This window comes from Ailuropoda melanoleuca, chromosome 5, assembly GCF_002007445.2.
Source record: "Ailuropoda melanoleuca isolate Jingjing chromosome 5, ASM200744v2, whole genome shotgun sequence".
Lineage (NCBI taxonomy): Eukaryota > Metazoa > Chordata > Mammalia > Carnivora > Ursidae > Ailuropoda > Ailuropoda melanoleuca.
The window spans coordinates 60,829,597-60,973,775 of record NC_048222.1 but is presented as its reverse complement, the minus strand read 5'-3'; the positions used below and the strand labels follow the sequence as shown (position 1 = coordinate 60,973,775).

The 144,179-nt window shown below is 37.8% G+C and overlaps 1 protein-coding gene and 1 pseudogene across 3 annotated transcripts; both read left to right on the top strand.

Moving 5' to 3' along the window:
- Positions 1-39,506: 39,506 nt before the first annotated feature.
- Positions 39,507-138,778, top strand: GOLM2 (golgi membrane protein 2). Of its 3 annotated transcripts, XM_002913170.4 has the most exons (10): positions 39,509-40,152; positions 69,082-69,136; positions 74,561-74,663; positions 76,393-76,483; positions 80,553-80,697; positions 81,225-81,305; positions 97,961-98,059; positions 99,827-99,997; positions 130,689-130,856; positions 137,471-138,778. In XM_002913170.4, the coding sequence occupies exons 1-10, from the start codon at positions 39,826-39,828 to the stop codon at positions 137,539-137,541; spliced, it is 1,311 nt and encodes a 436-aa protein (XP_002913216.1). In that variant the 5' UTR covers positions 39,509-39,825; the 3' UTR covers positions 137,542-138,778. The 3 variants fall into 3 exon arrangements, with proteins under 3 accessions (XP_019657130.1, XP_002913216.1, XP_002913217.1); XM_019801571.2 differs by lacking the exon at positions 81,225-81,305 and having other exon boundaries at positions 39,507-40,152; XM_002913171.4 differs by lacking the exon at positions 130,689-130,856.
- On the top strand, positions 120,121-123,860 carry LOC117802376 (annotated as a pseudogene).
- Positions 138,779-144,179: the final 5,401 nt, after the last annotated feature.

Genomic DNA, 144,179 nt, shown 5'->3' with positions numbered 1-144,179 from the left:
TTAAAAGATTTGTTTTTTATTTATTTATTTATTTGAGAGAGAGCACATGAGCAGGGGGTGGGGCAGAGAGAGACAGAGAATCTCAAGCAGACTCCCCACTGAGCACAGAGCCAGGGGCGGGGCTCAATCTCATGACCCAGAGATCATGACCTGAGCTGTAATCATGAGTTGGGCCCTCAACCGACTGAGCCACCCAGGTGCCCCTATTAGGTTTTAATACTCTATGTAATATGTGTCCCTTCTCCCTCATTTATTTATTCAATTAATTATTTATATCAGTGTGGATCATGGATATTTATTATATTATTTGGGTTACAATATAATAGAATCATTATTTATTTTGTGGACCAATTTATTCCAGCATTAGCCACTGGTATAACATAACTAACGTGGTTCCTATGTATAAAATCTTCTCTTCAGAATGACAAATACCATTAGAGCATAAACTCCTGACAGCAGGGATCACATCTTATTCATCACTGTGTCCTGGATCCCTGGATGCCTTAATAAATGCCTATTGAACTGACCAATGTTATATAGACCTGTAACATATATGCACATATTCACACACACACACTCACGCACACACACACACACAAAGAGGTGAAGGGGGAACAAAAGATAATAGCCATAAAGACATGCGTTTCTGAAATTGAAGAGCCAAATACAAAAATAAAACATCCCAGGAATTAAATGAGCATGTTGTATAAGCAAATCCATCAGTCTTTCCTCTCTGATAAGCTTTTAGGCTATTTGGCAGAACACATTTGACTTTGCCGCCTGGTGACAGGATGGCAGTACTTGCCGTGGCTGACAGACTCTTGACTTTTCTCCTGTGAGACACCTCCCACCAAGTGTTCAGCGTTCCCCATGTAACCCTAAAAGAACATCTCTTGATGGCTCCTGGGAGCTGACAGCTTCCCTGGAGTCACTGAAAAGGGAAATAATGGACTGCCTTTTGCACACCCACTTTGTCTTCAACCCAGCATGAGTAAGAGAATAAGGATGAAAAGAGAGAAATGAATATAAGAGTGAGCTTTTTGCCCCATTTTGCAGTGATAGATAGAAAAGGACAGATGGTGGATGGATCATATGGGAGCTGTTTTTATCTTTTCTTTTTCTAAATCCTTATCTTTATGTGTGTCTGAATATGTGTATGTGCGTGTGTGTGTGTGTGTGAGAGAGAGAGAGAGAGAAGAGATTCAGAGAATGGAGGGGAGACTGGAATTCATTTCTGAATGTGCGTAAGAGGCCATATGCAGTCACAGTTACACACACTGAGAGGTGTAGATCGAACTGGAGGCAAAATTTTCTGCCTGCCAATTCTTCTAAATAAATATGTTCACAGATTTCAGAGCATTAATGAGCTGCAAAATAACCACAGACTGAAGCTGGATGCAGCTGTCTATACTGAGAGACTATTTTAAGTGAATATTAAGCTAATAATATAAATTAGAGAGGCCAAATTCTCAAAGATGCTGAAAGAAGGAGGCAGTTAGAATGAATAGAGGAGGAGTACGTGGTTTGGATTTCAAATGTGCGATTCATGGGTATTTATTACAACTTTACAATTTCTATATATGCTTTTGGTGTGCATGAGTTAAAATATATGCTCTGGGGGTATGGTAAGAAGATAATAATAAAAACAACTTTTTAATTAGTTTGTAGGCAACTACAAATGTTTAAAGTTAAAAAGGCGAGACACAAGCTACAGTTATGATGATACACATGCAATGATGCTTACGGCTGCCAGATACAAGGTCTGCAGCATTGTTGGGACAGTTTTGACTCAGCCTTAAGTTAGACGAAGAAATATTTATCACGTTGCCAACATACCTGTGCAGTGCCGAGGTGTAACAGTAATTTTAGTAATAAAGGTGTTTTTGTTATTGTGAACTAAAAAAAATAAATAGATGATTAATTAAGGGAGACAAAAACATGCCTGAGAAGTTCCTGGGAGGCTCAGGCATTTAAGCATCCAACTTCTGGTTTCCACTCAGGTCATGATCTCGGTGTCGTAAGATCAAGCCCCACGTCAGACTCTGTGCATTCAGAGGGGGTCTGCTTGGGATTCTCCCTCTCCCTCTGCCCTCCACCTCCCACTCTCTCTCCCTCTCTAAAACAAAAACAAAAACAAACTAACAAACAAACAAAAACCAAGCCTGAACACTTTTAATGGCTCAACTAATAGATGGAGGCAGGGGTACACTCCAACTCCAGTCTGACTCCACGGCCCAAGTTTTTTCCATTATATCATATCCTTTCAAGATGGTAGGGCCATTAAAGTTCTAACTTAAACATCATCCCAGAGGAACTTAGGTGAAAGTCAGCCTTCAGAGAGAAAATGAAAGTGCCACTTGACAGGCTTGTTCTAAAAGTTCTATGGAAGTGCAAAGTAGCAAAACTAGCCAAGACCCTTTTGAAAAACTGAAAAAGAGAACTTGTTCTCCTGAATATAAACACACAGAAAACTATAGGTATTAAGACAGTGGTGTTGGGGCGCCTGGGTGGCACAGCGGTTAAAGCATCTGCCTTCGGCTCAGGGCATGATCCCGACGTTATGGGATCGAGCCCCACATCAGGCTCCTCCGCTATGAGCCTGCTTCTTCCTCTCCCACTCCCCCTGCTTGTGTTCCCTCTCTCGCTGGCTGTCTCTATCTCTGTCGAATAAATAAATAAAAATCTTAAAAAAAAAAAAAAAAGACGGTGTTGGTGCAAAGAAGAACAAATAGAATGAAATAGTTCACGATTGGTGGGTTCTTAACAAAAGTGTACTGCAGCGCAGTGAAGAAAGAACAGTCTTTTCACTAAATAATGCTAGGAGGTTTGAATAGGAATCTCGGGGAGAGGGGCGCCTGGGTGGCTCAGTCCGTTAAGCATCTGTCTTCGGCTCAGGCCATGATCCCAGGGTCCTCGGATTGAGCGCTGTGTTGGGCTTCCTGCTCAGCAAGGAGCCTGCTTCTCCTTCTCCCCCTGCTTGTTGTGCTCTCTCTCTTTCTGTCAAATGAATAAATAAAATCTTAAAAAAAAAAAAAAGAATCTTGGGGAGGGAAAAAAACCCAACCCTTAACTCATACCATACATAAAAATCAATTCAAGGTGGATTGTAGATCTAAATTGGAAAGGCAAAATATTACAGTTCCTACAGAAGAATAGGAATCTTCATGATTTTGGTAGAAGGAAAGCATTCTAAAACAGACTATGTAAATTAAATACTCGATAAATTCAACTGTTAAAATTAAGAACTTCCATTCATCAAAAGACATTATTTAGACAATAAAAAGACAAGTCAGAAAAAGAAAATTTAATGTATAGAGTTGACAAATCACTATGTCAAAAACCTGAAACTAATGTAACATTGTATGTCAACTATACTTCAATAAAAAAAGAAAATAAATTTACAACATATAAAACTGACAAAGGGCTTGTATCCAAAGTGCTTAAAGAACTGCTAGAAATAAGAAAAAAGATAAACAATCCAATTGAAAAATAGGCAAGAGATTTGAATAGGCATTTCTCAAAAGAGGTATCAAATAACCAATAAACATACGAAAATTGCCCAACTTCATTAGTAATCAGGGAGATGCAAATTAAAACCACAACTGTATGATATTGCACATTCATTAGAATATTAAAATTAAACAGACTGACCATAACAATTGTTGGCAAGGATGGGAAGCAGTGGAAACTCTCATACTCTGCTGGTAGAAGTGATACAACCAGTTTGACTTTTTTTTTTTTTTTAAGATTTTGTTTATTTGGGAGAGAGGGAGATCGAGAAGGAGCATGCACAGCAGGAGGAGGGGGAGAGGGAGAGGGAGAAGGAGAAGCAGACTCCCCACTGAGCAAGGAGCCAGACGCTTGGCTTGATCCCAGGACACCAGGATCATTACCTGAGCGGAAACCAGATGCTTACTGACTGAGCCACCCAGGTGCTCCCCGGTTTGACTTTCTCTACCAAAGTTAAAGATGCACACACCCTATGACCCAGCAATTCAACACTCAGGTACACAACAGAAATGCATGCACAGGCGCACCTGGGTGGCACAGCCGTTAAGCGTCTGCCTTTGGCTCAGGGTGTGATCCCGGCGTTCTGGGATCGAGCCCCACATCAGGCTCCTCTGCTGGGAGCCTGCTTCTTCCTCTCACACTCCCCCTGCTTGTGTTCCCTCTCTCCCTGGCTGTCTCTCTGTCAAATGGATGAATAAAATCTTTGAAAAAAAAATGCATGCACATAATAAACCGAAGAGACATGTACATAAATGTTCAGGATGTATTGTTTGTAATCTCTTTAAACTGGAAACAACCCAAGTATGGCATTAACAACAGAATGGATAAATATGTAATGTGATACACTTGTACAAGAAAATGATATACAGCAATGAAAATGAACAGACTGCATCTACACACAAAGTTATGGGTGAATCTCACAAACATGTCGAGTACAAGAAGCTAAATACAAAAGAATACATAATGTATATTTCCATTTGTAGAAATTTTGAAAAAACAGACAGACTAAACTACAGTGTTTGAGAGTGCATGCTTAGAAAAATCAGGAAAATGGCTAGCTTTGGGAGAACAGAGATAGTGATTGTGAGAAGGTTCTGGTAATGTTATTTTCCTTGAGCTAAGTAGGGGTGACACAGGTGTTTGCTTAGTAATAATTTCTGATTAGTAATATATATTTCTGATTGAGTTATATTTCACAACAACAACAACAAAAAGCCTTAGGAAAAAAAAAAAGAAAATACCAGAATCTTTTTATCCCCATTCAATTCCACAGGGGGAAAAAAGTATTGAATGCTTATGCAGTAGGCTTGGTGCTCCTTTCTAAAGTGAAGAGTAGAATGGGAACCAAGATAAATGCCATGATTGTTGGCTTCAAGAAGCTTACGGTCTTGTGCGGACAAGAAATACATAAAGTATTACAAGGTAGAATTTAATTATCAGCAAAGATACTGTTCTGTTATTTGCACCAGTTGGGTTCCTACAAAACATTACATTATCTAAAAATTGCATTATAGAAGTGGTTGTCTCAATGGAGGGAATTGAGATATCTCTTCAGTAATTTCAGCAATAAAAATATTTTTATTTTATTTTATTTTATTTTATTTTATTTTATTTTATTTTATTTTATTCTCAGTCAGTTAAGCATCTGCCTTCAGCTCAGGTCATGATCACAAGGGTCTGGGATCCCTGCATTAGGCTCCCTGCTTGGTGGGGATCCTGCTTCTCCCTCTCCTTCCTGCCCGTGCTCTCTCTTGCTATCTCTGTCTCTCTCTCTCTCTCTCTCCAATCAATCAATCAATCAATCAATCTTTTAAAAATATTTTTTTGTTAGGGGTGCCTGGGGGGCTCAGTCAATTAGGCCCCCGACTCTTGGTTTCAGCTCAGGTCATGCGGCATGTGCCACACGCAGCAGGGAATATCCTTCTCCCTCTCCTTCTGCCCCTTCCCCTGCTCATGCACACACCCTCTATCTCTCTCTCTCTCTAAAATAAAATAAATTTAAAAATCTTTAAAAAAATTATTTTTGTTATCGTGGTCTAAAAATAACAGATTGGTTGACCCAAACAGACAAAAACAAGCCTGAACCCTTCTCATGGCCCTTTAACTTCACTCTAGATCTACTCCATTTCTGTTATCATCCTTGCCCTGAAGTTTTCCAAGCATTCATGTTCCAGAAAGATAATTTTAAAAATCTTATTAACATTGACTTTAATGATATGAAATCCAACAGTTCTGATAATACTGCGTGTCTTTTAAAAAAAATGTATTGCCCTTGACTTTTGCATAAGTCATAGGCTTTATTTTCCTAGCTGTACACAATATTATCATTAACCCAGCACTTCTTACACATGCTATTACTACGTTTATTACTCATTGTCTTGACAGATAAGACATGAGAGTGAAATATGAAGCAAAACAAATTCCAGCCCAGTTCACACACAAGAGGCCAACTAAGCTGCCAGCCATTCATTCCCCCTCTGTCCCTACATAACAAATAGCCCCAATTCCATATCATGGCTGTGTCACAGAAATCTGCAGCCAGTCTAGGCACCGCGAGTCACTTTCCCTGTGCATTTATATATCCAGTTCGCAATATGAAACCCTACTGTAGGTAAAATGCCTATACATGTAAGTTGCTATGGAAACATAGAGAAAGAAACGTTTAATTCCTTCTTGGAGGTGCCAGGGAAATTGAAGCTAGGGAAAGGTTGGTTTCACATTTGATCTGAATTTTGAGTGAAGAGGAGGGGTCTGCAGGGGTAGAAGTGGGGGGAGGCACCTCCAGGTTATGATGCAGTGTGAACAAAGGCAGGAAACACTGCTGTGAAAGTCCAAAGAACAGAAATTAAATTGTCATGGTTGACACAGGTGTTTTTGAAAGCCAGTTTTCAAAACCTTTTAAAAGGATGCAAATGTATATCCATCTCACTGAGTAAAACTAGTGTATCTCCTTTCCTGTTGCTCCTCGGTCACTCCTCAATGACGTATTTATTTAGGGGATCGCACTTCTGTAAATCTGCATTCATTTTCTTCCCATTACACATTTCCCCCTTTATAAGAATTACTGTAATTCACAAAAGGTGCTGGCAGTCTCTGATAAAAATATATCCCCATGGATGGGCTTTCGTGTGATTCAGCAGTGCGAACACTGGAGCTAAGCAGGATATCTGGGTCCTGGTCCTGGCCTGACCTTCAAAGAGCACCATGAACCTGTGTAAGTCACTCAACTTATTTTGACCTCAACCTTTTTATCTGTGGAACAGGATCTCCAAGATCCCTTCTGTTATAACAGTCCTTCCGAATAGTGAACTGTGAGCTATTTAGCAGCCTAATGTCCTGTCTGCCTGAGATTTGCCTCAGATGCTTGATGCAAAACAAATTAAAATATTTACTTTCAAAGAAAGGGGCTTTTGGGTAGAGTTCCCTAGACAGTGCAAAAGCCTTAGGAAGAACCTTACTTTGGGTACTTGATAACTTATACTAGTAATGTTAATCCGTCATTAAAATTTAATCAAATTAGATTCAGAAATCTATATACTTGATTAATGCTGTCGTCTTTTAGAAACTTGCAGTGAAATATACATAAGATGAAGTTTATCTTCTTGACCATTTTTAGGTGAACAGTTCAGTGGCATTATGTACATTCACAATGTTGTACAACCATCATGGCTATTTATTAATGCTCCGCTCTTGTATCTTGCTTTTGTTCCCCTACTTTCCTTAGAAAATATTATTTTAGATATATTTTCTCCTTCTGTCAGCTGAATTAAAAGAAAGAGGGCTTTATCTCAATTTAGTGGCCCTTTTCTCCCTCAGGGGGCATTTGGCAATGCCTGGAGGCATTTTTGGTTGTCACAACTGAGAGGTGGGATGTTTTGACATCTAGTGGGTACAAGCTTGGAATACTGCTAAACATCCTACAATGGACAGGATAGCCCCCCAACAAAAAATTAACCTGCCCAAAATGTCACTAGTGTTGCTTTTAAGAATCCTTACCTCACCATAAAAAGCAATGAATGAAATCTTGCCATTTGCAACAATATAGATGGACTTTAAGAGCATTTGGGGAAGTGTAATAAGTCAGATGGAGAAAGACAAATACCATATGATTCCACGGATGTGGAACCATCCCCCCAAGCTCCTCCTCCCCGCAAAAAAACCCAAACTCATAGATACAGAGAACAGATTGGTGGTCGCCAGAGCTAAGGGTGGGGGGTGGGTGAAATGGGCAAAGGTGATCAAAAGGTATAAAGTTCCAGTTATAAAATAAATAGATCAAGGGGATATAATGCACAGTATGGTGACTTAGTTAATAATATTTTTGAAAGTTGCTAAGAGAGCAGATCTTAAAAGTTTTCATCACAAGAAAAATAAATTTTAACTACGTGGTAAAGGATGTTAACTACACTTATTATGGTGATCATTTCACAAAATATGCAAATATCAAATCATTTTGTAGTACACCTGAAACTAAGATAATGTTATATGTCAATTATATCTCATTTTAAAAAGAAAAAAATCCTTACTCTTTCAGAATCGATATGGGACTCAACGTTTCTCGTCTCAGCATTGGAGACGCATGGTAACAGCAAGATCAGGAAAGTTCTGAAACCTAGTTAAACACAGCAAGGCTTGGGCAGATTAAAGAGTAGAAATGAAATAAGGATGAACTGTGAACATTCCCTTTCCTCCTGGTGATCCCACCACTGTTCTGCTCTCTAATTCTGTGGTAGTGGTCATTTTATAACTCTTCCTCCAGCACAGGGTTTATCAGTGGTACAAGTTTTAATATTAAGAAGGCTGGTCCAAAAGGCAAGAGATCTAAACTGAGAAAGGCAGTGTTTAATTACTTCTTCCCTTGGGAGGAGTTTCCAAGAGGCTATCTCTCCTTGAAATTTGGCTTCTCTTGCACCTTCATTACTCCCATCTCACCCCCAATTTACCAGTAATATATCTAGTTCTGATCATGGCTTGTTTGAGATCTTTTTCCAAGAGAAATAAAGCTTGGTTAATGATGAGGGAACAGAAGGTAAGCTGAGGACAAAGCAGAAACTGACACCCTGCAAGCCCCCCCCCCATGGGATGTATGTGACATTCCTCAGGCACTCCCGGCTGCCCTAAAGGACAAAGAAATAGTTAACCACAATTCTGCAAGTCTTGAGTCTCCCTCAGTTTTGCAAATGTCTTTAGCAGTTTACAAGAGCGAAGCATTTCTATCAATAACCTAGCTTCCGGAGGGGAATGTAGATACAATTAGATGCCCTTATAATCTGCAGCCTCCCGGAAGTGCCCAACTATCTCCATGTTAATGCCTTACTAGAGCGGTAAACAACCTTAACTTGACAATGGCAAGGCCTCTGGTATCTCATGAGTCTTCTTTAACATATGAAAGTATTTCCTCAACCTCCCTTTTTTCTTACCTCCCCCAACCCCATGGTATATAACGAGCCACCCCTCACAACCTGGTGCAGCATCTCTTTCTGCCCACGGGTCCTGTCCCCGTGCTTTAATAAACCACCAATTTTGCACCAAAGACGCCTTGAGAATGCTTTCTTGGTCGTCGCCTCTGGACTCCACCCCATTGAACCTCACGAGTATTCCGTGACCTCATCCTTCGGTGCCCGTACATGGGGCTTTGAGTCTTTACATCCAGACTCTGAGCTTCAGAGCAAAATTGGTGAGTACTTTCTTCTTTACTCTCCTTTCCAGGACTCTTCAAGGAGTACGGTCTTATTGGAACACTTTCATGTTGCTAGGTTAGGCCACAATCCTCTAGCTCATGGTACTCTATGGGGAGGAAAAAGCCTGCCTTTTGGCTGGAAGTTAGTACCCTGGCCGGGATGGTAATAAGACCCAGAAACTTGATGCCCTCTTTTTACTGCTGTCCTTATACAAAGTCGTCTGTCTCGGGCACGGGACAGTCACCTAAGTGACCAGCACGGCTGCCAATCTTAAGACTCCTGTGTGAGGTTTCCTCCTGATGGATCTAATGCGATCCCCTCCACATTGCTGGTCTAGCCACTTCTGGCGGCGGGACCTCCACTCGGAGCCGGCCGAAACCAGTACCCGATTGAACTAAAACCCAACCGGGGACCATTTTCCAGGGAAGTTGGCTGTAAGGACCACCTGTGTTGGAATGTCGCTTAGAACATGATGGATTTCTGTCTTTACTGTTTTCCGTCAATGTCCTCTACTAATTACTTAGGCTACAAAATTTGGTTAATTCCCCCTTGTTAAACTTTTCTAGTTTTCTCCATGGGTTAAAAACAGCTGGTTCTTCAAGGCAAGGTAAAATACTTTCAAGGCAAGATAAAATAAGGCGTGACCTTCACGGCATGACCTTCAAGGCATAGTATTTCAGTCCATTCACCAGGCACCCATCGGCAGCCTAGGATGCGATGGGGTAGGGGAGGGATGCCGTCATCCCTCCTACGGGCCTTTTACAGCAGGAATGCCTTCACGGGAAGGCAGGATTGTGATCAATAGCGATGTCTTGTTTGAGGGACGCCTCCGGTCACTTTTGACACACAGGAACCTCTGACATATCCTGTGTGGGACGCCACCCGGGAGTTGGGGGGGGGATTTGGTAATGGACCTTCTTTACTTTTCTGAGCGTGGCCTCAGTAGGCTGCTTGTTCGGTTCCCAAGGACTCTCCCTTGGGGTGCCTTCTAACCCATTGGAAACAATTCGGATTGCAAAATTTGGGAAAGTACTGAGCTCCTGTAACACTGCATGGTTTCAGTGGGATCTATTGGTTAGATCTCTTCTGTAAGGAACAGCAAATGGACCTAGGGTACCTTCATTGCTTGTACCTAGGCCTTCATTGCTCTACACCAGGACCCTGACCTAAGGGCCTCTTGAAGAATGTGTTTGCCCGAATGGGTCAGTTAGTAAACTCTCTCCTGACATACTGGATGATAATTATCTAAATAGGCCTCCTCCGAGTAAACCCAGGTTGCTGGAGGAAACACAGGCCATCCCAAAGGGGACTCGACTCTCTTCTCTCACTGTTCCTTCTAACAGATGTGGGGGCTTCTCTCTCACTCATTTCCTGGGTTAATGGCTATAACTGGAGCCAACTGTGGTTAGTCTCCCTCGGGACGGAGACTTTAAGGAATATTTCCGAGCAGCTGCCGAAACTCCCTTTGTTTCAGGGAAATTCCCTGTCTTCTCTGGCCCGACATGGACTGCCTATTCCCCCTTGTTGGCGGGAAAACATGGTGTCTGCTCCTGTTGGAGCTGGTGAGCTCTAAAACGGGCAGCACTCTGCCTCTACTGTCCCCCCCCCTTCTTTCTGCACCTCCTGAGGTGCGGCCTACATGACTGGCTTCTGTACCATCCTCCGTGCCTCAGGCACCGTGGCTTCTCCTCCCCTCACCATCAAGGAGCCAGGAAGAGCACCCCTGGACACCATACACTCCAGGTTTCCCCACCAGTGTCTCAGGTAAAAACTGACAATGGGGAGGATCCAGGTGGAACATAACTCAGTATTTAAGTTAAGCTTGTTGGTTTAATTAAAATAGACATGTCTTTAAGTTATTAGCACTAAATGTGAAACTTATTCTATCAAGGTTTACTAAAGGTCAAACAAACTTGTGTTATCTCTGAGTTGTTAATAAAAAGACTAAATGATGGTTAATTGTCTCAAAATTTGTATGGGTAATTGTTAAAATTGCTTTCAAAGTCTTCAGTAATCTGAATTTTTAAAGTTTGCTTGGATGGTAAATGGGATTGAATTCGTTGGACGTCTAGGTCTTTTTAAAATAGGAAACAGTGCTAAAGCAGAGTACTGGATGTAGGTTTGTGCTTTTGACTTCTTATTGCAAAGAAACTAAGGATATTTAAATCTGTTGGTAAACAAGTTTTGTGCTTAATTGATTCATAAATTTGCCATCTAAAGAATTCTGGTGTAACAGTTCCGCAGTTGGTTACTACTTAGTTCTCACTGGAGAATAAGGTTTCTAAGAAAACTACTAAATGTAATGAAGGCTGATGGAAATAAGGGAAGCAACTCTGTATGTACAAAAGTAGGAGATATGTAAGGCATGGGAATGCATTATTGGCCCAAATAAGATGGCTGTTTGGAAAGATAGATAAAATCTGAATGCAAAAGAGAGTTGTAGAAGGTTTATGATGGGATAACTTTGGAACGGAATTTTATGTGTGGTCAAGATGGATTAAGATTGAAATGAATGGATTTTTAAAGTACAGTGGTATGATACATAAGTCTGCTTTCTCTCCGTTCAAAAGTTCAAAGGTTTCTCGAATTGTTCATCTGCTCTGGATAAGAAAATGTAAGCAGTTTTCTCTTTGCCCAGAAAACAAAGTTTCTATGTTTTGTCATTAACAGGTCTTCGATCACATAGTTAAAACTTCTCATTAAAGGAGCTAAGTTTTGCTGACAACCATAGAACCCTGCATATTTGCCTTTCAAGCCTCTTATTGTCACCTTGGTTACATAAAACTAGTTTTGTAGTGATCTGTAATCCTATTCAGGCTTGTGCTATAATTTTAAGGTTTTAACGAACTTTACCAAGATTTAAATGGTAAATGAAGTCTCTTTAACTCATTAGGCCTTTTTCTTTGGTATGCTGAGTTACTCTGGAAGTACTGTTAAACAAGTGATAAGCCTTAGGTTACATTTGGGTAAATGCTGTAACTATTCTAGAGATAATAATGCAATTCCTAAAGTTTTAATATAAGGTCATCATCACTCTTTTCTGGTTATTGAAGTGTTACGTGTCCCAGAAGTAACCTGATTTCCTTGCCAGCTATACTGTAAACTCATCAGTTACTAACCATGCCCATTCTGTGTTTTTGTTATTTATAATCGTTCTTACTCTCGTAAAATGAGTTTCATCTTCAAGGAAATTCATGGAAAGGACTTTAAGACAGATACAGGTATTCGATATCTTTATAGAATCCTAAAATGGAAATGGGTAAAAATTTCCAGAATTAACTAAAGCTGCATTCAAACTAAACTAAACAAGAATTAGTAACATAGGACTAAATTAACTAAAAGATTATAGTGTTGTGACTCTTGTTTAAAACATTACTGTTTCTCTAATGTTTGCTCTTCCAGATCGAGGAAACTTTCTCTTAAGACATCAGTGATATACAGAAATAATAATAAAGCAAATTAAAACATTAAACTTTTCTCTACCCTAACCCTCTGAAATTAAAAAGGTCTCAGTATTCTTTTTTTCCATGGCAATCATAATCATTTGCATAAGTTCAATAAGTATTGTTCTCCTTGTAACAGGACACCATTGGAAACACTGGTTATTTTACCAAGGCTTTGATTGGAATACCATATTTGAGAGACATGCATAGACTCAGATATGACCAAACAGCTTTCAGGAACTAAGGTTGACTTTATGAAACCTGGAGCCATAAAGTCCCTTGGAAATGTTGGCCTGATACCTTGCTTACAGAGTTTCCAGCAGCCTCACCAGGTGAGTAAAGAATGTCACTTCCTGGCAGGTGCAGGAACCTCAGGATATATTGGGGACCTCCCGGAGAGGAATCTGCCCAAATCTACAGGTATTACAGGCATGACTGATGACAAGTACTTGGCTTGTCTCTGGCCTGGAGAGGCTACTAAAAGTTCAACCTGGAGATTCTTTACAAAAGTTCCAGCAAAGCAAATTCTAAAAGATCTATGCGATCAGTCACTATTCTTGCTGAATTTATGTAAATAACCAGGCCAAGTTTGTTAAAACTGGACTTGTTTTGCAAACAAATCAGTCCTGATTTGGCTATCTCTGGAAATGAGGGTTATTTTAGAGAGAAAAATTATGTTTAAATAACCCACCTTTGTGGATGTTAAATTCTAGATCTGATTGTTCTTAAATGTTTGCTTAAGCTAGACAACTTGAGGTGAACTTCAGAGAAATAGCTTTTCTCTATTTCTATACAATAGCTCATGTATAGATAATCTTCATGTTTTTTATTCTATGGGGTTAATAACAGGACCCCATGGGCATATAATTAATTATTTGAACAACTGGGAAATGGGATAGATTCCCCAACAATTGTATAAATATCAACTTGACCAATTCTCTGTGGCTGGGATGATGAAAATCATTCCTTAAAAGCCAGAGCATACCCCACTCCACAGGGTTAACTATGGGCTTGTGGAGATAATGGATGACCCCACTTTCCTTGTGATTGGACTGGATGTGACTTGGGGATGCCTTTATCTCTTGACAAGTCTTCCCCCCACCAGTCAGTGATTCCTTGTTAAGATATTAAGGCTAAACCTCAAACAAAGAAGGCTTCTTAATGCTTTTATCCCGCATAGTTACATATAATCCTAGAAGCCACCTCTGGATGTGCAATCACAAGGAGAGGCTTTAGCCAAACATACAACAGCCCTCCTGGTAAAAAGGAGCCTCAAAGCTCACTATGGGACAGTCCCTTACTGTAGTGACTTCACGTCAGGTCCAAGACCAAAAGCCACCAATGGATAATGGGAAGCTGACTTATTAAATACCAGGCTATGCTTATAGATAAGCCTAAAATAATACTTGAAACCCGTCAGACTTTAAACCCAGCTACCCTTAAGCCTGGACCTGACCATTGTACTTCTATAGAGCATAACTGTTCAGAGGTTATTGATCTTGTCTATTCTAGTCGACCAGATTTAAGATGTCCCTATTGAAAATACAGAGGACAATTGGTACACCAATGGTAACAGTTTCATGGAAAAAAGGAGTAAGAAAAACTGTATGTTATAGTCAAGTCTAACTCAAGACTGTTGAGGTCAAAGCCCTGTCAGCAAACATGTCCCCCAAAAACAGAATTAATAGTGCCCACCTGTGCTTTGCAATTGGCAAAAGCCTTAAACTTAAAAATATTTATATTGACTTCAAATATATGCTCACAGTGCAATTTGAAAGAAAAGGGGATTATTATTAAGCCATAACTCCCCAATCAAATAGGGGCCTGAAATTACTGCACATTCAAAGAATGGCCCTCCAAAACCAAGTAGCCCTTGAAATCCTGACTGCAGTTCAAGGAGGCCCAGTATTATATGGCTGGCTCCTGGCTGGGACCCAATAGCTATGCAGCTCTAATCTGTGGCCATGGCTTCCCCCAGGCTGGATAGGCCACTGTACTCTTGGGTTTTGCCTAGACGCATGGATGCATTATTAAAACCATTACCAACCTTCCAAATTTAAAACCATAGTGGACATGTTCTGTGTTACATTGATATGACCACCTAGCATCTATCTTTGTTATTACCTCTTTGAGATTGGAGAATATTGTTTGGCACATGGAAGCTCTTAAGTACGTGGTCAAAGCCCTAAATGATACTCAAAATAGCGTTTCTCTATTAAATTCTGAAGTAATACAAATACGTGAAGCAGTTTTACAAAATGGAATGGCATTAAATTACACAAGGTGAAACTTCTGCTAGTGTAAAAGCAACGCTGTGTATACAGTCCAGATTACCGCCAAGATACTTCTGGGTTTCTACCTGACAAATCAATACTCAAATTGGTGCTTTAAATGATCTCTTTCCTTTAGTGATTGCTTTAAACTGGACTGGAGGAAAATGATTGAGGTCAACTATCAAAGATCTTATATTCAGATCTCTCTTTTCTCCTTCAATGTTAACCTTGTTTTGTCATTTCCTGTGTCTCTCTTACTAGTGCCAAGACTCCTCACTGCCGTAACGTCCGGCTAACAGATGATCCCTTCTACTCAAGGAGCTTCATCTACGTTGTCCACATTGGATTCAGCTGCCTTCCCCTTGATGACTCCCCTATAAATTCCCAACTGAACAATACTGACCCATAGGTAGGGACATCTCTATGCCCCTATCCAGCAGGAAGACATTACAGGAGACCTTCCGCCTTCAACAACCTTAAAGATTTAAGGGTCAAAATTGTTCAGGGGGAAAAAATTGTTCAGGGGGGAAATGATGAGGGAAGAGAAGGCAAGCTGAGGACAAAGCAGAAACTGACACCCCCGCACCCCCCCCCATGGGATGTATGTGACATTCCTCAGGCACTCCTGGCTGCCCTAAAGGACAAAGAAATAGTTAACCTATAGATACCACGATCCTGCAAGACTTAAGTCTCCCTCAGTTTACAAATGTCTTAGCGGTTTACAAGAACGAAGCATTTCTATCAGTAACCTAGCTTCTGAAAGGGAATGTAGATATAATTAAATGTCCTTATAATCTGCAGCCTCCAGGAATTTCCCAACCATGTTAATGTTAATGCCTTGCTAGAGGAAAAACAACCTTAACTTGACAATGGCACGAACTCCGTACCTGTGAATCTTCTTTAACATATCAAACTATTTTCTCAACCTCACTTTTTCCTTACCTCCCCCAACCCCATGATATATAATCAGGCACCCCTCACAACCTGGTGCAGCGGCTCTTTCTGCCCATGGGTCCTGTCCCTGTGCTTTAATAAGCCACCATTTTGCACCAAAGACATCTCAAGAATTCTTTCTTGGTTGTCGGCTCTGTACTCCACCCCACTGAACGTCACGTATATTCCACAACCTAATCAATCAGGGTTGTGAGTCTAGCCCTATGCTCAGCATGGAGTCTGCCTGAGACTCCCTCTCCCTCTGCCCCTCCCACCTCCAGTCTTGCACATGAACACACATGCATGCATTCTCTCCCTCAAATAAGTAAATCCTTAAAATTTTTTTAATTTTTAAAAAAGTTTTTATTTAAATTCCAGTGAGTTAACATACAGTGTAATATTAGTTTCAGGTGTACAACTTAGTAATTCAACACTTACAACACCCCGTGCTCATCACAAGTGCACTTCTTAAAATCTATCACCTATTTAACCCATCTCCCCACCCACCTCTCCTCTGGTAACCATCCATTTGTTCTCCTTAATTAAGAGTCTGTTTTTTGTTTTGCCTCTCTCTGTGTTACACAGTTTTTTGTTTGTTTTGTTTTTTAATTTTTAAAATTTCAATTCAATTCACATATAATGTATTATCAGTTTCAGAGGTAGAGTTCAGTGATTTATCAGTCTTATATAATACCCAGTGCTCATTACATTACAGGCCCTCCTTAGTGTCTATCACCCAGTTACCCCATCCTCCCTCTTCCCCCCCTCCAGCAGCCCTCAGTTTGTTTCCTATGATTAAGAGTCTTTTATGGTTTGTCTCCCTCCCTGGTTTCGTCATGATTTATTTTTTCTTCTCTTTCCCTATGATCCTGTTGTTTCTTAAATTCCACATACCAGTGAGATCATATGATTGTCTTTCTTTGACTTATTTCGCTTAGCATAATACCCTCTACTTCCATCCACATCATTGCAAATAGCAAGATTTCATTTTTGATGGCTGAGTAGTATTCCATTTTATATACGCGCACACACACACACACACACACACACACACACACACACGCCAAATCTTTAACCATTCATCTGCCTATGGACATATGGGCTCTTAACAATGTAGTTTGGCTATTGTAGAAATTGCTGGTATAAACATTGGTGTGCAGGTACCCCTTCAGATCACTGCATTTGTATCTTTGGGTTAAATACCCGGCAGTGCAATTGCTGGGTCATAGGGTAGCTCTATTTTCAACTTTTTGAGGAACCTCCATACTGTTTTCCAAAGTGGCTGCACCATCTTGCATTTCCACCAGCAGTGTAAGAGGGTTCCCCTTTCTCCACATCTTTGCCAACATTTTTCATTTCCTGTGTTAATTTTAGCCATTTTAACTGTTGTGAGGTGGTATCTCATTGTGATTCTGATTTATATTTCCCAGATGCCGAGTGATGTTGAGCATTTTTTCGTGTTTCTGTAGGCCATTTGTATGTCTTTTATGGAGAAATGTCTCTTCATGTCTTCTGCCCATTTCTGGACTGGTATTTATTCTTTGGGTGTTGAGTTTGATAAGTTCTTCATAGATTTTGGACACTAGCCCTTTATCTCATATGTCATTTGCAAGTATCTTCTCCCATTCTGTTGGCTGTCTTTTGGTTTTGTTGACTGTTTCCTTTGCTGTGTAAAAGCTCTTTATCTTGATTAAGTCCCAATAGTTCATTTTTGCCTTTGTTTCCCTTGCCTTTGGAGATGTGTCTAGCAAGAAGTTGCTGTGGCCAAGGTTGAAGAGGTTGCTGCCTCTATTCTGTAGGATTTTGATGGATTCCTGTCTCACATTTAGGTCTTTCATTGATTTTGAGTCTATTTTTGTGTGTGGTATAGGGAAATGGTCCAGTGTAATTCTTCTGCATGTGTTACATCAGTTTTTAAATTTTGGGATTTTGACCTATATGTTAATTAGCTGGAATGTAAATTAAATTAAATTTAAATTTAATTTAAATTAAAAAATAAAAAACCAATAAATTTCAGGACTTTGACTACTCATTTAAAAAGCACAAATCAGGGGCGCCTGGGTGGCACAGCGGTTAACTGCCTTCGGCTCAGGGCGTGATCCTGGCGTTATAGGATTGAGCCCCACGTCAGGCTCCTCTGCTATGAGCCTGCTTCTTCCTCCCACTCCCCCTGCTTGTGTTCCCTCTCTCGCTGGCTGTCTCTCTCTCTCTCTCTCAAATAAATAAATAAAATCTTTAAATAAAAAAAATAAAAAGCACAAATCATTTCGACCTAGGTCTGTATTAGAAATTAGTTAAACTGTCTCCAAGACACAAATATGAAAAGAAGGCCAGGTTTAGCTTCTGTATGTTATGTTTTATGAAGTCTCAAATGATTGCTGTTAGGAGAAGATCACAACTTTTGACCTCAAGAGAAAATAATTTGCTCATGGAATAAAGTTAAGAACTGAAGTAACTAAAACAGCATTTCCCAAGGTATGCTTCATGGGACTAATTCCAAGAAAGTTAACAAGTATTATTGCAAAAGGAGGGGGGCATTTAAAACAGAGGCCCAAATTAATTAATAGGTTGAATGAGTTAAAGTGTCAGCTCTCTAAGAGACAGGCATCAGTTAAAATGTTTCTTGTATTTTACTCACGATAACATTAAGTATCAGATATTACCTGAACCGGTTTATCAGTCATCTACTGGTGATTTTGTTCCTGGGATTTTGTCCAAATTTCAAGCAGAGCTGGAGACTGATGCCCTCCTGCCCGTAGGACATGACCTGGTTACTGCTACTTGCCTCCCAGGTAACTAGCCTTCTCTTTTAATCAAGATTGTCAGTAGAAGACCTCCAAGACATCCAGACACCCTTCTTATTTGGTGCACTAAAAGGTAGGTTTCCTTTCTTCTCTACTTAGAAATGTTATAAAGTAGTTATAAAGTAGTAAAAAGTAAAGTAGTATAAAGCATGCAAACATTTTTGTAACAGCTGATATGTTCTTCCCTTTCTTTTGATATAATTTATATGCATTATTTTGAGGAAAAAGAACAACCTAAGGATAAGTGAATACAATATATTTCTAGTGAAACTTGGCTCTCCAAGTGACAGTTGACAAAGTACACATACTTACAGGGATGTGTCCATAGCCTCAGCCTGCTATTCAACACATGCAAGGTTTACATGTGTTCTTGTACATGAATGCTCATAGAAGCATTAGTCATAATAGCTAAAAAATGGAAACAAACTAAATGTCCATCATAAACATAAATAAAATGTGGCATATCTTTATATTGGAATATTATTTGGTAATAAAAAGTAATGAAGCACTGATACATGCTACAAACGTGGATGAACCTCGAGCCCTTTATACTGAGTGAAAGAAGACAATCACAAAAGACCACATATTATATGAATCCATTTATGTAAAATATCCAGAATTGGCAAATCTACAGGGAAAAAAAGGAGGGGCGAGAGAGAATGGGGAGTGACCGCTTGTGGGTTCTTTTTTGGGAAAACGAAAAAGAAATGGAATTAGAAAGTGCTATGGTTGTAAAACTCTGTAAATACACACAAAATCATTGAGTTATACACTTTAAATTATAAACTTTATGGCATATAAATTATATTTCAAAAAAACTATCAAAAAATCAATAGGTTTCTTTATTATAGAACTTCTCATATAGCTTTTAATATCTTAATGTAATTTGTGAAACTTCAAGTAGAAAGTGGAGAATGAAGTGCTTCCCAAAATGATTTGCTCCATGGACCACCTCCCCATCTATTTTTATGAGCATCCCATCTGCGTAGCCATTTAGAAGAACTCTCATCTAGGATGTATAAATGATCTTTAAGATTTTTTTTTAAATTTATTTGACAGAGATAGAGACAGCCAGCAAGAGAGGGAACACAAGCAGGGGGAGTGGGAGAGGAAGAAGCAGGCTCATAGCAGAAGAGCCTGATGTGGGGCTCGATCCCAGAACGCTGGGATCACGCCCTGAGCCGAAGGCAGACGCTTAACCACTGTGCCACCCAGGCGCCCCAAGGATGTATAAATGATCTTTAATTCCAAGCAAGAGATAAATCCTTGTTAATCCTTGGTTAGCGTTTGGGGGAAATAGTTCAATGGATTTAGGCGAGATGGCTCAAGTCCTGCTACTTTAGCCAAAGTTATAGATAAATAGTACTATAGCTAAGACATGTATCCTAAAAGCAATGTTTCAAGTTAGCAAGTTCTTAGACTTAACTTGCTCCCACCCAAAAATTATCCCCCAGTGGAAAAGCAAGAAAGGTACTGGAGAAAGGTCTCCTATTCCAAGCATGCTCAGGGAAGTTGGACATCTGTCTTGCTTGGATAGGTCCTTCTTGGGGAATAAAAGGAAGTGCAAAGAGCACCAGCATGATGAAACTTCCCAGGCCTTACCTACTATTTCACCCTCAGACCAAGGGAATGGTTTGTGTCTTATAACAAAGCTCTCTGACTAAACCAGGAATCTTGTTTCCTTTTCCCAAGGAATTCATTTTCCAAAGCATCAATCAGCCATCCTAATATTTTCTAGAAGTGAAAAACAGTCTAGATGGATGTTTCCTCCAAAACAATTTCCCAGAGGGGGAAAAAAAAAAGGAAAAAAGGGCCATAGAGATAAATCACACTTTACCAACAGGTTATCAAAAGGTATCTTTGTATTTTTTCTTATATATTTTTTACACATTGGCAGGAGAAAAGCGAAAGGCATGACATGGTATTTAGTCAAGAAAATTGATTTCATTATATAGAGGATAAAGCCAGAGGAATAAGTTAGCTGCATGGCTTAAGACTCAAGACAACTACATCCCCACACAGCTCTTGCTTACATTTGAGAGTAGAAAGATCTGAGGTTGTCAGATGAAGATCTTCAAGGACTGAGAGAAGTGATGTGCAATTTTTCTCTACAACTGGAAAATGTTCTGTAGTTATAGAAGCAACTACAGGGGAGCCTGGGTCGCTCAGTTGGCTAAGCATCTGCCTTCAGCTCAGGTCATGATCCCAGAGTCCTGGGATCGAGCCCCACATCAGACTCCCTGCTCAGCGGGAAGCCTGCTTCTCTCTTTCCCTCTGCTGCTCCCCCTGCTTATGCTCTCTCTGTCAGATAAATAAATATTTTAAAAAAAGAGAAGCAACTACAAATTCATTTGCGAAGAAACTTCTGTTCAGTTCTCCAGGATTTCCCATTTCAGTGAATGGGCTCAGTATAGATCTTGTTGTTCAAATTAAAAACTATTTCCCTGCCCCTAGTATTTCTTACCTGAATTATTGCAACAGTGTCCTAACTTGCTTTCCTGTCTTCTATAGACTTGTAAGCACAATCACACTTAGCTAGAGAAGTGTTACTAAATCATAAGTCTGACTGTGTCACTCTCTCTTAAAACCTTGATGGCTTTCCCTTACTCTTGACTAAAAATTCAGGCCCTTTGGTAGGGGCTTCTCCATGATCTAACCTTCACTGATCTCTTCATCCTCATCTTTTGCCACTTCTCAAGTTTCTACACCCAGGGGATACAAAGTAGAGTGTGCAAGGTCATCTTCTGGGTGTGGGATGAAAATAGCTGAACTTCATAGACTGAGAAGTAGGAACAGAAACTGAAAGAATGTCATAAGTTAAGAGTCTGCAGTCAGCCAAGTCTGAGTATGTGCAAATGGAAGGTTAGAAGAAACAAACACTCTAGGAAAGGAGTATTAGGGAGACATGGGGAAAGAGGAGAGAGAGCAGCAGCAGAAAGAATAACTGGTTCCTAGAGCTTGATTCCTGATAGATGGATTTCCAGTTCCAATCTATGTATGTCTTACAAGACAACCTCCTTTTCCTTGAGACAGTTTGAATGGGTCTTATTTATATTTTTTAAGTGTCCTGGGTGTGGGAGGAGTGTCTTTGTTTCATGCAACCACAAGAATCTACCTAAAATACATAGTGTGCACCTGCAGGGATTGTTTAAATTCATCTTTCTCTGCAGTTACCCAAACTGAATACGTAGTGTTAAAATTTATCAACACAGAAAGTTGCTTACAAGATATTAAATGAAAAAGTAGGTCACTATGTGTATGTATAATATTTAGTTTTAGTTTTATATCTTGTGTATGTATGTATGTAGAGAGAAAAAAGTCTGGAAAAATCTATACTAAAATGTTAGCAGTAGTTAAACTCGGATGGGTGGAATTATGAGGAATTTTCACTTTTGTTTTTTCCTTTTTGATTATCTGATTACTTTGTTGTTGTTCTGAGTGTGCATTACTTTCATAAGCTTGAAAGTAAACTATTAAATTATTTTAATTTCTAAAAAAAAGGAAACATTCAGACTTTTAGGATTTTTCTTATATGTGGTAGAGAGACTAAGGATGAGTTGACTACATCCAGAGGGAATAGATATTTTTCATTCATTCATCAAACATAATATATACCAGCCACAGCATTACATGATGAGAAGATAAATAGGACAAAGTTCTCATCCTTAAGGGTTTCACAGTCCAATAGGGTGATAAATATGTAAACTAATAGCTATAATATATATATATAACAAGTGTAATATCAGACAAGTAAGTTAGGTGTCGTAGAGGCACAAAGAGGAAACAGTTCAGTAAAAGACATTCAAATAAGATCATAAAGGACTTACAGAACAAGAAGGGAGTGCATTCAAGGAAAGAGGAATAGAATGTACCAAGGCAAGGAGGCATGAAATAGCGCAGTGTGTATAGAGCGTGACCTAGTTGCCACTTGAAATAAGTTACTTGGCTTCAGAAATTAATAGATTTTCTTTAAAGTTCCAATAATTTTTTAAGTAAACTGTATTCCACATGTGGAGTTTGAACTCACCACCCCAAGATCCAACAGTCACATGCTGTAGCTACTAAGCCAGCCAGGCACCCCAAAAGTCCCAATCATTTTTTTAAAGATTTTATTCATTTGAGAGAGAGAGAGCATGAGCAGGGGGAGGGGCAGAAAGAGAAGGACAAGCAGGCTCCCTGCTCCATGCAGGGTTTAATCCCAGGACCCTGAGATCATGACCTGAGTTGAAGTCAGGTGCCTATCCAACTAAGCCACCCAGCTGCCCCCCAATAATTTTTAATATGGATTTTAAATAATCCCAGCAATGTCCAGATGCCAAAAGAAAGAATATTTTAAGAATAATGTAATAAGGTTGTTGCAGACATATTTCAAAACATATTAATATTTCAAATTTACTACACTACCCTGATTTTAAAAAATGGTCTTCCTGGGGGAAGATACGGTCTTTTGTAAACCCTGGCTTCTGTTCTGTCTTGGCATGCAATGTGCTGCTTCTCTAAGATACTGACAAATCAAAACCGAGCACCTGAGCGGGAGCAGTGAAGTGAGTTCAATCCATCATCATGTTTACTTGATACAGATCAGGGATCGCACTGCTGAAAACAACACAAACAACATGCTGAAACTCACAGATTTAGTGAAAAACTGTGTAGGTTAAAAAAAGGCTTTTAGCTTCTACTTAAAGCTCAGACAATGGATAAACGAGGAACTGCCCAAAGGGCAAATATATGACACATGACGAGCTCTGCTCGTGGTGTGTCTTCCGCCTGAACATCAGCAAGGGAGGATTTACTGTGGTATCACGCTAACATCAGCAGCAAGTACACTGTACCAGGGAACCAAAATAAACAAATACAATAAAGGTTTGGAATGTTACAGGATGATCATTTGAAACCAGCCTCACATAAATCCCACTACATTTAATGGGGCCACGTTTAATTGGGTCACTCTATAGAACAATGTGTAGAAGAGAAAGCCACCAAGAGCTAGAAGATGAGATGAACTGCAGTGCTGAAAACAAAAAATAGGGCAGAAACCTTGGGTTTTCTGCCAAGTCTCAAAAAAAAAAGACATTGCAGCAGACTGCAGAGGCATAACCATCTTTTCATTGATTGCAAAGAATCTAAGTCTGGTTTTTAAAAATTACAAAAGGAATTACAACCAAAATATTAAGGAACAAGAACAATTATGTTTTATTTATTATTTAAGAGATTAATTTATTTTAGTGGGGGGAGGGGCAGAGGGAGAGGGCGAGAAAGTCTTAAGCCGACTTTGCACTGAGCGTGGAGGTGGGGCTCCATGCACACCCAAAACCAAAAGATGGACGGTTAACTCACTGTGCCACCTGGGTGCCCCAAGAATAATATTTCAAGAGGATATGTGAGAAGTGGTGGTTAATCAGTGAAAAATATTTTTTAAATCCCTACTATGTAAGATAATGGATATACCCATCTGTGCTCCCTGCTAAAAAGAGAAAATAAAAGTGACAAAATCTGTGTTTACTGATGTTTACAACTAACTGGCCAGTTAGGATATACTAATGCGAAGGAATTGAGTAATGATGTGAAGCAGTATTATGCTCTATGACCATCGCCAAAATGGTGCAGTTTGTAGACAATACGTTCATGATTCAGAAGGGCAAAATATGAGCTGACCGGGAACTTGGAAGAAGGTCTCAGAGAGGACAGATTTATGCTGGATCTTGAAGAAAGTTTAACTTCTAATCTCATGTCTGCCATTGACTGGTAGAACAGAATAATCTTTTTTTTTTTTTTTTTAAGATTTTATTTATTTATTTATTTGACAGAGATAGAGACAGCCAGCGAGAGAGGGAACACAAGCAGGGGGAGTGGGAGAGGAAGAAAGCAGGCTCATAGCAGAGGAGCCTGATGTGGGGCTCGATCCCCTAACGCCGGGATCACGCCCTGAGCCGAAGGCAGACGCCCAAGCTGTGCCACCCAGGCGCCCCAGAACAGAATAATCTTGAGCAAGTCACATTACTTTTATGGATTTTCATTCTCATCTGTAAAATCGAAGTTTAAGATTAGGCAATCTCTAAATTTGCTTTCTGTTCTAAAATTTCACAATTCAAGAATATAAGAAAAAAGCATAAGGGTGAAACGCTTAAGAGAGCATTCAGAAAGTGTTTCAGACAAATCCAAAGAAACTGGGAAGAAAGAAGTGAGCAGTCATCGGAGAAGGGGAGGAAAGCCTAATGGTATGGGATCAAAACAAAATCACAGCCTACTCCATAATATCTGTTGACATAGTTCTACAGAAGAACATCTATTAAAAGTCTAGTAAAAGGCTGACGTGTCACAGCAAAATAAACTGTTATGATAGAAATCTAGAAAATATCATGGAAGCACACTAAAATAGTGATCAGTTCTACTTGAGAGCAGCAGGGAGTGGGAGGTGTCAAAAGTGTTTTAAAGGGGGTGGACTATTTCCCTCGTTGGGCACTGGTAAAGGAGGAAGAGACTAGAAGCTTCAGAAGAACTCTGCCTCTTCTGTATGCCCTGCACCTCCTCCTACCTCCACTATCTGGCACATAGCAGACACTCAATGAATATTTGATTAATTAATTAGTCAATTAATTAATGCACACTCATGATTTAAAGTCTTGAATAAAGCAGGTTTCCAAAAGCTCAATGCCCTGATGAGTTTTTAAAATTTTCATTTAAAAGCATTATTCACTTCATAATCTTTTCAATTAAGTATTTTCTCAATTAACTATTATATTAACAATATAATTGCGATTATGTGAGTACCTGAGAAATTTGTATTGCTGTTATTAATGATTGTTATTAATGATATATACATTCATGAATAAATGGTAGTGAAAGAAGGAAGGAACTTGGGGAAGTGTTCCAATATGAAATAGCCAAAAAAGAGTCAGATACGTAATATAGCCCGGGAAACAGGATATCCTTTGAGCTAGGGCATAGGGGATAGAAGGGAAAAATAAGTCTGGAGAGTCAGATAAAAGCTAGATTACAGTCTACCAAAGATATGGGGGTCTGGACCCAAGATTACCAATCTTTTGACTCTAAGAACTTCTTTTTTAATGTCAGAAACTGTACAGATGACTACATGACAGTAATTATACTTTCAGTGTCCATTAGGAAAATATGTAATGAAGCTTATGATGAAATTACTAGTAATTTTAAATAAGTTTTAATTTCATTCATCACAATAACATCTCAGAACTTTTAAAAAGTAATGAGATTTTGTAAAATCATTTATTCAATATACAGACAAGGGTTAATGAACATATAGGTTTGTTCATGCCCTCCCCACAAACTGAGAATCACTGCTGTAGTGATACTAATTGTAATATTAGCAGCATTTATTGAATACTTGCTAAGTGCCTATTCTAAGCATGGTACATACATTTTTAAAAGTTTTTATTTAAATTTCAGTTAGTTAACATACAGTGTAATATTAGTTTCAGGTATAGAAGTCTAATTCATCACTTACATACGACACCCAGTGCTCATCAAAGAAAGTCCCCTCCTTAATACCCTCGTCCACCTCCCCTCCAGCAACCCTTCGTTTGTTCTCTATAGTTAGGAACCTATTTTATAGTTTGCCTGTCTCTTTTTTCCCCCATGTTCTTCTGTTTCATTTCTTTCTTTTTTAATTAATTAATTTATTTGAGAGAGAGAGAAAGCACATGGTGGGGAGGGAGGGACAGAGGCAGAGGGAGAGAAACTTAAACAGACTGCATGCTGAGCACAGAGCCCTCCTCAGGGCTTGATCTCATAACCCTGACATCACAACCTGAACTGAGGTTCGTTTCTTAAATTCCACATAGGAGTGAAATCACACGGTTTTTGTCTTTCTCTGACTGACTTGTTTCATTTAGCATAATACACTCCAGCTTCATCCATGTTGTTACAAATAGCAAGATTTCACTCTTTTTGATGGTTGAGTAATATTCCATTGTGTATATCTACTACATCTTCTTTATCCATTCATCAGTTGATGGGCACTTGGGCTCTTTCTATAATTTGGCTATTGTTGATAACACTGCTATAAACATCAGGGTGCATGTGTCCCTTCGAATTAGTATTTTTGTAACGTTTGGGTAAATACCTAGTAGTGCAATTGCTGGATCATAGGGTAGCTCTATTTTTAACTTTTTGAGGACACTCCATACTATTTTCCAGAGTGGCTGCACCAGTTTGCATTCCCACCAACAGTGTAAGAGGGTTTCCCTTTCTCCTCATCCTTGCCAACACTTGTTTCCTGTGCTGTTAATTTTAGCCATTCTGACAGGTGTGAGGTGGTATCTCATTGTAGTTTCCGTTTGTATTTCCCTGATGATGAATGATGTTGAGCATCTTTCCCTGTGCCTATTAGCTATCAGTATGTCTTCTTTAGAAAAATGTCTATTCATGTCTTCTGCCCATTTTTAAGTGGATTATTTGGCTTTTGGGTGTTGCATTTGGTGAGTTCTTTATAGATTTTGGATACAAACCCTTTATCTCATACATCATTTGCAAATATATTTCCCCATTCCATAGGGTGCCTCTTAGTTTCGTTGATTGTTTCCTTCACTGTGCAGAAACTTTTTATGTTGATGTAGTCCCAGTAGTTTATTTTTGCTTTTGTTTCCCTTGCCTCCAAAGACATATCTAGTAAGAAGTTGCTTCAGCCAATGCGAAGAGGTTGCTGCCTGTGTTCTCCTCCAGGATTTTGATGCTTTCCTGTCTCACATTTAGGTCTTTCATACATTTTGAATTTATTTTTGTGTATGGTGTAAGAAAACGGTCCAGTTTCATTCTTCTGATGTTGCCTTCCAGTTTTCCCAACCCCATTTGCTAAAATGGTAATCTTTTTTCCATTGGATATTCTTTCCTGCTTTGTCGAAGATTAGTTGACCATATAGTTGTGGGTCCATTTCTGGGTTTTCTATTCTGTTCCATTGATCTATGTGTCTGTTTTTGTGCCAGTACCATAGTATCTTGTTTACTACAGCTGTGTAATATAACTTCAAGTCTGGAATTGTGATGCCTCCAGCTTTGCTTTTCTTTTTCAAGATTGCTTTGGCTATTCAGGGTCTTTTGTGGTTCCACACAAATTTTAGGATTGTTAGTTCTAGCTCTGCGAAAAATGCTGGTGGTATTTCAATAGGGATTGCATTAAATGTGTAGATTGCTTCGGGTAGTATAGATATTTTAACAATATTTTGTTCTTCCAACCCATGAGCACGGGATATTTTTCCATTTCTTTGTGTCATCTTCAATTTCTCTCATAAGCATTCTATACTTGTATAGTATAGAATCTGTACAAAGAGTACAGATCTTTTACCTCTTTGGTTAGGTTTATGCCTAGATATGGATTTTGGTGCAATGGTAAATGGGATCAATTCTTCAATATCTCTTTCTGCTGCTTTATTATTGGTGTATAGAAATGCCACGGGGGCGCCTGGGTAGCGCAGTCGTTAGGCGTCTGCCTTAGGCTCAGGGCGTGATCCCTGTGTTCCAATATCGAGTCCCACATCGGGCTCCTCCGCTGGGAGCCTGTTTCTTCCTCTCCCACTCCCCCTGCTGTGTTCCCTCTCTCTTTGGCTATCTCTGTCAAATAAATAAATAAAAAATGTTTAAAAAAAAAAAAAGAAATGCCACAGATTTCTGTGTGTTGATTTTGTACCCTGCGAGTTTACTGAATTTATATATGAATTCTAGCAATATTTTGGTGGCATCTTTCTGGTTTTCTACGCAGAGTATCATGTAGTTTGAGAAGAGTAAAAGTTTGACTTCTTCCTTGCCAAATAAAATGCCTTTTATTTCTTTTTGTTGTCTTATTGCTGAGGGTAGGACTTCTAGTACTATGTGTTAAATAACAGTGAGAGTGGACATCCCTGTCTTATTCCTGACTGTAGAGGAAGAAGTCTCAGTTTTTCCCCATTAGGGAATATATTAGCTATGGGGTCTTTCGTATATGGCCTTTACAATGTTGAGATATGTCCCCGCTATCCCTACTTAATTGAAGATTTTTATCAAGAATGGATGCTATACTTTTTCTGCATCTATTGAGAGAATCATATGTTTCTTATCCTTTCTTTTATCAATGTGGTGTATCATGTTGATTGATTTGTGAATATGAAATTACCCTTGCAGCCCTGGAATAAATCCCACTTGACTGTTGTGAATTATTCTTTTAATGTACTGTTGGATTTGATTTGCTAGTATTTTGTTGAGAATTTCTGCATCTATGCTCATCAGGGATATCAGCCTGTAATATCTTTTATTGAGGTCTTTGTCTGGTTTTGGAATTAAGATAATGCTGGCCTAGTACAAGGAGTTTGGAAGTTTTCCTTCCATTTCTATTTTTTGGAACAGTTTGAGAAGAGTAGGTATAAACTCTTCTTTGAATGTTTGGTAGAATTCCTCTGGAAAGCCAGCTGGCCCTGGACTTTTGTTGGGAGATTTTTGATTACTGATTCAATTTCTTTGCTGGTTATCAGTCTTTTCAGGTTTTCTATCTCTCCCTGTTTCAGTTTTGGTAGTTTATATGTTTCTAGGAATTTATCCATTTCTTCCAGGTTGCCCAATTTTTTGGCATATAATTTTTCATAATATTCTCTTATAATTGTTTGTATTTCTGTAGTGTTGGTTGTGATTGCTCCTCTCTCATTCATGATTTTATTTATTTAGGTCCTTTCATTTTTCTTTTTGATAAGTCTGGCTAGGGGCTTATCAATTTTATTAGTTCTTTCAAAGAACCGGCTCCTGGTTTCATTTATCTGTTCTACTTTTTGTTTTGTTTCTATATAATTTATTTCTCATCTAATCTTTATTATTTCCCTTCTTCTGCTGGCTTTAGGTTTCATTTGTTCTTTTTCTAGATCCTTTAGGTGTAAGGTTAGGTTGCGTATTTGAAAATTTCTTGCTTCTTGAGAAAGGCCAGTATTGCTATATACTTCCATTTTATGACCACTTTTGCTGCATCCCACAGGTTTTAGACTATTGTGTTTTCATTATTTTGTTTTTTATACCTATTTCCAAATACTTGGGTTTTTTTTTTAAATTTCTTCTTTAATTTCCTGGTTGACCCATTCGTTCTTTAGTAGGATATTCTTTAACCTCCATGTATTTGTAGTCTTTCCAAATTTTTTCTTGTGGTTGACTTCAAGTTTCATAGCGTTGTGGCTGGAAAATATGCATGCTATGATCTCAACCTTTTTGTACACGTTGAGGCACGATTTGTGATCCAGTATGGGATCTATTCTGGAGAATGTCCCACATGCGCTTGAAAAGAATATATATTTTGCTGCTTTAGAATAAAATGTTCTGAATATATCTTTTAAGTCCATCTGGTCCAGTGTGTCATTCAAGCCATTGTTTCCTTGTTGATTTTCTGCTGAGTTGATCTGTCCATTGATGTGAGTGGGGTGTTAAAGTCCCCTACTCTTATTATATTATTATCAATGAGTTCCTTTATGTTTGTTATTGTTTTATATATTTGGGTGCTCCCAAGTTGCTGGCCTAAATATTCATAATCATTTGATCTTCTTGTTGGATAGATCCCTTATATATTATGATATAACATCTCTCTTCACCTCTTGTTACGGTCTTTGGTTTAAATCTAGTTTGTTGGGGCGCCTGGGTGGCTCAGTCGGTTAGGCATGCATGGTCCCAGGGGCCTCAGATTGAGCCCTACATTGGGCTCCCTGCTCAGTGGGGAGCCTGCTTCTCCCTTCCCCTTTCCCCTCTCCCTGCTTCTGCTCTCTCACTCACTCTCTCTCTTTCTCTAAATAAATAAATAAATAAATAAAATCTTAAAAAAATATAGAATCTAGTTTGTCTGGGGTTGCCTAGATGGCTCAGTTGGTTGAGTGCCCCCAACTCTTGATTTCAGCTCAGGTTGTGAGATTGAGCCCCACTGTGGGCCCCGCGCTCAGCAGGGAGTCTGCTTGAGATTCTCTCTTTCCCTCTCCCTCTGCCCCTCCCCACTGTGTGCTCTCTCTCCTCTCTCAAATAAATAAATAAAATCTTAAAATAAATAAAATCTAGTTTGTCCAATGTAAGTATGGCTACTCTGGCTTTCTCTTGATGTCCATTAGCAAGATAAATGGTTCTCTATCCCCTCATTCAATCTGCAGGTTTCTTTAGATCTAAAATGAGTCTTTTGTAGACAGTATATAGATGGGTCTTGTTTTTTTATCCATTCTGATACCCTATGCCTTTGATTGAAGCACTGAATCCAATTACATTCAGAATGATTATTGAGAGATGAGTTTAGTACCATTGTGTTACCTGCTAAGTTATTGTTTTTGGAAATTTTCTTTGTTCCTTTCTAGTCTTTGTCACTTTTGGTCATTCTCTCCCACTCAGAGAGTCCCTTTTAATATTTCTTGCAGAGCTGGTTTAGTGATCACAAACTCCTTTAGCTTTTGTTTGCCTGGGAAACTCTTTATCTCTTCTTCTATGCTGAATGACAGCCTTGCTGGATAGAATATTCTTGGCTGCATATTTCTCCCATTCAGCATGGTGAATATATCATGCCACTCTCTTCTGGCCTGCCAAGTTTCTATGGAGAGATCTGCTGCTAACTTTATATGTCTTCCCTTGTAAGTTAGGGATTTCTTTTGTCTTGTTGCTTTTAGTATTTTTTTCTTTATTTCTATTTTTTGCAAATTTAACTAGTGTATGTCTTGGTGTTGGCCTGCTTTTTAAAATTTTGATGGAAGGTCTCTGTGCCTCCTGGACTTGGATGTCTGTTTCCTTCCCCAGATTAGGGAAATTTTCAGCTGTAATTTGCTCAAATAAGACTTCTGCCCCTTTCTCCCCTCTCTTCTTCTGGGACTCCTATCATACGAATGTTATTATGCTTTATGGAGTCACTGAGTTCCTTAAGCCTACATTCATGATCCAATATTTTTCTTTACCTCTTCTCTTCAACTTTATTATTTTCCATAATTTTATCTTTTGTATTATTTATTTGTTCCTCTGATTCTTCCATCCTGTGGACATTTCATCCAGTTGGTTTCACATCTCAGTTACAGCACTTTTAATTTTGGCTGAACTCGTTTTTAGGTCTTTTATCTCTGTGGTAAGGAATTCCTTGGTGTCTCCTATGCCCTTCTCAAGCCCAGCTAGTATCCTTATGATTGTTACTTTAAACTCTGGGTCAAGCATATTACTTATAGCTGTTGTGGTTAGATCCCTGGCTGTGACCTTTTCTTGTTCTTTCTTTTGGGCTGAATTCCTCCATCTTGGCTTTTTGTCTAGGTTTCTGTCTTCTTCGGTGTGTTAGGAAAGTCTGTTATATTTCCTGCTCCTGAGAGTAATGGCTTTGTAAAGAAGAGGTCATATACAATCCAGGGCCTGGCACTTCAGGCAGGTTCTCTGGTGTATGCTGTATGCACTCTGCTGCTGTGTTTTAGCTGCTCTTTCCCTCAGGTAAGTCTTCTGCAAAGTTTCTCCTTGCCTTCAGTAGGGATTATTTTGACCTTGTCCAGAATGTAGTGACTTTTAACTAGGTGTGCTCTGGTCTGCTTGTTAAAAGAGACCTGCTACTATTTCCATTAGAGCTGAAGATTTGCAAAACTCTACGGTCAATAGATGTGGTGTGTGTGGTGTGGGAAGGGGAATGTTGTGCTGGCATTCTGGAGGAGGGACATGCTGCTTTGGTTCTCAGGCAAACATGCTGGAGAAAAGCAGCATCTGCAGAGTGCAGGGGGACAGGGTTGGTGTTAAGTGGTTTTTGCCTCCATTGTTGGTACTGTGCTGCTTAATGATGTTAGCTTATGCTGAGGGGTTGGGGAGAGAAATGGTGCCCATGGGCTCCTTTGTACCTGGAGCAGCAATGCCACCTCTTTCAGATTTGCTCTAAGAAAGGGGAACAGTCACTCTCAGTGTGTCCCAGAGGATCCTCAGATCTGCCCAGACGATATGTGCCCTCCTTCTCCATAGGAGCACTGCATTGCCTGCTGATTCTACACCTGCCAAACTGTGGACCTCTAAAACTCCAGTCTTTGAGCCCTGTGGTTGTAAGAACTCACAAAAATCAGCCCCTCTCATTTTTCCAGTCAATGGCTTTGGGGACGTGTTTTGCCATGTGCAATCCCCTGTGCTTTCCTCTCTGTCTGTCTGTCTCTCTTTCTGACCTCCCTCTGAGACCAGGGCTCCTCCCATCCATGGAACCCACGATCAACTTCTCCCCCAAGACAGGTCTCCACATTTTCTACTTTCCACAATATGACCTCTTCTCTCCTTCTAGTTATGCAGTTTTTTCTGCCCGTGCTCAGATTGATTTTGAGGGACCAGGCAAGCCTAGGGTCCTTGTACTACTCCACCATCTTAGCTTCTTCTCAGCATGGTAACATATATTAACTCGCTTAGTTCATACAACAGCTTTATAAGATAGGCATTATTATTATCCCCATTTGTGACAAAGTTTGTTCTTGTTTCCCTATACTTTTCCCCTCCTTTCTTGTACTAAGAAACTGTAATTTTCAGCTGAAGACATTGTTGGTGTAAAACTATATTTCCTTGCCTCCCTGGTCTCTGGGGGTGACCATGTGACTATGTTCAGATCAATGAGAAGTAAGTGGAAATACACATTTGGAGAAGTCTTCTTAAAAGCTGAAGGTAGGTAGGTTGGTGTCCTTCTTCTTTTCTGCTTCCTGGATCAAGAAAGTCAAGTCTGGAAGTGAAGATGAGGTTTATACTGTAGGGATGACAACAATGAGCTTGAAGGAGCCTGCCATACCAGTCCTGGATTGATTGTGTCTGGATGTATTTTATGTGAGAGAGAAAAAAAAGCCTATCTTGTTCAAGTTATTTTTCCACCTGATATGGAGCCAAACTTAATCCTGATTGATATGCCACTTTGGAAATGGGACACCTGGGATACCGAAGTTAAGTATCTTGCCTTATGTTACAAAAGTAATAAGAGGCAGAGATTTCAACTCACGCTTTCTTACTCCAGAGCCCACATTACCTCTGTAGTACATTCCATAGGAAATGGGTTTGACATAGGGAAATAACAAAAGTGTGTTCTCTTCACTAGCATTAGTTGTCAGTTGCGATGGGAACAGGGCATTCCATTCACAAGGTAGTCCTCTTTAACTGAGGCATTTCTGAAGAGGGCTGATAATTGAAGGCTCTCTGTTGGCAGCACTCCAGCAGCTGGGGGAATAAGTCCTTTACGCCTGGGGGCGCCTGGGTGTCACAGCGGTTGGGCGTCTGCCTTTGGCTCAGGGCGTGATCCCAGCGTTGTGGGATCGAGCCCCACATCAGGCTCCTCTGCTATGAGCGTGCTTCTTCCTCTCCCACTCCCCCTGCTTGTGTTCCCTCTCTCGCTGGCTGTCTCTATCTCTGTCAAATAAATAAATAAAATCTTTAAAAAAAAAAAAAAGTCCTTTACGCCTGAAAGAGGATCTGGGTTGTGCATGATAGCATCCACCTCCCATGCATGACATCATACCCCCTCCTGTGCCTGTGGACAAATTACTAATTGATCATAGCATTCTTCCTCACTTAGCCCAGATACAATTTCTCACATTTTTTAATACAGTAATTCAGAAATTGTTACTAATGGACTGGAGTTAACACACAGTGTACTAGCCCTTTTCCCTTAGCTGTCCAAAACCTGGTTGATGTGGGGGTATAAAGGCCTGGACCCCTCTGACTCAGGACAACGCTGAAGGGCCTCCCCAGCTTCAGACTCTAGGTAGAACTGGCTGAGGCTTTTGCTGAGACTGCATAGCATTCCAACTCTCCCTCTGCCAATACTGTTTTCCTCTTATGAATCTCCATCTCAGAGCCTGTTTCCTGGGGAACACAACCTGAAATACAATGTCTTTATTCACTTATTAACTGTTCTTAATTGGAAGGAAGATACATTCCCAAGAATTAGAAAACTCAGTTGTAGCTAACATTATTTGTTTTGGTCTTCTTTCTGTTTTTCGATATTAGACTGACCACTGGCCATAGGGGAGTGTCTTATGCTGTGCCAATCATAATACCTTACCTCCCTGGCCACAGTGATGGACCTAAGTGGTGTGCAATGATCAGGCTGGACAACCAGAATCTTTCCCTGGTGAATTTTGTACTGAAATCCAGAATTCCCTTCTTCTCAGATCAAGGAGCTAGCAGGATGTGACCCTCGGAATGCTGGGGTCATGTTTCTTATCTGCAAAGAAAAGCACCATCTGAAGAAAGAAGGAATAAAGTCAAGCAGAGGGGAGAAATAGACTGAATCCTGGAAGCATTGAGTCCCCTGTAGGTACCCCAGTTTCTGTTCCTTTTCCAATATTACTGTGAAATATCTTAGCATGCTTCTAATATAAATATAATTTTTTGCTTTATGCAGTTTTGGCTGGGTTTTTTTTTTTCCACTTGCAATGGAAATAACTTGCCTAACACATTTGTGTATTTTGTATTTCTATGAGCTGACACATTCTCTAACCTAGTCCTACCCAATGTCATTAATATTGAGGAATAATGGGGCAACTGGTTGGCTCAGTTGGTTGAGTATGCAGCTCTTGACCTCAGGGTTTTGAGGTCAAGCCCTACACTGGGTATTGAGATTGCTTAAAAATAAAATGTTAAAAAAATATTGGGGCATCTGGGTGGCTCAGTTGGTTAAGTGTCTAACTCTTGGTTTTGGCTTGATCTCAGGGTCATGAGATTAAGCACCGCCTCGGGCTCTGTGCTCTGCACAGGGTCTGCCAAAGATTTTTTCCCCAACCTCTCCTGTGCCCTCTTTCCTGTCCCTCCCTGTTCTTTCTCTTTCTTTCTGTCTCTCAAATAAATAAATAAATAAAATCTTTTAAAAAAATTAATATTGAGGAATAAGCTACAAAATAATCCACTCCTCAGCTCAACTGCAACACATAAAGTTTTTTTTAAAGATTTATTTATTAATTTTTTTAAAGATTTTATTTATTTATTCGACAGAGAGAGACAGCCAGCGAGAGAGGGAACACAAGCAGGGGGAGTGGGAGAGGAAGAAGCAGGCTCCCAGGAGAGGAGCCTGATGTGGGGGCTCGATCCCATAACGCTGGGATCACGCCCTGAGCGGAAGGCAGACGCTTAACCGCTGTGCCACCCAGGTGTCCCAAGATTTATTTATTTATTTATTTAGAGAGAAAGCGCTCCTGAGAGAAAGTGAGTGAGTGGGGGGAGGGGCAGAGGGAAAGAATCCTTAAATAGGCTATCACTGAGCGCAAAACCCATTGTGGGGCTCCATCCCACGACCCATGAGATCATGACCTGAGCTGAAACCAAAACCCGGACCAGGCACCCCAGCACATAAAATTTTTTGAGTCAACATAAACTGAAGACATATGACAAATAGTGTTCTGAGTTCAAAAAAGGGTCTGGATTGCACAAGAGAAATGAAAGAAAACTCCATTAAACACAAAATTCTGTTATTCAAACTCGCTTGCCCCTTTATAATAGATGCTTACCCCTCAAATAAATCTTTTTTGTCTATTTAAAAGATTTTGTTTATTTGAGAAAGAGTGTGCATGTGCAGGGGGAGGAGCAGAGGTGGAGGGAGAGGGAGGGAAAGACTCTCTCAAGCAGACACTTAGTACAAAGTGTGGAACCTAAAGTGGGGCTCCATCCTATGACCCTGAGACCATGACCTGACCCAAAATCAAGAGTCCAACGCCCAAAACAACCGACCCACCCGGGCGCCCCTACCCCTCAAATAAATCTTAAAACATTATTTCTCTGTGATTATACTGCCTTTCCAGCTATGTGAACATACTTATGTCTATACATCATAACCTAAAAGATACCCCAAAAGATAGACACTGATGATTTAAAAATACTTTTATTTTAGAGCAGTTTTAGAAATACAGAAAAATAGTGAAAATTGTACAAAATTCCCACATACTCCACATCTAATCTCTCCATTATCAACACCCTATATGAGCATGGTACATTTGTGACAATCAGTTAATATATTTTATTAGCTGAAGTCCATATTTTATTCAGATTTCCTTCCTTTTCCCTTAGTGTTCTTTTTTGTGTTCTAGGATCCTATCCAGAATACCACATTACATTTAGTAGTCATGGCTGCTTATGCTTCTTTTGCCTGTGAAAGTTTCTCAGACTTTCCTTGTCTTTGATGACCTTGACAGTTTGCAGGATTACTTGTCAGGCATTTTGTAGAATGTGCCTCAACTGGAATTTGTGTGATGTATTTTCTCACAAATTAGACTAAACTTATGAGTTTTGGGGAGGAAAACCACAGAGTGCTACTCTCATCACATCATATCAAGGATATATACTAATAACATGATTTATCAATGTTGTTATTAAAGTTGATCACCTGGCTTAAGGAATTGACTTTTACTTCCATTTGTTTAATGCATAACCATCTTTAGGAGAGCACTTATACAGTGTCTTGATGATATGTGGATTGGACTCCTTTAGTAGGGAGAATAGCTTGAAGAGGTAACCATCAAAATGTAATAAAAACTTTTTCCCTGGCTAAGAGTGGAAAGAGGATTGGCTTTCAAGATTCAGCCCTGCCACCTGCTAGACATGGAACTTTGGGCAAGTTACTTCTGCATCTGTAAAATGGAATAATGGAATAATAAGTACCAAATAATTCTTTTAACCATCTGCTGAAAAAAATGTATGTGAATGTGTTTTATGCAATATTAAATTTTTACATGTCCCACATAAAAATGAAAACATTTTTGAAAGAGTGACATCTTAAGCAGTTAACACTACTTTATAGTTAATTTTCAACCGCTGGCTACATAGAGTAAAGCCAAAATGAAGTTGAGGAAAGGGTACATGGGAAGGCTCATTATAGTCAATGATTTCCCATTTTTGCTTTGTTCCCTCTTGCCAAAGTCTGCTTGCCATTTGAGACTGGAGGAGATTTCTTTGATCTCATTATTTTTTATTATTTTTATTTTTTTAAAAGATTTTATTTATTTATTTGACAGAGAGAGACAGCCAGCGAGAGAGGGAACACAAGCAGGGGGAGTGGGAAAGGAAGAAGCAGGCTCCCAGGAGAGGAGTCTTATGTGGGGCTCGATACCATAACGCCAGGATCACGCCCTGAGCCGAAGGCAGACGCTTAATGACTGAGCCACCCAGGCGCCCCTGATCTCGTTATTTTTTTTAAAAATATTTTATTTATTTGTTTATTTGAGAGAGAGAGAGAGAGCACAGAAGAGCATGAGCAGAGGGGTGAACAGAGGGAGAAGCAGACTCCCTGCTGAGCAGGGAGTGTGATGTGGGGCTTGATCCCAGGACCCTGGGATCATGACTTAAGCCACCCAGGTGCCCCAATTTCTTTGATATTATGAATCCAGAATAAAAGGCTCAAGTTTGATGTGAACTGAAGATGAGTAATTTTGGTGTTACTTGTTTTTCTGTATCTATGAGAGAGAAATCATCACTTTTTTTTTTAAAGATTTTATTTATTTATTCGACAGAGATAGAGACAGCCAGCGAGAGAGGGAACACAAGCAGGGGGAGTGGGAGAGGAAGAAGCAGGCTCATAGCGGAGGAGCCTGATGTGGGGCTCGATCCCATAACGCTGGGATCACGCCCTGAGTGGAAGGCAGACACTTAACCGCTGTGCCACCCAGGCGCCCCCAGAAATCATCACTTCTTGAAGGTGCAATAATTCTTCCAGGCTACTGTAGGACCATTGGACAAATAACTTCATTTTTGAAATGGACAGGAAGCATAGAATAATTATTCAAAGATGACAAGTCTTCCTACCTCAAAACCCTACCACTCTGATTTGAATGAAAATACCAAAGCTTTTTTGTTCTTGGGGTTTTATGCTCACGGAAGTTCTTGAACCTGAAGTTTGAAGTTTGAAAAATAAAGCAACTCCATCTCCTTAAACAGGACAGAGCCAATAACATCCAAAAATTTTTATGTCAGGACAAAGGAAATCTGCAGAAAAAAACAAAAGAGGTAGGAGCTTTTTCTGCATCATTGTGATTAATGAACATACAGCAGTGGTTAGCCTGGTATAATGCAAAAAGGAATGAAGTTAGAGAACAGTGATCTGGATCCAAGCCGAACTCTGTCTTAAACAAGATATGGGACTTTGAGAAAGTTTCTGGAACACCTTCGTGTCTTGGGTTCCTCATGTGTAAAACTGTGTTGAGAGGATAACATTAGACTAGGCATGCAAAAATAATTTGTAAAAGAGCTGTTATTTCTAACCCAGTGTGCTGTCAGTAACAGCATTAGTTACCATTCACTGAGGGCAGCTTCTGGATTTTCTATTTGGAAGTCTGGCTCAAAACAAAAGCAGCAGTGAGTTTAAGAACAGAACACTCACATTCCAAAGTTCTTCTCTTTCGTGAAAGCAGTAACCTTGGAAACCAGGCTGGCACCACCCCCTTCAGTCATAAAGCTTAGTTTCTCTTGATTTTTCTCTGTAATGTTTGGGGCACCGCTATATTATGGTCTTTTTGTTTCCTCTCCATATCATTAGCACAAACGAGAAAATCTTTTTACGGAATCAAGTACAAAACCTTTCTAGTCGCCCTTCTGCCCGCAGCTCACCTGTTTTCCCTAGAAAACGGCCACAGCCGCAGATGTCCTCAAAGACAAAAACTCTCACGAGAACCGGGTTAGGACGGGCACTCCCTAAACCCTGGGTCCAGGGAACCGAGAGGGTGAAAACTGAAGGGACTGGAACTCAGGTACGAGAGCTAACACAAAGCGCCAAAATTAACACAACACTCTGCCCAACAGCGATAACACTCGCGAGATAAGAATGGAAAGGGCGAGAGGAACTCACTGTCTCGCGAGAAGAGGGGGCGTCGGCGGAAACTAGGCAATGGCCCCCCTAAGCGACCCGGACCCAGCCAATGGGCGGGGCCAGGTTTAAATCCGCCCCCTTCCGGCACCTTTCACCGCCCCCCATCCCTGAGGTGTCGGGCCCGGGATGCGGGCAGCTGGGTTCTCTTGGTTCCACCCGGCTGGTGCAGGGTCGTTTTCAAAGCCTTGGGAACGCGCTTTGGCCGGATTTGAGGAGGGGGGGCGGGGAGGGGCCTGCGGCTTGCGGCCCCGCCCCCTTCTCCGGCTCGCCGGCAGGCAGATTGGCCCGCCTCCTCCTTCGTCCGGCCCTGGGGCCGCGTCCCCCGGGCAACTCAGCTTCTGAGGCCTGAGCTTCTGCCCGCAGGTGCTGGCGACGAGGCCCCAGGGCACAGTCTACTTCGACCCCATGGTGGGTTTTGGAGCTAACCGGCGGGCCGGCCGCCTGCCTTCTTTCGTGTTGGTGGTGCTGCTGCTGGTGATCGCGGTCCTCGCCTTCAACTACTGGAGTATCTCCTCCCGCCACGTCCTGCTTCAGGAGGAGGTGGCGGAGCTGCAGGGCCAGGTCCAACGCACCGAGGTGGCCCGCGGGCGCCTGGAGAAGCGCAATTCAGACCTCCTGCTCTTGGTGGACTCGCACAAGAAACAGATCGACCAGAAGGAGGCCGACTACGGCCGCCTCAGTAGCCGGCTGCAGGCCAGGGAGGGCCTGGGGAAAAGATGCGAGGATGACAAGGTAAGGACGAGCCCTCTCTTCTCAACCCCCATAGTTTCTTTCAACCCCGGGGTGGGGGGGGGCGTTAGCCCTCCGTGGCTGCTTTTATGCCTTCCAGAATTGCAGCCCTGGAGGCCCCCCTTACTGCCAACAACCCTGTTTCTGTCAGATTTTTCCCGGTTTATCACTGCCACGTTCTCCAGTCCCTGCCAGACGTAACTGGCCGTAAGTTCTGGTTCTGTAGAGTGGCCTGTGTGGGGATGCCGCCTTTTCTCCAAGCTCAGCTGCTGAGCTGGCAGTAGTAGTCATCTGGCCTATGTGGCAGCCTTAGGTTTACAGATACACAAATCTGGAGACTGCCAGATTTGGTGTTGGTATTGTTACCTTATCCTTATTCCATGCCTACTGATCAATATTAATTTCTTTAATTAAAGAATGGGGCCACCTCTAACTCCCGTACTTAATGTATTTTTTAAGCTGTATGACTTTTCTTAAACTCTGTAGGTTGATATGTTAAGTAGTTGAAGAATCAGATGTTACTGCCTTTTTTGTGATCAAAATGTTATGATAAATGGGCTCTGGAGCCATATATGAGCCACACTTGTGACTTGGACATAGTTAATACAAAATTATGTACTCAATTGGAATTGTTAATGAAGTTAGCCAAAAAGATAGAATCTATAATTATGTTCTAAGCAACAGAATTTCATGTCAGTGTCCTTGTTCTTGAGAGAAATAAAAATGAAAATTTTCATGCTCAAGTAGCTCTCAGGGTTGGTGTTTTATGTAAATGGAAAGCCATACAAAGTTTAAATTTAAAAAGTTGAAAGCTGGATTGTAACTAGACCCGCTACTGAATAGTCTTTTTTTCTCACTCACCAGCATATTGGAACTACATTATTAATATAAGACTTATGCAACTTCTGGTGGCATAGCAGAGTTGTGAAAATTTCTGGGTGGGCTAAATAGATGCCTTTTTTTCTGGACCCTTCTATGGTAGTCTTCACTTTTTTTGTGTTTTCCTGTTGTAATTGTAAGTTTTTATTTTGTATATCAAAATCATTTGTACTAAGTCATTATAGATTAAAATCTCCATGAGCTCCAGCTTCCTTATTGTCATCTTCCTCCACCTGATTTACTTCATGGGGATTGGGGCCCTCAGGTAATTGTTGCTGTGTAACCCTCTCCTTTTGCCCAAAACATAGACATCCTCTGAGAGGAGCAACACATCAGCAAATTTATACACATTAATTCTAAAGACTGAAAAATTCTCTTGGGTGGAGTAGGCAGAAATCTATGAAATTTTGGAGTGTTAAAATAAGGTCTTTAGATTTGGCTCTGCATTGCTATTCAAATTCTCTCCAATCGAAGAGGAAAGATAAGTTTTCTCTAGTCATTTATACTCTGGGTTCCATTTCTTCCATCTGCTGGTCTGTAATTATGTTTCTTTCAGTATGTTTTCACTTTTACCTTCATTCAACCAGGTACAGGTGTCCCCCATTCTAAATTTTTTTCATTCCTCTAAATACTGCCTTTTCCCAACCAATTTCTTTTCTTCTTTTTTTTTTTAAGAGTCATTTTCACTTAAGGATGTCTTTTTTGTTTGTTTGTTTAAGATTTTATACATTTATTTGACGCGGAGAGAGAGCACAAGCAGGGGCAGCCGCAGAGGGAGAGGGAGAAGCATGCTCCCTGCACCTCCGCCGGGCTCAATCCCAGGACCCCAGGATCAAAACCAAGCGGAAGAAAGACGCTTAATGGACTGAGCTACCCAGGCCCCCCACCAATTTCTTTCTTTTAATTTCACTGCTAAACTACAATTATGGGTGGTCTAGAAATGTTTCATCCACTTCTTTTATCATTTCCATCCTAATCTTTTTTTATTATGCTTTCTATCCTTCTTTCCCTGCCCTCTTCTGAAGTTATTCTCTTAAAGGTCACAAGTGACAGTTTTCCTAGTCCAATCCAAAATTTTTTTTATTATGAATTTATTTAATCTCTCAATAGTTTTGTTCTCTTGATTGTCTCTTTTTAGAAACCATCTCCTTTCTTGCTTCTATAATGTTGAATTCTTCAGATTGCTTCCTACCTTCTTTACTATAGTCTTTATTGGACTTATTTGTTTGCCTCCAGCCCCCTAATAATGGACTCTATCCTTGGGCCTTTGCTTCCCCTGTAGAATAGTATTTCTTAAAATGGTGTTAAACAGAATACTCTCTTAGGAATTGTTTATAAGTGGTCAGGATTAAAAAGGAACACCTTTTTTTTTTTGGAGGTAAATGTTAAACATTATAAGTGGAATATAGTCGTCTTGGAGTTCATAATGCCTGCTAGCATATAAAGGCTCTATTGGTAAATAAGCCTGTTTAATTTTAATTAATTTGATCACAGATTACTATTTTCATGGCCTACTTGTTATCATGGTAGAAGAATCCAGCAAAGCACACTAGTTTGGGAAATGTTGCTGTAGGTGTCTTAACTACTTATGTTTGGATAATGCAGGCAACTGGCTCACAAATCTAAATCTCTTACTTGTATGTCAGTTCCATATTTTGAGCTAGCTACAGCATCTTTGTTGGAGTGCTTGTGCATGTTTGTTCTTGGGGTTAAGGACGGGGCTTTGAGCTGCTAATAGAAAGGGTAGTTTTGGTGTAGAGGAGCTATAGATGAAAGTTATCTTTTAGAGGTGTTTCCTTTATTGCTGCTACTCCCTTGATATCTGGGAAAGTATATGGTGGCTTAAAAAACACTTCAAGCTTGAAGCCTGCAGATACAGCTTAGAATTCTAACTCAGTTTCTAGCTATGTGATGTTGGGCAAGTTATTTAACTACTTTTGGTTTATTTCCTCATCTGTAAAATGGGGATCATGGTACCTACCAAGGTATTGTACAGATCTGAGATCACATATATGGAAATATCAAACTTGACATATTACAAATCAGATTGCAAAAAGAACAAAGCCTAAGGCTTTATTATTTTCTATAACTGATGTAAAAATCCCTCTGGGTAGTAATAGTGTTGGAGGAAGAAGTAAATTAGGCAATGAAAAGTGTCTCGTTTATTTTAAAACACACTTGTTCCTTTAATGTATTCTCTTGAGTAGAGGCCGTGCCTTTTAGGGTTTTTAACCATAGACACTGGTGGTGGCTTGCTCAGTGTCCATTCATACCCCGTTCATTTTTGTAGACCAGCCCTATTTTGTCTGGTATATATCCTTCCCTTTGTGGCTCAGGGCTAAGTCCTGGTTGGTCTAAACTGATTATGATAATTTCATTTTTCTTCCTGGCGATTAATTTAGGAAGGGGCTTATGATGTGACTGGTGAGTGGTGAGGGGAAGTTTTCCTTGTTCCTTATAAGAATGGCACTTGGATCTCTATAGTATTCTTACCCAAATCTAAAAATCCCCAGTCTAATCATGAGAAAGCATCAGACAAATTCATACTAAGTGACATTCTGCAAAACGCCTGACAAGTACTCTTCAAAAGAGTCTCACTTGGGTGCCTGGGTGGCTAGGTTGAGCATCTGCCTTCAGGTTAGGTCATGATCCTGGGGTCCTGGGATGGAGCCCTGCTTCGGGCTCCCTGCTCAGTGGGGAGCCTGCTTCTCCCTCTGCCCCTCACCCCCCTTGTGCTCTCTCTCTCTCTAAAATAAATAAATAAATAAAATCTTAAAAAAAAAAACCCAAAAAACAAAAAAATGAAAGAATCTCATTCTTCTGAGAAGAATAATGTCTCTTCTGTCAGATGTTTTTCCTTCTGCATGTGATACCTGAAATGGAGAGTACAAGAGTGCCAGGAGAGTTACCTAAGGAATGGCTGAGGCACTGAAGATTATAGAGTAGAATATTGTAATAGAATATTGACACTTGTTATGTGAGCTAAAAATTTTCCTTATGTTTAAGTCAGTCAAATTGAGATTTCCTTAACTGCATCCTAAAGTGTCTATTAACATTCTCATTGTCATGGTAGTCTGAGGTGTAGGTTAAATTTTATGTTCCCAAGACAATGTGGGCAGTGACCTCAGCTCTGCATGTGATTTTGGGGGTCTTCAAGAGTCTTTATGTTAAGCATCAACAGTGGTGTTTGGATGTCTGACTAGGTACTTCTTTTACAGGCTTTTGGAAACCATGATCCTATGGAGGCATCACCCCCTGTATACCAGCCTCCTTCCAATAGATGTTTCACACCAAAAATCCTTTTGCCCCGCTGAACTCTGTTAGTTAGGATGTGTGTGTAGGGGCGCCTGGGTGGCACCGCGGTTGGGCGTCTGCCTTCGGCTCAGGGCGTGATCCCTGCGTTGTGGGATCGAGCCCCACATCACTCTTCTGCTGTGAGCCTGCTTCTTCCTCTCCCACTCCCCCTGGCTTGTGTTCCCTCTCTCGCTGGCTGTCTCTATCTCTGTTGAATAAATAAATAAAATCTTTAAAAAAAAAAAAAGAGGATGTGTGTGTAAGAGGTGTTGGCAAGACAGTCCTTGCTCAGGCTGTCTTTTTCTTTTCTTTTTTAAATGAACTTTTAGGGGCACCTGGGTGGTTCAGTCGGTTGAGCAGCCTACTACTTGGTTTTAGCTGGGGTCATGATCTCTGGGCCTCTCAGGGTCATGGGATGGAGCCTCTCCTCAGGCTTCACGCTGAGTGGGGAGTCTGCTTCCCCTCTTCTTCTGCCCCTCTTCCTGCTCGGCCATGGCTCTCTGTCTGTCTATGTCTCTCTCTCTGGAATAAATAAATAAATCTTTAAAAAAATTAAATAAACTTTTATTTTACAACAATTTTAGATATATGGAATTACTGCAAAGATAGTACAGAGAGTTTCCATATACCCCACACCTAATTTCTCCTATTATTAACATCTTACATTAGCATGGTACATTTGTCATAATTAATGAGCCCCTGTTGATACATTATTATCAACTAAAGTCCATACTTTATTCCAATTTTCTCATTTTTTCCCTAATGTCCTTTTTCTGTTCCAGCATCCCCTCCCAAGTACCACATTACATTTAGCCTCATGTCTCCATAGGCTCCTTCTGGTTATGATAGTTTTTCAGGCTTTATTTTTGATGACCTTGACAATTTTGAGGATTACTGGTCAGATATCCCTCAACTGGGATTTGTCTGATGCTCTTCTCAGGATTAGATTGGGATTGTGGTTCTTACGGTTTTTGGGAAGAAGACCACAGAGGTAAAGTGTCATTCTTATCACATCATGTTAGTGGTACATCTCTCAAAATAACTTATCACTCTTGATGTTAACCTTGATCACCTGGCTTGAGGTAGTGTTTGTCATGTTTCTCTACCATAAATTTACTCTTTTTTCCTCTTTTTCCATGTTGTACTCTTTGGAAGGAAGTTACTATATGCAGCCCACACTTAATAAATGGGAGTTATACTCTTAACTCCTTAAGGTCAGAGTATCTGTATAAATTATTTGAAATTCTTCTGCATGGTTTTACCATCATTAATTTATTTAGTCTTTTATTTATATTAGTATGGACTCATGGATATTTATTTTATACTTCACGTTATAATCCAATGTCACTTTATTTTTTTGCTCAAATTGTTCCAACTTTGACCATTGGGAGCTCTTTGAATTGCCTCCTGCATCCCTTTGACATAACACCCATCACTGTGACATGCCCCTTCCTTACTTTCTGGCAACATAAGATGCTCCAGGCTCATCTTGTGTATTTCCTGGCCCCAGTCCTAGAATCAGCAATTTCTCCAAAAAGACTTGGTTCCTTTTATTGGAAAATGATATTAGAGACTAAGGTCTAGGTACTAGGTGTGCTACTGTCAGGCTAGCTTTGAAAGTCTAGGAATCCCAGCTCCAAAGCAGTCAGAAAGGTGATACTGGACTTCTTCCAATTTATTATACTGTCCTGTCATTTTCAGTCGTTACCTCTGTTACCTGGGCTGTTAGAACACAGAAATAAGGAAGCTTATGTTGTCTGGGGAAGTAAGAAGCAAGCCCCACTTCTGTTGGATTCCCCTATATTTATCTTATTTTTTGCCATCCTTCTAAAGGAGTTCCCCCAGTGTTATATTAGTTTGCTAGGACTCCCATAGAAAATACTACAGACTGGATGGCTGAAAACAACAGAAATTTATGTTCTCAGAGTTCTGGAGTCTGTAAATCCAAGGTTGAAGTTCAGCAGATTGGTTTCTTCTGGAGCCTTTCTCCTTGGCTTGCAGATGGCTGCCCTCTTGCTACTGTTATCACATGGTTGTCCTCCTTCCCTCCCCCCACCTGCTTTGCACACAAATCCTTAGCATCTCTTCCTCCTCTTATAAGGACACCGGTCATAATGGATTAGGGCCCCACCCTAATGGCTTCATTTTAATTTAATCACCTCTTTAAAGACCTTATTTCCAAATAGGTTACATTCTGAAGTACTGGGGTTTGAGACTTAAATATGTGGATTTTTGGGGAACACAGTTCAGCCTATAAGGAGGGGGAATCTACGATACACACAATGCCTTTCTTTCCTCTTTCTATCAGAAGGGACCTTCCTTCTGTTTCTTGTGTGTAGGGCATTTCTCTTATTTGACCATGAATTCTTGCTAGTATATCTTATATTAAAGCTGTGTGATCCATATGAGTCAAGTCAAGTTCTTGATAATTAAAAGGAGCTGTTAGAATGTAGAAACAGCCCCCCCCCCAAAACTGTTGCATTATTACAAATGCAAAAAAAAAAGAAGAAAAGAAAAAAAAAGTCCCTTTTGGGGTTTGGAGCCGAACAATAAATAATCTCTTTTGCTTTTAACAACCACAATCTTCCCTGAAGCAGTATATACCTTTGGTTAAATAGGGAAAAGGTTATGTGCCAGAAAGAAGGATGGGAAACATACTACCTTTTTCCCCCCCAAAAATATTCTCTGAGTGTGTGTGTGTGTGTGTGTGTGTGTATGTGTGTGTGTGTTGAACCTTGGCACATAGTGGGTATTTATTACTGTGGACTCAAATCCTGTTTAGTATGTTTGTAGCCTTGGACAAATGACTTAACTTCTCTGTGCCTCACTTTCCTCATCTGTAAAATGAGGACAATAATAGTTACCTCTCATTCTTGTAAAGTTTAAATGAATTTATTAATAATGCATACCATATACCGAAAAAGAAAGAAAGAAAGAAAGAAAGAAAGAAAGAAAGAAAGAAAGAAAGAAAGAAAAGAAAAAAGAGAAGAGAATTGAAGGAAAAGAAGAAAAAAGAAAAGTTGGTTCAGTAAGTGTTGTATTAGCTATTATTCCACAGCTACATCCTGCCTTCTTTCCAGGATGTGGAGAGTTTCTGCCTAGATCCGGTCCCACCTTCAGCCTACCTGCCTCACCCTTTGCCCCTGGTTGTTTGACTTTTTACCTCCCGCATTTCCTGGTCCATTTTTAGTTCGGCTTAGTTGACTCCTCCCATTATTTTCTTAGCTGACTCCCTGGAACCTGCCAATCCTCTGATTTGAGGATCAGCCTTCTACAGTTCTTCTAACATGCTGCACATGGTAATTCCTGCCTTTGCCTCTGCCTCATCAGTCATAGTCTGGCCAAGTTCTAGCTGTCATTTAATTGCTACCTCAAATTATTCATAAACCATACAAAATTCATACCTCCTCTCCAAACTGTATTGCTTTCATATTTTCTTGGCCATGCAGCTATTATTAAGACTGAGGTTAGAAATTTTGGTATCATCTTTGATTCCTAGCATCTGATATTCAGTGATTCAACATGCAGAGGAGTTTCTTTTCTTTTTTTTTTTTTTTAAAGATTTTATTTATTTATTCAACAGAGATAGAGACAGCCAGCGAGAGAGGGAACACAGGCAGGGGGAGTGGGAGAGGGAGAAGCAGGGCCCCAGTGGAGGAGCCTGATGTGGGGCTATCCCAGAATGCTGGGATCACGCCCTGAGCCGAAGGCAGACGCTTAAGGACTGCGCCACCCAGGCGCCCCTCAACATACGTATAGTAAATTTAGAAATCAATTTGGAGTGAATTGAATCTTAACAGTATTGAATATTTCAATCCATGTATGTGGTGTTTCTCTATTTTTTAGCTGTCTTTAAATTTTTGCAGCAACATTTTACAATTTTCAGTATTTAGACTCCACATATTTTACTATATTTATTTCTAACTATTTTGTGTACTTGATGCTATCAAAAATGGAATTATATCTTTTATTCAGTTTTCTACTTATTCTTTGCATAGACATGTTATTAATTTATGTATATTGAATATTTCCCTGCACTAGAGCCCATTAGTTCTAGTATTAATGGAATCTAAGGAATTCTAAGGAATCTACCCCAAAAAAGCCACAATACTCATTAGTAGTAGCTTTTTTTGTAGACTGCTTAGAATTCTTTATGTGTATGATCATGATCATGTCATCTGCAAATAAAGTCAGCTTTTTCCCCCTTTCTTTCTTTTTTCTTTTTTTTTTTTTAGAGAGGGGGAAGGGGAGGGACAGAGGGAGAGGGAGAGAGAGAGAGAATCTTCAGCAGGTTCCACACCTAGTATGGAGCCCAACACAGGGCTTGATCTCACAACCCTGAGATCATGACCTGAGCCTAAATCAAGAGATGGATGCTTAACCAACTGAGCCACCCAGGTGCCCCTCCCCCTTTCCAGTTGTCTGTTTTTTATTTTATATTTCCTTGCCTTATTGCAATGACTAGGACCTCCATTACAATGTTAGAATTGGTGAGATTGGATATCCTGGGAGAAAATGCATTTGACAAAATTTAATACCCGTTTATGATAGAAACTCTAAGCAAAATAGGAATGGAAGGAAACTTCCTCAGATTCATAAGGGGTACCTATCAAAGCCCAACAGTTAACATATTTAATGGCAAAATATTAAATGTTTTCTCCTAAGACCAGAAACATTGAGGGTTTTGAGTAGAGGAATTATTTGATCAAATTAAGCTTAAAACATTTATTCTGGCTGCAGAATAGAGAGTTGATTGGAGGGAAGAAAAAAATAGATGTAAGGAAAATAATTATAAGGTTTTTATTAAAAATTTTTTTTTTAGTAGTACAGGTAAGAGATAACAGCGTCTTCAGCTAAGCATAATGTAGTTCTTAACCTGGTCAATACTAGCCTCAGGGAGCATTTTTGTTAGTACTAATGACGAGAGCATTAATGACATGGCATACGAATGAATGGTAGATATTCTGAATTGCAGGAGAGAATCCCAACAATGAGGAACTGTCCTGCTTCAAATGCCAGTAGCAACTTAATGGAGAAACAACTGGGTCATTAAGGCATAGACGCAGAAATAGATTAAGATTTTATAATACATTTGATGTGTGATGGGGATTCAAAGATGAATCCCTTGATATTCGTTTGTGGAGCCCAGCTGATGGTGGTGCCATGACCTGAGGTAGGAACCTTAGATTAGAAGTTAGTTTGAGGGGGTGCCTGGGTGGCACAGAGGTTAAACATCTGCCTTCGGCTCAGGGCGTGATCCTGGCATTATGGGATCGAGCCCCACATCAGGCTCCTCCGCTATGAGCCTGCTTCTTCCTCTCCCACTCCCCCTGCTTGTGTTCCCTCTCTTGCTGGCTGTCTCTATCTCTGTCAAATAAATAAATAAAATCTTTAAAAAAAAATGTTTGAGGAACCTACAAATTTAGGTAAGTTGAGTTTGAGGAATCCATGAAATATCAAGTAGGTATTGGAAATACACTTCTGGAACTCAGTAGAAAGGGACAGATTTAAATCTGTTGTGGTTGTTGAAGTCATAGGAATGGTAGGTTGTAGAGGGACGTGCATATGTAGTACAGAGCTTTGCAGCAGATAGGGGTTTAGTAGCAGGTTTAAGTGATTGAGAAAGAGTAGCCAGACAGAAAGGAAGAAGAAGCCCCAGATACTGTGGGGTCATGGAGGCCAAGGGAAAAGAGTTTTGAGAAAAAGTTGTCAGTGTTAATTGCCATATTTATTTATTTATTTATAATTGCCTCTTCATATCTAGATTGTAAGCCAGGCATGGCTGTATGTTCCATTCATCTTTGTATTTGCACAGTTCCTGGCATAACATTACTTAATAAATATTTAAGATTCTTGATGGCAGGGTCCATTTCTCTTTATCTGCTATGTTTAGAGTATCTAGCTTGTACCCAGTTAATAAATAATTGTTAAATGAATGACCATATCTGCACTTTTATATTGCATGTCTTTTTTTTCAGTCTTCCTACTTTATATTGTGAATTTCTTGACTATAAAAATCTAGTCTAAAGCATGTAAACGTGTACATATTTGGTATTGTACCCTATGTGTATAATACTTATATAAGTAAATATTTGTTGATTGATTCAGTAGTTTGCACTGGCTTTTAACCAAAGCGTGCATAAATATGTGCTAGGGCTACCATAGATATCCATATACCTGATTACACAACTTTTCTGGAAGGCATGATCAAAATATTCTGATGTAAAACTACTCATTATTAACTTATTTTCTTTCTAGATAGAATGTCTCTTTTCTTTGAAATGTATGCTACTACATTTAGATTAGTATATTATTCATGTAAAAACCCAAAAATATTTTTCTGCTTCAATTTTAGCATCTAAATGAAGAGAAGAAAACCTTGGGATTAATTTAGTGGGAGTATAATGAAAAAAAATTGTTATATATTGCATATCTTCACGGACTTGTTTTGTAAACTGGAACCTAACTTGAAATAAATTTACAAAGAGTAAAATGAAATAAGTCCTTTTCCTGACAGTGCTTTCTGATTTTTTTCAAAGCATGTTATATGCCTAAGTTATTTATTTGGGAAAGTTGAGTATCTACCATGTGCTAGGTGTAGAAAAATGGTAAGATTCAGTACTTGTCCTTAAGGAACTCAGTGTAATGGAAGAGATACACATTGAGAAATAATCCGTAATGCATGATTAAATGCACAGTAGAACTATTTACAAAGGGATTTGAGAGTACAAAGGAATAGTTGATTAAGTGCTTCTGGAAGTCAAGAAAGAAAGGATTCACTGAGGGTGGATCCTAATGGATGAAGAGTAGTTCACCAAACTTACAAAGGGGTAAGGTCAAAGAAACATAAATGAAACCAGGAAAGACTGAAAGTTTGTTTTACCTTCACGGGTCAGGCAGTTCAATAGGAGAGTAGCATGTAAGGTGGTGAGAGGAAGGCAATTTGTGGCTGGAGATAAAGCTATTTAGGGTCAGACTCTTTATTATCATTATTTTTTTATTGTTGTGGTAAAATATACTAACGTGAAATTTATTATTTTAAGGGTGCGTGGGTGGTCCAGTTGGTTAAGCGTCCCAACTCTCTCTCCTTCCTTCCTTCCTTCCTTCCTTTCTTTCTTTTTCTTTCTTTCTTTCTTTCTTTCTTTCTTTCTTTCTTTCTTTCTTTCTTTCTTCTTTCTTTTTTTGATTTTATTTTATTTATTTGACAGAGAGAGAGAACAAGCAGGGGGAGTGGCAGGCAGAGGGAGAAGGAGAAGCAGGTCTCTGCAGGGAACCTGACAAAGGGCTGGATCCCAGCACCCTGGGTTCATGACCTGAGCTGAAGGCAGACACTTAACCAACTGGGCCACTCAGGTGCCCCAGGCATCCAGCTCTTGATTTTGGCTGAGGTCATGAATTCAGGGTTGTGACTTTGAGCCCCACATTGGGCTCCATGCTGGGTGTGGAGCCTGCTTAAGATTCTCTCTCTCCCTCTGCCCCTCCCCTCCTCCCTCTTTAAAAAGAATTTGCTATTTTAACTAGTTTTAAGTTTACAATTTAATGGCATTAAGTACATTAATGATGATGTGTAACCATTACCACTATCCATTTCTAGAATGTTTTTTACCATCCCAAACAAAAACTCTGTACCCATTAGGCAATAACTGCTCCCATATATCAGCCCCTGGGAACCTCTGCTCTACTTTTTGTTTCTATGAATTTGTTTATTGCAGATTCTTCTTACATCTGGAATCATACCATATTTGTCCATTTCTGTCTGGCTTATTTCACTTAGCGTGGTGTTTTCAGGGTTTATCCATCTTGTAGCATGTATCAGAACTTCATTCCTCTTTATGGCTGAATAGAATTACTATTTCTCTCTCTCTCTCTCTCTCTCTATATATATATATATCATTCTGTTTATACATTATCTGTTGATGGACACTTGAGTTGTTTCCACCTTTTGGCTATTGTAAATAATACTACTACTTTGAACATTGATGTAGAAGTATCTGTTTGAATCTCTGTTTTTTGTTCTTTTGGGTATTTACCTAGGAGTGGAATTGCTGGATTATATGGTTAATTCTATGTTTAACGTTTTGAGAAAGCACCAAAGTGCTTTTTGCATGGCTTCACAATTCTACATTCTTAACAGCAGTGCACAAGGGTTCTGGTTTCCTTTTATCCTCATCAACATGTTTGTTTGTTTTGTTTTTGATAATAGCCATCCTACGAAGTGATACTCCTCTGCAGTTTTGATTTGCATTTGTCTAATGAATGACTAATGATGTTGAATATTTTTTTATGTGCTTCTTGGTCATTTTTATCTTTGGAGAAAGATCTGTCAAGTCCTTGGCCCATTTTTAATTGGATTGTTTGTTTTTTGTTGAGTTGTAGGAGTTCTTTATGTACTCTATATATTAAACCCTTTTCAGGGACACCTGGGTGGCCCAGTCGATTAAGCGTCTGCCTTCAGCTTAGGTCATGATCCCAGGGTCCTGGGATCAAGTCCCGCATCAGGCTCCTTGCTCAGCAGGGAGTCTTCTTCTCCCTCTGCCTGCTGCTCCTCCTGCTGTGCTCCCTCTCTCTCTGGCAAATAAATAAAACCAAATCTTAAAACCCTTTCAAATACATGATTTGCAGGTATTTTCTCCTTTCAATGTGTTGTTTTTTCACTCTGTTGATAGTATCGTTTGATGCACAAAAGTTTTTTTTTTTTTAAAGATTTTATTTATTTATTTGACAGAGATAGAGACAGCCAGCGAGAGAGGGAACACAAGCGGGGAGTGGGAGAGGAAGAAGCAGGCTCATAGCGGAGGAGCCTGATGTGGGGCTCGATCCCGTAACGCCGGGATCACGCCCTGAGCCGAAGGCAGACGCTTAACCGCTGTGCCACCCAGACGCCCCTGATGCACAAAAGTTTTTAATTTTGATGGAATCCAGTTTTACCTATTTTTTCTTTCGTTGCCTTTGCTTTTGGTGTCATAGATAAGAAACCATTCCCAAATCAAAGGTCATGAAGATTTTCCCGTATATTTTCTTCTAAGAGTTTCTCTAGTTTTAGCTCTTAAGTTTCTGATCCATTTGAGTTAATATTCCTGTATAGCACAAGTTAAGAGTCTAACTTCATTCTTTTGCATGTGGTTATCTAATTGTCCCAGCACCGTTTGTTGAAGAGATTCTTTTTCTCCCCATTGAATGGTCTTAGCAGACTTATTGAAAAATCAGTTAGCATATATGTGGGTTTTATTTCTGGGCTCTCTGGGGCCAGACTCTTAAAAGTCTTAAATGCCATACTAAGGAGTTTTGATTTCACCTTCTAGGAGAGAGAGACAATATAATCAAATTTGTATTTTGAAAAGATAGTTATGGGTATAGTATAGAGGATAATTGTAGAGAAAAGAAGATGAAGTCAGGATCAGTTAGGAAAACATTGTTGCAGAAGTTTAGGCAAGAACTGTGGGTCTATATTTAAAACAATAGCAGCAAGAATAGAGAATAATGGAGTTGAAAGACTGGTACATTTGATATTGATAGCTAAACTCCAAAGTGGGTAGGACTTATAATTCCATTTTACAGATGAGAAAACTAAAGCTCTTTTTTTTTTTAAAAGATGTTATTTATTTATTGGAGAGAGAGAGAGCGAGCGTGCGCTCACACAAATAGATGGAGGGGCAGAGAGAGAGAGGGAAAAGCAGACTCCCTGCTGAGCAAGGAGCCCAATGCGGAACTCGACCCTAGGATCCTGGGATCATGACCTGAGCCAAAGGCAGATGCTTAACCACTGGACCACCCAGGCGGCCCAAAAACCAAAGTTTTTAAAAGTTACTTGCCTCTGGTCTCAAGTACCTGATGTTGGATCTAAAACCTTAGGCCTTCTGATTCCTAATGCAGTAGTTTTTTTAATGTACCATGGTTACTTTCTCAGATGGAGGGAATTACAATAAACAGTGGGAAATGAGATTAGTTTTTGGACTGGTCATATTTACCGTTTTTAATGAATGACTTAGAAAAAGTTCACAGTGTACAGGTGGCACTCTTGAAGGGGAAGGGTCATTAACAGAAAGATCATTAACTGTGAGTTGGGAAAAAAGTTGAAGCCTCTGTGGAACCATTTAGGAGAAAAAAAAATCCAAAATGTACTTATTTGTAGGGTAGGTATCTCCAAGCCAGCAAAAAAGGAATCAGGAATAAAGTAGTATGCTAGGAAATTCTGTGAAATTCCCAGTGTATCATTTTGGCCAAAAAGGATAAATTTGAGGGATCACCATGTTAGGTACTGGGAACAGTAAAGAAAATATTCTGCTAGCTAACATTTATTAAACACTTACTATGTGCCAGGCAGTGTTGTAAACATTATTTGTTTATTTCAACCCTGTGAGGCAGATAATATTCTCATTTTACAGATGAGCAAACAGAAGCACAGGTAGTATGGCCAAGGTAATAATAAGTTATGAATTCAGAATTCGGATCCAGGCTTAACCTTAGAACTGTTCTTTTAAGCACTGTGTTATTGGGTTCTGCATAATCAAAGTCTTTCCTTATGTGCAACACTTTGTTCAGTATTGATTACATGAGGAAGTTTAATAAAGATACAAAGAACAATTGAAATCAAGGAATGAAAGGGCAGTTACTAGAGAACCATCTAAAAAGACCTGAAAAAGCGTATGACTAAAAATATGGATGTAAACTTTCCATACCAAATTCTGCAAGGTGGTTTTGTGCTTATTATACACATTCTACTTATTAATGATCCATTCTGATAGCTTATGCTGCTCGCCTAATGCCATATGGTGTCTTTAACCTTAACTAGAAGAAAGGAGGAAACTATTTTAAAGCTTGGTGGGTAAAGTTTCTTTCTTTCTTTTCTTTCTTTCTTTCTTTTTTTAAGATTTTTTTTTTATTTGTCAGAGAGAGAGAGAGCACAAGCAGGGGGAGTGGCAGGCAGAGGGAGAAGCAGGCTCCCCACTGAGCAGGGAACTCAATGTGGGACTTGATCCTAAGACCCTGGGATCATGACCTGAGCCAGAGGCAGATGCTTAACCGACTGAGCCACTCACGAATCCCACAGGAAAAGTTTCTTAACAAGCTTTACTTCTTTAAATGGTACTTCTCCCCCAAAACAAACATTTACTCCTCAAATGTTGTTAACAGTGTCTGGAATGCCTTCAATTAGAGTTTTGAATTAAAAGCACAGTGTCCATATTGTCCAAATTGAAAATCAGGACATCATGTCTGAAAAAGAATTTTAAAAAGAAACTGTGGTGAAAAACCATGTAACATAAAATTGACCATCTTAACTATTGTTAAGTGTACAGTAATGTTAGCTATATGCATATTGTTGTGCAATAGATTTCTAGAACATTTTCATCTTGCAAAATTGAAACTCTATACCCAGTGAACAAAGCTCTCCTTTTTCCCTTCCCCAGTCCGTGGGTGAAAGAGAATTTTCTTGATTTGAGGAAAAAAATTTAATATAAAAACTATTACAGTGGCATGAAATTAAATGTTTACTTGCATGTGTACAGAATCCCCTCTATTAACAGAAGAAAATTATATTAAATTGGAACCTTTAAATCTAGAACATATACTCACTCAAGGTGCTGAGAACAAAAGTGAGCTTTCTAGTACAATTACTTCTGGGGAATTAGTATCAGAGAACGAAGGGCTGACTCTACCATCAATTTTTTATTTGAAAGTAATGAGTAAGATCAGTTTAGATAACTTTCACAGAAAGTGAGGCTGAAACCCAGTTTTGGCTTTTTGCTAGGTAGAAGGATTATTGTTGGAAGTAAGTCTGGTAGCTTATTCTGAAAACAGCTTAAACACATGCCCTTAAATTCACTCTAATCAGGCTTTTGCCCTCAAACATACCAACTGTTGTTCAGTATTTGAGTGTTGGCTAAAATCCAGTTGTCAATTCTTAGTCATCATCTTACTTCACTTATTAGCAGCATTTGATACAGTTGATTACTTCCACTTCTTCCTTGAAACATGTTCTTCATTTTGACTTACAGGAAATACTGCTTTCTTTCCACCTCACTAGTCATTCCTTCTCATTCTATTTTTCTGGTTCCTCCTCAAATAGAATACTTCAAGGCTTAGTCCTTGTACCTCTTCTTTATCTACACGCAGTCCCTTAGAGTGCTCACCCTGCCACCTCTTTAAATACCATCTGTACACTGATGATTTCCAAATTTATCTCTTTACCCAGACTGTTCTCTTAAATTCTAGCCTTGATATTTAACTCTACTCATCTCCTCTTGGATGGCAAATATGGTTTTGGACTTAACCAGTCCAGAGCCAAATCTCTGATCTTTCCCTTACCCCAAAACTTTTTTTTTTTTTAAGATTTTATATATTTATTTGAGAGAGACCGTGCACACACAGGTGAGGTGAAGGGCAGAGGGAGAAGCAGACTCCTCACTGAGCTGAGAGCCCGATGTGGGACTCGATCCCTGTACTCTAGGACTGTGACCTGAACTGAAGGCAGGCACTTAACCAACTGAGCTACCCAGGTGTTCTACCCCAAAACTTCTATTCACAGTCTTTTCTAGCTCAGTTAATGGCAACTTCTCAGGCCAGAAGCTTTGGAGTCATTCTTTTTTTTTTTTTTTTTTTTTTTAAAAATTTTTTTGTTTTTTTTAGAAAAGCACTTTTTTTTTTTTTTTTTTTTTTNAGCCAGTGAGAGAGGGAACACAAGCAGGGGGAGTGGGAGAGGAAGAAGCAGGCTCATAGCGGAGGAGCCCGACGTGGGGCTTCGATCCCATAACGCCGGGATCACGCCCTGAGCCGAAGGCAGACGCTTAACCGCTGTGCCACCCAGGCGCCCCTGGAGTCATTCTTGACACTTTCTTTCTCAGCCCCACATCCAATTTATCAGCAAATCTTGTTGGCTTAGCTTCCAAATAAATCCAGGATGGAGACACTTCTCTCTACCTCCTTTACTACCACTGTGGTCTAAATTATCATCATCTCTTGCCTAAATTATTGGTGATAGCTTGACTAGATTCCTTTCTTCTGTCCTTGCTCCTGCTTCAGTCTGTTTTCAACACAGCACTATGTTAAAATGTCAATTAGGTTATATTCCTTATTTGCCTAAGATGTTCCAATGGCTTCCATCTCAATTGCAGAAAAAGTCCAAGTCTTTCCAGTGGTCCATAGGCCCCAGACCATCTGCTTCCCTCACAGTTCTCTATCTCATCTCTTATTACCCTTCTTGTTGCTCACTTCATTCACATCACACTGGGTGTTTCCATCAGTTCCTTGAGGTATCAGTCATTCTGTGGTGGTGCTTTTACACTGGCTATACCCTCTGCCTAGGACCTGCTTTCCCCAGATAGCTGCATGGTAACTCTCACTCAAAAGTTTTTGTTTAAATGACACCTTTTTGTTAAGGTCTTCTCCTTTTCCATCTCTAATGTATTTTCTGCACAGCATTTACCACTTTCTATTCTATTGTATGACTTTTTTGTTTATTGTAACAAATATTATGTATTAAATATTGTAATCCCCTAGAAAGAGCAGGGATTTTTGTCTGTTTTTGTCATTTGCTGTATCCCCAGTGCTTAGAACAGTGACTTGCATGAAATAGCTACTCAAATATATGCTGACTAAATTAACATAGGAAGAAATTAAATGCATGCTTAAAACTTAAAAAGGGAATTGACAACAGTGGTGGGTAGTTTTGGTAGGAGGTGGCTTGGACATGACTAAATTAGAGGGGACCTAGAAGTGGAAGGTGTGACTAGGACCTAATAGCATAAAAAATTGGGAACGTATTGGAAGGATGAGGGATAGTGAATATAATGAAATTTTTAGCTATACAAATTAACATCATAATATCATAGAGTCAACTTAAGTCTTGGTTTTTATTTTAAAGGTTTTTATTTTATAGTAGTAAAAAGGAAAGGAAAGGACATTCTGATGAGCCATGGACATAGGAAAAAGTAGTTTAAATTAGAGATGGTTAAAACTAGCTTGACTATGTCAAGGAGACCATTTCTGATAACTGAATAAAGTGGTTCCCATGTTATGGAAGGCATTCAATGCTTGGTAGAAGAGTTTTAGATTCCACACTATGCATAATAGTATTCTATTATTGGATTTTGACTAGAAGAAAGATTTTTATGGAAAACAAGTTTTTGCCAAGATGTTTGTCACTACCATTTGGAAATAGATAAAAGTGTGAAAAGACTAGTGATAGATTAGATATCTTCATTTACTTATTCAGTCATAATGTTGAGTGCCTGCATTGTGCAAGGGGATGAGGGGTGACCAAAAGAATAAGATCTCTGCTTTTACAGAGCTTCTATTCTAGTGCAGCTGTAGATCAAGGTGGTTGCCATGAACACAGAGTTAAGGGTCAGATCTGAGAGAAATTGCGAAAGAATTGGCTGGACTTGGTGAAAGCTTGTGTGGAGTGTGAATGCATGCAGTTCTAGGCACTAATGGGCTGGTTAATAAGATGAAGAGAGGGAAGAGGCAGGAGAACTAAAGGATTGAAGGTAGTGGGGAAGCTGAGAAGGGCTGCTAATTTGTGGAAAAACTTGATTTTTTTACATTTCAAGTTTTAAGGATTAGTGAGATGTGTAAGTGGAAATGCTTTATGAACTGGAAATGGCACATGGGGGAGGGGACTCTTACTCTCATATTTTTGAAGTCTGCCTTTCTTTCCCTACTGACCTCTCATGCTCTCCTCTTTCATAGTCCTCCATCTGTACCCTCTTACGTGGCTTAAAATTTATCACTGACTTGGGGCACCTGGCTGGCTCAACTGGTAGAACATGCAGCTCAATCTCAGGGTTGTGAGTTCTAGCCCCACATTAGGTGTGGAGCCTACTTAAAAAATCACTGGCTAAGCGTCTGACTTTTGGTTTCTGCTCAGATTGTGCTCTTAGGGGTTGTGGGATCGAGCCCTGCTTGGGGCTCCTCCGTCAGCAGGGAGTCTGCTTGAAAGATTCTCTCCCTCTGCCCCTCTCCCCACTGGTGCACGCTTTCTCTCACTCTCTCAAAATAAATAAATAAATCTTTTAAAAAATTATCACTCATTCAACATGCCCTTTGTGGGTTGACTGAAGGCACTGTTCTGTATCTTCCTCATTCTAGGAACTAGGCAGACCGAGCAGCCCCCATCTGAAACATCGGTTGCTATGGTAGAATGAGAGAGTGTGGATTGTGCTCCTTGTAATTTCTTATTATCTGGAAGTGATTCATGTTTGCTCATATTTCATTGCCTCTCCCTCAACCCAACTTCAAAGAATTAATCAGGTGGGACAGTCCTACGAAGTGCCTAGGATGAGAACTAGAAATATTTGCCAACAACTAATGATAACTAAAGGCCTTGATTGTTAATTCGTACTAACATAAACCTGATCTAGGATTTCACATCCTGGAAATTTAGTTTGTGAACTTCAGGGGCTCCTGGCTGGCTCAGTCAGTATAGCATGCAACTCTTGATCTTGGGGTTGTGAGTTTGAGCCCCATGTTGTATGTAGAGTTTACTTAATAAAAAAAAAAATTAACATTTGTGAACTTCAAACTTGCATATTCTTGGGAGAATATATCAAAAAGAAATTAGGGGATGCCTGGATGGCTCAGTTGGTTGAGCGTCTGACTCGTTGTTTTGGCTCCAGTCATGATCTCCCCGTTGTGAGATTGAGCCCCTCGTTGGGCTCCACACTCATCACCGAGTCTGCTTGGGATTCTTTCCCTCTTCCTCTCCCTCCGCCTTTACCCCTCCCCCCCATTTGCACATGCACTCCCTCTCTCTCTCTCTTTCATGGGTGCATAAATAAAATCTTAATGAAAAAAAGACATTAGAACTGCTGAATGGACTATACTTGTTTTTCAACTTCACCTGGACGACTTATCCTTTCCTTCCTTTCCAGCAGCCCTGTTCATTCTTTACTGCCTATCCAGTCCAGCTAAGATTCCATGGTCTGTTGTTTCAGTTTAGTTTCTTGCCATTATTCTCTCTTTTACATGTCTATTTCAAGCATACCTGGAGAAAAGCATATAACCAGACTGGTACTTGTAGAAATTTATGATCAGCTGCCACAACTGGGTTTTCAACAGCCCTTACAAATTACAGTACAGTACATATCTATTCCAACAGCTTTCAAACTCTTACCCTCCTCAAGCCTTCCCCACCTCCTTTCCCCCATTTAAATTCCTCTTCCCCTTCCTCCAGCCCAATAGGTGATCTGGTCTCCTTTTTGACCAAGAATTAGACAGGAACTGATATAATTTTTATTAACAAATCTATAGGCATACTTACTTTTCTAGCCATATGTCTTCCCTCCTTGTTGGAATAAAAAAAAGTTTCTACTTTCTCGAGGACCAGCCTCTGTACCTGTTTTCTGGATCTAATTTCCTCTCCCTCTTCCAAGACCTTGTACTATTATTAATCCAGTTTCCCTCTTACATTCAACCTCTTTGTCTCTACTTGCTCCTCAGCACTTAAAATATGCTTGCATCTTTTCTTGATCTCCCAGTTACATTTGTTGAAAAGAGAATTGTCTTTGTTCACATTTGGATTTTCTTGTCCTACTCCTGATGTCTCAGCATCTTTTCACCTAGCTCTCTGTGCTCTTGGCTTCCATGACACCAGACTCTCTTTGTTTTTCTTCTCTCAGTTCTTCTTAGTCTTCTTTGCTGGCTTCGCCTCTAGTCATCATTAAGCGTTACGGTTCATAGTTTCTTTTTTTTTTTTTTTTAAAGATTTTATCTATTAGAGAGAGAGCAGATGAGCAGGGCCAGAGGAAGACGGAGAAGCAGTCTCCCTTGCTGAACAAGGAGCCTGATGTGGGGCTTGATCCCGGGACCCTGGAATCATGACTTGAACCTAAGGCAGATGCTTAACTGACGAAGCCACCCAGGCGCCCCATGAAGTGTAATTATCTACCTGATCTAGTATATGCACAGTGTCATGAGCACAGACTCTTATGTGGGACTGCTTGGGAGAATATCCAGAATCTACTGTAGGCATATGAAGTAGGGTACAGTTTCCTCATCTGTAAAATGTAAAGCCCACCTCATAGGATGGTTGTGAGAATTAAATGCAGTGATACTTGTAAAACACTTAGCACAAGACCTAACACAAAATAAACATTAAAAAAATTTAATACCCATCAGTTAGTATTAATATCCCATCTTGAGGGGAGGGGGTGGGGGAATGGGATAGGCTGGTGATGGGTAGTAAGGAGGGCACGTATTGCATGGGGCACTGGGTGTTATACGCAACTAATGAATCATCAAACTTTACATCAAAAATCAGGGATGTACTCTATGGTGACCAACATAATATAATAAAAATATTATTATAATTAAAAAAAGATAAATAAAACCTTGAATTAAACATCAAAAAAATATCCCATCTTGATACAGCTGGTATAGGTGCCAGCCAAAGATATACTATAGATGAGTAATCACTAAACCTGGCTGCTTATCAGAATCACTTGAGCTTTTAAAAGAAGATTTCTGGGTCCATCCCCAGCCTACTAAATCACCCTGGAGTGGGGTGGAGGAGGCAAGAATATGTATTTCTTACAGCTCCCTAGGTGATGCTGAGCATGACCGTGGTTTAGCAGTTATGTTACAAAAGATAGAATTGTCTCTGGAAGTCATCTGAGTATGAGCTATAATGAGGAAAAATGTTTCTGGTGTGGAGAAAAAGGAGCCAGAAATGACATCTGTAAAAAGCCAATTATATATAACCTTTGGGATCAATGGTCAAAGTTGTGCTGATGCCCAAGAACAGGTCCTAATGAAAGTGAAGCATGCACAGCTGAGCCATTTTCAAGGTCCCAGAGTGAAAAAAGAAGCAGAGCAACTGAGCTGGTAACAGCTGCCAAAATTAATTCAAAGTAGCCATGTGGGATGGGGAAACCATTAAAAGAGCTTCAGAAAGAGGTGGTAAAAATATAAAGATTAAGTTCTAGATATTGGAGGAAGAAAGATTAGAGGAAAATAGATGAAATAGCTGGGGATGAGTGAGAAGTGCTTTAGGAAAATATCAGGAGAAGATATTTGTTACTGAAGAAAGAGATAAAGAACATATGTCTTGGCAGAGAGAAAAAAGGTCTCAGGAATTATAATAAACACATTTTAAGAGATTAACTTGGAAAAGGCTAAAGACAGCATGAATAATCAGCCAGTTATAGATGGACTCCAAATCCCAGAGAAACAACCATTGCAGAAGGGGAGAGGGAAAGCAAAGCCTAAGGCAATGAAGTTGATAATAATGGGGAAATAAATGAAGAAGTCTTGAAGGATAATTAGAATTATACAAATATGAATACAATGCAATTTAAGGTAGAAAAATATGTAGCACAAAGAGTATGGAGCATGAAAATCTAGGGAGTCATTCAGCAAACATTTACTGAGTTGGATACACAGGGATGAGTGAGAGACACAGTGCCTGTTCTCGTGGAATTCTCATTTCTGGTAAACCTTGGGAGTAGAAGAGAAACAAGGTGACATTCTTGCTGGAAGTAGGATTGTGTGTGATAAAAGAATGTTTTGTTTTTGACAGGATTGAATATGAGGCTCTTCCCAGGAGTCTTGAGTTAGGCAAGGCATTTTGAGCATTGTGGGTTTTTGAAGGATATGTTGGAATCCGGGTTGGAATCTTTCTGACCATAGATGTAAATTAGGCAAGGGGATGGGGCTGTGTTTTTGTGCAGATGTGCGTCTCTGTGTGTGCATGTCTATCTGTCTAACACATACCTCTCATCCCCAAAGAAATTTGAAAGAGAACGTATTTGATATCTTTCTTGCATATTGTAAAAAAGGTATTTTGGCAGAAGTCTGAAAGTAACCAAAAGGGACCTGTAAAGCCAGACAATGAGAATCCTTTCATAAAATAAGGATTAAATAATACTTCTTAGAGTTTATGTACTATTACCTGTCTGGAATATATTTAGGAAAAAAAAAAAGAAGAAGTATTCCTATAGCATTGCCAGTTCCAAGACAGTTTTTGTGGTAACATGAAATACCTTTTTTCCAATCTTGTAATAGTGAGAACTGAAATTAGTTTCTAAATAACTGGGAAGTTTTGGTGGAGTCATTTAGAAGATAAGCAAATTCATGTTAGAACACAAGAAAATTAAAACTGCGAGGAGAAATAATCAGAAGGGAAGCCAGTCTTCTTTTTGAAGGTGATGAGATGGTGGAAGTATTAAAAAAAAAAAAAAAGTGAAGGCTCTCAGAGGAAGGGTTAAAGCCAAAGGAGTTTAAGAACTGAAGAGACCTGTCTTTTTGCAGAAATGATTAATGAAAAGCTTAAAAGGAAAGGAAAACGAAGTAGAAGAAATTAGTGCAAATAAAAAAAATCAGAAACCAAATGGGAAAAGTCTTCACAAACAGACTCAAGATGGTAGAAAACATAAGATTAAAGCCAAAATCAAGTCATTGCTTTATATTCTTAGATTTTGCAAGAATACAAAGGGGTGTCATGGTAGCTAAAAACACATTCAGATTTCCTTGAAAGGATAACATTGAATGTTAGAAGAATTCTTTTTTTTTTTTTTTTTTTTTAAGATTTTTAATTTCTTTATTCGACAGAGATAGAGAGAGCCAGCGAGAGAGGGAACACAAGCAGGGGGAGTGGGAGAGGAAGAAGCAGGCTCACAGCAGAGGAGCCTGATGTGGGGCTCGATCCCATAACGCCGGGATCACGCCCTGAGCCGAAGGCAGACGCTTAACCGCTGTGCCACCCAGGCGCCCCAGAAGAATTCTTTATGAAACCATTTTAGGAGCTAGATAAGAATTGGAGCAGGGGTGTGAGGTGTATAAATGGAGAGAGGAGAGATCATATGCCTGTGATATTGCAGTGTCAAAAAGATGAACAGATAATTTAGTAGCAGACGTCTAGATTCTGAAATTGAGCAATATAGTAAAATTTCTGTAGAGGGAAGAGAACTTCTGGGTTTAATTATCTACCAGCTGGGCTCTGTGAGATCTTTGAGCAAATCCTTAGCACCTCTGTTCAAAGGAATATGGAAGGTGAGATAACTTGCACAATGAAACCAGTATTAATAGGAAGTGAGAGAAATTGGGAACTGGTACTTCTGGTAATACCAAACTCTAAATGTACGATTATTGTGAGACTCCTGCTGGAAGGATTGACAAGAATAATAGAGAACACGAGATACCAAAGGAACAATATGCCATGGGGGTGGGAGGTCTGAGAAGCTAACTGAAAAATTCTTATATGGCAAAGGAATGGGGTGGGAAATAAATCCAGTATGCTTGGATTAAGAAAAGGCTTTTATTTAGACAAGCTATGATTTTTCTCTTTAATACCATGTAAAATATATTGTTCCAGAGCAGCTTTTGAAATGTGAGGACTTTATATATGAGCCATTGGGATCAGCATCTCCATTCTTAATAAAGAAGATTGAAGAGAAAATTAAAGTGATAAGAATAAAGCAGTACTGCTCATTTAATCCTGTACTATTTTTGTGGTCTGTAGATTGAATTTCCCTTCCTCCATTAAAAATTTTTTTAAGAATATAAGGATACAAAGAGACAGTTCAGGGAAGCTGAAGCCACTCCTAGCCTAGCATTCGAGAACAGCATCTCTAGCATTTTAAAAAGCAAGTTTAAAATAGACTGTAGAGAAGTTGGAATAACATCATAAAAATGGGTAAAAAACAAAGTAATGCTAACTTGTTGAAAACAAGAAAAAAAGATGGTTATGTTCTTTGGAGGGACAAAAAATGCAAAAGAAAAATTGGATCATGAAAATAAAGGAAGTGGGAAAGAAGAAACATAGGCTAATAAATGGAGAGCCGTTCTGAGTGATCAGCTGATCTCAGAGCAGTTGGTGTCAGTTTCTCTTGCTGCCTCTGCAGCTTTCCATCAGTAATCTCAGTCCCTTGGCTTTAATAGCCATTCATATGCTAATGAATCTCAATTCATTAGTGCCCAAGCTCCAGACCTCTTCCAGATCTCTTCTCGGGTGTGTCACAAGTGCCTCATATTCAACAGGTTCAAATCTGAAAAAATCATCCCCCTGCTTCTCCCTACCACCCCAAGTCTATTTTTCCTGCTTCCCTATTGGGGAGGACTGCAACCGTACTCATCTAGCTTCCTACTTTAGAAATCTAAACATCATCCCTGATGTTTCTTCTTTTACCCCTGTGTCTAATCAGTCAGCAAGATTATTCATTCTTTCTCTTTCATATTTCCCACATGTAATTTTCTCTGTCTCATTCTTAGTTTAGCCCAGAGGTTGGCAAACTTTTTCTATAAAGGGCCATATTGTAAATACGTTAGGCTTTGCAGGCCGTATGGTCTTTGTCACAAGTACTGCAGCTCCAGAACAGCCAGAGACGATATGTAAATAAATGGGTGTGGCTGTTTCCCATAAAACTTTATTTATAGACACTGAAATTTGCATTTCATTTAATTCACAAAGTATTATTATTCTTTTGATTTCCCAACCATTTAAAAATGTACAAACCATCCTTAACTTGTCATCCCTACCAAAACAGGAAGCAGGCTAGATTTGGCACACAGACCATAGTGTGCCCACCCCTGTCTTAGACCATCATTTTCTCACCTGAAATGCAACAGCAGTCTCCTACTCGGTCACCCTCTCTCTCTTCTTGTCCCTCTGGTCCACTCATCAGACTGAAGCCAGGTTGCAAATTGGATCTCTTTACCTTGCTTGAAGTCCTGTAAAGTTTGACCATAGACATTGGAATGTATCCACATTTTTTTGGCAAGACCCTTCATAATGTGGACCTTGCTTACCTTTCTAGCCATATTTCTTGCTGCTTAGAACTGCTTGAAGTTTTTGTAATGTGTAGTATTTTTCACTTCTGAGTTTTGACACATGCCTTGAATATCTTTCTTCCTTACCCTCTGCCTACTTCCACCTGTCAAACACTACTCTTCCTACTGGACATATTTTAGCTATCATCTCCAGAAGCCTACCCTCCCCTAAGGCATTTCATCCTCTAAGGATTTAAGTGCTTCTACTAAGTTCTCCTGTCATGTCTGTAGGACTTAATAGTAGCATTTATTTTTACTGTATTATAATTGACTAGTTAGTTACTTGACTGCCTCTCCTAAATAATAAACTCCTTGAGTGCCTGGAGTTTGTCCATTATTTTATCCCCAATTTCATATCTGGTCCCTGTAATACCCTTGTCATTTTCATTTCTATTTTTTTATTAAAATTTTGAGATATAATTCATAAATCATAAAACTTAACCTTTTAAAGTGTGCAGTTTAGTTTTTTTTTTTCAGTTCAGTTTGGTTTTTAGTATATTCACAGTACTATGCAGCCATCACCACTAATTCCAGAACGTTTTCGTCACTACAAAAAGAAACCCTATGTCCTTTTGTGACTGGCTTCTATTACTTAGCATATATAATGTTTTTCAAGGCTCATCCATACTGTAGCATGTACTAGTACTTCATTCCTTTTTATGACTGAGTATCAACATCATATTTTAAACTTCATTCTTCAAAGCCACCAGGTCTCTAGGGGAAAAGAAAGAGGGACCCCAAGATCCCCACTATTGCTTCAAATCGAACAGGTATGCTTTCATTAGTTATTTGTTATAGATAAACTTTCATTTGAAATGTGACAGTCACTGGCTCTCTGTTTGAAGAGTAGACTCTTCTTAGGGTTGAAGGGCACTCTATGGACTTTTTCTCAAACCTTCTTTCCCACTGTTTTTTCCCTTCTATTATGTGCTATAACCAAACGGTATCTTGATCAAGTCTTCATATGTACCTCATGCTTTCTTGCCTCTATAACTTTTCTTAAACCATCCCCTCTATCTAAAATGTCCTTTTCTACCAATTTACAATTTTACCTACCTTTCAATGCCTAATTCAGTTAAAATCCCTTCCATGATGTTTTCCCTGATCACATCAGCTAAGAATCATCTCTGAATTTCTACAGTAATTATACTGCTTTAGGTGCTGCCTTGCCTGCTGATTCCTTGAGAATGCTCTCATGTTTTCCAGTTGTTTTATATTTTCCCATCCAGTACCTTGGCATCGTAATTTTTTAAAATGTAAATAAAAGTTGCATGGCCACTTTAGAAAAGGAGCAACCTCACTCCTGGACATTTATCTCAGAGAAAGGAAAACTAATGTTCATGTAAAAATCTGTACATGATTTTTCATAGCACCTGTATTTGTAATAGCTAAAGAGTCAAAACCACAAAAATGTTGTACAATAGTTGGATGCTTTAAACAAACAGTAGTACATTCATATCATGGAATGCTACTCAGCTATAAAAAGGAATGAACTATTGATATATGTAACAACTATGTGTTATGCTAAGTAAAATAATCCTAAAAGGTCACGTTATATGATTCTGTTTATATAACATGCTTGAAATGACAAAGTTGCAGAGCTGGAAGACAAATTAGTAGTTATGAGGAATTAGAAATAGTGTGAGGAAGGAGGATAGATTTGACTATAAAGGACAGTATGAGGGACATTTTTGTGATGATAGAGTATTCTGTATCTTGGTTTTGGTGGTGGTTACATGAATCTGTACATATGACAAAGTGAGATAGAATACTTACACATTATACCAATGTCAGATTCCTGGTTTAGATATTATTCCATAGTTATATAGAATGTACCCAGTGAGGAATTGTGTGAAGGGTACATGGGACTTCTCTGCTAGCTTTGCAATTTCTTGCAAATCTATAATTATTTCAAACTAAGAATTTTAGAACTTTCTCTTCAGAGATTGAGGAGGTATTTATCATAATCATGTCAGTACTCATGATCAATATTAATCTGTCTGTGCTTTCAAAGTAAAGTTACTCTTGAGGTTGACAATAGAACCTGTTTGTAGCAATATTTTAGTTGCATTTAACAATTGGGTGAAACCTTTTTAAGCAAGAACTGGTACAGTAGTTCTTTGTAGATGAATCTAGCTCTCCAAGACCTTGTTTTAATTTTTAAATTAAGTGCTAAGCCTGGGGTGCCTGGCTGGCTCAGTCGGTAGAGCTTGTGACTCTTTTTTTTTTTTTTTTTTTTTAAAATTTTTTTTTTTTTTTTNGAACGCAAGCAGGGGGAGTGGGAGAGGAAGAAGCAGGCTCATAGAGGAGGAGCCTGATGTGGGGCTCGATCCCATAACGCCGGGATCACGCCCTGAGCCGAAGACAGACGCTTAACCACTGTGCCACCCAGGCGCCCCGAGCTTGTGACTCTTGATCTCACAATCGTGAGTTGGAGCCCCATAAAGGTGTAGAGATTACTTTAAAAAAAAAAGGTTTAAATTAAGTGCTAAGCCTTAATTTGAGTCAATTTTGGTATACTTTTAAGTTCCTGTTGTTCTTGTATACTGGCTCTTGAAGGGCAGTGAACACAACAACAGGTCCTCTGTAGTATCTGTCATCCTATGGGAGCTTAATAAGCATCAGTTACTTTTGGTTTGCCATTAACTGATTCAAACAATTAATTCTTTTCTTAATGTAGATATATTTAGTAAGAGGTCTCTTCTGGTAAGATTTTGAAAAAAGATCTCATTAAGCAATATTCAACTCAAACTTTTAAATGTTTGAAAGTTATTAGAGTATATATTAGGTAAAATGAATATTCTTTTGCAAATTTAAAATGAGTATTACAAAATCAGAATTTATCTCTAATTCTTTTTGGAAAGGGGCAGGTTTGTATAAGTTAAGGATTTTTCTTTGCATGTATTATCAAGCTCAAAGTGAATGAGAGCAAAAAAAAAAAGAGGAAATATGAGCAAAACTGCATATGTAGTAAAATGAAACTTAATTTTTTTTCAGGTTAAACTACAGAGCAACATATCATATCAGATGGCAGATATACATCATTTAAAGGGTAAGAAACTTAATTACAGATTTAAGATAAATAAAGGTCACTAAATGTCTAAAATCCTCAAGAATTAAATAGACAGCTAAATGAAATAAAATTTTTTGAACAAAGTTCCTCTCATGGCAAGACATTTATCCTTTTGTCTTAAGATAGAATAAAAAATTGTAATGTTGCTTTATATATAATAAATGCAAGTTAAAATTTGCATTTAAATCTTGTGTGGTAGACTAATTTCATGCAATGAAATGTTGTTAAAAGAAGCATCAAAGAAAATTGAGCTGTAGCTTCAGAAGCTATCAAATTTCTAGGGAAAAGGTAAGGGATAATCCTTCTGTACTGTGTCCAACTGCTAAAATAATCCATTCAGGTCTAGGGAAACTCTGGACAGGTCCTCCATGCTTAATGTTTTAGATACACTGGAAACAGAAAGAAACCTAGAACGGAAAGAAAACTTGGAAAGAAGCCAGGAAGAAACCTGGATATATATCCCCCCCTTAGGTGAGGTAATAGATGATTAAAGCTTTTATAGAAAATAATAATAGTTAAGGAGAATAAACTCTATACTTTCCTTATATTACTTCACACCATCACTGGCCTTTGGAATTTGGGGTCTGAAGAGCCACCCCCCTTCTCCCTCCTACCCTTTAGTTACAACACTGTATTATTTTAAAACTTTGCAACAGTGACTCTAAGTTTTTATATGTGGGTAATAAATGCTTTGTAATTTCATAAATATATCTTTATCCCATAACCATTTTAACCTTCTTTAGGTAGAATTAGATGATACATTGTTATTATCCTCTTGACGAAACCAGCCTGAGCTGGCTTTGTAATTTATTGAAGTTTTGCTCTTCACCTAGTAAAACCATTATTTTTTGTGTGTGTGTTGTAATTTGACAATAGAAATTATTAATTTTTTACTATCTTTGATTTAGAACAGCTTTGACTTTCTCTTAGAAATTTACTTCCTGAGTGGCCACATCTGTTTTTGATGCTTTTTCTTTTTGACTCACAGGAGTACATTAGGATGACATAGAAGATGCCACTCTGTCAGTGCTGTTTCCTGCTTGCTATTTTTACAAATGATTCTGCTTGTCATCAAAGTATACTTCTATTAAATAATCATAGATAGTTGAATAAGAAATCCAGTGGCTTTTGCTAGTCTGTGCCAAAGAAAATGACAGCCTATGTTACTGAGTAAAAATCTTTATTGTAGTGTGTGCATTGAAGTAGATCTTGAGATGTTTGGAAATTTTTTATGATAATCTTCAGCAGCAAAAAAGGCTTTGATTTGAACTCACAACTGTATAAATTTTGGTTTTAGTGCAGTTACTGAAGCTTGGACTCTTAAGATTGAATATCCATTTAAATGGACTTTTCGCTTTAGGAACTATTTCTACTGAAACAAACTTCAAATCAACTATAAAATCCAAATTGGACTGTTTTCATTGAAATTAATACTGGATATAATGGAATTAATACACACTAAGACTCTTTAAAAAGCCTTACGGTAGTTAACATTTTTTTGGAAATGAAAGGAACGAGAGTTGGTTTTTAATCCCTGAGATAACAAAGTAACATTGTGGTTTACACCAATTTATCTTGAATAGCTCACCTTATTTTTATGCCTATAGTTACTGAAAAGAAATTTGAAATAAAAATTTTCTAGAAGTAAATTTTTTTTTTCTTTAAGTGTTGTTCCTAGGCAACCCATTTCTTGACTACATTCCTAAGCTTTTGAAGTTAAATTGAAGGAGCATGGCCATGCCTTTCTGTAATATACCCTGGTGTTACTGTCAGAGGTAGAACTTTCTGCACAGTCAGCCGTGGACCTGATCTCATGTTAAGTTACTCTGAGAACCCTGCTGTGGTGACCTGGAGCAGCCACAGCAGACGCAGAGTATCTTTGGGTTTAAAATAAAGAAAACACGGGGTGCCTGGCTGGCTCAGTTGGGTAGAGCACACAACTCTCGATCTTGGGGTCATGAGCTTGAGCCCCATGTTGGGTGTGGAGCCTATTTAAAAAGTAAAATAAAATATACTGCAAGAAAGAAGGTAGAATAAAGACATTTAAAAAATAAATGGAAATAAAGAAAATGGCATGGCCATCAGTTGAAGGTAAAATTATGATATAGGAAAATTTTGTCTTTAGTTTTGCTCTCTGATCTGTTTACTTTTCCCCTTTTCAGGTCTTTGTGTTGACTCACTCAAAGCACCAGTTAGCTCCCTGCTTTATAATCCTTTCCCGGTATTCAAACAGGAAAGAATCTGATATGTTACAAGGACTGGAACTCACTCATACTGATGTTTTATTTTTCTTTGTCAATTGGATTTTAAGCCTTTTATCTCCATTTAGAAATAAAACTTTACTTCCTGATAAAGGAATTTCAAATGTTGTTAGTGAAAAACTTTGTGGGGAGGAGGAGAATCCACCCCAAATCTTGAAATCATCCTAAGCCTCAGGTTCATTCTGAAGATAAACTTAGCTACTTCAGTTATTTTACTGTGGTTCGTGACAAAGAAGCCTAAAGACCACCAGTTGAGGTACATTCTCTAGTAGCTGCTTGGTGGTGCTCATTTCTTTAAATTGTGGTGACTTTCAGTTCTAGAACCTTTCCTGCCTGAATACAGGCTCACTGAACTGGCTAACTCTGTAAGCTACAAGGCTTTTTGTCGCTGCCTCTTGCTGAGATCTCGTTGTCTCTGTAGAATCAACATCCATAGCTGAGGCCAGAGTTTCTGCTACCTCTAGTCCTCTGTATCTTAGGAGGTGGGGCCAGGGATCCAAGTAATAAGCAGAATGTGTTATTCAGGGATACCTAGTGTCAGATTTGCTATTTTTATCTGAGTTGGATGTAATAGATGAAAAACTATGGAGATCAACCATGTTTACATATTAGAGAATTAATAGAGTAAAAAAATTTTAAATGTTGCTTGACTAAACTTCAGAAACAGAATGGAATGGTGGTTGCCAGGGGTTGGAGGTGGAGTGGGGAAAATGAGGAGATGTTGGTCAAAGTGTACAATCTCTCAGTTATAAGATGAATAAGTTTTGGGGATCTAATAAACAACGTGGTGATTATAGTTAGCAATACTGTTTTATGTACTTGACAGTTGCTAAGAGAGTATATCTTAAATGTTCTTACCACAAAAAGAAATGGTGATTATGTGAGATGATGGAGGTGTTAGCTGATGCTTCAGTGGTAATCATTCACAGTACATAAGTGAATTTAATCAACATGTTGTACATCTTAAACTTATACAATATTCTATCTCAAAAAATTTTTTTAAATAAAAAAATGTGGCTTGAATATATAAACATAATTATTAACTACAAACATTTTATGTGATTCATTAACTTTTCACACCTGATTATTATACTATACAATAACTATTAATATGCATATTGTTAAATGTTTTATTTATATACTTCAGCAAATGTTCATCTGACTTTAAAGTTTTTATTTGTTGTCATTGTCACAGTTATGATTCCACAATAAAATTTATAAAGTAGAGAAAAAAATATGCTCAGAATCCCACCGCTAAACATAATCACTGGTGGCACTTTGATACATTTTTATTCTAGTCCAGTTCTTTACATGTATATAATTACATTATAAATATATTTTATCTCTGCTTTTTGAAAACTTATATCCCAAGCATTTTTGGAGTGCCTTTAAAGTAATAAGACTAATTTTAGAAGCCTTCCATGAAAAGTAGATGTTATAATATTGGTACATTATGGTTAGATATATTTAGTCTTAAGAGATGTTACTTATACAGAAAAGATTTCTGTTGCCATTTATAAAAATTAAGACTTTATTTTTTTTTTTTAAAGATTTTATTTATTTATTTGACAGAGATAGAGACAGCCAGCGAGAGAGGGAACACAAGCAGGGGGAGTGGGAGAGGAAGAAGCAGGCTCCCAGTGGAGGAGCCTGATGTGGGGCCCGATCCCGTAACGCCGGGATCACGCCCTGAGCCGAAGGCAGACGCCCAACCGCTGTGCCACCCAGGCGCCCCCAAAATTAAGACTTTCTTAACTACTACTTCTGCTTACTGCTAAGGCTGTTAGCTAATTTTTTTAATCCTCTAAGAAACTGACATTTCTCTTCTCTGGCTGAATTTCTTTTATTTGTAGGGTCACGTGAAGAGGAAGCAATCTAGAAAATGTGGGGCGGGTAATCATGGATTAAATGTGAACAAAAGAGCATCTGGGGCGCCTGTGTGGCTCAGTCGGTTAAGCTTCTGACTCTTGATTTTGGCTTGGGTCACGATCTCAGCGTCTTGAGATCAAGCCCGGCACCGGCTCCTTCTTTGCATTGGGCCTGGAGCCTACTTAAGATTCTCTTTCCCTTTCCCTCTGCCCTTCCCCGCCCCTGGCCCTACTTTTAGTCTACTCTTCAGCTTGGAATTTCATGTTATTCATTACAACTAAAACTTTGAGCTCCTGTCCAGAAATTATGAGCTTTGAAAATATAATTACAGTATATGTGGACCTAGCATTAGTAGCAGAACGAGAAATGAGATCCAAAGTGATGGGCATTTAACTTGGGAGTCAAATGTGATTCATAATGAAAAAGAAACCTTGAATTCTGTATCCATAGCCAATACATCTAAAATATATGATTCCCCACACCCCTTTTATAAAGCAGATAGGTTTAAAGAGTTAGGGTTTTTTGGTTTTTGTCTTATGTCCCTTTTTGGTACTGTTTCCACAGTTAGTATATATCTATATAATATAAAAAAATGTATACTTTTTAAATATTTCTGGTTGATGTGAAAGCCACTGAGGCTATCTTTTTTTTTTTTTTTTTGAGAGAGAGAGAAAACATGCGCATGCAAGCTGGGGGAGGGGCAGAGGGAGAGAAAGAATCCCAAGCAGACTCCCGCTGAATGCGGAACCCAATGTGGGGCTTGATCCCACAACCCATGAGGTCATGATCTGAGCTGAAACCAAGAGTTGGAAGCCCAAAAAACTGAGTCACTCAGGCGCCCCAAGCTATCTTGTTTTTAAAATAAATTTTATTGCTGGGATGCCTGGGTGGCTCAGTCTGTTAAGCAACCAACTCTTGGTTTTGGCTCAGGTCATGATATCAGGGTCATGAGACGGAGCCCCCCCCCCCCATTGGGCTCCTGCTTAGTGCAGAGTCTGCATGAGATTCTCTCCTTCTCCCTCTGCCCCTCCCCCTGCTCACTCTCTCTCCCCTACCTCAAATAAATAAATAAATCTTCAAAAAAGTTTTTTATTGCCTGTGCTTGTGTTATAAAAGGCAATTAAATGTGGTACTAATTACATAATTTAACTGCCTGAGAGTTTGAGTAAAGAAATGAGAAGTGTACATAAATTTTAAAAATCCTATAACTTCTTAATAAGAAGCATTAGAGTGAGTAAACTTTATTCCTTTGATTCTTACCTTGTGTGGATAGAGCAACTTGCTGAACTTCGTCAGGAGTTTCTTCGACAAGAAGACCAGCTTCAGGACTATAGGAAGAACACTACTTACCTTGTGAAGAGGTTAGAATATGAGAGGTGAGATGCTATGTCCAACAAATAGTTATGAATCTGGAATATTTGTCCAACTTTGGACAATTTATTTCTTACTTTCTGGTTTCCATTTTTCTTTTCTTTTTTCATTTCCTTAGGTCTTTTAAATTCCTTTTCTGTTGTCTTTCTATGCCTCTTTGAAATCCACACTCTTTTATTTTGATATGTTAAACACCTTGAAAATATCCTTTGCAAGATATGCTTAGTCTGCCCATATAGAAGAGTTCATTGTGAGCCAGAAAAATCTTGCAAGGCCTGAGTCTCATTGCATTAGATGTGCAAAGACGGACAGGAGAATCTGTGGTTCTCCTTGAGGGGCATCCAGAAGACGAAGCCGACACTGGGAGGTGTCCCCAGAATAGCTGAGGGACTGAGTGCCAGCTGCTGCTTCTGCTCTGCATTTCAGTCCTCTTGTGTACACCTCTACACTCAGTTGGTGAGGAGGTCAGGGAACCTCTTTCTAGCAATCATTCTTTAAAAACCTTTGTTATATCTTTAATCAGTTTTATAATAAAAGGTATTTTTTAGGTCTGCATACCAAAAATTAGAAAGATGAACCATATTTTAAAGCATCGTGTATCCATTTCTGACTTCTTACTCTTGTAGGTTATCAATATGCATCTACTAACATATATGTCTTTTAACCTAATAGTATTCAGTAGTTTTCAATATATCTATAGAATTACAGAGTTAGTGTATTCAAAGGTCATATACTATTCCAGCATGGTAATGTATCAAACTTTGTTTAAACTATCCCAATTGCTGGACTGTTGTTGCAGTTTTCCTTATCTTACTATTATGAATACCAACTATAAAAATCTTTATGCAGAAAGGATTTCTCCCTCTTATGTTATTTCACTGGTGTATATTCTCAAGTGTAGTATTCCTGAGACAATGTTTAATTGGTTTTGTTGCTTTTATCACATATATGAAAGAATGCTTTCTGAAATGGTTGTACTAATTTATAATGTAAATATTTTCCCACACCCCGACCAACCTTGGCTTTTATAATTTGGACTTAATTTTGCTAGTGTAAGAATAGAGTACTACCATATATACATACAGGAAGTTTAATTGCATTTTTATGGTGAAAGTTAACATTTTTCTGTATATTTTATAACTATTTGTTTCTTTTTGCATGAGTGATGTATTTGTGTTCTGTGACCTCTTGTCCAGTGGAAATTCTCAACCTTTATCTGTTGTGTTCCTTCACACTTTTTCCTGATGGCTCCATTCTATCTTATTTATTGGTTCCTTCCATTCTTGTTCTTCTTATGGTTTAGACTCTTACTGTTGTGTTGCAAATGCTATCTTTTGGATGAATCATCTGCTGCCACTCCTTATCAACTCTCATAATTCTAGGTTTTCTCATCTGTTACTATATATTGGTCTCATGGTTTTCTCTTCTATAATGTTTTTCTCTTCTGTGTTTGAAGTTGGCTGTGATAATTGTTTCTTTATAAATGCAATTTATAAAAATCATTTTCATCCTTCTTATTTCAGTTATTTTAATTAGCTTTATCAGTATTCTCTATCCTCTATTAATAATTCATATATTCTCAGAATTTTGACTGAGCTATTTTTATGTCCTTCTGTGCCCACTCTCTTGCTAACTGAATGCTTTATCTTTATAAATCTATGTTTTCAACTTCTAGAGAACTTTCAGAAGTCAATCCAAGACAATATAGCCTAAAAGAATGACTTTGTAATTTAGTTTTCAGTGTGGACAACAGATCAAGGAGTTAAGAGCGCAGCATGAAGAAAATATTAAAAAGTTAGCTGACCAGTTTTTGCAAGAACAAAAGGTAAATTTAAAAAATACTTAAGTCCGAATACGTTCTTGTTATAAATCTTGTAATTTAGAAATTAAAATATGTACTATTGTCATAAAACATTGTATATTTTTAAGTATTCTAGCTTGCCAGTTTCTAAAAATGACTTGAGTGGTTTTATTTGAGTAAGTTAAACATTTGCAAAAATATAACCTCAACTCTTAAAACTAATTTCGAGTTAAATATTTTTTATCTGAATTTTTAAAATAATTTTTACTATTATTAGATTTCTCAGATTGTAAAGTGGATATAACCTTACTGACAAATCAGTTACTTCTTATTTTATGCATTTGAGAAGAAAAAAACTTGAGACACATCATTTTCCTTAAGTATCAGTCTCTGTTACTCTGAATTCCTTTCTTAAAACACAGAAATGAGGGGCGCCTGGGTGGCACAGCGGTTAAGCGTCTGCCTTCGGCTCAGGGCGTGATCCCGGTGTTGTGGGATCGAGCCCCACGTCAGGCTCCTCTGGTATGAGCCTGCTTCTTCCTCTCCCACTCCCCCTGCTTGTGTTCCCTCTCTCGCTGGCTGTCTCTATCTCTGTCGAATAATAAAAATAAAAATCTTAAAAAAAAAAAACACAGAAATGAGACACTAGCCATTATTTTGATTCATATTTTTGGTGGTGGCAAATTATTTTACTAATTTATCCATTTTCATTTGATATATGTTATGAAGGCCCTGCCAGAAATGGAGGGAATTTGAAAAGTACTAGTCATTAGGACATTCATTTTTTTGCACCTTGTAATCTTATCTAACCACAATTTGTAAAAAGTCTTGTGATTTAAAAGAGATGGAATGGTGAAAAGTGGTAACATCTTACCTATAGGATTAGAAGTTAAGGAAACCAGATTTTTGTTCTTAGCTAACTCACTATTTTATAGCATGATACCAAGGGCATTGTTCTTTCTCTGTTTGGTTTTTTGAATCTACAAAGTGGAATAGCTGCTGCCCATCTGCAGTCTACCTTGAAGAGATGTGAGCGTAGGCTGCTGGAAGATGACAGGCCTGAGTGAACTACCATCGTAGCATAGAGGCATTGAAGGCAGCCAGAGGTATTATTGAGACACCAGGTGGCTAGAGCATAGTAGAACACAAAAGGAAGAGAGAGAGGTTTGTTGTTGTAATTGCATTATTACAAGCCCAATATATAAAAAAGGGGGTAAATTTACTCTCTTCTGTTCTCCCAAGAAGCACAGATGAGAGCTTTTCCTTTTTTCCAAACAAGTGTGTACTAGGCTTTTTTTTTTTTTTTTAAAGATTTTATTTATTTATTTGACAGAAACAGAGACAGCCAGCGAGAGAGGGAACACAAGCAGGGGGAGTGGGAGTTCCTCATAGCAGAGGAACCTGATGTGGGGCTCCATCCCACAATGCAGGGATCACAGCCTGAGCCGAAGGCAGACGCTTAACTGCTGTGCCACCCAGGCGCCCCTGTACTAGGCTATTTTTATATTAATTAATTAACTAATGACCTCTCCAGTTCATCTTTACCCTTACTTTCCCCTAAATGGAATGAAGTGGGGAGGAATGAAGAGGAGAGGCTTAGAGAACTTCTTTCTAGGGTAGCGCACCAGCCCTTACCCTTCAGGCCAGCTGCCTAATCCTATTCCCTATTCTACTACCTTGATAAGTTGATTCTGTGAAATTTGAGTTGTTTTTTTCATTGGAACAAATCTAATGGAAGCTATATGAAACAAGCATAAGTTGTATTCAGGGATTTTTTTTTTTTAACCAAGCATGTGCCTATCTTAGAAATTACTCTGATGAAGGGTTCAGCAAACTAAATCCAACCTGCTGCCTGTTTCCATACTACCCATAAGCAAAATATGGTTATTACATTTAAAAATGGTTGAAAAAACAGAATATTTTATGACATTGGAAAATTATAAGAAATTCATATTTTAGTTTCTGTAAATACCATTTTATTGGAACACAGCCATACTGATTTGTTTACTGCTGTCATGCTACAAAGGAGGAGAAATTGTTGTAGACCAGAGAAGACTAGGGAGACCTGAGAGCTTAAATGAAATATAGGATCCTGGATTGGATCCTGAAACAGAAAAAGGCATAATGGAAAAAGTAGTAAAATCTGAATAGAGTCTGGAGTTCAGTTAATAATGTACTAATGCTGGTTTCATAGTTTGCAAAGGGACCATGCTAATGTGAGATGTTAACATTAAGGGAAATTGGGTGAGGGGTAATGACTTTTCTTTAAGTCTAAAATTATTTCAGAATAAAAAGTTTTATTTAAAAAACATTTAGGGGCGCCTGGGTGGCTCAGTCGTTAAGCGTTCAACTCGGGGCATCATCCCAGCGTTCTGGGATCCACATCAGGCTCCTCTGCTGGAAGCCTGCTTCTTCCTCTCCCACTCCCCCTGCTTGTGTTCCCTCTCTTGCTGGATGTCTCTATCTCTGTCAAATAAATAAAAACTAAAAAAATAAAAAAAATAATAAAAAACATTTAGGTGGCCCCCTTACCAAATCACCAGCATTGCATTTAGAAAGTGATCTAATTTTATTAAGAATATTTGCTATTGTCCATTCACATAAAGGTACGGTCTGTAATAATGCATCTCAAAGAGACAACATCTTTGTTAACTATTTTAAATGGAAAAGTGGTTTTGAACAGTAATTTGTTGACTTAAAGTTTTGTTTAATATTGTTTGTTTTATCCACATCTACAAAGAGTACTATAGAAATAGCCTTATGATAAAGCATTATAGTGAAATGCACAGAGATGCAGGCTGGCTGTTCAGGTGGTACCTCATGGATTTTCTTACCTTTGGCCTTCCTATTGACATGTTCAAAAATTTCAGTGTTATCATTTCACTTATCAAATTTTAAGCTCAGAATTGGCTCCCAGGAAATGTGGGAGTGAAGGTGAATGTGGTTTGAATCCTTCCTCCACAATTCTCTATCTTGGTAGAGGTATCTTGGATATCTTGGATAAGCTACTAAACTTCTTTAAGCCTCAGTTTGACTTCATTATTCCCAAAACTGTTCATTCTCTTGGAGGATAGATTTGAAAGCAGTTTGTAAACTATGAAGGACAGTGCAAATGTTTTTATTGTTAATTTTATCTGCCAGGCACACTGGAATACTCTACCTGATTGTCAAGACACCTTTTCTTCTTTTTGTGACAAATTCCTACAATTTGCCTCGTTTTTCTAGATTTCCTTTAGATTTTTAGTACTATTGTTTTGTATAACATTACTAATGATTACACTGCATAGTGCTTTAGAGTTGAGAAAGCTTTTATATATGCATTAAATATTAAGTAGAAGGACCTATGTAGCAACACAAGTATGTGTATTTAACTCCTTACCTCTCTCAATTTTCCACTGAAGCCACTCAACCAATATAAAAGATAAAACTGGCCCATCGATAGAATTGAGTCAGGCCTAACAAGGTATGTGAAGATAAGTTTCCAAGGAGATGATTGGATTAGAAGCATGTTGGAAGGAATACCGACCTGGGTATTGTTCTGCCATTACTTCCTATGCTTGGTTGGCCAATGCACCTAGGAAGAAGTTTGCCTGTTTTCCACCCTTGGTGTTTCTGGAAAAGCCTGGCAATGTCACTAGCCATCTATTACACTTGAGGGGGCACCCATGTACCAGGCTCCTGTAGTCCACCATCCTGCTCGATTACATTGGCCTATAGAGAACCCACCCTGCCCGTAGCACCTAGGACAATGCCCAACTGTAGGCCTCCATAGCAACCTTTGGTGCTCAGCAAGACTATCTTCTTGCAGCATCACTCCCTTAGCATAGCGAAAGAGAATCACCTCTGCCTAACATTGTAGACCATTTACTATAATTAGAGACTTTAAAAAGTGTTATTCTTTTATTTCGTATTAGATATTAAAAACTGAACAGAGAATAGTATTATATCCCACATCTCCAAGAGTTTGGAATTTGCACCCATAATATATGTTTTAAAAAGTGAACTGTTTCAGAACATTTAGTTGGTAGTTGTGTCATTTGTTTAATCTTTTGAACTGAAAAATATTTACTATTACCAAATCTTTATTTAACAGCAAGAGTCACGCAAGTTTGAATCAAAAGATGAAAATGAATTGGGTATAAACGATCGTGCAGTACCTAAAAACATTCCCAAAGTAGCTGAGAATGCTGCAGATAAGAACGAAGAACCCTCAAGCAATCATATTCCACATGGGAAAGGTATTGCTATTTTGTTTTGTGTTAATAGGATATTGACTTTCTCTACTCACTTTGAAGTGAACATTTTCAGTCATAAAGAATATTGCTTGGTTTTAGTTCAGTTAGGTGGCAGTGTTGTTTCAAATCTGGATCTTTTGATAGAGAAGAAAAAAGAGTAAATTGTTTTAGAGTTACAACTATGTCCAAAGCAAGATATAAAGATATGTAGGCAATGTAGCCTATTGCTTTAGTAGCTGATTCTTACATTCCTTCAAAACACTTTCAATTTATGTACGGGAAAAAAAAGAATTATTGGGGTGCCTCAGTGGCTCAGTTGATTAAGCAGCCAACTCTGGTTTTTGGCTCAGGTCATAACCTTAAGGTCATGGGATCAAAGCCCCCTTTTGAGCTCTGCCCTCAGCATGGAGTCTGCTTGAGATTCTCTCCGTCTTCCTCTGCCCCTTCTCCTGGCTTCTCTCTCTCTCTGTCTCTCTAAAATAAGTAAATCTTTTTAAAAAAAAGAATTATATCATTTGTTACTTGGGCAGAACAAATCAAACGAGGTGGTGATGCAGGAATGCCTGGAATAGAAGAGAATGACCTTGCAAAAGTTGAAGATCTTCCTACTGGTAAGTAAAAATTATCAGAGTATTTACCCTACACTCTTTTTGAGTAAAAGTCATAGTCACTTGAGAAAAGTCATAGATCTCTGGAAGATTTATATTTTCTGTTTATTAACTACCCATTAATTGCCAGGACTTGTTTAGGATACAGTTGTTTTGAAAAAATTTGCTAAAATTTTGCTAAAGTACTTGTTTCTGTGTTGGTAAGAGTCAACTATATTTGAACATTTTCTTGACTCAGAGTTACTGCTCATGACAGTTACACTATGTTAGAGTCATTTGTGTTTACTTAAAGTATATATGGCTCATATCTTTGAGACGAAATGTTCCCAGATTGCTGTGTTGTTGGTGTGCTTTAATATGGCATGGTAATACCCTTGTATAGGTTTTTAAGACTTGGCTTGTCCTTTCAGTTAATTACCCCACACTTTAAATAGTTTATTCCCTATTTTTCTTTTTCTTCTTGAATGTCCATTGCTCTTCAGCGTCTGTTTCTTTCTTCACTAATGTGTCTGCTTCTTACCATTTCCACTTGAAGTCACTGCTGGCATTCTAGTCCTGTTCAGTGGTGTTTTTTTTTTTTTCCCCTCCATGTCTCTTTGTTTTTCTTGCCCTTTCTGTGTTTTTTGGTTGTCTTAAGTACCCCTCCCTGCTGACTCCCAATTTATTGTGGTGAAAAAATGGAAGTAACAGCATGTCTTTGATTCTTCTTGGCTATTTTTATTCCTTTTCAATCTTAGGGATCACTTCTGTGGTTATAACTCATTGAATGGGCTGAAATTGCTGAGTGTCTGAGGTCCAAATGAATGAATGTTAGTGCTTTCATTTGTATAGTTTTGTTATCTTCTCAGATTGTTTTGTGTCTATTCTTTTGGATTTCCAATTCACAGTATATGCCCCTAAAATAAAGGTAAGGACAAGAGCAATAATAGGAATTTAAAAATACAGAGTTAGAATGAGTATGATTTGTTTGTGAAGCGGGGAAGTTATCCAGTGATTCTTAAAGTGTGGTCCTTGGACCAACAGTATCAGCATAACCTAGGAACTTGTTAGAAATGCAAATTCTTAGGTTCCATTTCAGAGTTACTAAGTGAGAAGTTCATGGGATGGAGCCCAGTAATCTGTGTTTTAATAAGCTTTTGAGGTGAATCTGATCTATGCTAAAGTCTTAGAATCACTAACTCAACTTTAATTTAATGTTGAGAGCAAGGACCATGTGTTATTCTGAATTTTGCAGCACTTACTCCAGTCGTATACTTACTAAGCTTTACCTTGATTAATCTCTTTTACATTGCCCTTGTTTGTTTTTTAAGTTTCACCTAAAGTTTTGCCAAGGATAAACTGCAGGTTTTTAGTATTTAGAAGCACCCTATTCAGATATATGAATAAGGGTTGTTTACATGCTTGCATGCATTTATTTTTGATGTCATATATATACAAAAATATATTTGCATTGAAATTCATAATTTTTAACCTCTTTCAGGCATAGTTTTCAAGTTAAAATTTTATCATTGCTACTCTAAATCCATAGTGTCTCAATTTATTTTCTCATTCGTCCACTATCATAATTTATTACCTGGCTACCAAGGAATTCCAGAGTTAGAGTTAAATGAAATGGAAATGCAAAAGATCTTAAAGATCTTATCTTGACCATTTTTAGGTGTATTGTGCTTATCAGACAGTGGTTTTCAGATGTCTTTCATACATGAACCACTTTAGTAGGGCAAAAATCCTATCTTGCTGCTTCTGCTTGATTAAAAAAAGCACACAACCATTTCATTGGAATGAATAGGGATGAATAATGATCCTTTTGATGAGATGTCAACAAATTCATGTCTGATTTTTACAGTATGAATTTGCCATATTGGTTCATATAATGGTTGCAGCACTATAGCTTAGAACTGAGAAGAACACAAAAAAATGTATACGTTTTGTGTAAATTTAGCATTAATGCCAAAAATATCTGTATATGTAGACACTGTCTACACTGTTGTGGCCTATTAGAGGCCTTCTTTTGGATTCATTTTTCTTTATATTTGATTTTCTGTAATTTGAAAATGATATGCTCTGATGTTGTTTTTGGGGGCACTTACTGTGCTTGGTGTTCTCTGAGCTTCCTGGACCTGCAGTTTAGTGTCTGACATTAATTTGGGGAAATTCTCCGTCATTATTGTTTCAAGTATTTCTCTTCTGTTCTTTCTCAGTTCTCCTAGTATTCCCGTTATGCATATGTTATACTTTTTGTAGTTGTCTTAGGTATTGTTATTTTTTTCCCATTATTCTCCATGCTTTTCAGTTTTTGAGGATTCTGTTGATCGTTTAGCTCAGAGCTTCTTTCCTCAGCTGTGTCCAGTCTACTAATGAGCCCATGAAAGGCACTCTTCCTTGCTGTTACAGTGTTTTCTTACCTCTAGCATTTCTTTTTGGTTCTTTCTAGGATTTCCATCTCTCTGCTTACATTGCCTATTTGTTCTTGCATGCTGTGTATTTTATCCATTAGAGTCTTTAGCACATTAATCATAGTTGTTTTAATTTCCTGGTCTCATGTAATTCCTTCTCTGATGCTAGCTCTGTCTCTTCAAATTGTGCTTTTTTGCCTTTTGATATGACTTGTAATTTTTTCTTGATAGTAAGACATGATGTATGAGGTAATAGTTACTGCTGTAAGTAGGCCTTTAGTAACATGGTAGTGAGGTGTGAGGTAGTGAAGAGTGTGAAGTGTTCTTTAGTGCTGTGATTTCTGTTCTTTTAGAGCGAGTCTGTGCTTCTGCTCTGTGAGCTTCACAAGTTTTTCTCAGTTTTTTTCCTTCCCCTTAGGTGGGACAGGATGGCTAGAGTGGGCTGAAGTTGGGTGTTTTTCTAATTCAGGTCACTTAAGCTCTGATAATACCCTAGCAAATTAGGCTCTGTTTACCTAGTTTCTCCTGGGGCAGGCCTTGTTAAGAAGAACAAAGTGCTTTGGTGTATTTCAAAATGGATCCTTTTCCCTTCCTCCTGCCTGAGGGGATTTTTTTCCCCACTCTTTACTATGGGAATGTAGTTGAGCTCCTGGAGGTAAATCTCACAATATTGTGGGGAGTCTCCCTATGACTGGGTCCCCCTGGAATTTTTAACTCTCTGAGTTATCCACACTGAGTCCCCAGTGAGTTGTCCACACTGAACATCAATTACAGTTCAGGTTTTCCTACCCTGGCACTGGTCCCTGTGGCAATTTCTGCTCGTGAGTCTGTTTTGTAAGCTGTGACTTCCTGTATTCACCTTTCTGTCTCTCCATTCTTAGGAACAGTGGTCTGCCCATTGTTCTCTTCTCTATTATCTAAGAAGAGTTGTTGATTTTTCAGCCTGTTTAGCTTTTTACTTGTTAGGATAGTGTGGCAATTCCTAAGCACTTTACATGTGGAACCAGAAACCAGAAGTCCTCTGGATTAATTTTTGAGCCTCATTAAACTGTTGGTGCTTTGCTTTGGAAATCATTGTTCATAACAGTTACCCTTAATTATTTAGATGTGTATCTTGAGTATAAAGGTTATTTGATATAGTAACTGATGAAAAGAAACTTTGAGCTGTGTAGTCAGTCAGATGCAAACAGAAAGGAAAGCCATGTCATATTTCTGTACTTTGAGCTCCTAGCATGATGCCTTACACATCACAGGGTCCCACTAAATGTGTATGCCTGAATTACCAGAATATCCTTAGTGGTGGGGCAATGATATCTGGAACCGAAGTGCCAGGGTTCAAACCCTTGGCTCCTATCTCTTAATAGGTGTGTGATGACCATTCATTTGCTCTTATCCTTATCTATGAAAAAGGATAACAACCATTCCAACCTCATAGCATGAATGTGAGATTTGAACGTAAAGCACATAGGACAAGGCCTGGCTCATAGCTACTGCTATATAAATCTTAGTTACTATTGTTATTATTATGATTATTGCATATCATTAGAAAGATATTTGTTATCTTCTTGTCATTCCTTTTACTGAGTGTTGTCTTTTTCTCTCTGAAGTAGTCTATGCCAAAATTCTTAATGCCTGTGCAAGTTCTGGTGTATATGTGGAGTCCCTGATGGCTGTAGGGGTAGTAACCCCACAGAAGAAGTAGAGAAAAGAACACATCCTTGTCATTTTAAAATAGATTTTTATGTGTTAATGACTTTATATTTATGATAGCCAAGGCTATACTAGAAGCTATAACAGAGCAGGGCTGAACTGTCTTAAAATCTAGCTCTGAAACAGTCAAGGGGTACATAGCATGTGCCTATGATTAACATGATGTTTCAGCTTCTGAGCTCCCCAAACCTTAGAGCTAATAAACCTCAGTGGGTTTTGTTTGTTTCTAATGTTGATTTGAGTTACTCACCAAGATTTTATAGGGGTCTTATAGTTTAACCCATTACCAAACCCTTACCTGAATATTTACCTTTGTGCTGTTTTAGGCACCTGTTATGTTAGACAGTTACATATTTATATCACTAGTTTTTAAACATTTTTTAGATTAAAAAAACACTCCAAACATAAAAGAAAAACAGAGAATAATATAACGAATAGCCAAGTACCTACATCCCTCCAAAAGAAAACCACAAAAGTAACATAACATTTTGCCACATTTGTTTCAGATATTTCTGTTATTGATGTTATTATTAAAGAAATAAAACATTACTGATAAGTTGAAGCCTCCTTGTGTACCCTCCAGATCCTATTCCTGTCTCTTCTTCCCCAGAGGTAACTACTATGCTGAGATTGGTGTGTATCAGTTTCCATACATGTTTTTAGACTTTTACTGCATTTGTAAGCATCTATAAAACTATTGTTTTGTTTGCTGCCTTAAACTTTAAATAAATGGTGTCTTATTGTGTATATTATTCTATCACTTGTTTTTCCCCCCTCAGTTTTATGCTTTTGCAACTTACCCATGTCATACCTGTGGCTTTTTAACAGTTATAATTATATAATTGTATAAATATACCATGATTTATTATTCACATATAATAAACATCAAGACTGCTTTTAGTTTTTTGTTATTTCAAACAATACCACAGTGGATGTTCTTGTTTATGTCTTCTTATGCACATGAGAGTCTCTAGATATTAATTTTTGAGTAGTACATTGAGTTACAAAGGTGAGCCGGCTACTGCCTAGAAAACTAGGGATCTACCTGTCCCAGGCCCTCCTCAGTCACTAAGAGTTGAGGGGATCAAGAGCTCAGCACATTGGTAACCCATAAACAATTCTCAGCAAAGTGGTTGCAAAACTGTGCACGAGGGTATAAACTTAAAAGTAGAATTCCTGCATCACAGAATGTCTTCAACTTCAGTAATATCAATTTACATTCCTGCTGGTAATATATGATAATTTCTGTTTATCCACAGCTTCACTAACATTTGAGTTTGCTGTACTTTAATTTTTTGCCAATTTGACAGTTAGGAAATGCTATCTTATTTCAACTTAAATGTGCTATGGTACTAGGGGTATTATGCATCCCTTCGTATATTAGCCATTTTGGTTGCCGCCTTCTATGAATTTTTTTTTTTTTTTTGGTAATCATTTTTGCCCAATTTTCTATTGTTGGTATTTTCCTTATTGATCTTTAAGAGTTCTTTAGGAGTATGTAAAACAAATATCTTCTCCATGTCATGCGTATCAACAGAGAGAAAAATCTTTTTTTTTTTTTTTTTTTAAAGATTTTATTTATTTATTTGACAGAGATAGAGACAGCCAGCGAGAGAGGGAACACAAGCAGGGGGAGTGGGGGAGGAAGAAGCAGGCTCATAGCAGAAGAGCCTGATGTGGGGCTCGATCCCACAACGCCAGGATCACGCCCTGAGCCGAAGGCAGACGCTTAACCGCTGTGCCACCCAGGCGCCCCAACAGAGAGAAAAATCTTATTTCTCACTTGGAAACTTTTTTCTAGTTTTAAGATCCAGTTAATCTCATAGTAAAAATTGCCTCTTAATGATTTACTTTGGGGGAAATCCTGATACAAAGATTTTTATGTACCTGAACAATTGGAAGTTCTTTTGTAATTAATAACTTAGAAAGAAAAAGTTACTTCTTTTGGTTTATAAATGCGTATTAGATAGAGCTACTCTATTTATAAGATAATTAATTTCCTGGAATAGAGGCTTTTGACCTTGGCTGTATATTGGAACCACTGGGGAGTTAAAATTATGCCTGGGTCCCACTTCAGAGATTTTGATATGTTTGGTCTGAGATGCAGCTTGTACACTGAATGTATAAGTGTTCCTTAAGTGGTTGTATTATGTAACTAAGGTTGAAAACCACTTCTCTTGGAGGAATTTTCTAGATCTACGCTATCTAATACAGTAGCCACTGGTCACATGTATTTATTTAATTTCATTAAACTTAAATAGAACAAAAAATCAGTTCCTTAGTCAAACTGGAGACACTTCAAGTGCTTAATGGTCTGTGGCTAGTGGCTACTACACTGGACAGCGCAAGTATAGAACATTTTCATCGTTGCAGAAAATTCTGTTGAACAGTGCTGCTCTAGATGGTAATAGTGATTACCCTTGGGAAAGAAGACTGAGGACAGAGATAAGGTGACTTATTTTCATCATACAGTCTTTTGAACTTTTTGGATTTTGGTTTCAAAATTTCATAGGGTAATTTCATAAATGACTTATTAAAAATAAATAGTTTTTTTTTAAAATTAAAGAGAGGTAATTATAGTGATGTTTGAGAGTAGAAAAAAAAGAAAAGGTGATTTTATTTTTTAAAGATTTAATTTTTTCATTTAACACAGGGAGAGAGCACAAGCAGAGGGAGTGGCAGGCAGAAGGAGAGGGAGAAGCAGGCTCCCTGCCAAGTGGAGAGCCTGAGTGGAGCTCAATCCCAGGACCCTGGGACCATGACCTGAGCTGAAGATAGATGCCCAACTGACTGAGCCACCCAGGTGCCCAAGAAAAGATAATGTTTAAAGAAGCAACATAGGAGAGCCTGGGTGACTCAGTTGGTTAGGTGTCCAACTCTTGATTTTGGCTCAGGTCATGATCTCAGGATCTCGAGATCCAGTCCCACATCAGGCTCTGCACTGAGCATGGAGCCTGCTTGAGATTCTCTCTCCCTCTGCCCCTCCCCCCTTCCCTCTCTAAAAATAAATAAGTAAATAAAAATAAAGAAATAAAGAAGCAATGTAGTTATTATTATTTTGGTTAAGATTCTCTAATGATTAGAGCTTTTAGAGGAAATAGCCAAATTTATAAAAATACATTAAAAGTTTTTATCAAATTAAATCAGCGTAGATGTACTTAAATAAATTTTTCTCTTAGGCATCCTGTAAGACAATAATTGGAAGCTATAGCTTTGTTGCCTGTTTTAATAACCAGTTTATTGAAACCTTAACTTGCTCATTTATTTATGTTTTGTCTGTGGCTGCTTTTGTGCCAGAACAGCAGAGTTGAGCACAGCCTCCAAGCCTAAAATATTCACTAACTGACCCTTTTAGAAAAAGTTTTTTTTTTTTTTTTAAAGATTTTATTTATTTATTTGACAGAGATAGAGACAGCCAGTGAGAGAGGGAACACAAGCAGGGGGAGTGGGAGAGGAAGAAGCAGGCTCCTAGCGGAGGAGCCTGATGTGGGGCTCGATCCCATAACACCGGGATCACGCCCTGAGCCGAAGGCAGATGCTTAACCGCTGTGCCACCCAGGCGCCCCTAGAAAAAGTTTTCAAAGAAACAAATTATGTAAAATTGGGCATGGTTTTTGAGGGTAGGAAAAAATACTTAAATTAACATAATATCAAATTGTATTACTGGAAATTGCTACTAAAGATACATAAGCTTCTAATGGTACATTGGTTTATAATTTCTTTCATTGTCATAATTTATGGGGCCACAATTTATACTTGCCGCAGTTGAGAAAAAAAGAATCAAAATAGGGTCTTGAATTAGAAAATACCTAGGGAGAATAGGATAGTTAGCACTCAGTGGGTTTGAGGGTTTAATTGGTGCCTATTTCTCTCACTTTTTAAAAACTATACTTCTAAAGTACTGTGTTTTAGTGGTTGTTCCAGGGATTACTATATGCATCCTTTCTGTATCATGGTCTACTTAGAAATAATATCGTAGTCCTTCATGTGAAATGTAGAACTTTACAAAGATGTGATGCTATTAGCCTTGCCTCATCCTTTATTGTGTATGTTACTTCTGTATAAGTCCTAATATTTTTAGTATTATTTTACTTTTAAAATCCTTTTAAGAAAATAAGAGAAAAAAATATTATGGTCTCTTGCATTTACCATATATTTACCTTTTCCAATTCTCTTCATTCCTTCCTGCAGATTCTAGTTTCTCCTCCTCTCCTCCTCCTCCTCCTCCTTCTTCTTTTTTTTTTTTTTTTAGAGAGAGAATGGGTGTTAGTTGGGGGGGCAGAGGGAAAGGGAGAGAGAGAATCTTTTTTTGAAGATTTATTTATTTATTTTAGAGAGAGAGAGAAAGAACAGGGGGAGGGGTAGAAGGAGAGGGAAAGAATCTCAAGCAGACTCCCTGCTGAGCATGGAGCCCCACTCATGGCTTGATCTCACAGCCCTGAGATCATAACCTGAGCCAAAACCAAGAGTCAGGCACCCCTGGACTCTGATTCTATGTTGATTATTATTTTCCCTTCAGCCAGGAGAACTTCCTTTAATATTTCTTGAAATGCAGTTCTTCTAACAACACATTTTTTTCAACTTTTGTTTATCTGAAAACATTTTTATTTCATATTCATTTTTGAGGTATATTTTTACCGACTATAGAAATTCAAGGGACACCTGGGTGGCTCATTTAGTTAATGGCTCAGGTCACAATCCCAGAGTCCTGGGATCAAGTCCCACATCTCAGCAGGGAGCCTGCTTCTCCTTTTGCCTGCACCTCCCCTTGCTTCTCTCTCTCTCTCTGACAAATAAATAAATCTTTAAAAAAAAGAAATTCAGATTGATTTTTTTTCTTTTATCCCTTTAAAATGCAATTCCACTGTCTTATAGACTCCATTGATTCTAAGCTAGCCATCATTCTTTTTGTTGTGCCCTTGTATTAGTGTGTTTTTTTTTTTTTTTAATTAAGCTCTATGCCCAATGTGGAGCTTGAACTCACACCCTGAGATCAAGCATTGTGTGGTCTCATCAATGAGCCAGCCAGGTACTGGTAGTGTTTTTTTTTTTTTTTTTTTTTTTAACTNCTGCTTTTAAGATTTTCTCCATAGCTTTGATTTTCATGAGTTTTACTAAGATATACCTTGAAATGGTCTCCTGGTTTTCTTTGTATTTGTCATGCTTGAGATTCCCTGAGGTCCTTCAATATGTGCGTTGATGTTCTTCACCAAATTTGGGGAACTTTCAGCCTTCATTCAAATTCAGATATTCAAAATATTTTTTCTTCTCTATTCTCTTTTTTCTCTTTCTGGAACTCAAGATACATGCATTTCAGACTGCTTTGTATTATCGCAGAGGTCACTGAAGTTCTATTCAGTTTTTTTGCAATATTTTTTCTCTGTCAATTTGTTTAATGTCTTTGATCTGTCTTCAAGTTCATTGACCCCTTTTTCTATGGTGTTTAGTCTGCTGTTCAAAGCCCATCCAGTGTTATTTTTCATTTCAGATGTGTTTTGAGTTCTAGAGTTTCTGTTTGGTTCTTTTTTTAGTTTCCATTTCTCTACTTGATGTCTCCATCTTTTCCTTTAAATCTGTGTGTGTGTGTGTGTGTGTGTGTGTGTGTAAAACAATTGTTTTTACAGGTCCTTGTCTGTAGTTTCAGCAAGTGAGTCACCTTTGAGTCTGTTTCTGTTGATTGCTTTTTTCCTTGATTATGGGTCATATTTCCTGCTTCTTTTTATGTCTAGTAATTTTACTGTGTGCTGTATGAATGCTATAGAATAGAAGTATGGGTTTTGTGGTTTTTTAAAGGCTGCTGAATTTTATTCTGGCAGACAGTTAAATTATTGGTGAATGCTCCTGGTTCTGTCAGACTTTATGTTATGCTTTGTCAGGACAGCTCAGTTTTGATTTTGTTCTTCGTCTGAAGACATGATCCTTAACTGTAGGGTGTGATCCCTACTTTTAAAGTAGGACTTGTAGCATGTCATCTGAATGCCCAGGATGCTCAGTGACGATTCTTTATTGTGGCTGGGCCAAAGGTGCATTGTTTTCATGTGCTATATGACCTGTTTTTGTTCAGCTCTCAGCCCTGCAAGAGCAAGTGCTTTCAGTTAGCCCCCCTAGAGTCTTACCCTGTGGATATATAGCTAAGGCCTCATCCAGAGACCCAAGAGGAATATCCATGCCAATCTCTCTCCTCCATTTCACCCCACACAGCTTCTTTCTCTGTAGTATTCTGTCTTACAAATTCCAACCACCTGAGCAGCGCAAACTCTGATGATCTCTACCTCCTCTGCTCACTGAGATTGCCCATCTCATGTATACCCCTTCTTTCAAGAGTTAGTCTCGTGCTGCTGGTTGTCCAGTGCCTGAAAACTGTTGTCTTATATAGTTTTGTCTATATTAAAAGAAGTTTGTTGTGTGAGAGGGTAAGTCCAATCCTGGTTTCTATGTCATGGCTAGCAGTGGAAATTTGTGTTGTTCTTTTAAAATTATATAAATGGATCTCCAAATATGAAGGAGCTGAAGTTCACAGGCCAGGTCTTAGAAGCCATATGAGAACATCATTTTAATAGTCTCTTTAGGCATGTACCTGTATTGGTTAGAGGGCAGAGATGGTTCCACTAGCTCATATTTGAGCAATTTACAAGCATGTTATATTTGTTCATATATGCAGAACAAAGTGACATAAAAATGTTACATCGTTGTTTTGTATGTAATGGTCATGCTTCAGGATGATTAATATTTTTATGGGCACTTACCAATTAGAGTTTCATAACTTCCCGAAACATTACTATAAGTCAGCATTCATCAGGACTCCTCTTGAGTGTGAGCAAACTAGGTAATCAGGAAGCTCAATACATTGGTTAGAGCCAGTAGTTTTACATTTAAATGTTTTTGTTTTTTCAACATGAATTTTGGATTATTTTTTCATTCTAAGGATTAATACTTAACTTTGACAACTTAAGTATATATTGAACACCTACTATTTTCTAGGCTTTTATCATAATTCATTTTGCTAATATTCTCACTAGCCTCCAAATCGATCATGCAGGGTAAATGGCATTATGTCTGTTTTTCAGATGAAGACTAGAGCTTTGAGAAATTAGTCACTAACCCAAAATGATACAGTTATTAAGTTACAGAGTCATGATGTAAGTCCTGGTCTGCCTGACTCCAGAAGCTCATGTTTTTTATTCTGTTTTTTATTCTTTTGGCTATGCAGCAGAACCACTTGGAGCTTTTAATAAATATAGATCTCTAGGGTGTGCCTGTGTGGTGCAGTCATTAAGCACCTGCCTTTGGCTCAGGGTGTGATCCCGGCGATCTGGGATCGAGCCCCACATCAGGCTCCTCCGCTCGGAACCTGCTTCTTCCTCTCCCACCCCCCCTGCTTGTGTTCCCTCTCTCGTTGGCTGTCTCTCTCTTAAAAAAAAGAAAAATAAATAAAAAATATATATATATCAATCCATAGGTACCACCTCCTTATTCAGTATGTCCAGGGTGGTATCTGGAATAATGCAGTGCTCCTAGAGTTGAGGAACATTGCTTATTAGTGCCATATTACTTCTCCATAGTCATAATCACTGGATTGTGATGCCCTGTAAGATAGAAACTGCAAGGTGTGAACGTTTTTAAGGTTGTAGCCCTATCTTTGGAAAAAGGAAATGCAGACAGTTCTTTTTTGGCTCTCAGAGTAGGGACTTCAACTGAGGGCTAATAGAGAAGTGAAGGAGAATTAATGCTAAACCCTCTATCACCTTTTATAAGCATCTCAGCCAGTTTCTCCAGAAATGACTACTTTGAATTTTTAAATCAAGTGAAATGTATATCTCATCTCTTCTGTCATGAGTTTCAGTTTCCTTATCTGTGAAAGGCATATTTATCTCACATAGATTTGAGGGTGACATAAGATTAGTGCCTGGTTTATACTAAGCAATCAGAAAATGGGAGCTATTGTTACTATAATTAGTACATTATTGCCCCCTTTGGAATTGCCAAATGTAGTCCCAGCCATCAGCCTCCCAGCCCCCTAACCAATTATTCCTAACGTTTTAACTGTTGTGTCTCTAATATAGATCCTTCTTTCTTCTCTGACCTCATTTCTAACACTTTCCCCTAACTCCTTTTTTTTTTTTTTTTTTAAAGATTTTATTTATTTATTTGACAGAGATAGAGACAGCCAGCGAGAGAGGGAACACAAGCAGGGGGAGTGGGAGAGGAAGAAGCAGGCTCATAGCGGAAGAGCCTGATGTGGGGCTCGATCCCACAACGCCGGGATCACGCCCTGAGCCAAAGGCAGACGCTTAACCGCTGTGCCACCCAGGCGCCCCTCCCCTAACTCCTTTCTGTGCAGGAGATACGCTATGCATGCTCCTGTCTCAAGGTCTTTGTGTGTACTTGATGGTCTTTGCCTGAATGTTTTTCCTCTGTGTTTCTTTCACTCTGCTCAAAATGTCTCTTCTTTGAAAATGACTCTCCTGGGGCACCTGGGGGGCTCAGTCGTTAAGCGTCTGCCTTAGGCTCCGGGCATGATCCCGGAGTCCTGGGATCGAGCCCCACATCAGGCTCCTCCACTGGGAGCCTGCTTCTTCCTCTCCCACTCACCCTGCTTGTGTTTCTTCTCTTGCTGGCTGTCGCTCTCTGTCAAATAAATAAATAAAATCTGTATTAAACAAAAAAAAAGAAAAGAAAATGACTCTCCTGACCACACTAAAGTAGAATCTTCCACCACTCTGTATCATATCTCCCTGTTTTATTTTATACATAGCACTTTTCACTCTGACATTTATATTTTGTACATACTCTTATTTACTTATTATCTACCCAACAAGAATGTAAGCTTCATGGGGGCAATAACTTGGTTTGTTTTGTTCACTGTTGAATCTCCAGCTTTTTGTAACAGTGCCTAGCATATAATAGACATTGATAAATATTGTTGCATGATTGAATTCCCATGCTGATAGCTCTCCATTATAAAAAATATAAAACCCAGAACCTGAGTAATAGGATAAAAGCTGTGTCCTGTGTTTTGTCTTTATCATAACTAGGCTTTGTCATTTTATCTTTGGTACTTTCCCTTAGTGATGACTTTGTATTTTAGTAGCCTACTTATTAATATTACCTGATAGCAGCATGCTGGTCTCAGTCAATTTATATACTTTCCCCTGGCTCTCAATGGAGAGGACCAGGCTAAAATATATAGAAAGTTAGAAATGCTTTAATATAAATTTTTGTTTGCAGTCTTCAGTGTCTGATTTTTTCCCCCTGCACTTTTATTGACTTCAAGCTCACATTTATTTTTTAGTTTCTCTTAATTTAAGAAGTACATATGGCTCTTGCCCTACTGCTTAGTACTTCCCTGAGAATTTACTCTATCATGTAGGTGTAAAAATGCATAACACAAAATTGTTTATAATGACAAACTGAAAGTTACATAAGTGTTAAGGAGAAGATTAATTCCTTAAATTTGTTATATCCATAAAGTGTGATATGTAGTTGTTCAAAATGATAATGTTGAGCTGTATTTATTAACATACAAATATACTTATTTTTTTAAATGAAAAAATCAGGTTAGAAAGCAAGTATAATATCTCACTTTTGTGGAGTAAACATTAGATACTTATATGTGTATATGTGTATAGAAAAAAAGTCTGAAGAACCCTCTAGAAGTTGGAGAGTGAGATTAGCACACTCACTTGTCTTCAAGCCCGCTAGTAGTTTTCTGGGCCTTCGTTTGTTCTGGTGTCACCGACTGTAACTATTCATTTTGGCCCCTGGGGAAGCCTCTAACTGTCTTATCCCAGGTATAGGTAAATTATCTTTCCTCTTAGTTCAACAAAAACGAGACTGGAGTTTTTGCTTTTTTTTTTTTTTTTAAAGACTTTATTTATTTATTAGAGAGAGTACAAGCTGGCGGGGGGGCGGCTGGTGGGCAGAAGGAGAGGAAGAAGCAGGCTCTCTGCTGAGCAGGGAGCCCGATGCGGGGCTCCATCCTAGGACCCTGGGATCATGACCTGAGCTGAAGGCAGATGCTTAACCAACTGAGCCACCTAGGCGCCTCAAGGCTGGAGTTTTTTAAAAAGGAACTTTTCAAAGAAACAAAAAAGGAAAGTAAACAAAAAGTCAACATAAAAGCATAGAAACCAAAATGTTTACAGAACACACATTTCTTTTTCCTAAGTAGTAGAAGTCTGTTTACCTTAGGTGATGCAGTTTGTGGGGCTTTAAGATTCCTGTGGGAATTCTTTACCCAGATCTTTGTAGCCAAGCCTATTAAATTGGAAATTTTTTGTGTTTTTTAATTATTTGTTTAGTTGAAGTATAATTAAGATTAAATTGGAGGTTTTGATTCAGCATTATCAATTGGGAATGTTGTAGAAGAAAATGGGATGACAAAGAAAAATAGGTATAAAATATTAAATAAAAATCAGTATAAGATAGTATGTGTGATAGGATCTTACTTTTGTTTAAGGCATATAGTATAATGTACAGGAAAAAACCTCCACAAAACATTAGAGAGATAGTCTTGAAATGATAACAGTGATTACCTATACATGGTGGAATTATACTTAGTTTTAAATTTCTTCATGCTTTTTGCTTTTTCTAAATTCTCTCTGGGAACCTGTATTATTCATATCAAATTTATAAGGGCTCCGTTTTAATACTCTTATACTGTATCAGTTCTAAACCTCTCTGGGTGTTTTACAGAGGCTCTTTTTAATCCAGCATTTTTTTTCACCTATCTAAATCATAGCTTTGCCTCCAGATAGTCACCTTGTTCTTGAGCAGGAGGCATTATTCTGTAAAGCTAAGGACATTTATCATTACTTGTTGTTTAGCAGTGGAGATGCTCTTTCTTGTCTTCTGGTTTGATTAGTGCCAGTGCTAGCTGTGGTCCAAGAGTGATTAACACATTTGTGGATTGTGACTGACTTCTCTTTCCAAATATATCGACCAGATGCTTGGTGTCCTCAGAGTCTGTTAGCAAATCAAAATTGTATTAATTAAACCCAGCAAACTATTGCTCTTTTAAGATGTTAGCTGATTTTTATTTAGCTATCTTGTGTGGAGAAGTAGGTGTCGGACATTGAAGCTAGAAATAGGAACAGGATAATGGGAATATAGTGAGATATAGAAGACCTCAACTTCCTGTAAATTTGAGTAGGTTGCTTTCTTAGCATGAATTTTAAATTCTTTAAGTTTAGAAATCTGTGTAATAATAAATGAAATACAGCCACTGAAATAAACTTTCAAGATTATAAAAATAACCCAAGTGTATTAGTTAGAATTTATTAGGCTTTGGGGCACCGGGGTGGCTCAGTCTGTTAAGCGTCCGACTCTTAATTTTGGCTCGGGTCATGATCTCAGGGTCATGAGATCAAGCCCCACATCCAGCTCCTTGCTGAGCATGGAGCCTGCTTAAGAGTCTTTCTCTCCCGCTCCCCCTGGCCCTCCCCCTCCCCCACAAAGAGAGAAAGAAAGAATTGATCAGGTTGTGTTGTATTAACAGACACCCCCAACTGCAGTGGCTAAAAACAGGAAAGATTTATTTATTGTTCATTTTACAGTCTGATGCAGTTGATGATTCTCTTGTAGCTCTCCTCCAAGCAGTGTGTTTCTCGTTATTTGATATCATTCGTCTTCACATGTAGGATCCTAAGTTGCGGCAGAGACAGAAGAGAGATTGTAGGTGATTTGCACAGATTTTATCGCTATACCTGGAAGTGGCACATTCAGTTTCACTTACGTCCTCAGAGTCAGAACCTAGTCTTATGGCCCCTAACTGTAAGGAAGGCTGATCTTCTTCTGTGCCCAGGAAGAGTCCGATGAGATAGGAACACATTGTCTCTGCCACCAAAGTTTTACAGATGAGCTATTTTTTTCTTCTTATCTGTTTCCCTTCTTTCCAGTTTCCTTTTTTGTTCTCTGCCTTTCCATCTTGTTAAGCTGCCCAAGGAAACAGTAAAGTTAGTGGTAGTGAGTGGAAAATGATCTTTCCGTGTTGCCTTCATTTCTTGAGGGAAAATAAAGTCCCCACTAGAAGTGTGTACATCTTTCTTAATGAAGCTCTTTGTACAAAATATAAATTTTCCCTTTTCAAAAATAAAATGCAACTTGTTTCATTAGTCATCTTTAGTTTTAAAATCTGAGCAACCTAGGGTAGCATATTCTCATGGTTTCACCTAACTGTAACTGTCAGATTTATTTATACTATCAATAGAAAAAGATCTTGCTGTATCCGAAGAGGTTCCTTTATTCATTCATCAAATCTTAGCTGAGCTTTTGTTATGTGCCATTTATGCTAAGTGTTGGGGATATAGTGGTGTATAAAACCTGGAGTTCCATCTGTTTTATATCCTGATCAGATTTATTGGTCACCAAAATCTCTGATGGATAGTACAATGTATCGCTTAGTAACCATAAGTTAATTAATATATCAACTATAAAATTTACAAAATTAAAATAAGCATCATAGGATTAGTGCAGTACAAATAGATTCATAATGGTTGGTTTTTAGAAATCATAATATTGACAGGAATAATATGGATCTCTTTTTTCTTTTAGCTCTAAGGAAACCCTCTATTTCTGTTTCTCAATATGAAAGTCATCAAGCAATCTCCCATATTCCAACTGGACAACCCCTCTCCCCAAATATGGTTCCAGGTATGAAGTCTTATTCTTAAAATTCCATTTGAAAACTAATTTACTGGTCAGGTGTTGTTATATAGTGAATAAAACATTTCATTTAGTAGCATGGTGAAGTAGCATTCATTCTTCTAGTTAATGTTATATATTTCCCAATGATTGATCAAAGGTGAGGGAGAAATAATCATTTAAAAATGCACTTTGTCTAAAGTGTTATTAAGAGCAAAAGAATTATTTGTTCTGCCACTCTGGACTATATTCCCTTTCATCTCTGCCAGTCTATAATGTATTTACCCTTTTCAAAATGTGTTTAAATTTATCTCACAGAGTCCTTCTATTAACTACTATATCCATCTGTATTCAACTCCCTACTCCATACTTATAAATATGTTTGTTTCTACTGAATATGTATTTGATTTTATAGAAATGTTCCCCTAAAATGAGAATTGATATGATTGAAATTAATTATAGTAAGGATCTAAATCAAGGCTTTGATGAGGAAGAAAGGGGAGTGGGGGAAAGAAAAGTTATATCCAGGAGTTACCAGTAAGAAAGAATCAAGAGTTAATGTGGGGGGCACCTGGGTGGCACAGCAGTTAAGCGCCTGCCTTCAGCTCAGGGCGTGATCCCGGTGTTCTGGGATCGAGCCCCACATCAGGCTCCTCTGCTATGAGCGTGCTTCTTCCTCTCCCACTCCCCCTGCTTGTGTTCCCTCTCTCGCTGGCTGTCTCTATCTCTGTTAAATAAATAAATAAAATCTTTAAAAAAAAAAAAAAGAGTTAATGTGGGGTGCCTGGCTGGCTCAGTTGGTAGAGCCTGCGACTCTTAATCTCTGGGATTATGAGTTTGAGCCCCATGTTAGGTGTAAACATTACTTAAAAAATAAAATCTTTATGGGGCATCTGGGTGGCTCAATTGGTTAAGCGTCTGCCTTCAGCTCAGGTCATGATTCCAGGATCCTGGGATCCAGTCCCACATCGGGCTCCCTGCTCAGCGGGGAGCCTGCTTCTCCCTCTCCCTCAATCTGCCTCTCTCTCTTGTGCTCTCTCTGTCAAATAAATAAAATCTTTAAAAGAAAGAAAGAAAGAGAAAAATAATCAATTAACATGGGGTGCCTGGCTCAGTCAGTAAAGTGTGTGACTCTTGATCTTGGGGTCATGAGTTTCAGCCCCACATTGGGTGTAGAGATTACTTAAAAATAAATAAATAAACTTAAAAAAGTTAAGAGTTTTGAGTCACTGTGTAGATAAAAGTGACTTAGAGACGGGACGCCTGGGTGGCTCAGTCGGTTAAGCATCTGCCTTCAGCTCAAGTCATGATCCCAGGATCCTGGGATAAAGTCCCACATTGGGCTCCTTGCTCAGCAGGGAACCTGCTTCTCACCCTGCTTGTGCACGCTGCTCGCCCCCCCCCCGCCCACAAATGAATAAAAGCTTTAAAAAAAATGACTTAGACACTAGAGATTTCTGAGAGCAATACAGAGTTTGAAGGGAGAGAAAGATACATGTCTTAATGCCATTTAAATCTTTGGATTTCTACTATATATCTCTTTGTTGGATAGGTTTATAATCAGTAGTAGAGATACTTACCTAGAAAGGATTAGTAAACTTTACAGAGCTAAAATCACATTGGCTATAAGATTTGATTAAAGAAATTAGAATAAAGCCAAAAAAAAAACTATCTGACTACTCAATATCAAACAACAGTGTGTCTTACCTTTTCTAAAGCAGGTCTTAGGAATTCCTCTGCGAAATATGACTTTAGTTTGATGTTTTTATGCTATAGATTCTCATGGACATCACAATGGAAACCCTGGAACTTCAAAACAGAACCCTTCCAATCCTCTTCAGCGTTTAATTCCAGGCTCGAACTTGGAGAATGTACCCAGAATTCAAGCAGATATACTAAAGCAGGCCACCAAGGATAGAGTCGGTGATTTCCATAAGTTGAAGCAAAGTAAGAATCAGTTGTGAATAGTTATGCTGAAAATATTTAAATATAATATGTTTACAAGGCTCAATTAAGGTCTTCATTATCACAATCTCTAATGAATATGAAGTTATATGATGTAGAAAGTATGATGGTAAAATTAAAAGGAAAGCAAGTTTTAAATGGATAGAGATACTTTAAGGAAGACTTTAAAAAGCTCATGTTTTCCATTATTAAATAATAAACTTCAGGTGAGTTGATTTTTTTAAAAATGCTGTTAGTTCTTACAACTATAAATTTTTTTGAGAAGTGAGAAAATATATGTTTTGTTAGGCTAATGAATGAAAACTTTGCTTAGGAGGAGAAGATAAATAGTTTTGAAAAATGGATTCTGGGAGATATACAGACTTGGAGAGACTGCCATAGTAGAAGGCTCAATGCTACTTCCTTTTCTATTTCCTCCAGGTGCAATTTGCTTCATTTAGGTGTTAGGGGAGAAGGGAAAGAAATTGAACAAATAAAGTTTCACTGCTTAATTGTTTCAGAGGTATCAATTTTGATAAGTGGACAATAGCTATTAATCTGCATAACTCTTTAATTGGCAGGTTCTTAGGAAGTATAAGAAAAGATTCTGGTAGTAGAATTTGGACAGGACATATTTCTTAGGTCAGTTCCCTTAAACTATACTTTTCACTACTTCTGCTTTACAAGGCTTTTTCCCTTCAACTTCTGAACAGACAAAATGTCTAAAAGCTGCAGTTTGCCTTTGTTTGCTTTTTATGATGGCTTCTATGGCAACAGCTGTTCAGAGCAGTGTTTAGGCAGTTCTTGGTGCACAGGTTCCTTGTACAGTGAGGACTGCACAATGTGACATTTTTAAATCTATTCAGCATATTTTTATTGGTCTTTTGACAGTTGTTCATATTTCTTCATCTATGTGAATGTATACTGTGCATACATTAAATAACTTTCCTTCCTTGATATTTTAAAGTGTATCCATGTATGTTGACTGAATGAAGTATCATCTGAAAAACATTTTTAAAAAAATTTATTCGTTTATGTTATTTTTCCACACATGGCGGGGGTAGAGAGAATGAGCAGGGGGAGGGGCAGAGGAAGAAGCAGACTCCCTGCTGAGCAGGGAGCCCAATGCAGGACTCCAACCCAAGACCCTGGGATCATGACCTGAGCCAAAGGCTGATGCTTAACTGACTGAGCCACCCAGGCGCCCTGAAAAGCATTTTTTAAAAACAAATGTGGCTGATTTTTTGGTAAGTAATATCTACATCCAGTGTGGGGCTCAAACTCAGAACCCCGAAATCAAGAGTTTCATGCTTTTCTGACTGAGCCAGCCAGGTGCCCCTAATGTTTAAATACAATGAGGGGCACCTGGGTGGCTCAGTTAGTTAAGTATCCGAGTATTGATTTCTGCTCGGGTCATGGTCTCAGGGTCATGGGATCGAGGCAGTCTGGCGGGTGTCTGCTTCTCTCTTTCTCCCTCTGAAATAAATAAATCTTTTTAAAAAAATATAGTGAAAAATGTTTCTCTAAGTCTTGTTGAGGAATTGGCCTGAAAACTTTTATCTCAACAGAAGGAGGTAGTAAGGGCAAAACAAAATATCTTAATTCAGTATCTTAATTCATTTAAGACTTTCTTCTAAACCTGTAGTTTATCCTGAAAAACTTTTTATTGTTGCCATATCTGTATTTTTTTTTTTTTTTACTGATCTTTGGGTAAAGAATGTGATTGGAAAATAATTGCCAGGAAATTATTTTTCTCTACAACTTATTTAAAAGAGCCTGTTGAGTTTTAAACTCTTACTCTAAATTCTTTTCACTGTATATATAGAGTTGAAATCAATGGGAGCACTGTTCTGTGATTTACATTAGCATTATCTTTACATACATTTTAACCTATCAAATAGTTATACAGTTGTCATATTAAATAGATATATACATATGCACACATATATTGACACATGCATATATTCCATTGTGCTTAAGCAATAATAAAAGTTCATTTAGCTCAACTCTTTTATTGATTATTTAAATTATTTCATATTTTCTTATGTTAGTTGTCATGGTTATGAATATCTTATTTTCAAATTATTTCCTGCTTCTCCTACTTTGAGTGTGTTCCTTTAAAAGTAGTCCCCAAACTGAAATTTCTAGATCAAAGTACCTGACAAGCTTTATAGTTCAGTTGCATATTGTCAGATTGTTCTCTAGAGAAGTTTCACAATGTCACTGGAGATTTTAAACTTACTTATTTCCCTATGGCCTGTCCACATTTTGCTCTTTAACTCTTTTATAAGGCATTTAGAATGTAATGATTCCCTAAAGATGTTTTAATAAGCATTTACTTTCTGGTAGCCTCTCCATTTTTATGTGAGGAATTTTACTGTAATTATTTCTTGGTATATAATCTGGACATCAGTTTTGACCACTTAGCCTGATAACTTTGGATATTGATCCTATATCTTTGTGTCAAATCTTTGTAAGTAATTCAGATAGTAACCTTTTATAAATTACCTTTACCACAGTTTTAGTCTTCATTGCCTTTCCTAATATGAGACTTTACTTAAGAATTTTTAAAATTAAAAATAATTTTTAAACTGTGGCAAAAATGCACATGAAATTTGCCTAAGTGTACAATTTGTGGAATTTAGTACATTCATGATGTTGGGCAATCATCACAACTGTCTAGTTCCAGAACATTTTCATCACCCCAAAAGAAAACCCTGTATCCATTAAGCAGTCACTCCCAGTTCTCTCCTACCCACAGTTCCTGGCAAAGAGTAATCTGCTTTCTGACTTGATGGATTCACCTATTCTGAATCTTTCATATAAATGGAATCACAATATGTGACCTTTTGTGTCTGGCTACTTTTACTTAGCATGATGCTTTTGAGGTTCAGCCTGTTATAGCATGTGTGAGTACTTTATTTTTTATGGCTAAGTTATATTTAGTTGTATGAATACATTTTGTTTATCCATTTATCTGAATTTGAATTGTTTCCACTTTTTGGCTGTTATGAATAGTGCTGTATAAGCATTCATTTGCAAGTTTTTGTTGAACACTTGTTTTCGATTCTTTCAAGTATATACCTAGATATGGAATTGCTGGGCTATATGGTAATCCAATTTTAGCTTTATAAAGGAACTGCCAAACTCCACAATGGTTGTACCATTTTACAGTCCTCCCAGCAGTGTATGACAGTTATTTCTCCACATCCTTGCCAACACTAAGTACTTCCTGGGGTTTTTTGTTTAATTTTTCACTGTTGCCATCCCAGTGGGTGTGGAGTGGTATCTCGTTGTGATTTTTGTTTATTTATTTATTTATTTATTCATTCATTCATTCATTTGTTTAAAGATTTTATTTTGGGGGCACCTGGGTGGCTCAGTTGTTAAGTGTCTGCCTTCGGCTCAAGTCATGATCCCAGGGTCATGGGATCAAGCCCTGCATGGGGCTCCCTGCTCAGCAGGAAGCCTGCTTCTCCCTATCCCACTCCCTTTGCTTGTGTTCCCTTTCTCACTGTCTCTCTGTCTGTCAAATAAATAAATAAAATCTTAAAAAAAAAAAGATTTTATTTTTAAGTAATCTCTACATCCAACATGGGGCTCGAACTTACAACACTGAGATCAAGAGTCTGAGGCTCCACTGTGATTTTCATTTGCATATCCTAATGACTAAGGACATTGAGCATCTTTTCATGTACTCATTGGTCATTTGTATAATTCTCTTTGGAGAAATGTCTATTCAAGTCCTTTGCCCATTTTTAAATTGGGTTTGTTTGTCTTTGTTGTTGAGTTTTGAGCATTCTTTTATCTATTCTGGGTACTAGACCCTCATCAAATATGTGATTTACAATTATTTTTGCCCATTCAATGGATGGTCTTTTCACTCTTTGATAGTGTCCTTTGATGCACAAAGTTTTTAATTTTGATGAAGTCCAATTTATCCCTTGTTTTGTTGTTCATGCTTTTGGTATCATAACTAAGAAGCCTTTGCCTAATCAAAGCTTATGAAGATTTCCCCCATGTTTTCTTCCAAAAGCTTTATAATTTTGCCCCTTTTATGCAAGTTTTGATCTATTATATTATTTTTATCTAAGTTTTATATATGATATGAGGTAAGAATCCAGCTTCATTCTTCTATATGCAGGTATTAGTTGTCCCTTACTATTTGCTGAAGAGACTCTTCTTTCTCCATTGAACAGTTGAGGCATCCTTGTTGAAAATTAATTGTATGAGTTTATTCTGGACTCTCAGTTCTGTTCCCCAGATGCCACTACCACACTGTTTTATAACTTCGTGGTAAGTTTTGAAATCAGGAAGTATGAGTCCTCCAACTTTGTTCTTTATAAAATTATTTTGATGATTTGGGATCTCTTACAATTCCATATGACTCTTAGGATCTGCTCTTCTACTACTAAAAAGGCAGTTGGTTTTTTTTTTTTTAATTAAGTTAAGTTCTCTACCCAATGTGGGACTTGAACTCATGACCCTAGATCAAGAGTCACATGCTCTACTGACTGAGCCAGCCAAGTGCTCCAAGGCAGTTGTTAAATCTGTGGATTACATTGAGGAATATTGTCATCTGAACAATAGTAAGTTTCCAGTACATCAAAATGGGTGTCTTTCCATTTATTCAGAGTGTCTTTAATTTCTTTCAGCAATGTTTTTATAGTTTTCAGTGTACAAGTCTTGTGCTTCCTTGGTTAAATTTATTTTTAAGCATTTTATTCTTTTTGATGTTATTGTAAATTTAATTCTTAATTTCCTTTTCAAATTGTTTGTTGCTAATGCACAGAAATATGACTTTTTTTCTTGGCTTTTGAGGTTTTAATTTTTATGCAAATCTAAAAATATGTAATATTTGATTTCATCTTAAAAATTTAGAATGTGTTATTATGTTTTCATTATTGTAGCAATAATAGCTATGGATCAGTCTTTTTATATATATTATATGTAATGTAACTATGTCTTATACATCAGCATATATAAACGTGTGTGTATATATATATATATATATCTATATAGATATATATACAAATTCAATACTTTGAATATGATTCAAAATTTCTGTGCCTATTTTACATCAACTGCATTTTTTTTTTTAACATTTTGACCTCCTTTACCCATTTTTCCCATCCCTACCTCCACCTCTGGCCACTACCAATATGCCCACTGTATCTATAAGTTTGGGCTTTTTCTTTTTAAAAAATGTACAAGAGAAATCATATGATATTTGTCTTTCTCTGTCTGACTTATTTCACTTAATGTAATGCCCTCAGGGTCCATCCATATTGTCCCAAATAACAAGCTTTTTTATGGCTGAATAATATTCCATAGGATATATATACACTACACAACTTATTTATCCATTTATCCATTGGTGGGCATTTAGATTGTTTCCATCTCTCTCGCTTTTTAAAAAAGGTTTTATTTATTTGAGAGAGAAGGCGGGCATGTGCGTGAGTGGGTGGTGGGGGAGGAGCAGAGGGACAAGCAGATTCAGCACTGAGCGTGGAACCCAACATGGGGCTCAGTCTCACAACCCTGAGATCATGACCTGAGCTGAAATCAAGAGCTGGACACTAACGCACTGAGCCACCCAGGCACCCCTCCATCTCGAGTATTGTAAATAATGCTGTAGTGAACGTGGGGTGCATATATCTTTTTAAATTCGTGTTTTTGTTTTCTTTAGATAAATACCCAAAGTGAAATTGCTGGATTGTATGATAGTTCTAGTTTTAATTTTTTGAGGAACTTTCATACTATTTTCCATGGTGGCTGTACCAATTTACATTTCTACCAACAGTGCACAAAGGTTCCCCTTTCTCCACATTTCTCCAGTTATGGCTGATTTTTGTTTGTTGATTTTATATCCTGCAACTTAGCTGAATTTGATCCATTAGGTTTTTATTTGTATATATTCAGGTATATCCATCTTGACTCTTATGAGAACCTTCATTTCTTTTAATCATCTGTTCTTGATCTGGGCATAAATTTGCTCTCTCAGTCCAGGTTGTTGTCTGTGCTTCTGACCAACTGATGGTAGATGGGAGGTTCCAATGACCCCTTCCTTGATCTTGATTAATTTGCCACAGTGGCTCACAGAACTCAGAGAAACATTTTATTTCCTAGATTACATGCTTATTATGAAAGGATAGAACTCTGGAATAGCCAGACAGAAGAGATGTATTGGAAGGTATGAGGAGACAGTGTGGAGTTTGGCTCTTCTCACTTAGGAAATTCCAAATGTTTTAGGAGCTCTCTGCCAGAAAAGGGATGAAGACCAAATATATATTTTTTATCATAAATCAGAATATCACATATGAGTTTGAAAACTGCTTTATACTAATTTGAACTTAGAAATTTTTAAAAATCTAATTTTTCTCTGTTCTTCCAGAATAATACCACTATTAGTTTATCAAGTTCTATAAGTAGTCTTCAGTAACCTTAACTGTAGGGGTGCGCAGGTGGCTCAGTCAGTTAAGCATCCGACCCTTGATTTGGGCTCAGGTCATGATCTCCGGGTTGTGAAATCTAGCCCAGGTAGGGGCTCCGTGCTGGGCATGGAGTCTCCTTGGGATTTTCTCTCTCCCTCTCCCTCTGCCTCTCCCACCCGTCTCCCTCTCTGAAAAGAAAGAAAAAAAAAGAAAAAAGAAACCATAGCGTATATTGACTTAAATCTACAGATTAAGTTGGGTAGTAGTATATTATTTACTATCTTTAGTCTTTACATCTAAGGCTCCATTTATTCATGCTTCATTGTAGTCTTAAGCTTTTCTTTGAATAAATATCTGACTTCCCAAGTTAAATTGATATCCAAATATTTAACTGTTTTTTTCTCATTATTTAAAAATGGGACTGTTTTTCATTGTATTTTCAAGTTGTACATCACTATTATGTAGGTTATAATTTACTTTTTGGTATTTCTCATTTCTTGTACCTTTAAATTGCTCATTCATATGTCCAATAAATTCTTCCTGTAAGGATTTTGAAAGATACATTATCATGTTAATTGTGAAAGTGATTTTATTAAATATTTTTCAGAGAGTAAACACTATTTAGTCATAAAGGGAAGTAATTTTTTAAGTGTAGTTTTGCCTTATATTTTCTTTCTTTTTTCTTCTTCTTCTTTTTTTTTTACCTTATAACTTTCTTGTTTGGTTTTATTCTTCTCAAAATCATATTTGCCTAAGAAGTTTCGAAATAATAGAAGAATTATTTGAAATAAACTTTTAAGATACAAGGAACCTGTAGAGATGACTTAGTGCCCTACCGTACAGAGTACAGGCCGGTGGACGAGCAGCATCCATATCACCTGCGATTGTTAGGATTTCAGGCCCTACCCTAGACCTTATTTATATTTACATTAAAGTTTGAGACTCTTCCTAATGTGAATCCCTCACTTCACAGAAAAGAAAAATTAGGTCCAGAAAGTTTAATTTGCTTAAGGTAAATAGGGGAACAACCAGGACTATCATCTAGGTCCCTTATCTTCAGGTTCACTGCTTTTCCACTGTATCACACCACCTCCTCTACTTTTGAAGTTTTGGAATTTAATATTTACTTTTCTCATTCTTTTTTTTTTTTTTTTAGATTTTATTTATTTATTTGACAGAGAGAGAGAGACAGCCAGCGAGAGAGGGAACACAAGCAGGGAGAGTGGGAGAGGAAGAAGTAGGCTCCCAGCGGAGCAGGGAGCCTGATGCGGGCCTCAATCCCAGAACCCTGGGATCACGCCCTGAGCCGAAGGCAGACGCTTAATGACTGAGCCACCCAGGCGCCCCTCTCGTTCTATTTCTAAGAAGTTCCTAATCATAGTTTAAAACCATGCTCTGCTGTCACCTGTTTGGTAAAGTCCTTCTTCATATCATTACTAATCTTGACTGTATCAGTTACTCCTTTCTCATACTTTTTCAATCTGTTGAATATACTTTCGTTACTGTATATGCCACACTATTCTGTAATAAACTGTTGTAGGGGAGGAAAAGTTTTCCTTGACCTTAGGGTTCTGGCCAGGTCTGAAAATTTAAACTGACAAAGACAGATTAACAGGAGGAAAGCATACAAATTTATTTAATGTAAATTTCAATGATTCAGGACACTTCATAAGAAAATGAAGCCCAGAGAAATGATTAAACCTGAGTGTTTTTATGCTAGGTCAGATAAAAAGTGGAAAGTTGTGAAAAGATGTGATAAGACAAAGGGTATGAGGTAAGTTTAGTAAGCTGGGGGAAATGTAGCAAGGGCTATATGTTCAGATTCTTCATGTTGTTGCTCTGTCTTGGATATAAAGATGTTCCTTCCCTCTAGGTACAAGGAGGGTTTTATCACCTGCTTCAGGCGAAGGTCAGAAAGTCCTTCTTCCACATACCATTTCTCAGATTCCTTCAGCTTAAAATATTTAATATGCCAGGGTATTGTATTTGGGAGTAACATGTCCCGAACCCTGTCATTCTCCCATCTGAAACTTCAAGAAATATCATTCCAGAAACTGAGTTGGTAGACTGTCGCATAACCCATTGAACCTGTCTCTGTCCTGAGTATTTCTAGGGAAATAAAAGAAAAACAACAGTTAATGGTTGGGACCAGTTTTTAGCCCAGAAGGCAGTCAGTTAAGATTGTCTAGATGCTGGACTTGAAGCATCTTCAGATGGAATAAGGACAAGGCACTGGAACTATGACAGATTTTCCTGGTTTACACTTCGAATGTCTCTGGCAATGTCATTGGTGATCTGCTGAATTTTTTTTTTCTTTTTAAAGATTTTTATTTGTTAGCAAGAGAGAGCACATAAGCAGGGAGAGTAGCAGGCAGAGGGAGAAAAGAGCTTAGCAAGGAGCCTGATGTGGGACTTGATCCCAGGACCCCAGGATCATTACTTGAGCTGAAGGCAGACACTTAACTGACTGAGCCACCCAGGTGTCCCGATCTGGTGAATATTCTCAGTGACTCACATAGAAAGGCACAAAATTTGTCCATACATGAGCTGTTGTGGTGATTTCTCTGAAGTTTACATCAAATTGTCCAGCTTCAGTTTGCAGGGCTTTGGGAAAAGGACAGTTTTAATTTTTAGTAATTCAAAGTCAAAGTGTGGGAAAAAATTGGAAACTTTAATTTGAAGAGTTGTAGCTAGATAGTGGGGGAAACTAGAAGGATTCAAGAGGCAGTCTGGTTAACAAGTAGGTAACAAAATCCTTTTTTTTTTTTAAGATTCTATTTATGTATTTATTTATTTGAGAGGGAGAGCGTGAACAAGCATGAGCAGGGGGTGGGTCAGAGGGATAGGGACAAGTGGATTCCCGGCCAAGCAGGGGGCCCAACGCAGGGCACCATCCCAGGACTCTGGGATCATGACCGGAGCTGAAGTCAGACGTTTAACCAACTGAGCCACCCAGGTGCCCTAGTAGGTAACAAAATCTTAAAGACAATGAATAGGACTAGAATTTAATACCCACAAGGGTGTGCTATAGTTTTTTGTTGAAGCATCATTTTTCTCTCTGTAGTTACCACTATTGCTATCAAAGACAATCAAAGTAAGACTAATTTGTTTGCAGAATAAGGCTAGTCTCATTAAAGTTGGTCTGATAAGTGCAGCAAGAATAGTGATTGCCCACATAGGTCTTTTGAGTTTGTTTGCTGGAACTTTTCATAAGGAATCTCAGATTCGAATTTTAAAGGCTTCTAGAGGTTGGAAGCCAAGCCAGGGAAAACCCAATAAATATTGACTCCTTATAGTCAACCTTAGGTTTGAAAAGCTGGTCATACTGGATTTTATGCATCATTCTCAAGTATGACATTTAGTCAGATCCTTGGTAATATAGCTAAAGTTTCCGAAATGTGTCCTAATACCAGGAGAACAGATTCTTACTGAACTTACCCAAATAACTATATTGCATGAAAATAAGGTGACTCAGAGTTTCTGAAATCTCTAGGGATCACGTAGGGAGAAATAGAAATTGTTTCATCTTTATTCACAAAGGTATATTTTATCAAATTGCTTTAAGTTATAGATTGCTTAAGAGAAAAGAGAAAAACGTTTCCTTAAATCTGAAAAACAAAACCAGCAATGTTGGATAGTGTGTCCTGAATCCTGTAACTGTTCATTTACCCACCTTCTGTACTAAAGTGTAACTTCTTGAGGGCAGGAACTGTGTCTTACTCTTTTTTATTTTCCCAGGCTTCAGGTACATAGTAAGCATTTGTTAAATACTTGTTAAACATACTGTGTCAGTTTGGGAATTTTTTATTTCTGTAGATAGTGACACAATCAAATTGAAAACCTGGTCATAAATTATATCAACATATAGTTGTGAGAATGTCCAATACTTGTAATTTCTTTATTCTAAAATTCTTATTCCTAAAACTTTTGTAGTCACTCTTTTTTAAATTGTAGTTTATCAGTTGTTTAAATTTTTCTATTTTTCAAAAACCCAACTACTAATTTTGTCACTGTTTAATTTTTTTTAAAGATTTATTTATTTATTTTAGAGAAAGAGAGCAAGAGCACGGGGTGAGGGGCGCAGAGGAAGAGGGAGAGAGAGACTCTTAAGCAGACTCCCCACGGAGTGCAGAGGTAGGGCTCCGAAGCAGGGCTCAGTCCCATGACCCTGATACCATGACCTGAGCCAAAATTAAGAGTCAGATGCTCAACTGACTGAGCCACCCAGGTGTCCCTGCCACTGTTTAATTTCTAATCTGTCTTATACTTATTTTATTCTTTGCTACTTGTGACTTGCCACTTTATTATTTTTTTAAGTTTTTAGGTTTTTAAACTTTTAATTTTTAGTTTTAGATACTTAAATCTTTACATTTCTTTTTCTTACTAATATATTCATTTAAACTAACTTTTGTTGAATGCCTGTTAGGGAGAACCTTATACATTTTTTTTTTAAGATTTTATTTATTTATTTGACAGAGAGACAGCCAGCCAGAGAGGGAACACGAGCAGGGGGAGTGGGAGAGGAAGAAGCAGGCTACCAGCCGAGGAGCCTGATGCGGGGCTCGAACCCAGAACGCTGGGGTCACGCCCTGAGCCATAGGCAGACACTTAACAACTGCGCCACCCAGGCGCCCCAGAACCTTATACATTTATAGCTATAATTTTTCCTGACTAGATATAGGAGGAACAATCTTAGATTTTTTTTTTTTTAAGATTTTATTTTTTATTTATGGGACAGAGAGAGACAGCCAGCGAGAGAGGGAACACAAGCAGGGGGAGTGGGAGAGGAAGAAGCAGGCTCATAGCTGAAGAGCCTGATGTGGGGCTCGATCCCATAACGCCGGGGTCACGCCCTGAGCCGAAGGCAGAGGCTTAACCACTGTGCCACCCAGGCGCCCCGACAATCTTAGATTTTATACAGTAATCACCACAAATTTTTTGGCAGTTTTAAATTTAGTATTTTTTTTTTGTCTTTTAGGTTAGCATATCATATTTTTCTTGCTATATTTTTATAAATTTAATTTTGTATTGCCACATCATGTGAAAATGGCTAGATAATTTGTTGGCCTGTTTTATTGTATTTGGAAGATCTATTTGAGTTGGTTTAATTTAAAATGTAGAATGTAGGCGATAAAATGTATTTAGGGGATATTCCAAACTATCCTGGAGGCATACTTCAAGGAGGGAATCAGACATCCTCCAAAGTAGTTGAAACTGAAAATTCATGTCCATGTTGCTGCCTACCTGTTTGCCAGTAGGAGGGACATACCCTCCAAAGTAGTTGAAACTGAAAATTCATGTCCATGTTGCTGCCTACCTGTTTGCCAGTAGGAGGGACATACCCTGTATATTTAGATGCCTTGAATAAAGAAAACCATTCTTTTCAAATGTCAGCATCCTAAAAGTCACAAAGACAGTTACTCAAAACAGTAGGCAGTGATCAGGCTGCCTCTTCTATGGGTTTTTTCTATATAGCTTGCTTCAGGGTAAGTAGCCACAGGAGTTCATTCATTTAACCAAGGTTAATGATTCTCCTGAACAACACTGGAGAGACAAGCTAGAGTACCAGAGAGTATATGATTTATATATATAGAGAGATTTTTATTTTTTTTTAATTTTTTTTATCTTTTTTTTTTTTTTAAGATTTTATTTATTTATTTGACAGAGCCAGCCAGCGAGAGAGGGAACATAAGCAGGGGGAGTGGGAGAGGAAAAAGCAGGCTCCCAGCAGAGGAGCCTGATGTGGGGCTCGATCCCAGAGCACCGGGATCACACCCTGAGCTGAAGGCAGACGCTTAACGACTGTGCCACCCAGGCGCCCCAAGAGAGATTTTTAAAAGTAATTTTCAGCCTCTGATCAAAATGGTTTAGTGAGCTCACCTTTGACATATCCACTCTGCTCACACATGGTGATAGACAAAAATATAAAAAAGAGAACTATCAGTAACTTACTGATAATCTAAAACAATGCTAACATTTCTGTGGTCAAGAAACAAAAATACTAGATGATGAAAGGAACTGAATGATTGGACCTTTGATGCTCAGGTCTGGAATTGTAGGTTTCCAGGAATTTGGCTCTTAAAAGCAACAAGAATAAAATAGGAGCCACACTTACTGCTTAAAGCCAAGACCTGGTTATTGCCCCATCTCACTTGGCACAGGAAGCGGAAAATAAAGCTATTGCTGGCTGCTATCAAGGACCACACAGTTGAGCAACCTGAAGGCTTATGGAGATAGGAACTTGGGGATGCAATCTTATAATCATGCTGCATTGGTGATACCACACCACCATTGATTTTATACTGAATTTGTGCTATCCCCAGTAACATCGTGGAATAGAAACTCAAATGTGATTATAAATCTCATTCTAGACTGGGGAACTGGGTGAAAACATCTTTAACATTACTAGATAATATGGGTTGACATAGAGAGGGAAAAAGAGAGAAAACGTAAACAAATACCCCACCTACATGGAAAATTAGTCAGCAAACCAAAACTCCAAAATGAAAAATATTAATGCTAAGGGACATAGCCACCATATCAACAATTGAAATGTGAAAACAATTTTATCTAACAGTCTGCTAAAAACTAAATATGTTTAAGGATGCTCAAAGAGGTAAATGAAGAGATAACTTGCTCAAAAAAAGAAGAAATTAAGAAACAGGCAGAGATAAAGCAAAAACAGATAAATATAAAAACCAATTTTATGGGTTTAAAAAAAATTTTTTTTTTAAATTTTTTTAAAGATTTTATTTATTCAACAGAGATAGAGACAGCCAGGGAGAGAGGGAACACAAGCAGGGGGAGTGGGAGAGGAAGAAGCAGGCTCATAGCGGAAGAGCCTAATGTGGGGCTCGATCCCGTAATGCCGGGATCACGCCCTGAGCCGAAGGCAGACGCTTAACCGCTGTGCCACCCAGGCGCCCCTAAAAATTTTTTTAATAATAATTTTTTATTATATTATGTTAGTCACCATACAGTACATCCTTAGTTTTTGATGTAATGTTCCATGATTCATTATTTGTGTATAACACCCAGTGCACCATGCAATACGTGTCCTCCTTAATACCCATCACCGGCCTATCCCAATCCCCCACCCCCTTCCCTCTGAAGCCCTCAGTTTGTTTCCCAGAGTTCATAGTCTCTCATGGTTCATTCCCCTTTCTGTTTACCCCCCTTCATTCTTCCCTTCCTTCTCCTACTGATCTTGCTATTTCTTATGTTCCATAAATGAGTGAAACCATATAATTGTCTTTCTCTGCTTGACTTATTTCACTTAGCATAATCTCCTCCAGTCCTGTCCATGTTGCTGCAAATGTTGTGTAATCGTTTTTTCTGAGGGCTGAGTAATATTCCATTGTATATATGGACCACATCTTCTTAATCCAGTCATCTGTTGAAGGGCATCTCAGCTCCTTCCACAATTTAGCTGTTGTGGACAATGCTGCTATGAACATTGGGGTGCATGTTAAAAGTATAATCACTGAAATAAAAATCAGTCTATGAGATCTAGACCATGAAAATAATTGACTTAAGTGATTTGGAAGCTGTTGTACCAAGAGATATTTACTAGGAGTGTAACACAGAATGGCAAAGAGATATAGAGACAAATATATATCATATGTATATATGACAGAGATGTTAAGACAGAAAATATATGTATGTCTGATAAGAGTTTTAGGTAGAGAATGGAGGAAATGGTAGATAATCAATACTTGAAAATAATTTTGAAGAATTTGAAGAGCTCAGAATTTTCTGCAGTTGAATAAGGACATGCATGCGTTCTCAGCTCAAATGTGCCTGCTGAGTGTCAAGTAGGATAATGAAGAAAATCTTTGCTTTTAGGCATAGTAGGAAAACTTCAGAGTATCTAAAAATCAAGGAAAAAATCTTAAATGATACCAGAAGATATAGATTATTTCCAAGGAATGACAATTATATTGACAGTAGACTTCATAAAGCAAATCAAATGACAAAAGATAATGGAATAATATCTTCAGTGTGATGAGTGGAAAATAACTACCAATGTAGAATGTTACACCAGCTAATGAGGACAATGAGGATAAAATGAGGACATACTCAGTTACACAAGACTGAGTTTACATTTCATAAACGCACTCAATAAAGGATAAAGGTTATTTTTCAGTAAAAAGAAAATTGAAGAGGGCTAGTAATAGCTACAAAAAATGGGAACTCAAACTGATCAAACCTATTGATTAATTTATTGACTCAAAACTATTTTTGTGTTAAGAAAACAGCAAATAATAATAAAAGAGAAGGTATTCAAGAATAAAGTGAAAAGGTCCATGTCCTGTTCAGAAAGAGGATAGAAGTACTGAATACTTAGTAATTTTGTTTAAAAAATGTATAAATTATGTATGTTTAAAAAGTAAGGATTGGGGTACCTGGCTGGTGTGGTTGGTAAAGCGTGTGACTCTTGATCTCAGGGTCATGTGTTTGAGCCCCAGGTTGGGCATGGAGCCTACCTAAAAAATAACTAAATAAAAAATAAAAACTTAAAAATTAACGGTAATCACTTAAAAAATAGAAATACAATGTACCACTTCCATATAACAGTGGATAGAAGAGGAAAAGGAGGTAATTTTGAAAAAAAGAAGAAAATTTAAAGAAGAGAATCTAAACAGTAGAATCAAATAAGGTCAAATATTACAAAAACCATGATAAATATAAACAGATTAAATTTATCAAAAGAGATCATAAAAGGATACCAAAGCAGAATCCAGCTGTAAAACGTTTACAACTAAATCTTAAACACATACACACAGAAAATGTGAAAATAAAAGGACTGTAAAAGATATTTCTCACGTCTTGGTATATACCCCAAAGAACTGAAAAAAGGGAACTTGAGCAGATATTTGTACACCCATATTCATAACAGCATTATTCACAATAGCCAAAAGGTGAAGCAACCCAAGTGTTCATTGCCAAATGAATGGATAAACCAAATGTGGTGTATAGGTACAAAGGAATACTACTCAACCTAAGAAAGGAAGAAAATTCTGATACATGCTACAACATGGATGAACCTTGAAGACATTATGCTAGGTGAAATAAGACAGTTACAAAAGGACAAATACTGTTACTATTCTACTTATTTGAGGCACCTAGAGTAATCAAATATATAGAAACAGAAAGAGTGGTATGTACTAGGCCCTGGGTCGGGGAGGGGATATTACTCTTTAATGAATATGGAGTTTTCAGTTGGGGAAGATGAAAAAAGTTCTGGACATGAATAGTAGTGGTTTTTGCACAGCGATGTTAATGTATTTAATGCCATTGAGCTGTACACTTAAAAATGGTTAAGATGATAAGTTTTATGTATGTTTTACCATAATTTAAATAAAGATATTCCTTAGTGAATACTAAAGAAAGTTGATGTAAAGTATTAACAAATGACAAAACAGATTTTAAGGAAAAGAGAAAAAGGTTACTCCATAATGACAAGAGGAACAACTGTAAAGATTTGTTTATTTATTTTGAGAGAGAGAAAGAGCACTAACAATGGGGAAGAGGGGAGGGGCTAAGGGAGAGGGAGAAGCAGACTCCTTGCTGAGCAGGGAGCCCAACTCTGGGCTTGATCCCAGGACCCTGGGATCATGACCTAAGCCAAAGGTGGACGATTAACCAACTGAGCTACCCAGGCACCCCTGTTTTAGAAAAGATTTTATTTATTTTAGAGAGAGAGGGAGTGGGGGAGTGGAGCAGAGGGAGAGGAAGAAGCAGGCTCCCCGCTGAATGCAGATTTCCTACTCAGGGCTTGATCCCAAGACCCCAAGATCATGATCTGAATGGAAAACAAGAGTCAGAGGCTTAATCCACTGAGCCACCCAGGTGCCCCAGACCCCTATGTTTAGTAGTGAGACTTTTTAAAATATATGTGGAACAATTACAGAAATTGACTAGATCCTAGGTCACAAAGAGTCTTGATAAATTTTAGGCAATTTATATCATGAATAATATCTTAAAACCCCTACATTATAAACTTAAAAATGTCAGTCATCAAGAACTTTTTTTGGAGGGGAGAATTAATAATCAGCATTTAAAAATTTACAGAACTGAACAATAATATAGTACCACACATATCAAAATGTGAGAAATACATTTGAAGTAATATTTATGGCTTAATTTATGGCCTTGAAAGCAGTAGGAAAAAAAAAATCCTAAAAATTAAATGAGTTGAGGCATGCCTGGGTGGCTGAGTTGGTTAAGCCTCTGAATCTTGGTTTCTGCTCAGGTCATGATCACACAGTTGTGGGATCAAGGCCTGAGTCCGGCTCTGTGCTCAGTGCAGTCTGCTTCAGATTCTCTCTCCCTCTCCCTCTTTCTCTCTCTCTCTCTCTCTCTCAGAGAGTCATTGAATTTTAAAAAATTCAGTGAGTCGAATTCAAAATAGTAATAGTAGTAGTAGTGTTTGAAGTAGTTGTACTATAACTACTACTGATGATGATGATACTAATATAATAATAGCTAACATTGGAGTGGTTAGTATGTGCCCGTTTTTGTTCTAGAGGTATTTGTATATATAAACTCATAACAAATCAGTGTGTAGATATTATTCCCATTTTATAGACTGGAAACAGACACAAAGAAGTTTCATAATGCTTTCAAGATTACTTAGCCAGTAAATAGCTAAGTCAGGGTTAGAACCCCAAAAATCTACCTCATAGAAAGGAGAAAAAAGACAGCAGAGGAGACGGAAAGAATGCAGAAGAGAGGGAAAAAAATAGGTAAGAGGAATCATAAGTGACGTGGAAAATATTCTAGAATAACTAGGAGCAAAACCAAAAATAAGCTAGGTAAACCTCTAATAGTACTAATGAAAAAAAAATAGAAAAGATAAAATGAGTAATATTCAGAACAACGGAAGGTAGGGGCACCTGGCTGGCTAGGTCAGAGGAGTGTGCAGCTTGATCTCAGGGTTATGAGTTCAAGCCCCATGTTGGGTGTAGAAATTACTTAAAATCTTAAAAAAACAAAAAAAACCCAGAGGGTATACGTTAAATCTTCAAATCACAAGAAAATTTTATTTAAAACTTTGACAATAAATTTGAAAACTTAGATCAAATGGGTAATATTCTTGAAAATTAGTTACCAAAATTGGCTCAAGACAATTTGAAAACCTGAATAAACCAATAACAATGAAGTAAATTGAATAGGTAATCAAGTCTCACCACACCCCAAAAGAGACACTAATACAACTAAAAAGAGAGTTTAGCTAGATAACTAAATTCAGGATCACTATATGAAATCAGTAATGAAATTAATAAAATTGAAAATTGGTTCTTTGAAAAGACTAGTGAAAATAGGACCTTTAGCACAGATCAAGACAGAAAGAGATGGCACAAATTATCAATATCAGAAATGAAAAAGAGCATCCATATCAGCCCTATGAATAACATTAGAGGATATTAATGAGATATTATGAATTACTACCAAAACATTGGAAAATGTAGAAGTGGATAGTATCCCAGAAAAACACCTGTGTATAAAACTGACACAAGACGATATGGAAAATCTGAATAGTTCCATGTTTATTTAAGATATTGCATCGGGGGGGTTGCCTGGGTGGTTCGTTTGGTTAAGTGTCCAACACTTGATTTCAGGCTCAGGTCATGAACTCGGGGTCGTGAGATCCACCTGGGGCTCCACACCCTGCATTGGGCTCTGTGCTCAGTGGGAATCTGCTTGTCCTCCTCCCTCCCCTTTGCCTCCCCCCCCCGCCCTGTTCTTGCACACTCACACTCTCTAAAATAAATAAATAAAATCTTTTAAAAAAATAGATACTGAATCTGTAATTTAAAACCGTCCCTTAATGAAATTTTCATGCCCAAATGGTTTCATTGGTGAATTCTTCCAAACCTTTAAAGTGAGAAATAAAACCAATCTAACACGAACTTTTTCAGAGAATTGAAAATGAGATCACACCTCCCAACTCATTTTATGAGCCCAGCATAAGTTGGATGGCAGAACTAAGTATTTTATGAAAAAGGAAAATTACAGGACAATTCCTGCCAACATAGTACATCTAAAAATACTGAATAAAATATTAGCGTATCAGATCCAGGGATAGATAAAAATGATATACATGATGACCATACTGGATTTATTCTCAAAATGTAAGGCTATTTAATATTTGAAAAGCAGTCTATGTAATTTGCCATATTAACAAAATATATGAGACAAATCGAATAGGTGCATCTCAATACATGCAAAGCATTTGAAGAAATTCAACATGCATTCATGATAAACAACAAACTCTAAGCAAACTAGGACTAGTTAGTAATTTCCTTAATCTGATGAAGAGTATCTACAAAAACCTTATAACAAACATCACTTAACGGTGAACTATCAAAAATTTTCCCTTTGAAATCATGAAGACTAAGATAACCTCTATCATCACTTCTTTTCAACTTTTCACTGTAGGTCCTAGTCAATGATATAAAGTGCGAAAAAAATAAACAGTATAGAGATTGAAAAGGAAGAAATAAAACTGATAAAATTGATATTATTTGCAGGTATAATTTTATATGTGAAAAAGTCAAAGCAATCTACAAACTATTAAATAAGTATTAAATAAGCATTTGCAAAGTTATTAGAAGGCTATTATAAGAAATTAATTGTATATGTCAGCAAAAAACATATAAAGTGAAAAATTTTTTTAAAGATTTTATTTATTTATGTGACAGAGAGACAGCCAGCGAGAGAGGGAACACAGCAGGGGAGAGGGAGAGGAAGAAGCAGGCTCCCAGCCGAGGAGCCCGATGTGGGACTCGATCCCGGAACGCCAGTATCATGCCCTGAGCCGAAGGCAGATGCTTAACGACTGCGCTACCCAGGCGCCCCTAAAGTGAAATTTTTAAAAAGAAGCTATTTTTTTTTAAAGATTTTTGTTTTAGGTAATCTCTATACACAACATGCGGTCTGAACGCACAACTCCAAGATCAAGAGTTGCATGCTTCACAGCCAGGCATCCCAAAAAACTATTTTTAATCACATAAAATACATCAGATTCTTGAAAAAAATCTAACAAAATATTCACAAGAACTTCTATAAACTACAAAACATTATTGACAGAAATTAGATGATATATAAATAAATCCATGTTGATAGATTGGCCCAGTGTTTTAAAGATGTCAGTTCTTCTGTGATTGATCTAGAATTCCAGTGCTAGATCTAGGATTCCCCTTCGTTATTCCAGCAGCATTTTTTTCTTTTTGGTGGAAATTGGGTGGAATTTGGTGAAATGTGATGGAGATAAAGTGATTCTGAAATATGTATGGTAATGCAAAAGACTAAGACTAGCCAAGGCAATCTATAGGAAGAATAAAACTTAGTGACTTCTACGATCAGACATCAAGATTTATAAAACTATTATTGATGAGGTAATTAAGACAATATGGTATTGGCACAAGAATAGACAGATGGGCCAGTGGAACAGATTGAAGAATGAAGAAATTAACCACACATGTATAGTCACTTGATTTATGACAACATTGATAATATAATGCAATGGGGATACCCAGGTGGCTCAGTCAGTTAAGCGTCTGCCTTGGGCTCAGGTTATGATTCTTGCTGAGCAAGGAGCCTGCTTCTCCCTCTGCCTCTGTCCCTCCCCCTGCTTGTGCTCTCTCTCTGTCAAAATAAATAAATGAAATCTTTCTAAAAAGTTTAAAAAAATATAATGCAATGGGGGAAAGGATAGTTTTTTCAATAAATAGTACTGGGTCAATTGGATAGCCAAATGGGAAAATATTAACCTTGGCTCTCCTACCTCCACAATATACAGAATTAAATTCAAGATAGATTGCAGAGCTTTTTCGCAATGGGTTTGCCGCCAGAACACAGGTGTCGTGAAAACCACTGCTAAACCTAAACCAAAATGGTAAAGGAAAAGACTCACATCAACATCGTCATCATTGGACATGTAGATTCAGACAAGTCTACCACTACTGGTCATCTGATCTACAAGTGTGGTGGGATCAACAAAACAACTATCAAAAAACTTGAAAAGGAGGCTGCCGAGATGGGAAAGGGCTCCTTCAAGTATGCCTGGGTCTTGGATAAACTGAAAGCTGAACGTGAACATGGTACTAAAATTGATATCTGCTGTGGAAATTCAAGACCAGCAAGTATTATGTGACCATCATTAATGCCCCAGGACACAGAGACTTTATCAAAAACATGATTACAGGCACATCTCAGGCTGACTGTGCTGTCCTGCTTGTTGCTGCTGTGTTGGCGAATCTGAAGCAGGTATCTCCAAGAATGGGTAGACCCGTGAGCATGCCCTTCTGGCTTACACACTGGGTGTAAAACAACTTACTGTTGGTGTTAACAAAATGGATCCCACTGAGCCACCCTGCAGCCAGAAGAGACATGAGGAATTCGTTAAGGAAGTCAGCACCTACATTAAGAAAATTGGCTACAACCCCGACACAGTAGCATTTGTGCCAATTTCTGGTTGGAATGGTGACAACGTGCTGGAGCCAAGTGCTAACATGCCTTGGTTCAAGGGATGGAAAGTCACCCATAAAGATGGGAATGCCAGTGGAACCACACTGCTTGAAGCTCTGGATTGCATTCTGCCACCAACTCGTCCAACTGACAAACCCTTGCATCTGCCTCTCCAGGATGTCTACAAAATTGGAGGTATTGGTACGGTGCCTGTGGGCCGAGTGGAGACTGGTGTTCTTAAACCTGGCATGGTGGTCACCTTTGTTCCAGCCAGTGTAACAACTGAAGTAAAGTCTGTTGAAATGTACCATGAAGCCTTCAGTGAGGCTTTTCCTGGGGACAGTGTGGGCTTCAAAGAACCTATCTGTTAGAGATGTTTGTCATGGCAGTGTGTCTGGTGACACCAAAAATGACCCATCAGTGGAATCAGCTGGCTTCACGACGCAGGTGATTATCCTGAACCATCCAGGCAAAATCAGTGCTGGATATGCGCCTGTGCTGGATTGTCACACAGCTCCACATTGCTTGCAAGTTTGCTGACCTGAAGGAGAAGGTAGATCTTCGTTCTGGAAAAAAAGCTGAAGATCGTCCCAAGTTCTTGAAATCTGGTGATGCTGCCATTGTTGATATGGTTCCGGGCAAGCCTATGTGTGTTGAGAGCTTCTCTGACTATCCTCCTCTGGGCCGTTTTGCTGTTCATGACATGGGACAGATGGTTGCTGTGGGTGTCATCAAAGCACTGGACAAGAAGGCAGCTGGAGCTGGCAAGGTCACCAAGTCTGCCCAGAAAGCTCAGAAGGCTAAATGATATTATCCCCAATACCTGCCACCCCAGTCTTATCAGTGGTGGAAGAACGGTCTCAGAACTGTTTGTGTCAATTGGCCATTTAAATTTAATAGTAAGACTGGTTAATGATAGTGCATCGTAAGACCTTCAGAAGGAAAGGAGAATGTTTTGTGGACCATTTGTTTTTGTGTGTGTGTGGCAGTTTTAAGTTATTAGTTTTTAAAATCAGTACTTTTTAATGGAAGCAACTTGACCAACAATCTGTCATAGAATTTTGAGACCTATTAAAACAAAAGTTTAATGAGAAAAAGAAAAAAGATTGCAGACTTAAAATTTAAAGCTAATAAAACCTCTAGAAGAAAACAAAATGGTATCTTCATGACATGGAGTAGACAAATATTTCTTAAACCAGATTAATCTCTCCTCCCCCCAAAAAGCTAACCGTGAATTTAAAAAATGATACATTGGACTTGATTAAAATTAAGAAATTTTGTTAATCAGAAAATGAATCTTAAGAGTGAAAAGATGCACATACCCTACAACTTAGTACCTAATATGTACTTATAAACACTTTCAGAAGTATTAAAAGAGCTGTACAAGAGCATTCGTTATTACATTGAAAATTGGAAATGAATGTTCATCAGTATGAGAATGGATAAATCATTGTGTATGTACCATACAAATAAAATGGAATTATATATAGGAGTTCATATGAATGAGCAAAGCCCCATTTATTAACATGGATAAATCTCAAAAGCATAATGAGAGAATAAAGCAAGTTGCAAAACAGATACATTATGCTATGTTGGAAGTCCCAAGATCACCCTCAGGTTTGATGATTCACTAGAAGGGCTCACAGGACACAGAAGAGTTATACTCACAGTTATGGTTTAGTACAGTGAAAGGACAGAGATTAGAACCAGCAAATGGAAAAGGCTCATGGGGCCAGACCCAGGAGAAAGCAGATGCAAGCTTCTGGGTGTCCCCTCTGAGTGGAATTGCATGGAGATTTGTTTAATCCTCCAAGTGAACATGTGTGACAATATGTGTGAAGTGTTGCCAGCTCAGGAAACTCGCTCCTTGGGGTCCAGAGTTTTTATTGGGGGTCAGTCATATAGTGCCCACATGTCATGTGATACCCTCATGACTGAGCTCAGTTCTTCACACTCTAGCCCTCCTACCCTCCACCTGGCAAAAACAAATATACACCATAAATTGCTTTTTAGGGTAAACATATCTAATCATACTGGTATAGCATGGCCCAAAGCCTCAGGCATACAAAAGTACTTATCAGGCAGAACATTCCTTAGGCTCAGAAGTTATCTTCCGGGGCGCCTGGGTGGCACAGCGGTTAAGCGTCTGCCTTCGGCTCAGGGCGTGATCCCAGCGTTACGGGATCGAGCCCCACATCAGGCTCCTCTGCTATGAGCCTGCTTCTTCCTCTCCCACTCCCCCTGCTTGTGTTCCCTCTCTCGCTGGCTGTCTCTATCTCTGTCAAATAAATAAATAAAATCTTTAAAAAAAAAAAAAAAGAAGTTATCTTCCACCTTCCAGCCAACTACCAGTCCTGAAGACAAACTTTCCTTTGGAATGTATGAGGTTGGAGCAAACAGGGCATGCCAAGTTAACTCTTTCCTGCCCATATGCCATGTATTTAAAGTTTATAGGCTTGTGAATCAATACTATTTATTAATGAATACATAAGGTTTCGTGGGGATGTTTAACACCCAGTTTAAGATAGAGGCTATCTTTGGGGTAGGAGGAGAATGCTAGGGAGAGGTCCTGGGGAACTTTATGCATCTGTAATGTTTTCTTTATTAAAAGTTCTAAAACAAATATGACAAAAAAATTTGAAATTCTGGATGATGGAAACATGGATGTTATATTCTCCACACTTCTTTGTATATCTGAAGATATTTAGTAATAAAAAAATAGAAAAATCTGTCAAACTTTTGTAAAGTATGGATCATAGTGCTATTTTATAAAGAAAAATTTAAAATAAAAAAAAGAAAAAAAATTTTGTAAGGGCGCCTGCCTGGCTTAGTTGGCAGAACATGGGACTCTTGATCTCTGAGTCATGAGTTCAAGCCCTATGTTGGGTGGAGAGCTTACTTTAAAAAAAAAGAAAAGAAAAACAATTTTTCGGGGTACCTGGGTGGCTCAGTGGGATAAGCGTCTGCCTTTGGCTCAGGTCATGATCCCAGAGTCCTGGGATCGAGTCCCACATCAGGCTGCTGAGCTCCCTCCCCACTGCTTGTGCTTTCTTTCTGTCTCAAATTACTAAAATCTTAAACTATTAAGAATATTTGAGGGGCGCCTGGGTGGCAGAGCGATTAAGCGTCTGCCTTCGGCTCAGGGCGTGATCCCGGCGTTATGGGATCGAGCCCCACGTCAGGCTCCTCTGCTGTGAGCCTGCTTCTTCCTCTCCCACTCCCCCTGCTTGTGTTCCCTCTCTCGCTGGCTGTCTCTATCTCTGTCAAGTGAATAAATGAAATCTTTAAAAAAAAAAAAAAAAGAATATTTGAATACTGAAGTTGAAAATGGAGTGTCCAACTATTTAATGTACATAAGATTGATGTACTTGTCATAAATATGTGATATGTGCCTGGTATTACTTACTCAAAAATTAGCAAGTTACTTCCTGCCTCAGGCCCCTTTATTTTATGCTGGTTCTAAGACTAGTCCAGTAGGTTTGGTGGAAGATAAAAACAAAAGGTAAAGGAGAACAGTATTTGACCTTGATGGAAATCAAATTGTGTGTTTCCCTTCTCTTCTTCTCCCTCCCCCTAATAGAATTAGTCTTAAAAAATAACAAAAATGTAGCCTGTGGATAATGTAAAGAAGGGGAAAGAGCAGTTGAACCTCTTTGCATTGGGAATGAGGGTTGGGGAATGATGATGGTCAGGTTGTTCAGATGCTGTTAGACATAATTTCCAGCTACCATGCTTCTTTCATTTCCCTGGGTTCTCTTTACCTTCCGTAAGTCCACAGTCAGTTAACAGATTCCTTCCTGTGCCTACTACATTCAGGTCCTATACCTTGAGATGTAAAATAAGTATGGTCTTTTTGCCCCATAATGTGCCTCATAATAAAATCAAAGTAAACCGTTCAAAAGCCAGTTGGTAGCTTTCCCTATACATTGCTTGGTGGAGAAAGCCTGCAGTAACATTGTCGTCACAATTTGCACACCTCACCCTTCCAGCATTCAAACTCTTTAACTCATGTCTCAACAGATTATAAGTTATCACATGCCATGGACCCTCAGGGATACTTGAAGTAGTCAAAACTGTAGGTGTTAAATTGAATAATGTAAGAGTCATTTGAATATGTTGATTTCCAAATTAATGGTACAGAGTGGATACCAGGAAAAGATGAAGGCTACTCTATTTTCTTCTCTCTGGAGTTATTATGGCCAACTCAGATCGATTCATTTTCTTTATAATAGTGATAATACATTAAAAGAATGACTAGAAAAATATAAAACCTGTTTTTCGTACAATAGTTGAGAAATTGAAACCTATAAGCAAAACTTGAGCTAATGAAGCAAAAAAGTAACTTACCTTGGTTTGATTTCCAGTATGGGCTTAAAACATACATTCTAGTTCTCTTGATTGAAATACCTTTTTGTGATTGAGAAATGTTATAGTTATTTGTTGTCATCTTTTCATTTTCTACTGGTTTTCAAAGTTTGGAGTCTGATGTTTAAAGTGTTTTACAGAATACCTATCATTCTGTATGAAGTTCTGTTGTATTGTTTAAAGTGAACTGAAAAGTGTGTCAACAATCTCTTAGGATTTTTTTTTTTACAACTTGATACCATCCAAAGACTTTCAGTAGCTAGAGTGTATGTTGCTTTTTTCTTCGTGTTCTCATGTTTAAACTGTTGGGATGGACCTAGTATCTTGTTACCGATAGGCTGTAAGTTAGTTAATCATTTTCAGGCAGCCACCAGGATGAAAATAATATTCAAGTACACAATTGAATTTTGCAAAAATGTAAGGAAATTTGGAGATCCAAACTAAACATAATTACCATATTACTCACCTAGCTGGGCACAGTTTTAGCATTGTGGTTACTGAGAGATAGAACTGATTTAAAGATAAGGGAAATTCAAATCAAAACCACGTTGAGATACCACCTTATGCCAGTTAAAATGGCAAAAATTGACGAGGCAGGAAACAACGAATGTTGGAGAGGATGTGGAGAAAGGGGATCCCTCTTCCATTGTTGGTGGGAATGCAAGTTGGTACAGCCACTTTGGAAAACAGTGTGGAGGTCCCTTAAAAAGTTAAAAATTGAGCTACCCTATGATCCAGCAATTGCACTACTGTGTATTTACCCCAAAGATACAGACGTAGTGAAGAGAAGGGCCATATGCACCTCAATGTTCATAGCAGCATTGTCCACAATAGCTAAATCGTGGAAGGAGTCGAGATGCCCTTCAACAGATGACTGGGTTAAGAAGTTGTGATCCATATATACAATGGAATATTACTCAGCCATCAAATGAACGATTTCTCAACATTTGCTGCAACATGGACAGGACTGGAGGAGATAATGCTAAGTGAAATAAGTCAAGCAGAGAAAGACAATTATCATATTGTTTCACTCATTTATGGAACATAAGAAGTAGGAAGATCGGTAGGAGAAGAAAGGGAGGAAGAAAGGGGGGGTAAACAGAAGGGGGAATGAACCGAGAGACTATGGACTCTGGGAAACAAACTGAGGGCTTCAGAGGGGAGGAGGGTGGGGGAATGGGATAGGCTGGTGATGGGTATTAAGGAGGGCACGTATTGCATGGTGCACTGGGTGTTATACTCAAGCAATGAATAGGAACTTTACATCATAAACTAGGGATGTACTGTATGGTGACTAACATAATATAATAAAAAATTATAAAAAAACAGAATCAAAAATCTTTAGGTAAAAAGCTTCAGAGATAAAGTACAATATTTAATTCTTGTTGAAACCTATCACAGTTTTACACCATCATGTGATAACTTTACCCTCATTACTTCCTTTTCCCCTTCTCAAATACAGTTATTACCTAAGATCACTTCTTTGATTTATAGCTGTTTTCTGTATTCTTTTCCTAATAGAAATTATCTTCCCATAATTTAACCTATCATCTTTATGTTTATGAATCTTAAATCTATACATCTAGCCCTTACATTGTACCTAGAGTCTAGTTCCATATTTCCATGCATCTATAAATATTTTCATTTGGATATCTTACTGTAACCCTAAGTTCAGTACACCTAAAGCATTTGCTTTCCCATACCTTCTCAGTTGTTCCATTTTGGGTACAAGTATCTTTATTTTTAGTTTCCAGGCTAGGATTATAAAATCATTCTTTGAGTCTTTCCATTCTGTTGTGCCATGCATTCAATTTGTCATTTTTAAATGTATTTGATTCATCTGTTCCTAACTAAATTCCTGTTATATCTTCCTAGTCTAAGTCCTCATAGCTCCTTACTTGAATAGACAGTGGAGTTGCTGTGGTACATAAGCCAGATAGATTCCTGTTCTCAGCTTAAAAGAAATCATGACAACTGCCTATTGCCTCCTACATAAAGTCCAGACTTCTCTATCAAATAGAAACCAGTGGTAGCACTAGTCTCCATGTTCAGATGTCACTTTCTAGGTCATTGGGGTATAGCACACACAGCATCACTTTCTAAATATTTGTTTACATGTTTGTTTCCCTTTACTACAATGAGTTACCAGAAATAGAGATAGTAAGTTTATTTTTGCATCACAGTGCCCAGTGCAATACCTTTCACATACATTAATGAGTCTTTGTTGGATGAAAAAGCAATGTAGATAATTTCATATACTTTATCATTCATTCTAACACTGACCTTGTGAAGTAGATATAAGAGGCCCTTTAAAGTCTCCAACTGTAAAGATTTTCCATAATTATTCCTAATTTTCTTGTCTAAACTCCCTCTTTTTCGTCTAATATAAATCCAGTCAAATTAATCTCTCTATTGTCTCCTGAATACTCCATGTACCTTCTTAACCTATTCATCGAATGTTTCTTTCCTTCTCTCTGTCATGGTTCAATATAGTTGCCTCTTTTTTGAAGAGCTCTAACCCACACAGATTTCTCCCTTATATAACTCTTTTTGTGAATATGTTGCCTGAAAATTATCTAATTTAGCAGCATGTTATATTTATTATTGCTAGGCGTTTTTCTTTTTACTGTCGTATTCATTCACTGTTTAATTTGAATTTTGATGTCCCAACTTGACTGGCAACGTGTATCTGGTTCTTTTTTTCTCCCTTGTTTTGGCTAGCATAGTGTTAAAAACCCTATATGAAGGGTTAGCTATTTCTCCAAAGATGACAATTCTGTATATATGATAGCATAAATTACTTACTTAGCAAAGGACAGTGGTGTGGTCATCCATTCTTTTTTTTTTTTTTTAAGATTTTTTTTTTTTTAAGTAATCTCTACGCCCAAACTTACACCCTCAAGAACAAGAGCCTCACATTCCACTGACTGAGGCAGCCAGGCGCCCCTGTGGTTGATTTTTCAACCATTCTTGTTATTGATTTTCTGGTTATCTCTGTCTAGAGTCACTAATTGTAGTAGTATAATTTTAGGACTAAATTCAGGCTAGTCAGATCATGAAACACTTACAAAAGAGAGAAACCATAGGGGCGCGTGGGTGGCTCAGTCAGTTAAGCATCTGCCTTTGGCTTAGGTCATGATCCTAGGGTCCTGGGATCAAGCCCTGCATCAGGCTTCTTGCTCAGTGGGGAGCCTACTTCTCCCTCTCCCTCTGCTGTTCCCCCTGCTTGTGTGCTATCTCTCTTTCTCTCTGTCTAATGAGTAGATAAAATCTTTAAAAAAATAAAAGAAACTGTAAATTGTTCTGTTGGAATATTATAATAGGTATAGATGGACAATTTTTTTGGTTAATGTACCATGTCTGATGATAATTATATTTTACAATAACTTTTTTGGACTAATTTTTTAGTCTTCTATATTTCATAACTGATAAAAAATAGAAAAATTTTTCTTAGAGGAAATGGTATACCTTGAGAATTCACTGGTAACTATAACTACCATATTAAAATGTTTGCATATAAAACAGTTTTTTATCAGATAAGGATGACTCAACTGCTCCAGGTATTTAGACTGTAATAAATATTGCATTTAAAAAAAGAAAATGTAGATCTCTATAAATCTCCCTTTTTCCTGCTTACATTGGTGTCATCTATTTTATTGTTAGAGAAAGAAATAATAACAAAAGCCACCAAGAGGTTTTGTTTTGTATTACTATCATTAGGAGACTAGGTGTCTTTCTCTCAAATTAGCTTATATATTCTTCTTCTTTCTGTTTTTTTCCTCTTTAACTCTTTTATATCCATTTCTTTACTCTAACTCTATTTTATCAACTTTTCCATTTTTTTGTTAAGTGTACATATCCAGGGGCGCCTGGGTGGCACAGCGGTTGAGCGCCTGCCTTCGGCTCAGGGCGTGATCCCGGCGTTGTGGGATCGAGCCCCACATCAGGCTCTTCTGCTGTGAGCCTGCTTTTTCCTCTCCCACTCCCCCTGCTTGTGTTCCCTCTCTCGCTGGCTGTCTCTCTCTCTCTGTGAAATAAATTAAAAAAAAAACCTTAAAAAAAAAAGTGTACATATCCAACCTTATTCTGGAATAGATGTAGGATGACTTTATGCTCTTTTTATTGGCCCCAATTACTTAAGTCTCCTGTTGTAAACATGCCCCATCCTTTAAAGCCTATGTAAGTGTGATTTGTTCTTTAACTATTTTCTTGATTAACTCTTTACCCAGCAAATAGAAATATATTGGCCTAGTGATGTGGTGAGCTATTTGTAGAATTGACCAAATACCTCCATAATTCTTTCCATTTGTACTTAACCTTCCTTTCCAAGCAAAGAAGTCATTAATTTTTTTCCTGAATATCTCATTGCAATGTCATTCTTAAAAATAAAATTCAAAAAATTTTAGACTTATCATAGAAAGTTTTTATAATTTTTTTAAGTCTTAAATTCTTTCATCAGCAAGTTACTGTTATTTATGTTTTAGGGATTAGAATAAAATTTACTTTTATGCTACTTAAATTTAATGTCAAAGTAGAGTTTGACTTGTGTTTGTGAGTCAGATCGTAGTGTGCCTAACATTTTTATTTTCGGTACTTAGTTGTTGAATAGCTTTCTACGGTAGATGCTATATCTGTTGCTCTTTTTTATTTCTTTTTTTTTAATGAATGTGTGCAATGTAACAGTCTCATGTAGGTCAACTTTCTTAAGCTTCCTCTACTGCTGACTTTTAAAAGTCCTTCTTAGGAAATGGGAAAGAATAAATCAGAATTACTTGGGATGTTTTTTCAAAACATGTACCACTAGGAATTCTGATGGTTTATTCTTTCTGCCATCCCTCCTTGGAAATCCAAGGCTATCGTGAGTCACTGTCTCTGAATGAGATGGTTCTCAGTTGTGTTAGTTTGTCTTAGCATCCAAAAAGAAACTAGCCTGCATAGTACTTGTTGATTTTTACAAAAAAAGTCATCAAAATTATTTCTAGAAAGTGATATTTCATAAGCAATAAATGACTACAGATTCCACATATGTATTGTATCTAGTTACAAAATTATCTGTTGTTCTTCTAAAGTGGTAAATTAGACAAATACTTATATTGGAGAAGCTGTTGGTTATTAGGAAAATGGTCCTGAAAATGGTAACCTTTTCTTTAAGAAAATATTCAAACCTTAAGTAGCAAGTACTAAAATTAATACAAAAGAGAAATTCTTTTTAAAAAAGTTGTTTTCCATCTTCATTCTTATTTCTTTTTTGTCTTGGATAACCTTCACAAAATGTATGCCTTCACAAAATGTATCTTTTTTGTAACTAGTACCCTGAAAGTTGCCAGGTTTTTCTTGTCTACTTTCTGGTCTGCCTCCAATGTAGGCCCCTTCTTTTCTTCTCTCTTTACTCTTGAATTAATCCTCTACCTACTTCACAGGCCGATTCTTTGATGAGAATGAATCCCCTGTTGATCCGCAGCATGGCTCTAAACTGGCGGATTATAATGGGGATGATGGTAACGTAGGTGAGTACGAGGCAGACAAGCAGGCTGAGCTGGCTTACAATGAGGAAGAAGATGGTGATGGTGGAGAGGAAGACGTCCAAGGTGAGCGTGGGCCTGGCCTCCATGCTGTGACCGTGAAACCCATCTCTAAATTTTTTGGTTGAATTTGTGTAGAATTTCCCCCACTTATTAGTGGCATTACAATTCTAATACAAAGACATCTTGTGTAGTTTTTCAATTTTATTTGGAAAACAATTTTATTGTAGTCATATTTGTAGACCTTAATTATTTTTTTAGGTATTTTCCTTTTTGTTGTCTTACATGTATTACTGATATAATTTGAAACTCAAGAATATTCAGAAATTTTAGATTTAAATTGCTTGAAATAGCTCCAGAGTTTACCTGAGGCAAATACTCCCAGATAATAATTCTTTTCCAATTTCTCGTCTGAAAACATTTCATTATTCTAGGTACAAATATTGACCAGACAGCTTTTTTTTATAAGGGAAGCCCCAAAAGGAATGGTCTCCTCCACACGAAAGATAAGATTATTTCACTACTGATTTAGTATAGGAAGGCTGTTTTTGAAATTTTTTCTGAGAAGTTGAAAATTTATATTTAATGGTTTATAAAGATTTGTCCATTTTATGTTTAATACACAGATTCAACATATTTTCCTTGCTAACTGTGTAACTTCTGAGCTTTTAAGTTATTAAAAGTTCAGAATTTACCTGTGTGCATGCAGCCCTATCCATGCATGCATATCAGAGTATGTTGCATTATTGCAAGTTTTTAGGCTTGTGTTTTGCCTGCTAATATCATTTAGTGGTATTTGTGGAACTTTTTCTCTTTTCTGTAAAAGTTGATTATGAACATAATGTGTGATGTATTAGATTTTATAATGTGATGCATGAAATATTTTCCAGTGTAAACTGTCTTGATTTCTTCCTTAACTCTTTTTAAAGTAATCAAATTTTATTTAGGTTAATGACAAGGGTTGTTTTTATAAAACTCAAAAGAAAATACAGTTGTCCTAGAATACTACATAGTTAATAGAAAAAGGGAAACTAGAGACTCTGACTTCCACACATTGTTTCAATAGTACATTCTAGTTTTGGAAGAATGGTTGTTGGGAATAGAAAGAATAATAATTCTAGGAGTTATTTAAGGATACATTAATAACTTCTCAAACACTGGAGCTATTGAATAAATTATATCTACCTTTTCTATAATCTCATCCATTTTTCATAAATTTTACCATTTTTTCTCATTGCTTTGTGATTTGTTTGGATTATATTTTTTTGCAGTAATATATAACATTGTTTTCAGGCTTTTTCATGGATATATATCATATCACCAATTAGATTGTAAGCTCTTGGAGGGCACGAATTTTCATTTATTTTTCCTTATATTTTGTTTGTATCCTTTTCTGCCTTCATCTTCACCCATCCCCTCACCCCACCATAGTACTTAGCATATATAGGGCCCTGGGTAAATGTTGTTAACTGATAATTTTATGCTTTCTCATTGAGTTTTTAGTCTTAACCACTGTGACTAGAATAATAACCTTTTACCTTCTGGTCTTATAAACTTAGTTTACACTTTAAACATTGCCTAGTTTTCTTTCATAGGAGCTGTTATCTGTCATGTCATTGGTTAATTTTGAGGTTCTTATTAGAGCAAATAATTCCAACTGTAATTGAAAAGCGTTTCTTATGTTTTAGGCTATCTTAATGACTTTTATCACAAAATTTCAGTTATTTTGTATGGCCTTTATCCATAGTAAGTACATTTATTTTCAGTGTCTTCCCTCTCTCTCTGACTCTCCTGTACACTTCTCCCTCTCTCACCCCCAGTTCTCATTGCCACTTTAGGTCTTCAATACCCTCATGCTGCTCTGCCTTTCCTTCCACAAGGAAATAAATGTATCACTTTTAAGCAATATGGGGAAATGACCTAAGATGATACCTTCAAAGAAGTAGGGAGGGGATTGTTAAATTTGGGAGTTTCCTCATTTGCAAGTGAAGCTTACTTGATCTGGGGGTTACCACTTAACTTTTTTTTTTAATCCCATTTTGGGGTTCACTAGATGACAGCAGCAGAAGGATAGGATAGCTACGAAGGGGACTCCTTTATCATAGGGAACAAAGATTCAAGAGCATCAGCTGCAGTAAATGAAGAGGGATAAGTTTGAGTGAACTGACTCAAAAAGAATATTGTAGACCCAAATAATTTTAAACGTGTTTTCAGGGATTCTTTAGGTGTAGTATTAACTGTCCAAAAAGTGGGAAGGGGCCCGTTTTAGGTGTTCTGTTGTTTATCAACAATTTGGATTCTAAATGTTTATTATTAAGTTAGAATATTTAGAATTTAAAAACATTTCTTCATAGTTTCAATGTAGAAATAATGGTTGGGTTTCCAGGACAGCTTGCACTTGTAGCCAAAGCAGGCAATAGAATAGAGTAGGAAAAAACAGTCTGAGTTAGGAGACCAGCTGAGTATTGCTCTTCAAGTCACTTAAACTCTCTGGGCCACGATTCTTCATCTGTAATGTGAGTTTGAACTACAATAGATGGTCCTTCTCAGTTCTAAAATTCTGTGGTCACATTCACAGTGGAAGCACTATATTTAACACAGGTATTATGGGAAAATGTAGTTTTCAGATTTGAGCATGCCTGAAACACATCTTCCTCCAAACCCAGAAAGGAAATAGGTACTTCACTACCACAGTTGAGACTCTGTATCCAGAGAGAGATCACAAATTGAAACATGCTGGTAACAGATGGTTGCTACACTCTGTGGTGAACATAGAATAATGAATAGACTTGTGGAATCACTATGCTGTATACCTAAAACTAATGGAACATTGTATCAACTATACTTCAATTAAAAAACAAAGGTACTTCAGAAATACTACTAAGGTTCTAGCATTAGGGGCTCTTCTCTGTTTAGGAGTATTTTTTTCTCAATCTGTTGGGTCCCTAGGATTACAGATCCCAGTTGCAGTACTGAGGTTCTGGAGTCAGCTAAGGACATTCTGGCTTTGGTGCTCCAAATTCTTGATTATGAAATGGAGATTTGGGCATCATCTCTGCTGTTAGAGAGCTAGGGGATTCCAGCTTTATCTCTGATGCTTGTTCATATGTATTGATCATTTGGGACAGCACTACCTATAGAGTGTTCTCTTGTAGAATTAAGTGAAGCCTATTTTTCCTGTGTTTACAATCCTGGTTTATTTTGATTTTTAATTGCTGGTTTCCTGAAGCATTCTAAAAGAAATATTATTTTATTCGCATTGGTATAAAAAATTCTTTTTCCTGCATTCTTTTAAGTGACCCAATGAATAGATTAACTCTGGAAACACTATACAGCTGATGGATATGTCTTTTAATTCATTTTTTATTGTAATAAGGAGATGGATGTTTACACATTCTCTTTACCCTTATCTTTAATCCCGTAGAAGTTCCAAGTTTGCTTAATAGAATATGACCTGCATGTAACTGGGTATATTTATGGAAGGAAGCTTAACATAATGCTTAAGTGCCTGGATTCTGGAGCAAGATTACCTGGATTTGAATCCTAGCTTCACCACTTACCAGCTGTACGACTTTGTGAATTACCCAACCTCTATACCTCAATATCCTTATCTGTAAAATAGGGATATAGTCACCTGTTGTTATGTGGATTATATGATTCAAATATTTGTTCAGCACTTAGAACAAGTCTTCCTCACTGCAAGCACTACGTAAGTGTTTGTTGAATAATAATTTTTAAGAAATAAAAGCAAACATAGAATTTTTTTCTTTGGATTGCCTGCTTTAGAGGATAACTGCACTTTGGCATGTGGATTAATTTGTACATTTTAGTGGAGCCTCACTGCCTTATTACCCAAAGATGTTCTCACTTGGTAGAGCTTGCTTTATGAAGGTGGTCCTTTCTTGACTTCAGAGGGAATCTAGAAATTATTTAATAAATTATGAATGTTTTTCTGTTGCCTTTAAAAGTCATTTTATGTTAATGAGGTATTTACAGATTTTGCTGCTTTGTAAAATGAAATAAAATATAATTATATTTAGTGGTTCTCGGTTCTGTATCAGATTTGGTTAGGTAATTTCAACATACTTTACAAATACATGCAAAAAGGTTGTCAGTAGAAATTTCAATTCTAGTTAGAATAGCTACACTGAAAATGGACTCTAGTTAATGTAAATAATAGTTCAATGTAAGAAAAATGCAATATTCCAAAAGTCCTGTGGAATCTGAAAAATAATGTGAAGGCACCATATTAAAATTTGATTAAAATCATATTTTTATGATTTTAAACTCCTCCTTATATTTATAGAAGACTTTGGAAGTAAAGACTGCCTTCATATGCATTATTTTATTTTGAGGTAGGAAAAACAGTGCTGCTATCTGTACTCTACTGAGAAGATAATTAAAGGTCTAAAGAGGTTAGAAACTAGCTCAGGTTTGTTATGTACCTAGGTCAGGACTAGAATTCAGTTTTTCTATTCCCAGAGCTTTGCTCTTATTTTTTCTTTAAAATTACTCACTTAAAAATCTTCTGATGTATCTACTTTTTCCTTTTAGTAACTTTCCTGTTAAATTTCTAGGCATTTTCTTTTGTGTAGCTGCTTTTCCCACTACTCCATGGTGATTAAGTCTGCATATAATTACTAAAGTCCTGAAAGATGTGTTTATTGACATAAGGTGATGTCCTGTAACATGGATCCTAAGGATGGCTTTCTGGAGAGGTGCCAGTGATTATTTTCCTTTCCTTTTATTTTTTTTTTTTAAGATTTTATTAATTTTTTTGTCAAGAGAGAGCACAAGCAGTGAGAGCAGTGGGCAGAGGGAGAAGCAGGCTCCCCGTGGAGCAAGGCGCTGGACTTGGAACTGGATCCCAGGACCCTGGGAGCATGACCTGAGCTGAAGGCAGGTGCTTAACCACCTGAGTCACCTAGGTGTCCGTATTTTCCTTTTAAAACCAAAGAAAATTTTGGGGCGCCAGGGTGGCTCACTCAGTTAAGTGTCAGCCTTGGGTTTAGGTCATGATTCCCGAAGTTCTGGGATCCCGTCCCACATTGGACTCCTTGCTCCACGGGGGCCTGCTTCTCCCTCTCCCTTTGCCTGTCGCTCCCCCTGCTTGTGCTCTGTGTCAAATAAATAAAATCTTAAAAAAAAAAAAACAGATAATTTTTAAAGTATAAAGAGCTCTATGATAAGAGATTGATTAGCATATTTTCAAGATTATGGGTGATTATGGATACAATTTCAGCTTTTATCTATAACAGATTTGAGGTTATCATACCTAGTGGATTATGCTATTGAAGGTATGACATCATTTTGTTAGCTTATGATGCAAAATGGTTGCCTGCAATTCTAAATGAGAATCTCTATAAGTTTAACAGGAAAGTTATTGAAAGGAAAAAAGAAGGTTGGTTTATTTGGCATTTTTTATGAATAAACATAAAGAAAAAATAAGAACACATCACTATGTAAAGTTAATACATACTACATACACCATATGGCATCTTTCTTGAACAAAATTTTACCATAGGATATATTAGAGAAGCTGAGAGTGAGAAACCTATCAAATCTAAAAAAACAGATTTCAGAAAGCTATAGTATACACATGAATTTGAATTCTAACATATAACTCTTTAAATTATATAAAATTATATCTCCAGACAATTATGATAGTAACACCTCAGTCTGTCAAAAACTAAGCTGTTGTGTAGTTGTAACTGTGAACCAGAAAGTATGAAAAATCATGTTTTAAGGCTGTGGAGGAGCCAAAAGATGTCATTAAAGCCATGTGCTAAAAAAGAAGCCTCTTTGCTTTGATTAAATTCCTTTTCATTCTTGTTCTAACATAATTTTTGTATTCTGAGCAGTCTTATTTCAAAACCTGTAGTTTATAACAAAATTAGAAAAGGATTGCTACTGGCAGATAAACTAACAGTAATGTGAAGTGACAGGTGATAGCCAAGAAGGACCCAGAAAAATCTGTCAGTGGCTAAGTAAGTCAAACTCCAAAGCATTATATAGAGTTTTTTAATATAGTTACTCAAAGTGACTTTGAGGATTTTACTAACAATATTATGTAATAATTTTTTTCTTCTTGGTAAAGAAAAAGTTAAGTTTGGTTAGTACATTTCATTTAAGAAGTTGCTGGTAAGCTATTTGCAGAGGAGCAAAGAAATCCACTATAATGTTAAATATTGGGATTCTTAGTAATTTTTGTTTTCCTGTCTTTTATTTTCTAATTTTTATGTGATGAGTATGGATTCATTTTGTAATTAGAAAAAAAGCTGGTTTCTTTTAAGGGTATGAAAATGTATACAGAATGGTTTCTACCAAAACTTTAAAGGACTACTTCGTCTAGTAGAAATAATATATTTTATATATAAGGATCAACTTCTCAATGTTTGTGGGTTTTGCTAATTAAGGTTTTGCTAATTATATCTAGCTCTACTTCTTTTATCTACTTATCTAACTACTGTCAAAAGATTTGTTAAAATTAAGTCATCTTCCAATATACTGTTTTCACAGTTTAGCCAAGCAACTAAGAAATAGAACACTATTTTAGAAGACGTAAAATAACAAGCAGAAACTACCTTAAGGCTGAGGAAAAAACTGAGGTATTATTTAATAGGTTTTCTGCAAGTGATTTAAAAAATAATGTTTTTGATACATAACTATTTCCCTTACAGATGATGAAGAACGAGAACTTCAGATGGATCCTGCGGACTATGGAAAGCAACGTTTCAATGATGTTCTTTAAGCCCTAAAGGAAAACTTCAGAAAACCTAAAGTGCTGTAAAATGGAATTCTTTCTACTTCATTGTTTTTGACTTTTGTTGTAAAGATCAGTTGTAAAGATACATTGAGATAGATTTAAGGAAAGATTTTAATGAAGAAATGTACCCCTGTACATAGGTGAACTTTTTCATATTGTATTATTAAAGCAGAGATTTTTTCAGTTATATTACAGTCGAGCCAAAAACAAAGTAAACAAACCTGTAATCTTTGCATTTAAAATGAACTAATGTATATTTTACATTTTATTGAGCCTAATTCTTTCCACAAATGGACAAATAGGAAAAATTGGTTGTACAGTTTATATGTTGCACATAGCATAACCCTAGTGAGAATAGTTACTCAGCTGAAAAACTTTTTATACACTAATATATTCTTGCTAGCCCAACAGGTGTTCTGTTCTAGCTACCCCTCATCTCATGCTCTTCATGGAGTTATACCTAGAATAGTTACATAAAAGAGGGGTTGAATCCTGAAAGCCAAACACTGGGCAGCATGTGTACAAAATCATTTCCCTACTTCTTTTATTTTACATGAGTGCTGATGTGTTTTGGCAGATAGCTTTCAGCTGATGCCTGACAGAAGTTGAGGTAACCTGCAAAGACATAACAATATTTATGAGTTATACCTTACTTAGTTCATGAAATTGTGAAATGCATGATTGACAATATATTTTCAATTTTTATTTTCTCACATCATACTAGTACCATTTAACTTTAACCATCATTGGCTAAAATTTTTATATTTTCAGAGTCCAAGTTGGTGAAAATATTCATGGTTTAAATGCCAGATTCTGAAAGAAGCTAAATCAACTTTGAAACAAATCTGCAATCAGTATTTCAAAGCTTCTGTTGTAGTTATAGTGATGTTACTTGACTAGAATTTTTCAGAAGTACTAAATAAGGAGTTTTAACAGATTTTTATTAATGCACAGATAAGTAGAAGTACAGTGAGGTCTACAGCCATTTTATTAAAATAGCTTAAAAGTTTGTAATAAAGATGAAGAATCTTTGTAATTAATATGTTGTTAAGAACCCATAAACCTCATATTTGGTAGACTTAAAAAATTATTTTAAATGCATTTTTTTGACACTATTCCATAGAATGCATAAGCTAGTTATAGTTAATCTCTGCTTTTGGATTTAAATCTTTTAAATTTTATCCCCTACCCAAAAATAAAAGGTTTTGATGATAAGGAGAAATTTAAGGTTGTTAACTCTGTTTTTCATAAGGACTACTGTTAATTGCACATAAACATGAAATGCTTCCCCGCCCCCCCGCCCGCCTTTGTGCTCAGGTTTTAGTAAAAAATTCAAACTTAAAGAGGTAAAAAATCTGTTCACTTATTAGAGGTGCACAAATTCTTAGACTTCAGTTTGAAATTATTTAGCGACCAGGAAAAGATATACTGATTTACTAAAATTGTTATTTCTACCAAATCAAAGTAAGCAATTCATGCCTATGCTGAGTATAGTGAGGCCTATAATGAATAGGTATGATAATTCACAGAATTTTGAAAAGTGGAGTTAAAGGAAATTGATGTACACTTTTTGGGCATTAGGGTGGGAAGATGAATCTAAAACATACTTCTAGTAATACTTCATATTTAATACTGTAAAATCTTTACAAATGAAAACCATGAAATTTCCCGCCTTTGTCATAAAAACGATCACTTAATTATATGGTAGCTATTACTTCTATAGCAAAATTTCTTCAATTAGTCTAGATATTTTATAAACTGAAAATCTTGGACCAATTGATAATATTTCTGACTGTATTAACATTTTAGTGCTATAAAATACTATGTGAATCTCTTAAAATTCTGACATTCTACATTCTAGACATGCTGGTTTTTATAATATTTTACTTCTGCCTTAAGATTTAGGTTCTTTACATGTATTTTTGCCCGGAATTAAGTGTTAATTTGATGGAAACTCTGCTTTTAAAATCATCACTTACTGGGTTCTAATAAATTAAAATTAAACTTGTTTTACTATTTTGCTGATTCTGATACATATACACATATCACATTCATGTGATGCAAATAGCTACATTTTAACACTAAGATTTGAGCAAATTTAGAATACATTTTAGGCTCAGCTAAACTAGAATGGCAGGAAGATTTATATTAGGGTTGTTTATTGTACTGCTAGTTTATTTAACAAATACTGAATGCTTCCTACGTGCCCAGCATTGTCTTATGTAATAATATTGTAGTGGATAAGATAGACCAGGTTTTTGTTCTCACGGAGCTTTCAAGTTGGAGCTGTCAGACGATATATAAGTAAACACATGAACCGACTAATTTTAAATAATGATAAGAACTATTAAAAATAAAACAAAGTTCTGAGGTTTCAAGGCCTCTAAGTTTCCAAATAATTAGGGTTCCACTTAACTGAAACATTATAATTGTGAGGCTAGAATGAGCAAGGGGAGAGAAATGAGGCTGAAGAGATATGGAAAGGGTAGGGTAGGGAGAACATTGTAAGTTCAGGTCACTTGCTACTGACCCAGAAAATGTAAAATAAAATATACATGGAGGGATGATTCCAGGGAAAATGTGAATATGACTTCAAAATCATTTCTAAAATATGTACCTTTATTTTAAAAAAATCTTGATTGTGTGCCTTGTTGACTTGTCCTGTATATGCCTATAACATAGGCATTTTTGCTAGGCTTTGCTAGGCTTTGCTAGCATATGAGGAAAGAGAATCTGCAAGAAAACAAAATAAAACAAAAACTGCATAGTTATGAGGGGACTAGTTACTTCCCATAATGGCTAGCCTTGGAAACTTGTATTCCCTTATGTACATGTCTGACCCTTTGGTTTCGATAAGATAATCAAACCATGTGACATTAACATATTTCCAATGTCTAGGTTATTGAGTCTTCACATCAACAGTCACTTCTAATTGGGCATACCCAATTCCTTTTAAGACCCTCCTCACTAAGGGTTCCAAATGAAAATTCAAACATCTATCCCAGAGAAGGGGAAATTTAATGGTCCATGTAAGCAAACTGCATTAAGGACAGGAATCTCCTGGACCTGTGGACAATTGGCACAGTTAAATTCTGCTCACTTTGTTTTGCCAACTCCCATTTCTGCTTCTCTCTACTTGCTACTTTCTTTCACTTAGACCAGCTTTCCCCTCAAACCTCCAACCATGACTTCCAGCAGGTCATATTTTCTTAGTTGGTCACCTGAGAGCAGCTGTTCCTCTTTCCTTAATTCCACTCCAAAAAATCTGAGGGAAGGGAGACTTGTGTTTCTGGCTATAACTGAGTAATTTGACTAGCCCTCCCAAATTAGTAGCAACTATGAAACTGGACAATATATATGAAGTGACTGTTTTGGGATAGCACAAAACTGAGACTTCTTAAATAAGGGAAACTTAAGCAATCGAGCCCCACAATCACCCAGGTTCTTGTGGTGTAAAGAGGCTGAGCTGAGAAGACAGAGATCATAGTGCAGAGCAGCTGAAGCAGTTGGAATCAATGAGGTGAGCATCAAGAGGGAGTATACAGAGAGGTAACCTGAGAAGTCCTTGGGGATGCCCATAAGTCCATGGCAGAGGGCTGGGCTGTACATAATCAGAATAAGATCACCTGATGCTTACCAGATAGCATTTGCTAGAGTTGAGAATGGAGTATAGATACCAGAGGTCAAGAAGTGTTGGCCTAAAAGCAGTAGTCGGGCACCAAGTTTCCGGGCCTGCTGACGTGGAGATCTTTAACAGTTGTGGCATCCCACTGAAACATTAGAAAGGTTGTACCTTCGGAGTAAAGACCATGCCCTAAAGTAAGACCTCCCTAGGCCTAGGCAAGCTCTGACAAGATTGTAAGGGGAGATAGAGTATGGAGATTGAGTCCTGCCAAGTTAGAACTTAATGAAATTCCTTGGGCTTCTCATAGATATGAACTAATAACAGTATAAAATCAAGCCTATAATAGTTTAAGGTGACCACTCAGTAACTGAAGAATCTGCTAAAACAAGAATCATCACTTTTCAGAAAATAACAGAATCCAGAACCTCTATGACGTATACACAATATCCAGTATTCAATAAAAAATTACTAGACAAAGACTTGACATGTGATCTATAGTTAAGAAAATTAGATGGCTATTGTTATTTGTTACGTTGTTATTTGTTAATGCAGGTATTAAACATTATGTTTAAAGATCAAATGAAAATGTTTTAAATGAGTGAACATGTAGAGGATCTCAGCACAGAAATGAAAATTGTAAAAAAAACCTAATGGAAATTCTAGAATTGCAAAGTTTGATAATTGAAATGAAAAATTCACTGGATGGATTTAATTGCAAATTGCAATGGTAGTAGAATGAATTTGAAGACATACAAACATAGTTGTACCATAGGTATTTGAAAATAGAGGTTGAAATGTTGAGACCCAGAAATGTGGATTTGGGGTTCATTCAATGTTTGAAATGTCAAGATGTTGTCCACCCCACCCCCTAACACGAAAGCCTTAAGATTCAGCCTTAAGATGAAAGAACAATGATCATTCTTTCAATTAGTTATCAAGTACCTAATATGTATGGAGAATTGTTTTGAGTACTAGGGATACAACAGTGATAAAGTCTATGACTTCACGGAACTTATATGCCAGAGGGAGAGATCATTATTTTCTATATTCATATTGATAAATGCTATAAGAAAAATAAATCAGAATAAAGGAATAGTGATGGAGGAGTGCTATTTTAAAAGATTTTATTTATTTTAGAGAAAGGGAGAGGGAGCGCAAGCTGGGGGAGGAGCAGAGGGAGATAATCTCCAGCAGATGCCATGCTGAGTGCAGAGCCTGGTGCGGGGCTTGATCCCACAACCCTGAGATCATGACCTGAGCTGAAATCAAGAGTCAGACACTTGACCGACTGAGCCACTCAAGTGCCCCCAGAGGAGTGCTAGTTTAGTTTAGGATCATCAGGGAGGGCCTTTCTGAAGAGGTGCTAAAAGAACAAGCCATGTGAATATCCTGTGCCACGCTATCCAATAGAAATATAATACAAGCTACCTACATAATTTTAAATTTTCTAGTAACCACATTTTAAAAAACTGGTGAAATTTTGATATTTATACACCCAAAATATTACCATTTTAATAGGTAATCAAGGATACTACTACTGAGATATTTTATATTTTCTTTTGTATTAAATCTGAAATCTAGTGTATATTTTACATTTACAGTGCATCTCAATTTAGACACTAAATTGTCATTGGAAATATTTGATTGGTATTTAGCATTCATAAAATTTATATTTGAGTAAGTATGTTCAAATACTCATGTCCCAAGCATACTTAAAAGTTTTCCAATAACTGAACCAAGTATTAATTTTTTTCCTATAGACTTTACTTTTTAGGGCAGTTTCAGGTTCACAGCTAAATTAAGTACAAAGAAGAGAATCCCCACATACCCCATTCCTATACACGTGTGTGCGCATGCACGCGCACATACACACACACAGCTTCCTGCACCAGTGTAAAATATTCTGTTACAATTGATAAACCAATACTGTACACATTATCAACCAAAGTCAGTTTACATTAAGATTCACATTTTGTATTGTAAATTCTCTGTGGGTTTGGACAAATGTATAATGACATTTATCTACCATTATAGTATGCAGAATAGTTTCACTGCCCTAAAAATCCCATGGGTTCCACTTATTCCTCCTTCCTTACCTCTTACCCTGGCAGCCACTGACCTTTTTACTGTCGCCATAGTTTTATCTTTTTCAGAATATCATATGATTGTAATCATACAGTGTATAGCCTTTTCAGATTGGCTTTTTTCACTGAGTAATGTGCATTTAAGATTTCCCTATGTCTTTTCATGACTTGATAGCTCATTTCTTTTTAGCTGATTAATATTCCATTGTATGGATATATCACAGTTTACCCATTCACCTATTGAAGGACATCGTGGGTGCTCCAAGTTTTGGCAGTTATGAATAAAGTTGCTATAGACGTGTAGATTTTTGTGTGGACATAAGTTCAACTTCTTTGGGGAAATACCAACAAGCAATTTTTTTATTGTAGTAAAATAAACATAATGTAAAAGTTACCATTGTACATTTTACATGTAAAATACACAATTCAATGGCATTAAGTACATTAACAATGTTGTGCAACCATTACCATTAACTAGTTCTAGAACTGTTTCATTACCCCAAATGAAAGCTCTATTAAGCACACAGGTATTAATTTTAAAGTTTAAGCTAATTAAAATGAAATAAAATTAAAAATTGATTTCCACAGTCATACTGCCACTTTCAAGCACTCAGTACCCACACATGGCTTGTGGCTAGAGGCTGTTGAATAGCACAGGTCTAGGGGAAGAGAATTAGAGGCAAAGAAACAATAAATACCAAGTCCTTGATACAGGAATATACTTTTTCAAAGAATGGTTAGTTGGACAGTATGATGGGAATACAAATAGCAAGAGGTAGGGAATGTAGTCAGTAAGGTAGCCAAGAGTGACATAATGAAGGGCCTTGCATGTCATAGTAAAGATTTTAGATTTTAAGGGTGATGGAAAATTTATAAAGAGGTTTAAAATGATCACTTTGGCTGTGTGTTAGAAA

Bases quoted from the DNA above. Each gene is read 5' to 3' on its own strand.
- GOLM2 (XM_002913170.4), top strand. From the start codon at position 39,826: ATGGTGGGTTTTGGAGCTAACCGGCGGGCCGGCCGCCTGCCTTCTTTC. The intron at 99,998-130,688 runs GTAAGAATCAGT...CCTACTTCACAG, and splicing joins TTTCCATAAGTTGAAGCAAA to GCCGATTCTTTGATGAGAAT. The intron at 130,857-137,470 runs GTGAGCGTGGGC...TTTCCCTTACAG, and splicing joins TGGAGAGGAAGACGTCCAAG to ATGATGAAGAACGAGAACTT.